A 126,813-nucleotide genomic window follows, 5' to 3' on the forward strand; every position below is an offset into this window, starting at 1 on the left:
GTCATTTATTTCTGCTTTAATCCTTGTGATTTCTTTTCTTCTACTTGGTTTAGGATTGGTTTGCTGTTCATTTTATAGCTTCTTCAGTTGATCCATTAGTTCTTTGATTTTGGCTCTTTCTTCCTTTTTAATATATGCGTTTAGTGCTATAAATTTCCCCCTTAGCACTGCTTTTGCTGCATCCCATAGGTTTTGGTATGTTGTGTTCTCATTTTCATTCGTCTCTATATATTTAGCAATTTCTCTTGCTATTTCTTCTTTAACCCACTGATTGTTTAGGAGTGTGTTGTTTAACCTCCAGGTATTTGTGAATTTTCTAAGTCTCTGATGGTTATTGACTTCTAATTGTATTCCATTGTGGTCAGAGAATGTGCTTTGAATAATTTCAATCTTTTTAAATTTATTGAGGCTTGTTTTATGTCCCAGCATATGATCTATTCTGGAGAAAGTTCCGTGAGCACTAGAAAAGTATGTGTATCCTGGTGATTTGGGATGTAATGTCCTGTAGATGTCTGTTAAATCTAATTCATTTATCAGATTGTTTAGGTTTTCAATTTCCTTATTGGTCTTCTGTCTGGTTGATCTATCTATAGGAGAGAGTGATGTGTTGAAGTCTCCCACAATTATTGTGGAAACATCAATTGCTTCCTTTAGTTTTGCCAATGTTTCTCTCATGTATTTTGTGGCACCTTGATTGGGTGCATAGACATTACGATTGTTATTTCTTCTTGCTGAATTGCCCCTTTTATTAGTATGTAGTGGCCTTCTTTGTCTCTCAAAACATCCCTGCATTTGAAGTCTATTTTATCTGAGATTAATATTGCTACACCTGCTTTCTTTTGGCTGTAGCTTGCATGAAATATTTTTTTCCATCCTTTCACTTTCAATTTCTTTGTGTCCCTGTGTCTAAGATGAGTCTCTTGTATGCAACATATTGATGGTTCATTTTTTTTGATCCATTCTGCGAATCTATATCTTTTAATTGGGGAGTTAATCCATTACATTCAACGTTAAAACCGTGAAGGCATTTCTTGAATCGGCCATCTTATCCTTTGGATTATGTTTGCCATATTTTTCCCTCTCTCTATTAATATCCTTTATTGTACCCATACCGAATCTCTTTAGTACTGAACCTTTCTCCAAGTCTGTCTGTCCTGTCTTTGTTTCTCTGTCTGTAGGGCTCCCTTTAGTATCTCCAGTAGGGCAGGTCTCTTGTTAGCAAATTCTCTCAGCATTTCTTGTCTGTGAAAAATTTAAGCTCTCCCTCAAATTTGAAGGAGAGCTTTGCTGGATAAAGTATTCTTGGCTGGAAATTCCTCTCTCTCAGAATTTTAAATATATCGTGCCACTGCCTTCTCGCCTCCATGGTGGCTGCTGAGTAGTCACTACTTAGTCTTATGCTGTTTCCTTTGTATGTGGTGAATTGCTTTTCTCTTGCTGCTTTCAGAACTTGCTCCTTCTCTTCTGTGTTTGACAGTGTGATCAGTATATGTCTCGGAGTGGGTTTTTTTGGATTTATTCTATTTGGAGTTCGCTGAGCATTTATGATTTGTGTATTTATGTTGTTTAGAAGATTTGGGAAGTTTTCCCCAACAATTTCTTTGAATACTCTTCCTAGACCTTTACCCTTTTCTTCCCCTTCTGGGACACCAATGAGTCTTATATTCGGACGTTTCATATTATCTATCATATCCCTGAGGTCCATTTCGAGTTTTTTCAATTTTTTTCCCCATTCTTTCTTTTATGCTTTCATTTTCCATTCTGTCATCTTCCAGGTCACTGATTCGTTGTTCAACTTCCTCTAGTCTTGTACTATGAGTGTCCAGAATCTTTTTAATTTGGTCAACAGTTTCTTTAATTTCCATAAGATCATCCATTTTTTTATTTAGTCTTGCAATGTCTTCTTTATGCTCTTCTAGGGTCTTCTTGATTTCCTTCATATCCCGTACTAGGGTCTCATTGTTCATCTTTAGTTCTTTGAGTAGCTGCTCTAGGTGTGTCTCTTCTGGTCTTTTGATTTGGGTGCTTGGGCTTGGGTTATCCATATCGTCTGGTTTTTTCATATGCTTTATAATTTTCTGTTGTTTTTGGCCTCGTGGCATTTGCTGACCTTGATAGGGTTCTTTTAGGGTTTGTAGACCAGTTGAAGTCCTTATCTCTAATTTATCAGATCTACAGCTTCGTGGAGTACACTTTCTCTAACTAACCAGCAGGTGGCGTCCACGAGCCACCTGTTCTCCACAAGCCAGATCTCCCCTGCTTAGCCTTTTTGGTGAGTGGGGGAGTGAGTCTTGTGGGGCCCAATTGGTGTCCCAAGCTTGCGTGTGTAGTTGGTGTTGCCTGCCCTGTATGTGGGGCGTGTTTCTGGGCAGTCGGGGAGGGGGGGTGGCCCTAACAATCAAATCTCCCTGATGATCCTAGAGTTTTAAAGCTGCTGCAATAATCTAATCCTTCAGTTCAGTCCTGCCACAGTTTGTCTCTGCCACTGACCCACAAGTCTTTGGTATTGGCGTATGGCTCCTGAGACTTGCAAGTGGGCCCCTCTTCCAGGCTGTGCACCCCGGGTCCTCTGTTGAGGGATGACTGTGCTATGTCACAGGTGAGTGCCGTCCCCCCAGGGCAGTTCTGGGCTGCTGGGCTGTGTTGGGAGGCTCCCAGTCTGCTCAAATGATGGCTGAATGGGGCTCTGTTAATTCACACTGCTCCCCCTTCCCAGCTCTGGGACATTCAGCTGAGGTTGCAGGGAAGGCTAATGTCCACGCCCAGTTTTGTGGTGTGTGCCTGTTATTTGAAGCACTTCCGTCACACTGGGTTGTCTGGGGCAGCTCTGGGCTATGGGGCTGGCGATGGGCAGGAGTGTTTCCTGTCCACCAGGATGGTGGCTGTGAGCGGACACCCCCCTTTTCTTGGGAAGTTGTGTTGTTTAGTGAATTTTCTCAGCCACTGGATTATTGCCTTTTGTCTCAGAGCTCTCTTAGTTCTGCTCTTGAGTTGACGTGCCCAAATTTCAATTCTTTGAAGCTTTCTGTATTGAGCTTCTTAGAGTAATTGTTTTAGAAAAAGCAAAAAGGATTTAAAAAAAAAAAAAAAAAAAAAAAAAACGGCCCTCCTCAGAGATCTAATGGGTTATTGAAATGCTAATAGAAAAAGCAACCAGGGCCATTAAGGAAAGGTGCCCAGGGCAGAGAGATCAGCCTTGCTTCGGGATTTGCATATGCGCCTCAAGGCCTGATCTCCGCCCTTCCCCTTTCTGTGTTCACCAGAACTCCAAAAATCCTCTGCTTTTACTTTGGAGCTTCTCGTGTTGTTTTCCTTCTATGCCCGTCTCCTCTCTGCTGGGCTGGCTGCTCTCAGAGTCTCTGGTGTCTGGCCTCAGTCTATCTATGGTTGGAGTTTGAATCAGTAGAATGAGTTTCCGATAAGAGCAGCCACTGCAATTCTCCCCTCTCCTTCCTGGAGCTGACAGCCCCTCCTCCCCCGGGACTGAGCCTGGCAGGGAGGGGCGCGGGTCCCCTGGCCGCAAAAACTTACAAATTTCGCTGATCTCAGCAGTTCCACGTTTTCATGAGTGTTGTATGAAGTATGCCCAAAGACAGATTGCTCTGTGGTGTCCAGTCCACGCAGTTCCTGGCTTTTTACCTACTTTCCTGGAGGAGTAACTAAAACATACGGATCACCAGTCTGCCATCTTCAATTTCCTTAATTTTCATTATATTGCATTTATTATAAATAGCATATATTATGTATTATATATTTTTATTATATTGAGTTTAACTCAACTATATTTTTACTTGCTTTATTTTGCTAGCTTTGTGTTTAGTTTGCTATTTTATCACACTTCCCACATGAACAGTTCATATATGAATTTTAGATATTTTTCTTTAATGTAATCATTCAAAACTATGCATATATCACTGAGAACTGCTTTCACTCCATCCCATAAGTTCTGTTATATTGTATTTTAATCTTCACTGGTATCCAAATTTTTTCTAATTTCCCTTATATATCTCTCTTCAGCTCATTGGTTAAGTCTGTGTTGTTTAATTTAAAAATACATGTTTTCTAATTTTCTTTCTGGTAAAATATATGTAAGTTTTCTAATATATAGTTTCATTTCATTGTGTTTATTATAAATGACATTCTTGCTACAGGAATTACTTTTTGAAGATTAGACTATTTTTGGCCTAATGGTGTATCATAGATAATCCACACACACATGGGTGAGAATGTGTATTCAATGACTATTGTTAGGGGAATGTTCTGTTCAGTTAATTTCTAACATTGTTCATGTCGTTTATTTCCTTTTCTGATATTTTGTACAGATGTTCTATCCAGTGTTAAAAGTGTAATATTGAATTCTCCAAATTTCATTGTAAATTTGTATAATTTTATTTGAATATGAATGAAAATCTTGTTCCATATATTTTGATCTTGGACCTTTGTTTTGGGGTGTGTATGTTTGTACTTCTTACATATTCTTGAAGGTTCTGCCATTTTATCAATACACAATCTACTTGTCTCCTGTAACAGCCAGGTTTGGATGTATGGTCTATTCTTTCTGATATTAGTGGAGCCACCCATCACAACCGGTTACTTCTAACATCCAAGAATGCATGCCATCCTTTCACTATCAAAGTGTTTGTCTTCAGATTTGAAGGAATGTCTTGTAGATAGCATATTTTTGGTTTACCTTTACTATCCATACTTCCAACCCCACCCCCTTTTAATTTGAGAGGTAATCCATCATTTCTAGTTTAGGTTATTGCTGATATGGTTTTAAGACTGCCATTTTGCTTTTTTAAATATATTGCTCATATCATATTTTCCCTCAATTCTTCCATTACACTGTTTTTAATTAAAATTTTGTGTTGTACCTTTAAAATTTTATTAGTGGTTGTCATGGGGCTTTTAACAATCTCTTAAATTAACCAATTTAGCTTCAATAGCATTGTTTACAAGATGATTCATCTCCTCAGTTCTGCCCTTGCCCTTTCTGCTGACACCGTTACAAATTATATTGTATACATGGTTTTTTTGTTAACATGGATGTATAACTGTTTTAGCATTAAGTGCAAAATAGTGGATTATATTCCTACCTATGTAGTTATTTTTACCAGTTATCTTCATTTGTCATATGACTTCAAGTTACTCTCTAGTATCTATCTACCATTTCTACCTAATTTCTTTAAAGGGGTGTCTACTAGCTGCAAAATCATTTATTATTATTCTTGGAATGCCTTCTGAGAAAAATAAAATTTTATGGGGATAGAGTTCCTGGTTGACACTTTCTCTCTCTCATCCTTTAAGTATGTCTTTCCATTGCCTTCTGGATCTATGGATTCTGATGAGAAATCATCTCCTTCTCTTAATTGAAGATTATTTTTAGGTGATGGGTCACTTCTGATGCTGCTATGAAGTTTCCCTCTTTCACTTTGAATTTGTTAGGCTGTTTATAATGTGTAACAGTGTGGGTCTCTTAGATCTTATCCTTCTTTAATTCATTGTGCTTAATTGGATATGTAGATTCACATATTTTATCAAACTGGAAGTTTTACGCCATTTTTTATGACCCTTTTTCCCTCTTCATTCTGGTTTCCCTGGAGTCTCAAGTTTTGCTAGTTTTTCTTCATTTTCCTTTCTGCTCTTCAGACAGAATGATTTCAAGTAATGAACCTTCAAGTTCATGGAGACTTCTGCTTCCTCACATTTGCTGCTGAAATCCTTCAGTTAATTTTTATTGTGGGTATTGTAATTTTCAACCCTAGAAATTATTTTTGGTTAGTTTTTCTCACTTTGTTGATAAATATTATATATCTTGTGTATAACTATGTATAGAATATGAAATTGTTTACTGACATTTTTATTTCTTGAATCATTCTACTGCTTTTTTTAGTTTTGTCCAAGGTCTTCTTAAATTTCAAAAAAGATACAGACCAGGCTGCAGCCACTGCTTGGAGCAGTGTGGCTCCGAGAGCTGCCAGGTTATTTCAGGAAGTCAGCATGAGGAGGAGGAGGAATTGTAACAGGAGTAGGAGGTGGCAGACAACCTAAAGGAAAGATGCGGAAGAGTGCGGGGAGTCCTCAGGAGGAGGTGGGACTTGCCAGGCTGCTCACCTCTTGTTGGCAGTGGGCAACTGGGCAGGTGGTGCAGCTCTCCATCTGGTCGACCCAGTGCAGTTGCCTGCAGGCCTGCTACCCTGGGCAGCGCTTGAATCCTCCCAGAGTGGGACTGCAGAGGAGACCACCACTGTGTTCCTCAAACTCCACAACCAGGCCTGAGACTGGAATTGAAACAGTACAACTACTGCTTCCATCTGAGAAAAATAGAAGGGTATTCCTTTTATGTCATTATTGGTGCAAGCTATGTTTAATGGAGATCCTGATGAAGGTGGAGCACTAGTATTTAAGAAAGATGTAAACTTTCAGGACAGTGATAAGAGAACCCATGCTGGTGTGTATCTCAGAGATGCAGAGATCATTGAACTGCTTATTTTATCTGGAGCTAGAGTTAATGCCAAAGACAGCAAATGGTTGGTTGAAAGCTTTATGCTGAGCAGTTGCATCTTGTAGTGAGGAAGCAGTTCAGGTACTTTTGAAGCATTCTGAAGATGAAATACTCAAGAAAAAAATGGAGAAACACCTTCACACATTGCTGCTAATAAAGCTGTAAAGTATGTGAAAGATAGTACCTTTGCAAAGTAATGTGAATGTGTCTGATCAAGCAGTGAGAACTGTATTACATCGTTACAGCTTTCAGTGGACTTAGTGAGATCTTCAAAGTATGCTTGTCTAGAATTGCCAAAATAACTTAGATAAGAAAAACAAGCATGCTTTCCATTGAGCAGCATATATAAAATTACTTGTGGCATATGGAGCTGAAGTGACATGCAAGGATAAGAGGTCTTATATACCTCTTCATGTGACAGCCTCTGGTGGAATGCAGAGCCTGGTCAAATACCTTCTAGATCTTGGAGTTGAAATGAATAAGCCAAATGCCTTTGGGCATACACCTCTTCATGTAGCCTGCTATAATGGACAAGATGTTGTAGTGAAAAAATTATAGATGTGATGCTAATGTCAATCAGAAGAATGCAGAAAGATTTGCTCCTTTGCACATTGCTGCTGCTTAAACACATGCAGCATTGTGTTTAGAGCTTCTTGTTAGCAGTGGGGCTGGTGTCAGTATGAAGAGCAAAGATGGGAAAATCCCACTGCACATGACTGCCCTCCACAGTAGTTTCTACAGATCACAAACCATCAGAGTAGATCTATAATCGACCGTGAGGATAAGAATGGAAGCACTCATTGGCAAATAGCATGGTATGGCCATGAGCTACTAATCAACACTCTTACTACAAGTGGTGCAGACACTGCAAAACATGGCATACATGGAATGTTCTCCATTTGTATGGTAGCCTTAAGTGGTTTTGCATATTGTTCATGAAATTTCTTTCTTCAGCTTTTGATATAGATACCCCAGATGATTTTGGCAGGACCTGTCTACATGCAGCTGGAGGGAATTTGGAGTGCCTAAATCTGCTGAATACTGGTGCAGACTTCAACTGAGAGGGCAAATTTGGGAGACCTCCACTACACTATGCTGCTGCCAACTGCAGCTACCAGTGCCTGTGTTTTGTGGGATCAGGAGCAAGTGTGAATGACCCTGATGAAAGAGGTTGCAGACCCTTGGACTATGCAGGTACATCAGACACAGATAGCAAGTGTCTGACTTACTGAGAAATGATACAAATCCAAGGATTGTGGATAAGCAAGGATACAATGCAGTTCATTATTCAGGTTCTTATGGTCATCATTTAATCTTCAGCAGATTGCAAGTGAAACTCCTTTAGAGGTTTTAATGGAAACTTCGGGGACAGAATTATTCAGTGATTAAGGCAATAAAACTATAAGCCCATTACACTTGGTTCTCATCATGGTCACTATCAAGCACTGGAGGTGTTGCTACAGTTTTTGTTATGTCTTGATGTGAGATACAGTAGTGAAAGGACACCATTACCTCTTGCTGTATTTAAAGGTCATGTTGAATGTGTGGATGTACTCATTAGTCAGGGAGCTTCACTCTTAGAAAAGGAATACATTTTGAAGAAAACAACTATACCTGCTGCAGCAACAAATGGTCATTTAGAATGTCTATGGCTATTAATAGTAAATACAGAGCCACAAAGGTAGTACATATTCAAGATAGAAATGGACAGACTCCTCTGATGCTGTCTGTTCTCAATGGGCACATGGACTGTTTTACTCACTACTGAACAAAGGAGCGAAGGTAGATGCCAAAGATAAATAGTGGCAGACAACATTGCATAGAGGGGCAGTTAGTGGCCAGGAAGAATGTGTAGATGCAGAACTTCAACATGGTGCTAAGTGCTTATTTTTGGATAGCAGGGAGCAGACACCCATATACTTGTCACCTCCCTGTGGACACATTGGTATTCTTGGAGCCCTTTTGCAGTCTGCAGCATCTGTGGATGCAAATCCAGTGGCAGGAGAAAATCAAGGATATATGGGCAGTTCACTGGGCTTGCTAAAATTGTCACAGGAAGGTTTCCAGACAATGGAAGGAAATACCTTCAGTCCATTGCATTGTGCCGTGATAAATGACAATGTAGGTACTGCTAAGATGTTAATTGATACACTAGGTGCCAGAATTATGAAAGCCACAGATTCCAAAGGAAGAACAACTCTTCATGTTGCAGCCTTCACAGACCATGTAGAGTGGTTAAAGTTGCTGCTCAGCCATAATGCTCAAGTGAATTCCATGGACTTTTCTGGAAAACACCTTTCTGATGACTGCAGAAAATGGACAATTATAGTTGAGATGCTAGTTTGCAGTGTTGGTGCAGATCCAAATTTACAAGTTAATAGTAAAAACACTGCCCTTCGTTTGGTTTGGTTTGGAGCAAGGTTCATGAAACTAGTGCCTTGTTAATACTAGAGTAGATAACAGATGGAAACCTCATCAATACAACCAGTGCAGCCTTGCAAACACCTCTGCATGTTGCTGCCCAAAATGGGCTAACATTGGTGGTTCAGGAACTTTTGGGGAAAGGAGCAAGTGTGCTCCTAGTAGATAAAAATGGATATTCCCCACCTTTGTCCTGTGCTCCCAAAAGGACATGGGTGATTGCCTGGCTCTCACTTTGGCCACCATGATGCCTGTCTCATCAAGTAGCCTTTTATCATCCCTGCTTTTAAATGCCATTAAAAATTTGACCAATGCATCAAAGATGGCTGTGAAACCTTGCCAGTCATGTGGTGTGAACCCCAGTCATATTGCAGTTTCAAACTTTGGTGGGGAACAGGAGCACTTATTCACCCATGTGTATGAGGACAAGTCATTTCTGAGACCTAAGAGGATGAGCTGAAGACCCAAAGAGGGTGTCCTAATATTAAAACTGCAATTTGTGCTTTTTCAGGAAAAAGGCACATTCTTGTTCACATGCAGATTCTAACTAAAAGGAAAGATCATAAAGTGAGTGAAGGTAAGAGATGCAATGACATTTGGGAGAATTTTAAAGACAAGTTTTGCAAAGGAACTTCTAGAATCTTGAAATAGACTTGAGCAGAGCAAAACACTTTTGATATAAAATTGTAATTTGGTTTTGCAGTGCTAGGAATAAATTGGGGTGCTGTGCATTTTAATCTGCTTACACGAGCAACACTTGTAAGAGAAGAGATAAGGACACTAGATCCAAATTTTATCTAATTAAACTACAACTGGACTTAAAGGCAATAAACATTTGGTACAGTAGGCATTATGGGCACAGCATATTGAAAAGAATGAAATAACTTAAAGGTTTTTAAAACAAAATTGCCATTTTTTGAAAACTATAGAAAGTGAAATGAGACATTATCTAAACCAAGCTTTAGTATTTCTGAAAAAATGAAGCTGGGATTTAGTTTATAATGTTGATTTTTTAAAAGAAAACAATCCAAAGCCTTCCATCACAGCATTAAACCATGAGAGACAGCCAATGTATTTTTACTTTTCTTGTTTTACATAAAAATTCTAAAATTCCAATTTTTGTAATAGAATTGAAAACCAGCTGACTTTGTGCAATCAGGGTGAAAATATTTGTGACAGACATGAAATTGGGGTGGGTCTGTTGTTGCCCAGTTTGGAATGCTTTGAATTTAAAATTGAGCTATTTTTGTTAAAAATTGTAAAGAATTTCCTAGAGGTACAAAATTTCATGCAAATCAAAAAGATTATTTTCACCCTATTGCAATGGAAGTGGTCCTGGGGAGTGGAGTTTTCAACTTCACTATGTTGCATGGTACACCTTTGTCACTTATGTTATTTTTTGCCTCCACAATGGGTCAGGGGATTTTTCATTATTGTTGATGTTGATTGAGTTATGAAAAAGGGAAGAATCAAAAGGAAAAAAAAATCTCTTGACACTTGTAAGTCTTAGAAGGCATTTCTATCTTGGGCCCCATTTAGATCCTGCTCAGATTTAAATTTTGTTCATAACTTGACTATTTGGAAAGGAAGTAATTGACTTCAGATCAGAAGACTGCCTTTCAAATAACAAAATAGTGAGGAAAGGGTGACATTTTGGCTTTTAGATAACAAATTGTATGGTTCTGCTTTCATTGTAATTGTCACTTTTCCAATTAAAGTGATATACATTTAGTGGGTCTTACAGGTCTGGGTAAAGTTCCATGACTTGTAACAAAATGATATCCAATTTCAATTTATCATTTTTGTATTGTGAAACTGGAAACTGACATTCTAAATTATCAGCTATTTTTCCTGAATCTAAAGTGTGAAAACATAGTATTTTGATCCTTTTGAAAATTGTGTGTTGTTTTCTTGAGGAATTAATGAGTATGTACATACAAATAGTGACTGCTTGAATACTGTATTTGCTTACATGATTTCAGTACAAGATTCCTATATAGTTTGGAGTATAATGAAACACAGATGTGAATTGTATTTAATGAGTAATGTATTGGGGTTGCATATTATCTAAAAACTTCAAAGTTTGCAAGGCATTGAGTACTAGATTTTAAGGATTTTTTCTAAGATATTCACAGAAATTATAGCTGTAATCCTCCATCTTTTCTTTGTAATATGAAGTCATGAACCTCCCTAATTATTAGTGGTAGAAGGTTAATATGCATTTTAAAGACAGTGAACTACATTTTCTATTGTACCTTTTCAGAAAAAAATCACCTGAAGGGGATTCTAAAAGCATATGTGTGCTTTCTCTGTCCTTTTAGGAATTATCTTTTGAATTCCCTGAGGGAATTTCCTAGAATCTCAGAATTCAAAGACACCTGAAGTTCATCTAGTCTAAGCTCCTAACAAGTTCAAGAGTCCCTTCTACAAGGGTGATCTTTCCACCGTGAACACTTCCAGTGGCTCTGCCTCCCCAGGTAGTCCATTCAGTTGCTGAGCGGCTCTAACCATTAGAAAGGTCTTCTTTATATGGAGTTGAAGCCTCCCTCCTGGTAACTTCTGTCCTTGGGGCCAGATCTGTCCTCCAAGAGAACTCTTGAGAGTGTTGGAAGGATGAATCTCACATCCTCTGCCACTTCTTCTCTATTACAGGCAGTGATACTTGCTGAAGTGATTTCTGGAAGGACTCCATAGACAAAATGTTACATTTACCACATCTAATGAAATCCAAGATGTACCTGTAAAGTAACAATTTATCCTGACACATACCAGGATTTATCCTGTTATGTAAATAATGTTACTACTGAAAACATTTGGAAGGTGGATCTTGTGATGTCTGGACCAATAGAAAAATTATTTCATTGCTTTGTAATCACATCTTGCAATAGTCTATCCCCCTGCTTGATCACACACCTCCTTTAGTCTGCAGCTGATAAGAAGGAATTTCAAATTATGCTCCCAAATAGTGTTTGAACAACATTAATATTAGGGTACATATATGAGCTTGAGTGAACACAGCATCACAGTAAGTTCCTTCATTGTTGCACCTTGTATGTAAGAGGCACCGAGGCCATTTAGGAGATCCAGGAGTAATTTAGTTCAGGAGATCTCTTAATGTGGCTGTCTATAGAAGGACATCTACATTTCTTCCACAAGGCAGGAGGGAGAGTCAAAGAAGGTAGAGAGGCAAAAGAAAAAGGAAAAAGAAAGAGAAAAAAATGACAGCTAGGAAGCATCAAAAGGAAAGATAACCTTAAATCAAAGTAAAGAATCAGACACCACCAATGTCAAGTGTCTAACATGCTTCCCCTATCCCCCCTTTTATCTACATTTACCTTGGTATATCGACTTTGTTACATTAAAGGAAGCATAATACAATGGTTCTGTTAGTTAAAGTCTCTAGTTTACATTGATTGCATCCCTCCCCCAATGCCTCCCCATTTTTAACACCTTGCAAGGTTGACATTTGCTTGTTCTCCCTCGTAAAAGAATATATTTGTACATTTTATCACAGTTGTTGAACACTCTAGATTTCACCTAGTTACACAGTCCCAGTCTTTATCTTTCCTCCTTTCTTCTGGTATCTCACATGCCCCCAACCTTCCTCTCTCAACCGTATTCGTAGTTATCTTTGTTCAGTGTACTTACATTGCTGTGCTACCATCTCCCAAAATTGTGTTCCAAACCACACACTCCTGTCTTCTCCTATCACTCTGTAGTGCTCCCTTTAGTATTTTCTGTAGGGTAGGTGTGTCTTGTTCACAAAGTCTCTCATTGTCTGTTTCTCAGAAAGTATTTTGAGCTCTCCCTCATATTTGAAGGACAGCTTTGCTGGATATAAGATTTTTGGTTGGCAGTTTTTATCTTTCAGTGTCTTAAATATATCATACCACTTCCTTCTTGCCTCCATGGTTTCTGCTGAGAGAATTGCACATAGTCTTATTAAGCTTCCTTTGTATGTGATGGATAGCTTTTCTCTTGCTGCTTTCAGGATTCTCTTTTTTCTTGACATTAGATAATCTGATTATTAAGTGTCTTAGTGTAGGCCTATTCAGATCTATTCTGTTTGTAGTATGCTGAGCTTCTTGGATCTGTAATGTTATGTCTTTCATAAGAGATGGGAAATTTTCATTGATTATTTCCTCTATTAGTGCTTCTGCCCCTTTTCCCTTCTCTTCTCCTTCTGGGACACCAATGATACATACATTGTTGTACTTTGTTTTGTCCTTAAGTTCCTGGAGACATTGCTCATATTTTTTTCATTCTTTTGTCCATCTTCTCCTTTGTGTATAGGCTTTCAGGTGTTTTGTTCTCCAGTTCCTGAGTGTTTTCTTCTGCCTCTTGAGATCTGCTGTTGTGTGTTTCCATTGTGTCTTTCATCTCTTGTGTTCTTCCTTTCATTTCCATAGATTCTACTAGTTGGTTTTTTTTTTTGACTTTTGATTTCTACCTTCTGTATGCCCAGTGTTTTTTTTTATAGCCTTTATCTCTTTTGCCAAATCTTCTCTAAACTTTTTAAATTCATTTAGCCTTAGTTGTTTAAATTCCTTTATCTCAGTTGAAGTGTATGCTTGTTCCTTTAACTGGCCCATAACTTCATTTTTCTTAGTGTAGGTTGTAGTTTCTATTGTCTGGGCATCTGACCTCCTATGCCACCCCAATCAGGTTTTCCCAGATGAGAACAGGATCAGTTCACAGAAGGAGGAAATATTCAGTATCCAGTTTCCCTGATGGTTTTTCTTAGAGAATTGGCACACCCTGTGGTTTTCTGCCTGGCAGGTGCACCTGTCAGCCTGTCACTGCATGGTGTAAGGTGGTATAGCCCATGGCTCTCCTACCCCAGGCTTTGGGGTCTGGTTCCAGTAAGGAAGGCAGTAGGTCTGGGCCCCTTCCTTTTCTCTTGGGAAGCTATGCCCTCTCCAGAGAGGTCAATTGCATATCATTAAGTTCTTTGTTTTTCTGACTCTGCTGGTCAAAATACCGTGATCTTAAAATGACTGAGGCTGGGGGAGGGGCAAGATGGCGGCATAGAGAGGAGTGGAAGCTACGTAGTCCCCCTGGAACAACTACAAAAAAACAGAAACAACTAGTAAATAATCCAGAATACCTGTGGGAGGACAAACGAGAGCATCCACTCATCATACACCAACCTGAATTGGGAGGAATGCCCGAGAACACAGCATAACATCTGTAAGTAAAACCAGTGGATCCAAGTCATGAGACCCCCTCCCCCATAGCCCAAGCTGCAAAGCCTCGTGGTGCCAGAGAGAAGCTCTCTCCCAGCAAGTGAATATAGTTCAGCTGAGTTCCAACTGGGGTTTTAAGTAGCGAGTGTGAACTGCTCACTACAGGTACGCATCCCCAAAAAACAGACAGAGGCTTTGGGTGATGACTGACCTGGGAGAGCCAGAGGGTTGCCTTGGACTGGGTCTGAAGGGGACTATCTGTTTCTTTTTTGGCTCAGTGGAGAAAGCCCCAGTCATTTTCAGTTTCCAGGGCTGTGAAGAGGAGAAGGGTGGAGACAGCACAAGCAGAGAGCAAGACCATTGAAATGCTAAAGACCTCCACCTGGGGGCTCTGTTGTCTCTAGGAGGAAAGGGGTGGGGCCCTTTCCATTCAGAACCAGACCCCAGAGCCTGGGGGAACATACGTCCTCACACCAGTCAAGAATTATAGGCTAACAGGCGTCACCTGCTGGGCAGAAAAGCACAGTGACCCAAGGCATCAAAGGGTGGAGCAATTTTCTAAGACACACCTGCAGGGAAACCAGATACTGAATATTTCTTCCCTCTGGGACCTGAGCCAGTTCTGGTCTGGGAACACCTGATTTGGATAACCAAGGAAACCATGCCTAGACAACAGAAAATTACAACCTACACTAAGAAAAACAAAGTTATGGCCCAGTCAAAGGAATAAATGTATGCTTCAACTGAGATACAGGAATTTAAACAACTGATGCTAAATCAATTCAAAAAGTTTACAGAAGATATTGCAAAAGAGATAGAGGCTGTAAAAGAAGCACTGAGCATGTATACAGCAGAAATCAAAAGTTCAAAAAAACAACTAGTAGAATCTATGGAAATGAAAGGCACAACACAAGAGATGAAAGACACAATGGAAACATACAACAGCAGATCTCAAGAGGCAGAAGAAAACACTCAGGAACTGGAGAACAAAACACCTGAAAGCCTACACACAAAGGAGCAGATGGAGAAAAGAATGAAAAAATATGAGCAACGTCTCTGGGAACTCAAGGATGAAACAAAGTACAACAATGCATGTATCATTGGTGTCCCACAAGAAGAAGAGAAGGGAAAGGGGGCAGAAGCAATAATAGAGGAAATAATTAATGAAAATTTCCCATCTCTTACAAAAGACATAAAATTACAGATCCAAGAAGCACAGTGTACTCCAAACAGGAGAGATCTGAATAGGCCTACGCCAAGGCACTTAATAATCAGATTATCAAATGTCAAAGACAAAGAGAGAATCCTGAAAGCAGCAAGAGAAAAGCAATCCATTACATACAAAGGAAGCTTAATAAGACTATGTGCGGATCTCTCAGCAGAAACCATGGAGGCAAGAAGGAAGTGGTGTGATATATTTAAGATACTGAAGGAGAAAAACTGCCAACCAAGAATCCTGTATCCAGCAAAGCTGTCCTTCAAATATGAGGGAGAGCTCAAAATATTTTCTGACAAACAGACAATGAGAGACTTTGTGAACAAGACACCTGTCCTACAGGAAATACTAAAGGGAGCACTACACGGGGATAGAAGACAGGAGTGCGTGGTTTGGAACACAATTTTGGGAGATGGTAGCACAACAATGTAAGTACACTGAACAAAGGTAACTATGAATACGGTTGAGAGAGGAAGGTGGGGATCATGTGAGACACCACAGGAAAGGAGGAAAGATAAAGACTGGGACTGTGTAACTTGGTGAAATCTAGAGTATTCAACAATTGTGATAAAATGTACAAATATGTTCTTTTACAAGGGAGAACAAGCAAATGTCAAGCTTGCAAGGTGTTAAAAATGGGGAGGCATTGGGGGAGGCCTGCAATCAGCATAAACTAGAGACTGGAACTAATAGAATCATTGTATTATGCTTCCTTTAATGTAACAGAGGTGATATACCAAGGTGAATGCAGATAAGAGGGGGGGATAGGGGAGGCATGTTAGACACTTGACATTGGTGGTATTGTCTGATTCTTTATCCTACTTTGATTTAAGGCTATTTTTCCTGTTGCTGCTTCCTAGCTATCTTTTTATTTCCTCTTTCTTTTGCCTCTCTACCTTCTTTGACTCTCCCTCCTGCCTTGTGGAAGAAATGCAGATGCCCTTGTATAGATAGTGGTGAAGGTGGTGAACACATAAATGTATGACCATGCAGAAAACCATCGATTATTTACTTGGGATGTAATGTATGGTGCGTGAACAAAACCATATTAAAAAAAAATGGGTTGATGACAAAACCTTGAGGGCAATATACTGAATGAAATAAGCCAGACACATTAGGACAATTATTGCAGGGTCTCACTGATAGGAACTAATTATAATATGTAAACTCATAGACATGAAATATAAGGTACCAAGATATAGGATGAGGCTTAAGAATGGGGAGTGGTTACTTAGTATGAGCAGAATGTTCAATTAGGATGAACTTAAATGTTTGAAAATGAACAGGGGTGTTGGTAGCAAGATGTGAGAATAGCTAACAGTGCCAAATGGTGTGTGAATGAGGTGGAAAGGGGAAGCTCAGAGTCATATATGAGACTAGAAGGAAAGTTGGAGGTCAAAAGATGGGAATGTATAAAACTGAATCCTATGGTGGGCAATGTCCATGATCAACTGTACAAATACTAGAAATCTCTTCCATGAACCAGAACAAATGTATGACAATACAATTAGAAGTTAATAATAGAGGGGCATATAGGGAAGAACTTCATACCTATTACAAACTATGTATTACAGTTAGTAGTATTTCAACATTTTTTCATAAACAGTAACAAATGTACTATATCAATACTACAAGTCAACAACTGAGGGGGGTTGGTTAGGGATAGGGGAGGATTAGAGTTTCCTTTTTTTTTTTTTTTCATCTTTCACTTTATTTCTTGTCTGGAGTAATGAAAAGTTTCTACAAATTGAACAAAAATTAAGTGTGATGGATGCACAGCTGTATGAGGGTACCCAGGGGCAAGTGATTGTACACTTTGGATCTTTGGATAATTGTATGGTATCTGAACAATCTCAATAAAAATGAAAAAAAAAAATGACTGAGGCTTTCTTTACTGCAAAGTGCTGTGGGCTGAAATTGGCTGAAGCTTTCTCCACAGAGAGAGAAAGGGACAGAAAGCTCCCAGATTCACCCATCAGCCAGAGATAACACCTGATCCTCTGGGCTCCCCATCCTGAGACAGATATGTCCCCTGACTCTCCCAAAGTCAGTTGTCACCAAAAGCCTGTCTGCTTGTTGGGGATTCACTGTCTGTATTGAGCAGTTAACATTAAAACCTCAGTTGGAGCTGGGCTGAAGTAACTAGCTTGCTCCTAGAATTCTGCTCTCTAGCACCATGAGGCTTCCATGAGGGAGGGTCTCTTGGCTCTCAGCTCTTGACTTGGTTCTGCAGTTTTTACTTACAGATTTTATGCTGCAATCTTGGGCATTCCTCTCAATTCAGGTTGGTGGATGATGAGTGGACAGTCACATTTGTCTCCCTGTAGTCATTCCAGATTATTTACTAGTTTTTTGGTCATTTATGAATTATTCCAGGGGGGACTAACAGTCTTCCACTCCTCTCTATGCCACCATCTTAGCTACTCTCCTTTATATAGCCTTGAGCACAAAATTTCACAAATTTTATTCTAAATATAAAATATTGAAAATAAATTTGGCCCAAATCCCTCTGCCTGTGTCTCCTCCATCCTGGTCTGACCCCCACGTTAAAAGAGAGAGAGAGAGATAAATAAAATAATAAAATAAATTTGTTTCTCCCATAAGCCACTAAAGAGGATATTTATTTGTTTCCTTGTAAAATTCTGATTAAAATATAAATTCCAAATTATCTATATACTTCTGAAATAGGCCCCCCACTTCCAAAATGTTGAAAGCCAGGAGCTATATGTACATTCAGCTTTTCCATCAGACACCCTGCCTTGGAGGAGTGCACTCACCTGCTGGTGAGCCTTGGGCTTCTCTAAACCAGGGTGCCCTTTGGGGCCCAGGTGTCCTATAGCACCCGTTCTGCCCATACCACCCACTGGGTGAGGACATGCAGGTTGCAGTGGAGCTGTCTCCTCCCTTCCACTGCCCCAGCAAGATGGCTGCAGAACACAGGAAAATTGGTGTCTGGGCTTTCCAGCCTCACCTACAAGCAAGTTTCTAAAAAGAAAATCCAAATACCATTTGTGATGGTTAGGTTCATGTGTCAACTTGGCCAGGTGATAGTACCCAGCTGTCTGGTCAAGCAAACACTGCCCTAATAATTGCTATGAGGATGTTTATGGCTGGTTAATAAACCAACAGGCTGGTTTATTAAATCATCAGTCAATTGACAGCAGCTGTGACTGATGACTCACCAAAGGTCGTGTCTTCCACAATAAGAGAATGCAATTGGCTAGATTTAATCAAATTAATCAGTTGAAGACTTATGAGCAAGAGAGATAGAGGACCTTCACTTCTTTGGCTGCCCAGTGAAGCATTTCCTGAGGAGTTCATCAAAGTTGCCGGTTCATTTCCTGAGGAGTTCATTGGACATCTTCCTTGGAGTTGACAGTTTGCTGAGTGCTCTACAGAATTTGGACTCATGCATACCCACAGTTGTGTGAGTCACTTTTACAAATTTGACAGAGACAACTCTCATTGATTCTGTTTCCCTAGAAAACACTAACTAATACACCATTTAAAGCTGAAATCCCAAAAATGGCTTAACTCACACCTCACTGCTTTATGAGACCAACTTCCCTGGTGGGTCACAGTTTACTACATCTCCAAGAGAAGTAGGCATCAGGGCAAGAGCAAGGCAAGCCTACCTGCCCTGGCCACAGTCCCATGCTCCCTCTCCCTCCCATCCCCTCCCTCCTCCCACAGGTGCAGGCCCACATGCTCACACACACACAGTACACTCACACATCTGCACACATACACTCATGCACCTGCACATACACACATAAATGCATGCACACTCATTAAGCAAGGCTAGCTGACTCCCTGGCTGCCCCCTTCTCCCTCTCCCTCACCCTCCTTCTCCCTTCATCCCTCACACAGGCAAACAGGCACACAGATGTGGGAGGCTGCCAAAGCCCCTTCTGTGCCACAATCTCTGGATTTGGGAGGTTCTGTGGACTCTCCCTGAACACAGCCCAGCATTGACACACATGCAGAGGTGGATGGGGCCCAGCTCAGGGTGAGGAGACACAGGCCTCCTGGGGTTGTATGTAACCAAACCCTCTGAGAGATGGACCAAGAGCTCCAGTGCCTGCCATACTGGGGGTACAGAAAATTAATCTAGAAAAGGAAAAGATTTTTGGGATTAGGATCCAAAAACTTTTTTCTTCTTTTTGTTAGGAGTAGTGCAGCTATGGATGGATGAGCAGAAAAATGGGGGAAGGAAAAAACAAACAATCAAAGGCACCCAGTTTTCTTTTTTACTTTAATTGCTCCTTCTCACTTTAATTATTATTATTGTATTTTTATGTGTGTGGTAATGAAGGTGTCAGGGATTGATTTTGGTGATGAATGCACAACTATGTAATGGTACTGTGAACAATTGAATGTACACTTTGTTTTGTGTGAAGGCATGGTATGTGAATATATCTCAATAAAATGAATTTTTTTAAAAAAGTTTATATTCTCCCTGGCAACGTGGAATACGACTCCCGGGGAAGGATGTAGACCTGGCATCGTGGGACGGAGAACATCTTCTTGACCAAAAGGGGGATGTGAAAGGAAATGAAATAAGCTTCAGTGACAGAGAGATTCCAAAAGGATCCGAGAGGTCACTCTGGTGGGCACTCTTATGCACACTTTAGACAACCCTTTTTAGGTTCTAAAGAATTGGGGTAGCTGGTGGTGGATACCTGAAACTATCAAACTACAACCCAGAACCCAAGAATCTTGAAGACAGTTGTATAAAAATGTAGCTTATGAGGGGTGACAATGGGATTGGGAAAGCCATAAGGACCACACTCCACTTTGTCTAGTTTATGGATGGATGAGTAGAAAAATAGGGGAAGGAAACAAACAGACAAAGGTACCCAGTGTTCTTTTTTACTTCAATTGCTCTTTTTCACTCTAATTATTATTGTTATTTTTGTGTGTGTGCTAATGAAGGTGCCAGGGATTGATTTGGGTGATGAATGTACCACTATGTAATGGTACTGTAAACAATCGAAAGTACGATTTGTTTTGTATGACTGCGTGGTATGTGAATATATCTCAATAAAATGAAGATTAAAAAAAAAAGTTTATAACAGTTGAAATATCTGAACACTAATTGAAATACTTGAACACTGACAACTTCCTGAATTAATTATTATTTTGGAACCCAGGATTGTATGAGTGGCCTGCAATGCCAGACAATGCTGCATGGGGCCCACAAGCAGTGAATTAGTTATTCTATGCAAATGTAAAGTAAATTTTATTTATTTTAGGCTTTAGACTTTCTTTATAACAATATAAAAAGATGAATAATTATTGTGATTGTTGTCATATTTATCATCTAGTTAAGTGTTCCTAAATTTAAATAAAAGCTTTTATTTTTCTTGAATTGCCATATCATTTCTCTTATTTTTTTTAATCTATCATTGACTTTGGATGTTAATAATGATCATAAGTCTTAATAAATTAGTTTATTTTTTCAAATAAAAAAAACAAAAAAGGGGAAAAAAAAGAGTAGTGCAGCCAGGAAAGGTTTAGACAAAATCTCTACCACTTCAAAAAGTAATAATAATACTTTAATTTTACATAATAAAGGTAATGCTATTGAAAAAACTAAGATGGTGGCTAGGTGAGACAGGGCAAAAAAACACCTCTGTGAAAAACACTAGATAAAAACCAGAATACCGGTTACAGTGATGCACCAGCTGGACAAGGTCTGCTAGTATCACAGGGGCCATATACTTGGTGAAACTGAGAGTCTGCATTCTGAAATCAGTGAGTAACCTGGCTGGAAGACCCACAGCTGTGCAGCAGTGAGGGGAAGCCAGGGCTTGGCATTTGGAGCCTGACTGGCTCTTTAAAAAAAAAAAAAAGGGAAAAACCCAGGAGCAGCTGCATTTGCAGGAGTGGGAGCCACACAGTAAAACACAGCAAGAGGGGGCTGGGCTGGCCTCTTGGTGTCTGGCCTGGAGGATAGTCCACTGCAGATTCCCTTGGGGCTGGGGGAACAGAGGGGAGAACTGGAACCTGAAAGAAACCCCGTGGCTCACAGCTGGCTCCCCGGAGGGCTGGATAAACTCCTGCCCAGGGCCATGCCCACAGCCCAGAGCCCTACCAGTTGTCCCAGAGCTGGGAAGGAGGAACTGTGTGAGGAGGGGGGGGTTGAGATGCCCCATTTGGCCATCTTTGCATCAGGTGGAGAGTGCCTCTGCATGGCCCAGTGGCTCAGGGCTTCCCTTGAGAGACAGCATGCACTGGTGACATAGCACAGCATTCCCTCAGCAGAAGTCCTGGAGGATCATGTCTGGGAGGGGGGACCTGCTCAGAGAACCCAGGGACACTATGCCAAGCCTGGTGGTTTGCAGGACAGTGAGAGAGAGGGTCTGGGCTGAACTGAAATGAAGGCTTAGACTCTTGCAGTGGCCTTGAATCTCTGGGAACCTGGGGGATTTGAATATTAAAGCTGCCCTTCCTTCCTGGCCACCCATACATATGCCCCACATTCAGGGTGGACAGCTCCAGCAACACACCCAATCTGAGTTCTTCAACTGAACCCCACAAGAATCATTTCCCCAAACACCACAGGAACAAGGTTGAGAACTGACTTGAGGGGTATAGATGACTCACAGATGCTGTCTTCTGGTTAGTTCGAGAAAGTGTATGTCACCAAACTGTGTTTCTGAAAAATTAGATTGGTATCTCCTTTTTTACAACTTGAAAGAACTGTATCAAGCAAAGTAAATGCCAAGGGGCCAAAAACAACAGAAAATTTTAATGCATATGATAAAACCAGATGATGTGGAGAATCCAACTCCAAACACACAAATCAAGATATCAGAAGAGACTCAGTACTTGGCAGAATTAATCAAAGAACTACAATCAAGGAACAAAAACATGGCAAAGGATTTAAAGGACATCAAGAAGACCATGGCCCAGGATATAAGCATCATAAAGAAGACCCAAGAAGAGCATAAAGAAGACATTGCAAGAGTAAATAAAAAAAAATAGAAGATCTTATGGAAATAAAAGAAACTGTTGGCCAAATTAAAAAGACTCTGGATATTCACAACACAAGAGTAGAGGAAGTTGAACAATATCTCAGTGTCCTAGAAGTCCACAGAACAGAAACTGAAAGAACAAAAGAAAGAATGGAGAAAAAAATCAGAAAAATCAAAATGGATCTCAGACATATGATAGATAAAATAAAATGTCCAAACTTAAGACTCACTGGTGTCCCAGAAGGGAACGAGAAGGGTAAAGGTCTAGAAAGAGTATTCAAAGAAATTGTTGGGGAAAACTTCCCCAACCTTATACACAATATAAATACACAAAGCATAAATGCCCAGTGAACTCCAAATATAATAAATCCAAATAAACCCACTCTGAGACATATTCTGATCAGACTGTCAAATACTTAAGACAAGGAGCAAGTTCTGAAAGCAGCAAGAGAAAAGAAATACACCACATACAAAGGAAACAACATAAGACTAAGTTGTGACTACTCAGAAGCCACCATGGAGGTGAGAAGGCAGTGGCATGACATATTTAAAATTCTGAGAGAGAAAAATTTCCAACCAAGAATACTTTATCCTGCAAAAGTCTCCTTCAAATTTGAGGGAGAGCTTAAATTTCTCACAGACAAACAAATGCTGAGAGACTTTGCCAATAAAAGACCTGCCCTATTTCAGATTCTAAAGGGAGCCCTACCAACAGAGAGACAAAGAAAGGAGAAAGAGATACAGAGAATTTTAACAGACATATATAGAACCTTACATCCCAAATCACCAGGACACTCATTTTTCTCTAGTGATCATGGATCTTTCTCCAGAAGAGACCATAAGCTGGGACATAAAATAAGCCTCAATAAATTAAAAAAAAAAAAATTGAACATACTCAAAGCACATTCTCCAACCACAATGGAATACAAAAAGAAGTCAATAATTTTTGAACTGTAACTCCACTATTTACTTCCTACATGATATAAAATACACAAACTCTAATGACAAATTAGTGGTTTTGAACTCAACGTAAAATATGTAATTTTAGACAACTATATAAAGGTGGGAGAATGGAGGAGTATAGGAACATAGTTTATGTGTCCTATTGAAATGAAGGTGGTATCAAAGAAAAACAAGATTGTTATGGATTTAACAGGTTAATTTTAAGCCCCACAGTAAACACAAAGAAATTATCAGAGAATATAAGCATAGAGATGAAAACTAGAGTATGGGTTAAGAGAAATGGGGGAAGGGGCAATGGGGAGTTAAGAAATGAGTGTAGGGTTGCTGTTTGGGGTGAAGGGAAATTTCTAGTAATGGATGGTGGGAAAGAATATTACAGCAATCTAAATGTGATTAATCCCACTAATGGAAGGCTAAGGAGGGGGTGGAATGGGAAGACTTAGGCTGTATATATGGTTCCACAATTGAAAAAAAAGGACAGTCTAAACAGATGACAATTGAATGCCAAGGATGAGCCTGGGTGAGATTGGGGGATGGAGGACAGGAGGCTCAAAGGGACACAGTTGAGACATAAGGAAAAGGAAATATAGAATGTAAGCTTTTTATCATTGAATCTCTTGTACTTCTTAGCTGCGCTTAATGGGATTGCATAAAAGAATGTTCTTATTCATGGGAAGTGTATATGTGAATTATAATGTTTGTTCAAGGGTGTGTGCAGCTAGCTCTCACATGTTCAGAAGACAGAGCAATAGATGATGGATGATAGGGAGGGAGGGAGGGAAGGAGGGAAAGAAATAGCGATGTGATAGCATGTTAAAGATGGTGGATTGGGCTATCAGGGGAGGGGGGTCAGTGTATGATGGAATTCTGTGTATGGAGTTAGTATTGTTTTGCAACCGTTCCTATAACTTTGAAATTATTTCAAAATAAAAATAGTAATGCTATTGTTTAAAATATTAATAATATGGTCCCTAACGTCACTAACTCTATAGAATATATATATCTATTGTCTTCTTCCATGAAAATCATTCTTCATATTCAGTTGGCACTTGCTGACAGGGGACCAAACACTAAAGATATGACAAAAGTAAGAGTTCTTAGAGCAAAACTCCATGAGAGGACCCTAAGACCATCTCTGCATGCTTTGTGAAAATCCTCAGACAGATAATGACCCCAATCTCTGACTTTGGAGAGTCTGCATTAATGAATGGAAAATGTTGCCAAGAAAGCCTGCTCCAATGATCTAAGGACTCTGGGAATAAAAACATGAAGTTTGGACAAGGTCAAAAAGTCATCACAGAAGGTTAAATTCCAAGTAAGCCTAAGTGGCATAGGAATGGACTGAACTGGAGAGCCTGGTACAGAAGGATCTCTGGGCTCAGGTAGTGTTGCAGGGGCAATGCCTCCTCCCTAAGCCAGCTGGCTCCCATGGGATGATGCTCAAACTCCCAGGTGCCAAGGACATCCAGAGGCCACAAATGCCAAGTCCAGGGTGACCCACAGGGACATCTGTTAAACCTCCCAATGCTTGGTGTGGATCCAAACAAGGGAAATACACAAATGTGCTGGCTCTAATACTGGATCTTATACTGAATCTCACCATCACCTCCCTGGATCCTCAGGCCACAGACTTTGGTTTCATTTTCTGCTCTTCCTTCTTCCTATCTCCAATATCTCATCAATCACATCTTTTTGATTCAACCTTAATATACCTTGAATTTTTCTGCACTTGCTCAGCACCTGCTCCAGTCAAGACAAACAGTAAATTGCAAATTGATAATGTCCTCTCAAGTGAATTATGGGTTTAATGCAATACCAATCATACACCAAGTGGATTTTAGGAGACCATTTTTCAAAATGATTTTAAAACTTTACTGGAAGTATACATCTATAAAAAGGGTATGATTTTAAACTTAAGATATTTAGAGAAAACTTACTGTACCAGGTTAAAAAAACTATAATGCTTTCAAAATGAAAACACTAAGGCATTAGACTAAAACTCATCATTTAAGAAGAAATAATCAGAAGAATTAAATAGAAGATAGAAATATATTTTAAATTATGATGAAGGAAGTATCACCTCCAACAATAAGAACTAAATTATTCAATAAAGAATACTGAAAAAGTTGGTAATTTAAGAAAAATAAAGCAAAAATTAGCTGAGCAGTGTTTACAACACAGAGATGCATGGAGCCTGTCTTGCCACTGAGGAGCTGGTGCAAAAGCTCAGAACCACCATGGAGACCTAACCCTTAAAAAAGCCAAAGGAAAGTCAAGATGGATTAAATTATTAAATGTAAATTTTAAAATCAAATAACTAAAAAAGTTGCTGTCAAAATATATATACCTACTTAACTAATCTCACAGTGAAAAAAAGAATATTTATTTATGTAAATGATGAAGGAATCACAAAGGAAAAGACTGTCAGATGACACTATGTAAAAGTAACATTTCAATATGTCCAAAGACTCCACTAACAAAATTGAGGGACACACACAAATACAAGCTTTTACAAAAAAATAAGCACACTAGAAAAATAGGCAAAGAAAAGGAGCAAACAATTGACAGAAGAAAGACTGAGGGCAATAAACATATGTAAGAATGTGCAAATCTCAGTGGAAATCCAATAAATGTAAATAAAATTGAGATGAAATCAATCACTCTAAAATTGGCAATGATCTAAAAAAGTGTCGATGTTAGCAAGGGCTTAAGATTAGGGGCACTTCACATCTACTACTGCAGGGCTGCGATAAACACTTTGATGTAATCAAGAGCATTAAAATGTTATTATTCATTAACAAATTTGTCTTCATCTATAGTCAAGTTTAATGATAAACTTAGACATATGGATAAAGATGTAAGTAAAAGGATAATCTCTAATTGTACAAAGATGGTTACAAAACAGATATATCCATCCAAGAGAATATATGATAAGGCCAGTAAATATAACTTTTCAAAGATTGTTTAATCACATGAAAAAAGGTAAAACCAAAATAAACCCCAAACTGTATAAAATGAGATGCCTACTTTTCTGTTTCTCTAAAATGTCCCAGTGTACTTTTCTATATCCCCTTTACTCTTTTGTTTATTCAGTTATATTGAGATGTATTCACATACCATACAATCATCTACAGTGTACAATAAATTGCTCACAGTACCATCAGATAGTTTTGCATCAACACAATTTTGAACATTTTAATTGCTCCAAAAAATAAAAATGAGAATAAAAATAAAAATAAAAAAGAACACCCAAAACATCCCATCCACCCATACCCCCCTATTATTCATTTAATTTTTGTTCCCATTTTTCTACTTGACTATCCATACACTGGATAAAGGGAGTGTAAGCCACAAGATTTTCACAATCACATAGTCATAACATGTAAGCTATATAGTTATACAATCATCTTCAAGAATCAAGGCTATTGGGTTGCAGTGCCACAGTTTCAGGTATTTACTTCTAGATATTCCAATACACTAAAAACTAAAAAGTGCTATCTATATAATGCCTGAGAGTAACCTCCAGAATGACTTCTTGACTCCATTTGAAATCTTTCAGCCACTGAAACTTTATTTCTTTCAAATATTTCTCTTCCCCCTATTGGTCAAGAAGGCTTTCTCAATCCCAAGATGCTGGGTCCACCTCATCCCCAGGAGTCATGTACCATGACACGGAGATTTATATGCCTTAGAGCCATGTCCCACATAGTGGGGAGGGCAGTGAGTTTACCTGCAGAGTTGGCTTAGAGAGAGAGAGAGAGAGAGAGGCCACATCTGAGCAACAAAAAAGGTTCTCTGGGGTGACAGGCAAAATTATAATTAGACTTAGCCTCTCCTTTGCAGTAACAAGTGTCATAAGGGCAAGCTCCAAGATCAAGGGCTTGACCTTCTAAATGGGTAGTCCCTAATGCTTGTGAGAGTATCAGTAATTCTGATTTAATATTTCTGCTTTTTTCTCAGTCCCTCAAGGAGGCTTTAAATACATTTGTACTCTCTGCCCAAATTACTTGAAACATATCAGGGCTTCACAGTAAACAAACCAGATCTCACTCTCAATTCAAAGTTCCATGTAGTTATGGTGTTTGAATAAATGGACCATACAAGTTAAATTACTTAGTGTGCCATAGAAAATATAGATATTTAATCAAAAACCCCATCTATTCCTTTGGTCTCACACAGAAGTTGAAGTTTGAAAACACTGTCAATATTGTCCTTTACCCTTTAGTCTGATTTGCCTTAGTCCTAACCAGATCAGCTTCATTCATGTCTTGAATAGAAGTCTGAACTCTTTTTCAGCTTTTTAAACAGTTGCTGGATGGGGAAATACTGACATTCATAGCTGCTGAACTCTATCTCTGAGTCCCAGGTGTCATACAGCTAGCCAAAGTTCCAGTGACCAATCAGGTTATACACAAAAATCTCAACATGTCAGAATTTAGAGATAACCATTACAACTAAGGAATAGATGTGACTGTTGTAATAGCTTACTATCCAGGGACCTTTACCATAAGCCTTTCCATGATATCCTATGCTCTCAGATTCAATTCTCAGAATTTGCACATTATAGTTAGTCCACATTATAGTTAGTGAGATGTTATAAAGTTTCATTTCTGGCTTATTTCACTCAAAATACTGTCTTCAAGGTCCATTCACTTAGTTGCATCACGCACAACTTCATTTCTTCTTGCAGTCACTCAATATCCTATTACATGCATACAACACAGTTCACCATTCCATTCACCAGTCAATGTACTCTTAGGCTACCTCCATCCTTTGCAAATTGGGAATACTTCTGCCATGAACACCAGTGTACAAATGTCCATTCATATCCCTGCTCTTGGTTCTTCCAAGTATATATCCAATAAATGGGTTGCAGGATCATATGGTAAACCCATGCTTAGTTAACTATGGAACAACCACACTGCTCTCCAGAGGGGCTGCACCATTCTACTTCCCCACCAACAATAAATAGGAGCATCATTCTATCCACAATTTCTCCAACACTTGTATCTCTCTATTATTCCCCAGCAATTTAATTGAGATATATTCACATAGCATACAATCATCCGCAGTGTAAATCAATTGTTCACAGTATCATCATATAGTTGTGCATTCATCACAATAAACCCTTGAAAACATTCATTACTCCAAAAAATAAAAACAATAAAAAATAAAGGAAACAACAAAAATAATATAAAATAAAATACAATAAAGAGGTCAGACAACACCACCACCACCAAGAATACCATACCCCTTCCTTATATCCCCCTCTTATAGAAATTTAGCTTCTGTATATTGCCTTTGTTACAATTAATGGAAGCATATTACATGTTACTGATAATCATAGACTCTAGTTTTCATTGTATTTTTTCCACAATACCATCCCATTTTCAACACCTTGCAAAGTTGACAGTTATTCTCCCTCATTTAAAAGTGTTCTTATATTTGTACATTTAATCACAATCATTGACTACTCTAGGTTTCACTAAGTTGTACAGTCCCAGTCTTTAACTTCTATATTTCTTCTGGTGACATACATGCCACTAGCCTTCCTCTTTCAACTGTACCCATGTTCATCTTTGTTTCATATACTTACAATATTGTGCTACCATCATATAGTATTGTGCTATCCATTTCTGGATCTGTACAATCAATCCTGTTGAATATTCTATACTCCTTCAGCATTAAATGCCCAATCTCTACCCTCTTTCCATCTCCTAATAACCTATGTCTCAGCTTTAACTCTCATGTTTTGCTTACTAATGTTAGTTAATATTAGTGAGACCATACAGTATTTGTCCTTTTGTTTCTGGCTTATTTCACTCAACATAATGTCCTCAAGGTTCATCCACCTTGTTATATGCTCCTTGACTTTATTCTGTCTTACAGTTGCATAATATTCCATTGTGTGTATATACCACAGTTTTATCCACTCATCTTTAGTGGTAATGACTTGGCAACAGTGAATAATGCTGCTCTAAACATTGGTTTACAATTTTCCATTTGTGCCCTAGCTTTCAGTTCTTCCAAGTATATACATAGTAATGGGATTGCTGGATAAATTGGCAATTCTATACTTAGTTTCCTGAGGAACCACCACACTGCCTTCTCACCAATGAATGTGTGCCTCTTTCTCCTCATCCTCTATAGAACTTGTAATTTTCTATTTTGTTTTTGTTTTTGTTTTTTAATGGCCACCCTAGGAGGTGTGAGATGATATTTCATTGTGGCTTTGATTTGCATTTCCCTTATAGCCAGTGAAGTTTAGCATCTTTTCATATGTTTTGGAGTCATTTGTATTTCCTCTTCAGAAAAGTGTCCATGTCTTTCAACCATTTTTCAATTGGGTTGCCTTTTTGCTGTTGAGCTGTAGGATCACTTTACATATTCTGGATTTTAAGCCCTTATATGATATGTGGTTTGCAAAGATTGTCTCCCATTGCATAGGCTGCTGTTTTACTTTTCTGACAAAGTCCTCCCATGCACAAGTGTTTAATTTTGAGGAGATCCCAATTATCTATTTCTTCTTTCATTGCTTGTGCTTTCAGTGTAAGGTCTAGGAAACCACCCACTATGACAAGATTTTTAAGATATTTCTCTTCTTTTTCTTTTAAGAGTTTTATGCCCTTAGCATTAATATTTTGGTCTTTGATCCATTTCAAGTTAATTTTTGTATAAGATATGAGATAGGAGTACTCTTTTATTCTTTTGGAAGTCAATATCAAGTTCTCCAAACACCAATTATTAAGGAGGTTGTTCTGTCCCAGTTGTGTTTTCTTGACTGCCTTATCAAAGATCAATAGGCCATAGATGAGATGGTCTATTTCTATTCTTCAATGTCTTCCTGTCTAGAATCCACTTTGTTGCCAACAGTAATTAAGAAGATTTAATGAGGCACAGTATTTAAATTTCCAGTCATTACTGCTAAGTGTTTTAATGGAAATTCCCCTTATCCATCTTGACAGTTATGAACCAAAGCAGTTTGAAAATGCAACACTATAAGGGATTGCAAATGGGATGTCACAATTTTACCCCAAGTCCTGGAAAAAATAGAAGACATCATAGTGGAATCAAGTGCCTGCACAAGGGATAATGATGAGAAGGTAGACCTGAAATTGTTTAGTCAAAAAGAGCAGAATTTCGATATACAGAGTCAGTGACCATTCTAATTACACAGGCGGAGGGTGCTAGATGACAGAAGATATTCTGACTGGTTATGTAGGAAATCAACTGAGGAGCATAGATGCCTTTCATCTCACCTCTTCCAAGGGAAGGGCAAGGTCAAGCCATCAGACATATGTGTTTGGGTAATTTACTTAAAGACTATTGATAATGTCATCAAAAACCTCTTGAGTTGCATTTAACTGTGTCCCTAAAGCTTTATTTATTAGTTATCTAGATGTTTCATTCATGATAAAATTCCTCAAACAATTTACACAGAAAATATTTATCTTGAATATGAAACAAGTGATCTCCTAAACTAGTGACAAAATTACATTGCCCACCAAATTTTGGTTCCTCATCTAGTGCCTGATGCTTTCCTGGATCAGAGAAGAAGCACTTCCTGTCCTTGAGGTTGAAGTGCAAATCAACCTCAGCCTTGCCTCTCTGCTCACAACCTGCTTTAATGATAATACACAGCTTTAGCCTGCAAAGGCCAAAGATTCCCTGGGAATCTGATGAAAGCACCATGTACTTTCCTAAGAAAGCTGCACAAATCACTTTCATCATCATCCCAGTGTCACCCTTACAGGAGCCCCAGCCTCTGGAGATGAAACCAGCCATTGTACTTGAGACCCTAAGTGCAGCTTTTCCAAATGTGATATGGTATAAGGAAAATACTTGGAAGATTTAGTCTGTGTTCCTCCAGCAGCATTTGCATGGATTTGTGGTCCTCATCCAGGGGCCATGCCTCCACCTTCTGAATGCCCTCTTCAGTGAGCACCATCCAGGAGGGCAGCAGATGCAGCTGCTTCTTCTGTTGCTCTGTGAGCATGTGGTGCAGCCTGCCTGTGGGGACACAGCAGCACTCCACTGGCTCCTGCCCTTGGCAAGGGAAATACCCATCCTGGGCACCAAGGAAGCAGGGCCAAGGAGTGCACCCAGTCCAACCACTGAAAAGGGGCACTTGCCCTTTAAATGTAGGGACCAGGGAAGACTTTCATTTTCCTCCTAAATGGACTCAATCCAAAGCAGTCAAGGAATGAGAATAAGTGGTAACCTCTGTTCCCATCAGAATCATTTTCTTCATCAGGAATTCCTGTTTATTAAATAGGTGAAACTGCACTGGAATGCAGTTTGCTCCTTTGTATAGGATACATGAAATCATAAAATGGACCATGGGATGGCTCCCAGGGGAGTGAATCTCCCTGGCAATATGAGACACTATCCCCAGGAACAAGCCTGGCTCTGGCATTCATCAAGGGACTGAAAATGCATTCTTGACCGAAATGTGGGGATGAAGGTAACAAAATAAGGTTACAGTGACTAAGAGATTTCAAATAGAGTTGAGAGGCTATCTTAGAGGTTACTCTTATGCAAGCTCCAGCTGGCTCTCCCAAATGGCCATAGTATGCTGTGCCCTAACCAACAGCAGTCCTGAAATACCTAGGTCCCTATCTGAGATTCTATCAAAGTTTCACTCACTCAGTTTATCTCTCAGAAACTTAAATCCACCAGAGTGTTCCTATGTCAGACAAGTCCTAAAAGCCAGAGGCAACAGCCTCTTAAAGAACCAGATGCAGCCTCCTTCCCCATAATGTTGACACCCCTTTTAACTATGCACAGTTTAGGGTGGTCACTGCCTAGACACCCATGAGGATCAAGAAAGTGATGAAACAAGAGGAAGGGGTGGCAACAGACCAGATAGGATTTAACAAATGATTACAAATATTGACTCTTTATATAAATATTTTTTTAGAAGCTAGGGTATTAGAATAGCTAGAAGGAAATAAATGAAATGGTGGAAACATAACCTATGATATTCTTTGAAATTTGATCTGTAACCATTTGTTAAACTCTACTTGGAAAGTTATCACCTTTCTGTATATATCTTATATTTCACAGTAAGGAAAAAAATGAAATTGTAGAACTGTAACCCATAACATTCTTTGAAATTTGCTCTCTAACTACTCATTAAAATGTACTTTGTAAGTTTTCACCATTATGTATATATTTTAAGTTTCACAATTAAAAAATGTATTTAAAAAAATAATGCACCATGAGGGAAAAGCATGCTTCAAAAAATGTAAAATGGCACTGTAGACCAATTCCACAGTCCTTTTTTACACAGACTAAGGTGAGCCAATTTTGATGCTGCAAATAGAAAACTGTTTCCATGAAATGTCTTTTCCATTTTTGCTAATTTCACATCCCAACTTTTCATTTTAGGTTTGGATGGAACCTTAAAGAGGAATCAGACAAAATTCCAGCAACATCGCCAAAAGAAAAGGGCCAAGGCAAATGGTGTGATGATCTTTGTTTCCACAGTCAGGCAGACTATCCCCATGGAACCCTGCCCCAGGCCTCCTCCCCCTCAATGGGCCTGTGGGCCCCTGCTGTCGACCTGCAGGGCCTCCCAGCATGCATTCAGTGGGGCCATTTGCTCCTGAATCTCAAACTCCCCCTCCTTGGACAGAGTCTTTTGTGTAATCAGCCATTTCCCCACCTGTAGCACACTGCCCACCTTGCTCTGGTGGGCCATCATCTTCATCATGAAATCCTAGGCAAGGCCAGCATGGTTTGCGAGCCACTGACAGACAAAAGCCACGATAAATTGCCAATGCTTCAATACCACCACTGCTGGGAAAGGTGGCCTAGTACAGTAAGCAGAAATTACACTTTGATCCAATATTTAAGCTCTGAAAATATGAAACGAACCCTTCTCATAAGCAACAAGGGGCAGGCCAAGGAGGGCAGCGCTCCACCTCACACCACCATCTGTCTCGAATGAGATGCTGATTATGCTACTGACAGGTGGTGAATGCTATATTAAAACTAAATATACTCAATACACCATCACACTCACACAAGAAGAACTACTGAAGGAGCATTACCATTTTCTATTATTTTCAAATCAAAAGCAAATAAAATCTCTCCATTAACATAGCTACAAAATAAACTGCTTAACCCTAAAGAAATTGCTGTATAGTCAAATTCACTACACTGCAACAAAATACACTCTCAGAATAGTAGGGAACTTTCATTATGCAAAATTATACAGGAACTTTGAGTGCAACATCTGTTGAATCATATAATAAATTAAAATAATCATTTCCTGGTTAAGAACCCTAAGTCTGTAATTTAGTGTTTTGATTCATCATTTTGTTTAATCACAACACTTCACTTCAGAAATGAGTACACTGTGCATTGATTTTCACTGGTGGCTCTACAAAATATACATGTGAGGATAAAATTAAGATCCTAAATCTACTTCCAATGCACATTCACCCATGCAAATTTTATAACAAAGCCCTATTTAAATACCTAAATAGGTCCAAAGACCTAAAATATGTCACAATCTTTCTGTGGAGCACAATTTGGTAAATGACAAACATCAGGGTACACAGAGCCTCCACACTGAGGCCTGGCACTGTGGCAGATAAATCCTGCTCACAGACCACAGATGGTTACTCTGTGGGTTGCAAACTGGTCTTTGCCTTCTTCTACATTGTCTGAGAAGTCATCCTGCTCCTGGAAAATGTCCTCAGCAGAGAATAGCGAGGTCAGCACCTCCTCCAGGGCCACCTGATAGCCATCCAGGTCCATGTCCACTTTGGTGACAGAACTGGGTGTCTGCGTAGGCACTCTCCCGCTCCCCCTCCAGTGTGGAGCTCAGCAAAATTGAAGTCAAGGAAAGCCCATGACCCTCATGAAGGCCAGAAGGGTGTTCAATATGCTCCTTACAGAGGATCCTAAGCAGGCACCCAGTGTGTCTCAAGCACACTCCTGGGTCTCAGGAGTCAGGCCATGAATATCAGAAAACCCTCATTACATATGCTATGAGGACAAAGTGCAAAAGTAGGAAGTCCTCATGGATTCTGTACTCAAGGAGAGTCCAATATAGTTGGGGAGAGGAGACTAACCCCCATGAATCACCTCTGAACAAAAATAAAATGGCTAGTAGCAGCTTATATTCAAGTAATAAAGTCTGTGTTTCCAACCAGAAATGACATGTGAGTTTACCAAAGGCTAAATCAGGAAAATTTCATGGAGGAGCTCAAACATGTGGGTCCTTGCAGGATGGATGGAATTTGAAGCAGAGGAGATTGAGATGAGAACTTGACATGGAGCCCTAGTTAAGCCCTGGAAAATCAAAAGACAAATGGTGCCAAAGACAGAGAAAGAAAAAGAGTTAAATTCTGAACCTACTAAAACCCTGGAGTCAAAAGAACTCTGGAGATCATTTAGTACCAAACCTCCAGATCACAGAGGAGGATGTCTGAGAACTAGGAAAGTCAGCGAGCAGCCAGAGGCCACCTAGGAACCAGCAGCTACAAGGTGGGAGGGGAAAGACATTCTCCAAATGCAAGCGTTCAGAGACTTCCAACTGAGAGGTCCTTACAGAGGAAGGCAGGTATTTTTTGCCACCCACATAATGCTCTAGAGCATTGGTCTGCAGAAAGGACAGAGCAGGAGAGGGGTAGGCATGGGTCTCTGAGCAGCAGTAGGTGGCAAACCATGTCAGAATGGATGGCTAACACTTGCCCACATTCTGTTCCCTCAGTTAACTTAATTCAACCTCTAAGGCACTAATGAAAGCACACAAAAGAAGAAATTAATGTTGAGACACTTGCTTCTAATCAAACAGCAAATAATTTGTTTCTGGAATTCTTATTCTACTTTATTCCTAAGCAGAAGCAATTGTTTTGTCTATGCCTCATGAAGAACAAATGAAGTCTTCCTTTTTAAGAAATCATGATCTTAACTATAATAAGTAAAATACCCTATTTATTCTGGAATTCTAACAAATGAAACAGAAAGCCAATACAGAAGTGATTCCAAAACCCAGAAACAAAGCGGGAAGGCTGCTGGAGCCACCAGAAATGGTGCCTCATTGAGGTGGGTGATAGCTACTCCCTGGAGTCAAGCACCACCCCCCCCCAACCTTGTCGTCTTGTCAGGCAGTAAGAGGTCAGGGCTTCCCCCAGCATCACAGGGCCTTCAGAGCCACTGCAGAGGGCCCTAGTCACAGCTGGCCCCAGCTCTCACCATCTTCTCAACATCTCTTCCTTTTCTATGCCGTGCTATTTTTGAAATGGAGAAAATAAAAGGATTACTACTTACTACACAAAGAAAATCTAAATAATAGACAAGAACTCTGAACCACAGGAAAAAAACACAGATATCATGTCAATTCAAGACCATTATGATTTCTATTGAAATTAAATGACAGTTTTAGAAAGGAGCTTGTTGAGTGAGAATGAGTGAAAACTACAACAAAATTTGAGAGAAAAAAATCATAACATATGCTACTGTTTACTGAGTGCTTATTTTTGTATCATTTTAGGCACTTTATATCCACATTTTATACACAGAACTGTGGTTCAGAGGCAAACCAACCCAAAGCAAGTGGTCATGTGGCTGAAATTTAAGTCCCAAACCCCATGCTTCCTGCTTCTCTAAAATATATTTCCTATCATTCAAAATCCATGTCCAGCTGTATTTGTAGTTGAAGGGACACTGGAAGATGATGAAAAACAGGTGGAAGAAAATAATTTGTTGCTCTTAACCAAGATTTATAGCACAATTACAAGCTTCTAGAAAGAAAAGAAGAAAGGAGGGGAGGGAAAGGAAGGGAAGGGAAGAGAAGAGGAGAATAAACGGTGGTTCTCACATTTGGGGGCACATGAGTTGGCTGGAGACTTGCTGACCTTGACACAGGCCTAGAGCTAGGTAACCCAGCCAGTGATACTTTGGGAGTGCGAAGAAGCTGAAGAACTTGCACAGCACAAGCACAGACTGGAAAGTGCACAAAATCTCAAAACCCACACCATGTACAAAGCAATTGCCACCCCTTCTTGCAAAGTAGTCAAGCACTTTACCTTCTCCCCAGCTACAGGACCCTGCCCACTGCCCAGCTAGACTCTCCCACCTTGCCCCTCCCCACTGCATGCTGGAGCTGGCTCCTATGGGTTCCACCTGATTCTCAAATATTCAGGAATTCTGAGAACCACAACCTCTGGTCTCTTGAAAGTGGCTCTGGTGAGCGTGTTTAGACCAAGAAAATTGGCAAATATGACAAATCAGGGTTTGGGGGGGTTTGTGGGGAGCTGGTATACCAGCACAGCACTGGCCCCACCCCACCAAGGAAAAGAGACGGAAAGTTGAAGTTGCCACCAGAAGAAAGGACTAGGAAACCAATTCACACCCTCACTTAAAGGAAAAACTCACCAGAAGCCTATTGCAAATTACTCCTTCTAAAGAAACAGGGACACAGAAGATTGTCATTTGAAAGCTCTTGTCAGATGTAATAAGAAAAATCAATTTTAATGGCAAAAAGTGAAGGGAGAGGGGAGGGGGGGAGAGAGAGAGAACAAACTAGTTCTTAGAAATAAATTGGGCTGACATGAGAAAGCCTGTCTCTGCAGCACACACCAACAGTGTAAAGGGGGACCGAAGCAGAATGACGGAAAAATGAGTGTTCTTAAGCACAAGAAGAACAGCAAGATCAACGCGCCAGACCCCCAACTCCAGCCTTGGCATGTGAAATCATCCGTTTTCCTTCTTAGTAGAGTCATCTGAGTTCTGGTTTTCTAATACTTGCATGTGAAGGCATGTTGAGAAGCTGGACTTCTTATACTTAAAATAAGCCGAGAAATCAAGCTGTTCTCCTACATGTTAGAACATTCTAAAAAGGTTTTTTTATCTAGCTGTTTGCTAGTACCCATGAGAAAGCAAGGGTGATGAAGCAAACATTATAACTAAGAATCCATGAAAGGGGCTGGTTCTGCATGGACACAGAGGCTGCGGCGCTGCTGCGAGGGCAGGTCCTGCGCGCCAGGGGCCGACGCGCCGCTGGAGAAGGTAACCCCCGCGCCCGGGCCGCGCTCCCTCAGCCTGCGGCGGCGGCGCTGAGGCGGCGGTTGCCGGCTTGGTGCACCCGGGACCCAGCGGAGAGGAAGCGGCCCGGGCCGAGGCAAGGCAGGGGACATCGGCCTTCCTGAGGCGAGGGGCGGACGGGTGCGTGGCTCGGTAACAGCCTTAGCCGCTCGCCTCCGCTCCCTTGGCCCCGGGCGAGGCCTCATGGCCGCCACCCCCTCCTGCTTACCCGTCGCCGCCGCCAGGGCCAATGACACAGGCGGGCCAAGCCCGAGCGAGCTAGACCCGGATACTGGAGCCATGCGGGAAGATGGAGAACCTGCTGCGCTGCAGCCCCTACTGCAGCTCCTTCTGCAGCAAGGAGCACCACCGCCAGGGGTGGAAGAAAGCACACGCTCGTCCGCCAGGGCAGGGAGGGCGCCGCGGAGCCCCGGGCACCCTCGCCATGGCACCGGTCACCACCATCACCGTCTCAGCCCCGCACAGTGGGTGGCAGCGACGCCGCCCAAGTCCGGCGTGGCTGAGGAGGCCAAGAAGGCACCGCGGCGCAGGGAGGCGACGGCCGGGGAGGCCCCAGGCAGATCGGCGGCTGGAGACGCGACGGCAGCCAAGGCAAAGGCAAAGCCTGGGCGGATCCAGCGCCTGCGACGCCCGCGCCCTTGCCTCACGTTGCCACTGGCAGCCAGGGCGGGTGGTGACCGAGGAGGGGCCCCGGAAGAAGAGCCGCTGGCCCGTTCGCAGTTGTTCCAAGAGAAGTGGAACATGTACCCGCCAAGCAACACCCCCAGCTAGGGGCTGAGCCACAGCTGTGGCCTGTGGCCAAGGAGCAGACAGAGCCGCTGCTGGAGCTGAAGCTGGCGCTGGAGTCCATTGTGCCGCGAATGAACAAGCACAGCGTCTGTGTGGTGACGACTTCCAGGCAAAGAGGCAGGGCAGCGGATCCTCGAGGAGGTGCGGGCCCTGCAAGACACCGCCAGTTTACCCACGGTCAGCCAGAAAAGCAGCTCGTCCAAGGACATCTGAGGCCATAAGATCACCTGCATTGAGGGCAGGAGCCTGGCTGTGAAACCACTGGGCTGCTCTTGAGCAGCATGGAAGACCTGACCCACCACGTAACAGGAAACTGGGCAACTACAGAATCAATGGCCGGTGGAAAGCCATGGTTGCTCGTTATCCAGGCAATGGAACGAGCTATGTGCCTCATGTTGATGATCCAAATGGATTTGGAAGATGTGTGACACGTATATATTATTTTAATAAAGACTGGGATGCCAAGGTAGGTGGAGGAATATTTCAAATTTTTCCAGAAGTACCAAAAGATGTATGTTTAAAGAAACAAAAACATCAAAAAAAGCAAAACCAGATACTTTTATTTTTATGTTATAAGGGTTTTCTTGTTTGCCTTTCAGTAAAAGAGGGAATATTACAAAATCACGCAAGACCTCCCAGATTTCTGTAAGGTAAAGAATGAACTGAGATTGGTGTCTTAGACTTCAATTTCCCAGGCTCTTTAACAAAGCCCAAAAGGTGGAGTCTTTATTTTACATGAATTATGGGTATAAAACCTTGCCAACTTAAGTTTTCTATCTGGATCCATGATCTTCTTTCCCAAAATAATGTGTGTACATAAATATTTCTGTATATTTCATCTTATGACATCTGTATAATTTGTATTCAATTAGAGAACTTTTTTATGGAAAGCTCAGTAATTTTTATTAAAAGATTGCTATTGTTCATTTGAAACATGAAAAAATTTGTTTAGTGAAACTGACAGTGTAGATTTAGTGTGGGATTAAATATTCACTATTGTGCTTTCACTTAGAAGAACTTGCAGGAAGAAATTATAGTGTATTGTTTTATATACCCATACTCAGTTTGGTTCCACCTCCTCTCCTTTGTTCAATATAATAAACTTTAACATCTTTATAATCACTGCCTCTGCCAGCTTACCCAGGAGTGCAAGTTGTCTTTGCTATCTGGTCTGCAATGCACTGCATTGTATTAGGCCGCAACTCAGAAGTACTATCATTTTCAAGTTTAGTAGAAATTGTATTATGTTGATGAAAGGTTTGTTTGATTTTCAAAATGTACTGCAACAGCCTTTTAATTGGGGAGCCCCCATGTCATTCAAATATGTACTTCATTTGTGCAAAGTAACAGATTCTACTGTCTGTGGGTTGTACTTGCCAGACAGGTCTTAAAGTGTGTATTTTTTTTTTTTGAAAGGTTTGTATAATTTTTTGGAGGTCATTGTGAAAGCCTAAAGAAATCAGAATAGCCATTTCTTTAATAACCATTTAAAAACTATTAATTTAATGTTAGTGGGACCGTTAACTTGTCACCAATTAGGACTCATATTTAAAACAAAATTTAAAACTACTTTTAACCTATGTGTGTTTAATCCTGATTAAAGATAAAGCTTCATAATGCTGTTTTTTATTCAATACATTAACCAGCTGTAAAACACAGACCTTTATCAATAGCAGGTAAAGAATTTCAAGTAAGAACCCACCCAAATCACATGTCCAAAATATGTGAATTTCAGATAACCTATAAAGCCATGTAATTGGAAAAGCAGTGTTTCATTATGAAAGAACTCTCAAGTTGCTTGTAAAACTAATCTAATTTTAAAAACGTGTAAGTGTTCTTGAAAAAATTATGGTTGTTATTTCCAGCTGTGTGTTTTATTTTTAAATCCTTTATCATGCATACTATTGTCTTTCTTAACAGGCTCTTTCTTCAGATAATGAGCTTTTCTATCACATCTCTCTCTTAGTCCAGAACATCTAGTATTACTTTTTATAAATCAAAACAAGAGAAAATAGTAAACACAGGAGTTCGACAATTTTAGAAACATACTGGAGATAATTGGACTGTCAGTGTGATCTATGAGCTCTGTGTTTGGATGCTCAACAAATAGGATTTTTAAAATTATTTTAACATTCCTTTATTGAACATATCTCCATCATCCCTCTGCCATGAAAAGGAAGGGTCATTAAGCATTTATCTCTAATTGTCAAAGCTGTTCTGTTGTATGTATGCAAGAAAGTTAATCTGTGTGGTCACAGATGAAAGTGTAAGAGCACTTATTATAACATGAGATGAATAAAAATGTTCATAAGTTTTTTTTAAAAAAAGAACATACAAAACTGGCCTGTATATTAATTTATGCTTCACACTCTTTTTTATATTTCCTTGGAAGGGTCTCTACTTCATGAATATCACCTATGGTGACTTGCTGAGGTAGCACCTCAAGCAAAGACTTTAAATACACAATTATGGATTTCTGGTCAGGGAGCTGGACAGCAACATCTAAAAGTGGACAAAGTAAGAATCCACCCAAATTACATGTCCAAAATTTGTGAATTGCTCAACATTTGATGTAAAATAACTCTACTTAGTACCCAGAAGCAATATGTAATACAAAACTTTTGTAAGCTCAGCAAATTGCCCTTTTCAAATAATAATTGAGACAAATGCAAGAGGATTATTTTTGCTCCATATCCCATTTCCTAAAAATCTTCCCTAAAAGCATCCATGAAATTTCAAAGACAAGCTAGCTCTGTTATCATGTCAGATAATGACACAGACTATGAAATGAGCGGTATTCTACCCTGCAACATTTGAAACTAAAGTTGTCATATCATATGGAAGAAGTTCACACAAAACACGTTTTAATGAACCAAATGAAATATTGAATTATCTAATAATTTTATTTTTCTAAAACTTTAATATAGATGAACTATTCTCCAATAATATAATTAAATTTCTACCTGAAGGACCCTATAGATTGCTAAGTAAAAAAGCTTACAAATATGTGTTTACAAGTATAGCTTCCAGCTGTACTTCAAAAGGAAATACTCTCCTCAATATCCTAATTCATTCTAAAAAGGAAAAGAAAACACTGTTTTTAAAATGTTCAAACTCCTAAAGAAAAATCAAGGTTGAAATTAAATATTGAACAATACCTTCAGGATCTAACAGCTTTTCAATTCCCAAATAACATTAAACCTTGCTGAGGGCATGTTCCATTCTCTCAGTTGGGGACATGTTGAGGACTCTCTCCCAGCTGAAGGGACCAGGTCTGAAATCACCAAGCAAACAAAAAGCAATGAGGATGAACTGTAAGGAGACAAGACAGGCATAGCTATTGTCTGATGCATTTCAATATTTAGATTGTCTTATTTGTGATTTAATAAATAGCCTATCTTTTAAGTTGTAACTCAATGGCTTTTTTGATATATAATATTTGAAAGCAATTTCAAAATAGGAAAGCTATAGGTAGCATATTCTAAGATTCTTGGATTGGTTAAACATGCATGTTAAAGTCTCTAGGGTAACCACTAAAAAATAAAAATGGCATATAAAATTTCCCAAAAGGTAAAAGATAAAAAAAAATATGTGTTTGGGGGGGAGAATCAATCAATGCAAAAGAAAATCAAGAAAGAAAAAAAAAAACATAGAAAAGAAAAAGAAAGGAGAAGTGGAAATAAGATGGTAAAAATGGAACCTAAATATTCAGTTACCACAATCAAAGGTGATGGACTAAACCTACCAATTAAAAGGCCAAGAGTAGCAGAGTAGAAACACCAGCTCTCATCTCTTCACTGGGTACTCCTTAAAAAAGGCCCTGGGAGGATTTTTCTCCCATCAACCTCCCATGTTACCATTGTCTATCATTTAATTTCTATCTTATTTTCTTTTAGTCCCACAAACTGGATATTATTGTTGTTTTGATTTACCCAAAAGTTGGTCCCTTTCTTTGCATACTATCTGTTCTTGCATCTTAGACCTACAGACCTTTGGGGACTTGCCTCCCCCACCAGCTCCCTCCCCAGTTCCTTCTCTGATTTCATCTCCTAAGACCCAACTCCCATTACATGTCTCCTTCTGGCATCTCTTCCCTCTTGCCTGAAGCATTTTTCTTTAAGTAGTTGCCATTTATAGATATTCTATTTTATTATTGTCTGTGTCTACTGAAATATGAGCTCCACAAGACAGGAGATGTAGGCTTTCTTCTCTGCTGTACATGCTGAGAAGGCATTCAACTAATATTTACTAAATCAAATCATTAATAGATGGAAAAATGTATTGGCTAAAATTCAGTAGTTTCCTCATAAAATCTCTTAATCAACTAGGATTGGGGGGAGACTGCACTCATAAAAGAGAAAGAGTGGGAAATTTTCTTTAATCTGATAAAAAGCATATTGAAAAAGCTACAGCAGAAATCATACTATGGTTAAACATTAAAAGCACTCCATTATCTAGAAAAAACATTTCACACCATCATTGCCACTTTAAACAGACACTGTATTGAAGAACCTGGCACAATGAAGAACAAAAAATAAAAAAGGGAAAAAAAACAAAAATAAACAAAACCAAAAAAATTCATGGATATTCTACCCAAAACAAATTGATGGGAAATTTTGGTAATGGATGGTGGTGATGGAAGCACAACATTGTGAATGTAACAAATGTCCTTAAATTTACTCTTGAAAGTGGTTAAACCAGGAAATTTAAAGTTGCTGTATATATGTTAACATGAGAAATTGTTTTTAAAAAATAGCACATATCTCTACAACACAAAGAGTGAACTCTATTATGGACCAAAGTTAATAATTTAATTATAACAATGTGTTTCATCAACTGTAACAGAGGCACCACACTAATGCATAGTATCAACAGGAAAAACTGTGTGTGGGAATGGGGCTATATGGGAACTCTGCATTTTCTGCATGATTTTTCTGTAAATTTACAACTGCTGTAATAAAAATAAAATCCCTAACTCTGTAGGCAAAGTTACTAAAATATTTAAGAATTGAACAGATTTCAATATTTAAGATGTTTAATACATTGAGAAGTCCATTGAATTTTTATATATTGACAAGTGAATCGAGATAATAAATCAATTACATTGGCAATAAAACATATACAAAATTTTGCTTTTTTACATTGGAACCCTCATTCCATCTGTAATTTATTTTGGGGTGAGGTGCAAGTGTGAGGGAAGGACCTCACTTCTTAATTTACATATGGTTAACCAGTTGTTGCAGAACTGCCTACTCCTAATCTGTAATATCAGTTTGGTTGTCTATCAGATTTCACTTTATGATACATCTATTTCTGAGCTCTTCATTCTATTAGGTTAAATTATATAAAACTGTCTTTTTTTATAGGTCAAAAACAGTCATATAATGGCAATTTCATGTAGTTCAACCTATTATTATATTGGTGCATTTATCAATAGAACTATATACATTTCACACATTACTATAACTTTCATTGTTGGTCTGATTCTCTTTGGCAGCCTCTTCATCTGATTCTTTTCCTTCAGTCATGTATTGACTACTTATTATTGATCTTTCATCTTATATATAGTTATATAATCAATTTACAAGTTTCATGAAAAATTGTTTGGCTATTTTTAATTGGAATTGCATTGAACTTATACCATTTTACTCTTCAGTATAAGAATAAATGCTAACACAACTCTGTAAATATCACCAGGTAATGCTGAATGAATGGGGCCCAACTATGCCAACTGTGCAAGGGTATGGGGGTGAGGTGAGCCAGGGACACTGCCCTTGACAGTGTGCCTCTGCCCCTGGGTAGTGTGCCTCTGAATTCCTCTCCTTAACTGTTTTGGGAGATGTGGGTAGAGGAGGTGGGGCTGGAGAAGAGGCTTAAGGGAGGAGTCATGGGGTTGGGACTGGGGTGGTGGGGAGACCAGGGAGAAACATTACATCCCCTTCCAAGCAGAGCACAGCCATTCACTTGTGGTGGAGCTGGGTATTCAAGGCCAGTCCATCTGCCCAGCTAGTGGTGAAGTTGAGCACACTGACCCGGCAGTCGGACCATGTGGCCTGGCCCACCCAGCTCAGCAGGATCTTCTCTCTTTAGGCCTGCTGCTCATCAGACATGATGTCCTTCATGGTGTCCTTGAACTGTTTGAGAGGAAACATGTCTGCCTGGTAACTTCATAAAAGTATGTGACTTGAGACCTTGAATTAGGAATATTGCATTAATGAACCACTATGAGTCAGGGAATTGGTATCCCTTTCACTCCAAATATTTCCTTTAAAATCTGGGAAGTTAAGAAATTTTTAAATGTTATTTTTTTCTGGGTACTAGGATTTAGAAGTGAATTTCACCCCATCTTCATAAATAAATACTATATTTGAAATCATACTTTTGTGGAGGCGGGGCAAGATGGTGGACTGGTGAGCTGTATGTTTTAGTTACTCCTCCAGGAAAGTAGGTAGAAAGCCAGGAACTGCGTGGACTGGACACCACAGAGCAATCTGACTTTGGGCATACTTCATACAACACTCATGAAAATGTGGAACTGCTGAGATCAGCGAAATCTGTAAGTTTTTGCGGCCAGGGGACCCGCGCCCCTCCCTGCCAGGCTCAGTCCCGTGGGAGGAGGGGCCATCAGCTCCCGGAAGGAGAAGGGAGAACTGCAGTGGCAGCCCTTATCAGAAACTCATTCTACTGATCCAAACTCCAACCATAGATAGACTGAGACCAGACACCAGAGAATCTGAGAGCAGCCAGCCCAGCAGAGAGGAGACAGACATAGAAAAAAACAGCATGAAAAACTCCAAAATAAAAGTGGAGGATTTTTGGAGTTCTGGTGAACATAGAAAGGGGAAGGGCAGAGCTCAGGCCTTCAGGCTCATATGCAAATCCCAAAGAACAGCTGATCTCTCTGCCCTGTGGACCGTTCCTTAATGGCCCTAATTGCTTTGTCTCTTAGCATTTCAATAACCCATTAGATCTGTGAGAAGGGCCCTTTTTTTTTTTTTAATCCTTTTTTCTTTTTCTAAAACAATTACTCTAAGAAGCCCAATACAGAAAGCTTCAAAGACTTGCAATTTTGGCAGGTCGAGACAAGAGCAGAACTAAGAGAGCTCTGAGACAAAAGGCAATAATCCAGTGGCTGAGGAAATTCACTAAACACCACAACTTCCCAAGAAAAGGGGGGTGTCCGCTCACAGCCATCATCCTGGTGGACAGGAAACACTCCTGCCCATCGCCAGCCCCATAGCCCAGAGCTGCTTCAGAAAACCCAGTGTGACGGAAGTGCTTCAAATAACAGGCACACACCACAAAACTGGGCGTGGACATTAGCCTTCCCTGCAACCTCAGCTGATTGTCCCAGAGTTGGGAAGGTGGAGCAGTGTGAATTAACAAAGCCCCATTCAGCCATCATTTCAGCAGACTGGGAGCCTCCCTACACAGCCCAGCAGCCCAGAACCACCCTGGGGGGTCAGCAGTCACCTGTGACATAGCACAGTCATCCCTCAACAGAGGACCCGGGGTGCACAGCCTGGAAGAGGGGCCCACTTGCAAGTCTCAGGAGCCATACGCCAATACCAAGGACTTGTGGGTCAGTGGCAGAGACAAACTGTGGCAGGACTGAACTGAAGGATTAGACTATTGCAGCAGCTTTAAAACTCTAGGATCACCAGGGAGATTTGATTGTTAGAGCCACCCCCCATCCCTGACTGCCCAGAAACATGCCCCATATACAGGGCAGGCAACACCAACTACACACGCAAGCTTGGTACACCAATTGGACCCCACAAGACTCACTCCCCCACTCACCAAAAAGGCTAAGCAGGGGAGAACTGGCTTGTGGAGAACAGGTGGCTTGTGGATGCCACCTGCTGGTTAGTTAGAGAAAGTGTACTCCATGAAGCTGTAGATCTGATAAATTAGAGATAAGGACTTCAATTGGTCTACAAATCCTAAAAGAACCCTATCAAGTTCAGCAAATGCCAAGAGGCCAAAAACAACAGAAAATTATAAAGCATATGAAAAAACCAGACAATATGGATAACCCAAGCCCAAGCACCCAAATCAAAAGATTGAGTAACAGCACCTAGAGCAGCTACTCAAAGAACTAAAGATGAACAATGAGACCATAGTACGGGACACAAAGGAAATCAAGAAGACCCTAGAAGAGCATAAAGAAGACATTGCAAGACTAAATAAAAAAATGGATGATCTTATGGAAATTAAAGAAACTGTTGACCAAATTAAAAAGATTCTGGACACTCATAGTACAAGACTAGAGGAAGTTGAACAATGAATCAGTGACCTGGAAGATGACAGAATGGAAAATGAAAGCATAAAAGAAAGAATGGGGAAAAAAATTGAAAAAATCGAAATGGATCTCAGGGATATGATAGATCATATGAAACGTCCGAATATAAGACTCATTGGTGTTCCAGTGGGGGAAGAAAAGGGTAAAGGTCTAGGAAGAGTATTCAAAGAAATTGTTGGGGAAAACTTCCCAAATCTTCTAAACAACATAAATACACAAATCATAAATGCTCAGCTAACTCCAAATAGAATAAATCCAAATAAACCCACTCCGAGACATATTCTGATCACACTGTCAAACACAGAAGAGAAGGAGCAAGTTCTGAAAGCAGCAAGAGAAAAGCAATTCACCACATACAAAGGAAACAGCATAAGACTAAGTAGTGACTACTCAGCAGCCACCATGGAGGCGAGAAGGCAGTGGCACGATATATTTAAAATTCTGAGTGAGAAAAATTTCCAGCCAAGAATACTTTATCCAGCAAAGCTCTCCTTCAAATTTGAGGGAGAGCTTAAATTTTTCACAGACAAACAAATGCTGAAAAAATTTGCTAACAAGAGACCTGCCCTACTGGAGATACTCAAGGGAGCCCTACAGACAGAGAAACAAAGAAAGGACAGAGAGACTTGGAGAAAGGTTCAGTACTAAAGAGATTTGGTATGGGTACAATAAAGGATATTAATAGAGAAAGGGGAAAAATATGACAAACATAAACCAAAGGATAAGATGGCTGAATCAAGAAATGCCTTCATGGTTATAACGTTGAATGTAAATGGATTAAACTCCCCAATTAAAAGATATAGATTCACAGAATGGATCAAAAAAAATGAACCATCAATAAGTTGCATACAAGAGACTCATCTTAAACACAGGGACACAAAGAAACTGAAAGTGAAAGGATGGAAAAAAATATTTCATGCAAGCTACAGCCAAAAGAAAGCAGGTGTAGCAATATTAATCTCAGATAAAATAGACTTCAAATGCAGGGATGTTTTGAGAGACAAAGAAGGCCACTACATACTAATAAAAGGGGCAATTCAACAAGAAGAAATAACAATCGTAAATGTCTATGCACTCAATCAAGGTGCCACAAAATACATGAGAGAAACACTGACAAAACTAAAGGAAGCAATTGATGTTTCCACAATAATTGTGGGAGACTTCAACACATCACTCTCTCCTATAGATAGATCAACCAGACAGAAGACCAATAAGGAAACTGAAAACCTAAACAATCTGATAAATGAATTGGATTTAACAGACATATACAGGACATTACATCCCAAATCACCAGGATACACATACTTTTCTAGTGCTCATGGAACTTTCTCCAGAATAGATCATATGCTGGGACATAAAACAAGCCTCAATAAATTTAAAAAGTTTGAAATTATTCAAAGCACATTCTCTGACCACAATGGAATACAATTAGAAGTCAATAACCATCAGAGACTTAGAAAATTCACAAATACCTGGAGGTTAAACAACACACTCCTAAACAATCAGTAGGTTAAAGAAGAAATAGCAAGAAAAATTGCTAAATATATAGAGACGAATGAAAATGAGAACACAACATACCAAAACCTATGGGATGCAGCAAAAGCAGTGCTAAGGGGGAAATTTATAGCACTAAATGCATATATTAAAAAGGAAGAAAGAGCCAAAATCAAAGAACTAATGGATCAACTGAAGAAGCTAGAAAATGAACAGCAAACCAATCCTAAACCAAGTAGAAGAAAAGAAATAACAAGGATTAAAGCAGAAATAAATGATGCAGAGAACAAAAAAACAATAGAGAGGATAACTATCACCAAAAGTTGGTTCTTTGAGAAGATCAACAAGATTGACAAGCTGCTAGCTAGACTGACAAAATCAAAAAGAGAGAAGAGCCATACAATCAAAATAATGAATGGAAAAGGTGACATAACTGCAGATCCTGAAGAAATTAAAAAAATTATAAGAGGATATTATGAACAACTGTATGGCAACAAACTGGATAATGTAGAAGAAATGGAAAATTTCCTGGAAACATATGAACAACCTAGACTGACCAGAGAAGAAATAGAAGACCTCAACCAACCCATCACAAGCAAAGAGATCCAATCAGTCATCAAAAATCTTCCCACAAATAAATGCCCAGGGCCAGATGGCTTCACAGGGGAATTCTACCAAACTTTCCAGAAAGAACTGACACCAATCTGACTCAAACTCTTTCAAAACTTTGAAGAAAATGGAACACTACCTAACTCATTTTATGAAGCTAACATCAATCTAATACCAAAACCAGGCAAAGATGCTACAAAAAAGGAAAACTACCGGCCAATCTCCGTAATGAATATAGATGCAAAAATCCTCAACAAAATACTTGCAAATCGAACCCAAAGACACATTAAAAAAATTATACACCATGACCAAGTGGGGTTCATTCCAGGCATGCAAGGATGGTTCAACATAAGAAAATCAATCAATGTATTACAACAGATTAACAAGTCAAAAGGGAAAAATCAAATGATCATCTCAATAGATGCTGAAAAAGCATTTGACAAAACCCAACATCCGTTTTTGATAAAAACACTTCAAAAGGTAGGAATTGAAGGAAACTTCCTCAACATGATAAAGAGCATATATGAAAAACCCACAGCCAGCATAGCTAGCATGTTGCTATATTAGGTAACTTTCTTGGGGTAAAGTAGGAACAGGTTGGAAGTAAAGCAGTTATCTTAGGTTAGTTGTCTTTTTCTTACTCCCTTGTTATGGTCTCTTTGAAATGTTCTTTTATTGTATGTTTGTTTTCTTTTTAACTTTTTTTTCATACAGTTGATTTAAAAAAGAAGGGAAAGTTAAAAAAAAAAAAAGAAAAATAAGGAAAAAAAGATGTAGTGCCCCCTTGAGGAGCCTGTGGAGAATGCAGGGGTATTGGCCTACCCCACCTCAATGGTTGCTAACATGACCACAGACATAGGGGACTGGTGGTTTGATGGGTTGAGCCCTCTACCATAGGTTTTACCCTTGGGAAGACGGTTGCTGCAAAGGAGAGGCTAGGCCTCCCTATGGTTGTGCCTAAGAGCCTCTTCCCGAATGCCTCTTTGTTGCTCAGATGTGGCCCTCTCTCTCTGGCTAAGCCAACTTGAAAGGTGAAATCACTGCCCTCCCCCCTACGTGGGATCAGACACCCAGGGGAGTGAATCTCCCTGGCAACGTGGAATATGACTCCCAGGGAGGAATGTAGACCTGGCATCGTGGGATGGAGAACATCTTCTTGACCAAAAGGGGGATGTGAAAGGAAATGAAATAAGCTTCAGTAGCAGAGAGATTCCAAAAGGAGCCGAGAGGTCACTCTGGTGGGCACTGTTATGCACACTTTAGACAAGTCTTTTTAGGTTCTAAAGAATTGGGGTAGCTGGTGGTGGATACCTGAAACTATCAAACTACAACCCAGAACCCATGAATCTCGAAGACAGTTGTATAAAAATGTAGCTTATGAGGGGTGACAATGGGATTGGGAAAGCCATAAGGACCACACTCCACTTTGTCTAGTTTATGGATGGATGAGTAGAAAAATAGGGGAAGGAAACAAACAGACAAAGGTACCCAGTGTTCTTTTTTACTTCAATTGCTCTTTTTCACTCTAATTATTATTCTTGTTATTTTTGTGTGTGTGCTAATGAAGGTGTCAGGGATTGATTTAGGTGATGAATGTACAACTATGTAATTGTACTGTGAAAAATCGAAAGTACGATTCATTTTGTATGACTGCGTGGTATGTGAATATATCTCAATAAAATGAAGATAAAAAAATAAAAATAATAAAAATAAAACATGGGAATGTATAACCCAGAGAATCTTGTGGAGGATGATGACTGTGATTAACAGTACAAATACAAAAAAAGTTCCACACCAATACTGTGGGTCAACAATGGGGTGGGGGGGATAGGAGTATGGAATGTTTTGGGTTTTCTTTTTTCTTTTTCTTTTTCTTTTTCCTTATTATTATTTTTTTTATTGTAATAATGAAAAATGTTCTACAATTGATTGTGGTGGTGAACACACAGCCATTGGATGGATGGTAGGGTGTGTGAATACATCTCAATAAAACTGCATTAAAAAAAATTAATCATACTTTTGTTATACTTGATTGCAATGTATATTCCTTTACAAGTAACAAAAAAGTAATATCTTAATACCAATACATTTAAAAAGATCTTTCAATAGGAAGAGAATCCAATTTTTAAAAATGAGGATGGAAGGAAAGACAGACATCAAAATCAAAGAATAATGTTCATTACCTGGTGGCAATAACTGTGTAAACCCAGAACTAAGATATTCTTTTATTACATTTCAAAAGCAAGGTGTATGTTTTAAGGAAGTGCTCAAAGAGTAATGGAGATATAACAGAAGGACACAGAAGCCAGCTGCAAGGGGCTCCCACTGGCCAAATCTGGGGCAATTTGAACATCAAAATAAATAATCTTGCTAAAAGATTATAATGTATGAATAATTAAAAATCCATGAGTCTACACTGATATTTGTATAAATGAATGGACAGATGGTTAGATAAGATTCACAGATAAATGGGAGACCATGGAAAGCTCTTCCTTAGAAGAAGAAAGCTGATGTAGAAGGAATGTCAAAACAGAAAATCACTATTGAAAGACAAATTAGAAACCATAAAAATAATAGCTGATTAAGGTCAGAATTATCAATGGATGCTAAAACTAATAGATGAAAGTTTCAAAATGTCTTGAGTATTTACAGTCTCAAAGTATCCCCCCCCCAAAGAGAGATTTTAGTAGCAAAGTGTAGTTGCTTTGGAGTGGAAAAACCTGGCAGATGCTGCCTTAAGCAAAGGGTCACAGTTTTTGCAGCCAGCTCAGCTAAGCAATGTCCTGTGCCTCCTGACTCCATGGCCAGAGAAGTAGCCAGCATCACTTCTGGGGCAGCCCTGCCAAAATGAATGCCCTGAATCTAATCATGAGCAAACATCAGCCAAACATACTGAGAGAGATTCTACAAAATCCATGGCCAGGGGTCTCCAGAAGTGTCAATATCATGAAATACAAAGAAAGCCTCAGAGACTGTTCCAGAATAAAGAACACTGAAGAGGCATGACAATGCACACAATGCAGGATATTGGACTTTGTTTTGATGTAAGGATAACATTGGGGCAACTGACAAAATCTCAGCAAGAACTGTAGATTATACAATTGTATTCTTTCATGCTATGCACCTGGTTTTGATAAATATATGCTATTATTATGTAATACAATGATAATCATTTTATATCATTAATATTGGCATTACATAACATTTATATTCCATATTAATAAAGTATATATTATATTAATATTATAGTGTGGTTATATAATTCCTTCTTTTGAGGAGAATTCCTTACTTCTAGAAAATACACAGTAAAGTACTTAAAAGAAGAGAGAGAGAGGGAAGAAAGAATGAAGAAAAAGAGACAACTGTTAACATTCGGGGAATCTTAGGGGAAGGAATCTGGGAATTCTCTGAACTATTCTTGCAGCCTTTCTACAAGTCTGAAATTATGTCAATTTTTTAAACTAAATATTTAAAATGGATTTTTTTTTCCTATGCCAGGAAAATAGAGCAGCTTGTCAGACATTTCTGTGGAAAAGATAAATTTTCAATTTTTATTAAAAAGTGATTAAAACTTTCCTCAGTTACCAATGCAAAATGATGTTCCAAAGTAATCCCATTGTCATGTTGAGATTTCTGTCTACAATATCTGTGCCTCTGATATTCACTAAATCCACCTATTAATGTGAAAAAGTAGCTTTTAAGACAATTTCTCTACAGAAGTCAGGGTTTTCATTTTGGCAATTTTGGCTGACATTATAAGTGAATTAAAAAACAAATTTTATTTTTAGAACTATGAAAAGCTAAATCTCAAAAACATATTGGTTATATAACAGATCAATAAAGTAATCCCAAAAAGCACATTTATTATTTCATTTGTAATACATCCCATAGAAGTTCTACAGTCCAGTCTCATAGCTTAAGATCCTGAGGCATGATGTAAAATTTGTACAGAAAGGAGGACAGGATGATAGCATATTAATCGAGCAGTAAATAATGATGTAGAAACTGCAAAGTGGACTGAGTCCAGGGACTCTCATCCATCAAAAAGAATATAGGGATCATATTTGTGACAGGCCTGAGGCCAGGGGAAAGGCCCATATGATCTCCCAAGGGCATATTCTGTGGTGGTGTAGCAAGCATACATTGTGGTCAGAGAAGTTATGCTGAAGCAAAAAAAATTTAGAGTAGGATACACCAAGCCTTAGTTCAATTCATTTTCACCTCAGTTCTTTTCAGTTACCTATGTACACTGCTCACATTTCTTATTTTTCCCTACCTGGGCCTCTAATACTTTTGTCCTTCCTCCTTCTGAACTAAACCTAGCAGTAAAGAATTCTGTTCAGAGCTTGGTAAATATTTTCACTCCTCTTTCAAATAATTTTTAAATTTTGCCCGGTGCTTTCTGTATGTAAAAACTCTATTTCTTTTGCACCAGCATATTTCAGAATTTGTTCCTTAAATGTCAACTCTTAAATACAAGTAGTATTGTTTGTAAGAAGTTACTGCACCTTGTGAATATCTTGTACTAATAAAAATACCAGTGTCAAAAAAAAAAAAATAAAACACCCAAAGCTCACATTGCAAACTTACATTGTTCTGATGTAAGAACTGCAGCATTTGGCTGACACATTATTTAAAGCATGAACCCTTGTGGAGTCATGCTGCTTTGGCTGGAAAATAAAGCACAAACAAACAAGGCAGATTATCCCTTCACATGCCTGATCAGCACAGGGTTGGATGCTTGAGCTCCAGCCACTTTCCCAGGCCACCTTGGAGGGCAGTGTTCACAGTATACAAATTCTCCAACCACATCCTCTGAGGTCATCATGGTTGCCTGATTTGCCCACACATTGGAATCTCCCAGGGAGCTTCAGGAAGTACTGATACCTATGTCCTATCCCAGCCCCAAGACAGGAACTTAATGGTCTGGAGAGTAGGCTGGGCTTTGGGGATTTTCAAAGAACTCCATGGTGACTCCAACGTGCAGACAAGTTTGGGGACCCATGCTGGAGGCATAAAGCTTCTTGGGTCTAAGTAGCTCTGGATGCAGAGAGACTGAGATGCATGGTCATCCTTCATGGACTTGGGCAGAGCAGAGTCCTGAGGGGCTATACAGGGAAGGCAGGAATTGCCACCTGGGAAATGGTGCAGAAATCAGAAGCCTAGGGAACTTGGACTTCTGATTTCTGCACCATTGGGGGTGACTCAGACCCAGGAGACAGCAGCCTTCCCAGCAGGTGCCTTCCCAGCAAGTGCCTACCCACACTTGAACACCATGCTTTTGCAAGAAAGAAATTTATCTTCAGGAGTGCATCTCTCTCTGCCTTTTATTTTCATTTTCCCTCTGATGTTCACTTGTCTACCCATAAAATGCTCCCACTGCCTTAGGACAGGCATTTATTTCTGGGTGAGCACAGGGGACCTTACACATACAGAATAAAACCTGAATAAATATAGATGCCAGAGTTTAAAACAATGATTTTTCAGTATTTGTAAAAGAACACCTAAATGTGTCTGCATGATGCTCTACTGGTAATGCCTGTTTTACACACCCATTCTTCTGTGTAATCCACAATGTGGGCTGCCTTGGAGCAATAAATATTTAAGGAAATCTTACCTTTGATTAAAATAGAGCCCTGAAAAAAAAAGCTTAAATGTTGCTCTATTAAAGAATTAACTTGTTTTTAAAAGTTCTATTATGGATCAAATTGTTTACCCCCTAAAGACATGTCCCCATGGGAGTGAAATTATTTGTAAACAGAATCTCTGAAGATGATATTAGTTAAAATGAGGCCAGAGTACAGTGGAGTGGGCCCTGATCCAGTGGGACAGGAGCCATTATAAGGAGAGGAGATTTGGGCACAGATGGAGAGTCAGACACAAGGAGAAGATAGCCATGCTGTGGAGGCAGAAAGAGAGTTTACCACAAACCAAGGGACACCACCAGAAGCCAGGACAGAGGTTGGAGGGCTTCTCCCCTTGTTTTGGACCTCAGGCCTCCTGAATGTTGAGACAATACATTTCTGTTGTTTCAAGCCTCCCAGTTCAGGGGACTTTGTTAGGGCAGCCCCAGCAAACTGAGATAAGTACCCTCAGGGTCTTCCATGTCAGTGAGGACAGAGACAACCCACTACCCTTACCAGCAAGGATTCCATGAGGCCTTCTAGGAAGATCCAGCACCTTCCTTCCATCCTTGAGGTCTGTGAATTCACTGAAGGGTGCTTTTTCCACACTAGAGAAAAAAGCAAGATATGAGTTACTCCAGCATCAGAAATCTGAAATATAACTGGCAAATAAAGTCATTTTATTATTTTTTTTCTTAATAAAGCATTCTGGATGATCTGCATGCAGCTCTTTAAGCTTTCCTAGTACAGAAAGAGCAAGCACAAATCCAGAGAAGATGGAGAGTCTGGGACACATCTTTTAAGCTGAAAGATATGTTTTGCATATTTTCCTAGAAAGGGAGCAGGGCAGAGAGAAAAGGAAGATGCAGAGATGGGTGCACCCTCAATGTCTGTGAGCAGGCAGCCCCAGATGCCAAGGCCAAGAGTGTGTGATTCTCCATCCATTGCTCCAATACCCACACATGGATGATGTCCCTGTCTTCTCTGTTATAGGACTGGAAATTTCACCACCAAGTTCAGTTTTCAAGGACAGTATTTATGGTTTCTAGCCATTAATTTCTTAATGATGAGGACCTTTTGGCTCTGAGATCCCAAGGTCAGAATTGTGACTGGCAAGGCTGACAGAAGTCCTGACTTCTCATCTGGACTGAACAATGGTGTTGGCCCCATGGATACATGCCCTCTGAATTCAGGTGCCTAAGGGCAGCTCCATCATGACAGCCAGGGTGGCTGCCTGCAGGTGACGCAATGGTGTGAACCAAAGGGACTTACACACAGAACTTTAGGACACCCAGGATTTTGTTTTTACTTTTATTTTGCTGTCATCACATATATAACATAAAATGTGTCATCTTAGCCATTTTTAAATCATAATTTTTATTGTAGAATACAACATATATACATGGAAGTGACAACTTTCCAAGTGCAATTTAACAAGTAGTTAGAGAGCAAATTTCAAATAATGTTATGGGTTACAGTTCCAGATTCAGTTATTTCCTTTTTGTGAATATAAAAGATACACACAAAAATAATATCTTTCAAAGTACAATTTAACAAGTAGTTATATAGGAAATTTCCAAAAATGTTATGAGTTACAGCACCATAGTTTCAGTTATATTCTTATTGTGAATATAACATATATGCAGAAAGGTAATCTTCCAAAGTACTATTTAACAAGTAGTTATATAGGAAATTTCCAAAAATGTTATGCATTACAGCACCATAGATTCAGTTATTTCCTTATTGTGAAATATAACATATACAAAAAGACAATAACTTTCAAATTACAATTTAACAAGCAGCTGTGGAACAAATTTCAAAGAATGCTATGGGTTAAAGCTTCACCACTTCAGTTCTTTCCTTCTAGCTATTCTAATAACCTAGCAACTAAGAAAAAGAAAATTATATATTCAATATTCATAATCCTTTGTTAAATTCCATCTTACATCTCAGCCACTTTTAAGTGAACAGTTCAGCAGTACTGAATACATTCCCAATGTTGCAAAATTGCCACCACCATCCATTTCCAAAACATTTTCATCCCCCAAACAGCAACTCTACACCAATTAAGCAAGAACTCCCCATTCTCTCCTCACCAACAGCCCTTGGAAACCTCAAATCTGCTTTTGACTCGATGACTTTGCATATTCTAGATATTTCATGTAAGTGGAATCATACAAAATTTGTCCTTTTGTGTTCAGCTTACTTCACTCAGCATCGTATTTTCAAGGCTCACCCATGTTGCAGCACAGATCAGAACTTCACTCCTTTTCATGTCTGAAGAACACTCCATTGCATGGTTGGACTCCATTTTGTTTATCCATTCATCTGCCAATGGACACCTGAGTTTTCTACATCTTTTGGCTATTGTGAATAATGCTGCCATGAACACTGGCATACACATATCTGTTTCAGGTTTGAGTTTCTGTTTTCAATTTTGAGGAGTATATGATATATGGTCATTCTCTGCTTAAGTTTTTGAGTAACTGCCAAACTGGTTTTCATGCAACTGCACCATTTTACATTCCCACCAGCAAAGCAATGCACAAAAGTTCCAATGCTTTTTTCATCTATTTTTATAATAGCCATCCTAGGGGATGTGAAGTGGTATTTCACTATGATTTGTTTTTGTTTTCACTTTTTTTTTTTTTTTTGCAGTAATGGATATAGGGCACAACACTTGGATTTGAATTTCCTTGATGACTATGGATGTTGAGCATCTTTCCATGTGCTTGGAAGCCTGGCTTTTAATTCCATTTCACACTAACTCATGCCCAGGCTCAGTCATGCACTTTGGAAATATCCTATATATCTACTAGTTAAATCATACTTTGAAAGATATTACCTTTTTGATATATGTGTTATATTTCATAATAAGGAAATAACTGAAACTGTGGAATTGTAACCTATGATATTCTTTGAAATTTGCTAACTACTTGTTAAATTGCACTTGGAAAGTTATCACTTTTATGTATATATGTTATATTCTACAATAAAAAATGAATTAAAATATTTAAAAAAATTTACATTGACTATTGAAAAATGAAGTACAATCTATCATTCCCCATTAAAGATTTGTGAAAAATTTTGAGATTTTAGGAAGTTAACTACAATACATATGTATTACATTAGAAAAATTGGTTATTGTCAATACAGTACTAGAATTTGCTACTTAAAAATATTTCTCATCTCTTGCAAATTTGTGGCATAATAAAACATATCCAAAGTTTTAATGTGTTTATGAGATCATTTTAAATTATCTTTAAAATGAACAAGACATTGTCTCCCTGATTTCTTGTAGTCATTAATTTGAAAGTTGCTGGAGTAATCTTTACTCCATTTTCCTAGAAATTGTTAATAATTTTATTGTACTACAGATTCCTTTATGGAGAAAGGGGATGGCTTTTTTAGGGTGTAGTTCTAAGTAATCTAAGGAAATTTACTAAATATAGTAGATTAGCACTGTCACACTTGCTTAAGTAGCTTAAAACACAGAAAATTAACTATCGGGCAGATGCATGAAGCAATGTAGACTTAAGATGAAAAATCTACCTCAGTTGCATGTGTTTTTTGTTTTATGGGTTAATCTGGATTTTCATAATTAGAAATTAAACTGTAAGGTTTTGAGCCAACCAATGCTTCATTGGAAATAGCACAAGTCAGTGTAATAGAATTATCCATTATGTTCTACACTCTAAGCCAAATTTGCAAAATCCTTGGTTTGATCATTGATCCGAACTCCTGGGCCATTTTTTTTTGGCATGGGGATAGTTATATTTCATCTTTTTTCTAGTAGTATGATTTTTGAATCAGTACCTAGTAAGTTGTATACAGCAGTGGCATTTATTTAATGACTGTTTTGTGATTTTATTAATAACCAGTTAAAAGATTCAGGCATATGTGTTCATTACTGCAATATGAGAAACCAAACACATCAGGTTTTCTTTGGTGGAGTATATTAAGTGAAAAAGAACTAGCATTCAGGAATCAGAACTTTAAAATAACATGTTAAAATTAGTGCTAAAAAAAGAAAAAAGTAGTGCTGAACATTTTTATATTGTATCTGAACCATTACTTATTTGTAACAGTAAAGCTTGAATTCTTTTGCCTTGGAACTGTGCTCTGGCAAATATAGGACATCCTTTGATTAGGATTGTGATATATTACAACATCTGAGAATTAGTGTGAGACTTATTATTTGTTGTTCTATTAAACTGAAAGAATAACATTAATAGCATACAACTAACATTTTGCTCATCAGGCATGTCAACAAAGGCACCTTCCTCCATGTTGCTAATTTTCTCCTTAATGTTAGAGGTTGGTTGCTTAAAGACTTGAACCATTACCCAAGAGAACTCGAGCCCATAATTTTTTTTAATTAGCTAGTATCTCATAGCATGTTAAATAAAATCTTATCCCAAGCCCCCCAAAACAATTACATGTGAGCACATGAGAGAATATGTATGGGGGAAGTTGCATTAAATTTTCAGACCTATTCATTCAGCAAGTATTTGCTAGTCAGCTGGATATATACTATGGTGGGTATTACAAAGGTTTAGAGAATGGTCAGGGACCAACTCTTCCACCCAGCAGTGCACAGTCTATACAGTGTATGCTGAAAGCACAGAGGGCAGTCTTAGCTGGTATTAGCCTATCTAAGCTGAATAATCCATTCAGAAGTGGGTTTTGTTTTGTTTTGTTTTTTGCAGGGCAGGGTTACAAAATCGGCTTAAGAGTTTTGAAAGCATCAGGCCCCTCAAGAAACCACGAGGGGGATCGGGACAGGAAGGGAGGGGCACTAAGGGCCTGGTTAGGCCCCTTCCCCAGGAGCGCAGGTGGGAACCGCTGGGGGAAACCATGGGGGAGGGGGATGGGCGCGGGGGAGGTGCAGGGAGGGGAGGCCGGGCCCTGGGGCGGTAACCGAGTCTGTCTCCTGAGAGGAAGGCCTTAGAATGACGGGCGGGGAGGAAGGTGAAAGGCACCCACCAGGGTCACCAGACAGGGATGTCCCCTCAGAGCGCCTCAGGGAGAACAGACCCCTCGCACCGCGCAGGACCGTGAGCAATATCAACACCCGCGGGGCTTCGTCCACGGAATCCCTCCCGCCTCCCCGAAGAGAACACTCGAGTGATTCTAGGGGCCGCACACGCCACGCTGCATCCTTACAGGTCCACGGCGGTCCACAGCGGTCCTGGAGCTCCTGGAAGCAAAGCAGGCCTGAACGTTCCCCCGGTGAAGCCCGCGGCAACCCCTCCTCAGGCCCCCGGCGCTGCCGACGCCTCCGCATGCGCCCGCTGTGACCTCTGATTGGCTGCCACGTTCCCGCGTGAGGATGGACGGGCCGGGTGGGACCCATGCGCGTGCTCTGGGCCCCTGGCGGCGATGCGGTGCTGTGCAGTCTGGTTGTCAGGAACCGGAGAGGGCGAAGACCCGAGTCCCTGCAAGATTCAGGGGTGCCGAGGTTCAGACCCTCAGGAAATACCTTTCCCCTCCTGGTGTCCAGCTCTCATAACCCTCAGGTGTGTCACCTTTTCCATGAAAGTGTTAGTACGAGTGCCACGGTTATGAACTTGATGATCCAACTGGGCCTTCAGGCCCCCTCCCGTGATGTTGCATCTGGGGGTGAATCCAGTCCAGCCCGCTGCCTGGTTTTGTACACCTTGAGGCTACTTAAGAAGGGCATTTACAATTTTAAGAGGTGATTGGGGGGAGGGGGGGAGTAAAAAGAGAATATTATTTTGGTGACATGAAAATTACATCAAATTCAAATTTGTGTCCATAAATAACACTTATATTGGATCAAGTACATGTCCATTCATTTTGGTATTGTCTGCAGCTGCTTTCCTGCTACAACATCAGAGTTGATTGTGACAGACACTGCGGTTACTGCTCTGGAAGCCTAAAATGTTTACTACCTGGCTCTTTATGGGAAAAGTTTGCAGGTCATTGATTTATCTGTATTTTTTCTTCTTTAATTTATTGACCAGTTCTGCCAGAAGTTTGCTCATCTTAATAATCTTGTGAAAGAACCAGCTTTTGATTTTAATCTTCTGTAAAGCTATCTCCTCTATTTCATTTATTTTTTGCCCATTCTCTATTGTTTTCTTCCTTCTTGATCCCTGTTGGTTTGCTCTGTTGCTACTCTTTACTATTTTTTTGGCATGCATGCCTAGCTCATTGTTTATAACCTTCCCCATAAATTTCCCTGTAAGTACTTATTTACCTTTGTCTCACAATTTTTGACTGTAATATATTCACTATCATTAAATTCCATGTATTCCCTCATTTCCCTAGTGATTCTCTTATTGCAATAGATGTGTAGTAATATGTTATTTATTTGCCAAATCTATGGGGTTATTTTTAAAGCTATTCCTTTATCATTTCTATTATGGTCAGATCACACAATCTAAATATCATTGATACTTTGCATTTGAAGATTTCTATTCATAGTCAAAATTAAGAAATCAGAGATCTAAAGATATTTGCAATGCCTAAAATGTATATATGTGAAATTACCTTCTTAGGTTTAACAAGAACTGCAGAGTTGGTATATTACTATTGGCTAAATGCCAGGCTTTATTTGGATTTCACTGTTTTTTTCCATTAATGTCCTTTGTCTATTCCAGAATTCCATCCAGGATACCACAAGACATTTAGTCATCATATCCCTTAGTTTAACTCTGGTCTGTGACAGCTTCTCAGACTTTCCATGTTTTTCACAACTTTAAGGAGTAACTGATGGTCAGGTATTTTCTAGAATATCACTCAATTTGGGTTTGTCTGCCCCTTTTCTTACCATCATACTGAGGTTATGGGTTTTTAGGAATATCACAGAAGTGATGAGCCCTTTACGTCACTTGACAGCAGGGATACCTGCTATCAACCTGACTTATCACTGGGGAGTTATCCTTGAACAACTGGCCAAGCATTGTTTGACAAGTTTCCCCACTGTAAAGTTATTATCCCCTTTTCATATTCTGTTCCTTAGAAGCAAGTTACTAAATCCAAACAACACTCATGTAATGGAGTGGGGTTGGAAGTGGGGGAGGAGGGGAGTTAAATTCCACCTCATTTGGGGAGTGTATCTATGTAAGTTATTTGGGATTCTTTGGTAAGGATGATCAAAGTTAAATTAAAAATTCAATGCATCAATCACACTAGCCACAGAACAAGAAATCAAGTCACATGTGTTACTGGCTATTATATTTGACAGTGAAAATACAGAACATTTCCATCATCACAGAAAGTTCTCTGGATAGAAGTAATTTGATTTTTTGTCAATTCTTCTTTTCCAAAAACTGCTTTAACTCATTCACATAACTATTTTCATTTCCAAAATATGGACCTATGAATTATTTAGAACCAGGAGGAGGACTAGAATGGGGAAAACAAAGAAACACAAGCACAAAATTAAGGAGTTACTCCCTCTCAGCTCTGTGAAAGTGTAGGGACAAATGGCACTTTCCACCTTAGGCTCCTTGCCTGCCTCATCCTATTCCAAGCTCCATTTTAAAATGCATTGCTTAATTTCCAAACTATTGTTTAGTTTTTTTTTAATTATCTATTATTGATTTCTGGTTCAATTCCACTGCAGTCATGGGTAGCTACAGCAAATATTATAATTAATGGTAAACTAGAGAACATGAGTTAAGAAACAAGATGCAGATGTCCACTATAACCACTTTAAGTCAACAAAACATCTGGAATAGCCAAGACAATTTAAGACCAAAGCTGGAGCACTTGAAGTCCCAGATACACAAACTTACGTAAAGCTACAACAATTAAGAAAGTGTGGCATTAGAACGAGAATAGAGAACTGGACAAACAGAATGTAATAAAATCCAGAAATACATATATAGTCACTTACCTGGTTCACACAAAGGTTTTCTGCAATATACTGGGGGCAAGAGTGGTCTTTTGAATAAATGGTGCTGGTAAATTTGGATATGCATATGGGGAAATATTAATCTTGATGCCTTAATTTCTCACACCTTAAAGAAAAAATGAATTTGAGATGGATCATAGGCCTAAATGTAAAAAGTTAGACAGTAAAACTTGTAGAAGAAAACGTAGCTGGAATATCTTAAATTTCATCAAAAGGACACACAAAGCACCAACCATAATGTAAATAAACATACACATGACACCACCACCAGATCAAGACACAGGACAATTCAGTGCCCCTCAGCCCCCTCCTAAGTGACAACTAAGTTTTAAAAAAAGTTGACTTAAAACAGGCACTAAATGAGATACCACTACAACTTCAAGTGAATAGCTCTAATTAAAATGTCTGACAGTACCAAGTTTTGGAAAGGATATTTATCCATGGAACTCTCAGTATGGCTGGTGGGAATATAAATTGTTTCTATTACTTTTGAAAAACTTTGATAGTATCTGCACTTTATCTTCAGTTCCAGCACTTCCTCTCATAGCTGTATATACCCAGGAAAAAATGAGTGCATGTTCCCACCAAGAGTGGCACAAGGATGTTCACAGCCACTTCACTTAAAACAGCCAAAGAATCAGGTTAAAAGTCCATCAACAGTAAAATGGATACATAAAACTTTCCCATATTTGTTTAGTGGAAATCCACCAAACCATGAAAAGGAATGCATTACTGCGACACATCCAGGATGCATCTCATAGACATTATTTAAAAGAAAGCAAAGGCAAGAAGACATTGTGTGATTACATTTATTTTAAGTTAAAAAAAGACAAAAATCAACCTATGTGGTAGAGATTAGAATAGGTGTTACTTAGGGGGAAGGTGGCTGGAAGGGAGCATGAAGGAAACTTCGGGCTAATTCTTAAAATCACACAGCTGAAGAACTGTCAATGGAAAACCCATATTTGATGACATTGCTTGTGAGCATCCACAACCAAGATGTACAGATGGCCTAGCCTAGCTTGTGTCTTTCATAATTCCTGTAAGAGAGTGCAGAATATAGTTGTCAGCCAGAACACTAGGTACAAGAGATCTGGAAAGTCTAGCGCCTATGGCCATTCTCTGTTAGGTTCTAGCAGGTGACAACCTAGGGTCAGTTATCATGACTGATGCTGACAATAATGGATGCTGTGTCTCTTGATCCTGGCTGAACTGAAATTTGAATAATAACCTCTGTTTCAGGTGGCAACCCTTCCAGTTGCTCTGGCTTTTTAAATGTTTGATGATCCTTGGTTCTGTGCTCCATTTTCTCCTTCAGAGTCAAAAACTGTAGCCAGCACTGGGTACATGGAAAGACTGTCTTATTCCAATGCTGCCAAAAATGATTCACATATGATGTTGCTGTTCTGAAAATTTTCAGACAAAATGGACACAGCAAATTCTTAGTGTTTTCATGGCAGACTCTAAAATGCATTTCCACATCAGCAAAGCATGATGACCTGTAATTGCAAACCTTGCAAACATAAGGCATTTCACCAACTTTATGATTGTCCTTCATGTGTTGTAAGAGAATCTGATCTGTTTCAAATGACAATTCACAGATTTTACAAACAGAGGAGGGTTCCTGGGGGATGTGCACACTTTCAATGTGACACTGAAGCTGGAAGGGAGTGGGAAACTGCCGGTGGCAGTGCTGGCAGGTGGTGTGGCTCTCCCAGCTGTCACCCCTCTGCTTCTCAAGTTCCAAATGGTGCTTCATGTGCTTCATAAACTTAACATTTTTTAGAACTTTCAAGCAGCTGAGGCATTTAAAGTTTGTGTGAGTCTTCTGTTCCAGCTGCCCATCTCCTTTATGCTGTCCATAGTAAAAGTCATGAAGTAGCATGATCATATTTCCTTTCCTGGAATCCACAGTCTTGTTCTGGCTGGTTAGGCTTTTCAAGCCTGTTTTTGCCAGTCCTTCAAAGCTATTTCCTATGTGCGGAATCATAAGATCCAACTGTGTCTTGTCATTTGCACATGGCCATGGAACCAACATTCCATTCTGATCATGGTTCAAGGAAGTAGGAACACCTTTTGAGGGTGTGCCAGCATTCACTGCAGGAAAGACACCTGAAAGAGTATCTGAAGAATGCTCCCATGGGATTCCATCACTGACTTTAGGCCTTTTGGGGTTTCCACTGTTCACATCAGAAGGGGAAATTTGCTTTGAATTGTGAGGACTTTCATCCTTGTCTCCTACATAAAGAGCAGTTCCAACTACATGCCAAGTCCACAGTGAGGGCAAATCTGAGGAATTATGGGGCATGACTTGTAGTAGTCTCCTCTTACAACCAGGTTGAGATGAATGCTCCATGATGACAGAAGTATCTGTTGATCTTAATTCAGGGTCAGAGACTGACAATTGGACAACTGCTTTTGATGTTGGAGTCATAGGATTTGCAGATTTTAATGCATGAGCAGTCTCTTGACTCATGTGGTTTTTCTTTCTTCTTGAACATGAGCCTGGGGTAATTCTGTTCAAAATCTTTGAATTGATGACTTTTGCATTTGAAATCACCTTGACAAACAGAATGTCAGCATCTACACTTTCATGTTCTACCCCAGCAAAGATAAGCTCAGCATCTTCATCTTCTTGGCATTTGGATTCTTTTCCATTTTTCATCTGTGCTGCTGACTCCTGTTCTTTCTCACACAAGATCTTTGCCATTTTACAATTATTTTTGTTTTGCTTGAAGCCAGTGGTCCCCTCAACTTCCAGGGCTTGCTTTTAATAAACTGCCACCTAAGAACAACCACATGACATTAGTCAGTATTCATTTGAAAAGAGAATAATCATTACCTTATTTAGTCCTCCACCATAACACTGAGATAACTATTAACATCCCTGTTTTACACATGAGCTAAAGGGCTGAAAACTTTCAAGTAACAGCTGGTTAGAGGTTGAGCCAGGATTAGAAACCCAGTTGTGTATGATTCCAGTGTCAGAGCTTTGAGTTACAGATTGTGGTCCCATTCTATAAAACACTAGATAAAACTGCTAAGCAGAATTCACAGAGGGTGGTCCACTTGTAAAGTACTAAGCCCAGTTCCTAGTACAGCATTAGCCCTCAGACACCCTTAGGTTCTCATCCAGCCCCATATCTTTACTATCTATTTGCTGGTAATTCTAAACTTAACTCTCCAGCCATTCTGGCCACCCAGTGCCCCAGAATGTCAGGCAAAATGTTCAACATCCATCCTCTCAGGACAGGTTCTAGGGTGAGAGAGTGAGGCTCCCAATCTGCAAAACTGAAGGAGGTGGTGCTAGCTCCAGGACTTAACCCTCAGGCATCTCCTGCCCCTGCCCCACCCAGCCCATGGACACCCACCTTCATCTCTACTGTGACTGCCTCCAGGCTCCCAGAAGGTGCCTCTACTGTTGCCTTGGACTCTACACTGCCCCCCACTCTGTGATTCCAGCTTTTGGTTAGCTTTTCATACTCCAGACCTTGCAGGGACCCCAGAGGTCTCCAAGTGGCCCAAATCTGACACCTCTCTTCTTGGCCAAGTGGTGTCTGGATAAAAGCAAATTATGGACCATCCCCTCAGGGCAGAGACAACAATGAGATGGGCACACAAAGAACACCCGGGATGTAAAGAACCTGGGAAAAAGGCACAATTTTAAAGAGCCTCAAGGAATCTTCTTGCAATATATAGTCAGGATTTTGAGAAGGAAAGAAGATAATACTTGTTATTGAATGATTACCTTTACCAAGAAGGCCCTCTCTCTACTTTTAGAAGACTCAACACAATTGCAATGAGAATTCCATTGGCCTACTTTGCAGAAATGGAAAAGACAATTATCAAATTTATTTGATGTGGCAAGGGAACTGGAAAAGCCAAATATATCTTGAAAAAGAAGAATGAAGTTGGAGGACTCATAAGTCCTGACTTTAACATGTATTATACAATTATAGTGGTCAAAACAGCATGGTGCTGGTATAAATTTAAATTTATTGACCAATGCAATTGAATTGAGAATTCAGATGTAGACCCCCACATCTATGGCCAAGTGATTTTTGTCAAGTCTGCCAAGTCCCTCAACTGGGAAAGAACAGTCTCTTCAACAAATGGTACTGGGAGAACTGGATATCTATATGAAAAGAATGAATGAGGACCCTTATCTTACACCTTATACAAAAATTAACTCTACATGGATTGAAGACATAAATATGAAAACCAGGACTATAAAACTCCTAGAAGAAAATGTAAGAAAGCATCTTCAAGATCCTGTGATAGGCAGTGAAAGAAATAATAGATAAATCAGAGCCCCTCAAAATTAAAACTTTTTCTGCCTTACAGGATTTTGTCAAGAAAATGCAAAGGCAACTTACTCAGAGGGAGAAGATATTTGGAAACCACATATCCAATAAGTTTACTATCCATAATAAATAAAGAAATTCTACAACTCGACAATAAAAAGAGAAACCCAATTTTAAAATGGGTAAATGACTTGAATAGACATTTTTCCAAAGGCAAAACTCAAATTGCTAAGAAGCACATGAAAAGATGCTCACCATCACTAGCTATTAGGGAAATGCAAATCAAAACTATAGTTAGATATCATGTGACACCTACTAGAATGTCCACTTTTGAAAAAACAGATATCTACAAATATTATAGAAGATGTGGAGAAAAAGGAACACTCATTGTTTGAATGTGAGAATGTAAAATGGTGCAGTTGCTGTGGAAAACAGTTTGATAGTTTCTCAGGAAGCTACATATAGATCTTCTATATAATCTGGAAATCCTGCTGCTTAGTATATACCCAGATGAACCAAAAGCAGGGACTCAAACAGACATTTGCACACTGTTGTTCATAGTACCATTATTCACTATTGTCAAATGATGGAAACAACCCAAGTGTCAACCAATTGAAGAATGGATAAACAAAATGTGGTATTTAAGTTCAACAGAATATTATTCAACTGTAAGAAGGAATGAAGTCCCAATGTATATGAGAACCTGGATGAACCATGAGAATCTTATGTTAAGTGAAATAAGCCATACACAAAAGGACAAATATAGTCTGATCTCATTGATATGAACTAATTATAATAAACAAACTCAAAGAGTCAGAATCTAGAATATAGGTTATCAGTGGATAGAATGGGGTAGAGAAAGGAAAGCTGATACTTAATTTGTGCAGAATTCTATTTAGGTTGATTGTAAAGTTTTAGAAATGGATGGTGGTGATGGTAGCACATTTTTTGTTTTGAGTGGCATTAACAGCACTGAAATATACATATGGATGTTGTTAAAAATTTTGGGTCATGTGTTGCTAGAAGGAAATTTAGAAGATAAAGCACAGGACTGCATAACAGTAAATGCTGTGGTAGACAATAGAATGTGGTTAATACTATAAAGACAAGAATGTTCTTTTATCAATTGTAACAAATGTACACTATTACAAGGTGTTAATAATAAGGGGATATATGGGTAAAATACACCTAAAATAAGTTATGGGCTAAAGCATCAGAAATGCTTTAATATTCTTTCAGCAATTGTAACAAGGGTATCATACCAATGCAAAATGTCAATAATAAGGGGGTATATTGGGACATTGTATTTTTACATGACTTTTCTGTAAATCTATGACCTTTCTAATTAAAAAAATAACAAAAAATATGCTAACTGAAAGAAACCAGATATGAAATACTATTTGTTGTATGATTACATTTATATAAATTGTAAATATAAATAAATTTATAGAGACAGAATTAGACTGGTGGTTTTGTAGGGTTGGGATTGAAAAGTGAATGCTAAGGTGTATGGGGTTTTTGTTTTTGGAGTAATGAAAATTTTCTAAAATTGATGTGGTGGTGAATGCACAACTCTGATTATACTAAAATCCATTGATTGTACACTTTGGATGGATTGTATGGCATGTGAATATATCTCAATAAAACAGCATTAAAAAATTCTTGGCTGACAAACCTTATAGACAATTAGCAAATCCTATCTGCAAACTCTTCTAAAAGTATCCAGAATCAGACCACTGTTTTCTACCTCTGCTGCCAGCTCCCTGATGGAAGGCACCTGTCCTCTCCCTGGATCATGGCAGATTTTTCCAGTCTTTTTGGTCAGAACTCCCCATGGCAGCCCCAATGCTCTTGATAAAATATATAATCAAGCTGGCATTCACTCTGTCCTTTAAACATCTCCAGTGGCTTCCCATCTCACTCATAGAGAAGCACCAATAAACTAAAAATGTCTAACAGAGCCTTAGGCCATGTTTCCATACTCACCTGGGCCCTCATCTCTTCCACCCCTCACACACTCCACCAGAGCCACCATGAGCTCTGTGAGTCTAGAACATGTCAGGCCCTTTATGTTCCAGGGATCTTGTTGTACCCCCTGCTTTGGATGCTGTTTCCCCAGACATCCACATCCTGGCCCCTGGCCTTTTTCAGGAAAGCTTCTGTGCTGGTTTGAATTTGTTGTGTACCATATGAAAGACTATGTTCTTTTAATCCACTCTTGTGGGGGCAGATCTACTGTGAGTGGGACATTTTGATTAGAATATTTCCATGGAGATGTGACCCTGCCCATTCAAGGTGGGTCTTAATCCTTTACTGGAGTCCTTTAAGAGAGCCCCTGGAGAGAGAGAGAGAGTCCACAGAAGCTGAGAGAGACATTTTGGAGAGAAGCTAAGATATGTAATCCAGAGTTTGCTCCCAGCAGAAGCAAAGAGAACCCACAGGAACAGAGAGAAGCTAAGAGAGATGCTTAGAGAGAAAGCACCCAGAGACTTTTTGGTAAAAGCCATGGAAATCAGAAGCTAAACCTGGAAGAGGACCAGCAGACTCCAGCCATGTTCCTTGCCATGGGACAGAGGAACCTCAGATGCCATCGGCCTTTCTTCAGAGAAGGTATCATCATGTTGATGCCTTAATCAGGCCATTTTCAAGGCCTTACAACTGTAAACTTTTGTATGGATAAAACCCTATTGCAAAAGCCAATCCATTTCCGGTATATTGCCTTTCTGGCAGCTTTAGCAAACTGAAGCACCTTCCCTGACCACACTATTAAAAATTGCAATCTACCCCAACTTTCATGCCCTATTTTCCCAGCTGGGTTATTTGTCAACTTAGTGTTTATCATCATACATGATAAATAAAATCTAAAAGGTCCAACTGGAGGTGCCTGTACTAAGCCCCATGTCAGCAAAACCAAAATCTGAGTAGGTTTCTATTTCTTGTACATACTGGGCTTACCTGGAAAACCAAATTTAGGTTAGCCAAACAGCTATCACTACCCCCTATTCTTAGGCCAGCTAAATTCCTCATTACTAAGCAACTGCCCATGCTAACCATATTAGGAATGTAGTCTGCACTCACAAATGAATATTTCCTCCAGATATACTCTGCTTGTCTGTCTATAAAAGGCTGTTGCACTCTTTAGTTCAGCAGAGCGCCTCTATTTCAAGGCAATTGGAACCTCCCCAATTCATGAATTGATTGACTAAATCTCTCTGGAATCAAGCCAATTCTTGCTCAAGTTTTTATTTTAACACATTATATAAAATATAGCTTATTTATTTTTTATTTCCACCCACTGGACTGCAAGCTCCATGAGGGCAGTGACTTGTGTTTTGCTTACTGCTGCATCCTCAGCTTCTAGGGCAATGCTCAATATAGTGTAAGCACTCAACATTTGTTACCTAAATAAATGGGAGCTGTTTTTAATATGATTATTTCTGGGTACAACATACTTGACTCCACTGATTGTAGGTTCTCCAGCATGTAATGAAATCCAAAATCTCAATGATTTAACACTACCAGGCAATGGAGAAATTAAGCCAGGATGTATGTGGGTGTGTGTATATATAACTGAAACAGAAGTTTTGTAAAATAATAACTTCACTATATGGATATACCCTATCTTCTATGCTGTTAGCACATTTCACCGATTCTAAGGGGCCTGCTTATATTCAGTTTCATATTTACATTTTAACATCTCTGAAATCAGATTAAATCTCTTCAATAGCATTTCACTGGTTTCTTTGGCAGGATATATTCTTTTCAATTTATAGCAGCGCCCAAAATAATACATTGTATAATTCATGGCATCTTAGAGTCAATTAAAAACTCTTTCCTTTTTGTATGTTGATTGCAGCCCATAAAATTGATTTCACAGTTCACTGGTGTGATGCTAGCTGCATTTTGGCAAAAAATTGGTTTAAGTCAAGAATTGGCAAATCAGCCTGCCCTGTTTTTGTAGACTAGGAAGCTAAGGATGAAGCTTTAATGTTACTTACTTTTTAAATGTTTTTTTTTTTTTTTTTTACATTGTGAAGGTTCTTTACATTTTTAAAAGCATTTTCTTACTTTTCAATTTTGGAAGAAAGATCAAAAGTAGAATATTTTGCGACACTTGTAAGTTATATGAAATTCAAATAGTGTTGTAAAAAGAAATAAAGCAAAATACAGCTATTATGGCTAAGAAATTTAAAAGGGAGTCAGGAGGTCATTCTGGAGATTAGTCTCAGGCAAATATCAGCCAGATTTCACAAACTGACAAAGTATGCAAAGCCTCAAGCAACAGTGTTCCTCAAAACCCTGAGGACATGCTGACTATAAAACAAACCTCAAGATAAAGAACTCAGCTAATTATCTAACCTGAAGGACAATAAGTGAATTCCAAATATCCACCAACCACAAACAATTTGACTGGAAAAGCCAAGATAGGAAATGTTTTGGGTTGCTACTTAAATCTGTGCTCCAGAATTGTAATTCTAAGATCCCCAGAAATTGCCTTTTTGCCTTGCAGATCAGTCTGTTATTTCTAGGTTGACAGCAACTATAAATAAAGTTTTTTCAGAACCCAGCCATGATCATTGATTTACTGCTGACTGTAGCTGCTTTCACACTGACTGCTATAACCCAGCAGAATAAAAATAGTTCCAAAGCTAGTAAGGCCCACATAGCCTAAAATATTAACTAAGTGGCCCTGCTGCAATCTGACCCCTGGTTTGAGAAAAGCAACATGGAAGATACCAAATTTCTCAGCTCACCAGCTCCTGAAGTTGTGGGTCCTGATGATTTGGTGTGGCTCAATATTTTCCAACTGGAGTCACAGGGAGGGTGAAATTAAAGTGCCTCCTCCTCACGGAGCACTTTCTCCACTGTAGAGCCTATCTTATTCTGTGTTTGCACAGCTCTCACCTCGCTCTCCAAAAGAGGGTCTGAGACTCGGACAGAAGATCCCAACCCTATTTAAAACCTAGGTAATCCTATCAATAACAGGCACACTGGGCTCCAATCACTTTCCTGCACCAGTGTGTCCTGACTAGATTAGGGGCGTGGTTGACAAAACCTTCCTTCCAGTGCATCAAAGGAAAGAATGTGGGCGGGGCCAGGGGCCAGGTCAGAGCGCCTTATCCGGTGGGGTCCAGTGGTGGGCGGCTACGTCCTCTCTGAATTTCCCAGAGCCCAACCACCTCAACTCGAGTTCGCCAGGGTCCTGATCTTTTTGGGGTGGGCAGTGGGGTCCACACAGCAGTTCAGACAGTGCTGGAGCAGGGGTAAAGGACCTAAAATGGGAAGAAGCCTTTCCAGATGCAGTTTGTTATTTCTAGGTTTGACAGTGTCTGTAAGTAAAGTTTTATTAGAACACAGCCATGATCATTGGCTTACTGCTGTCTGTGGCTGCTTTCATGTTGCTCTACTCCTGCAGAGTTAAAGTAGTTGCAACACTAGTATGGCTCACATAGCCTAACATATTTATTATTTGGCCCTTCCTGTATCCAACCTCTGGTTTAAGAGAAACAGCATGAAGGATAGCAAATTTATTAGCTCATCAGTTCCTGAACTCCAAAGAACTAAAACCAGCCTGTGTCCAGTCCTGGGGCAGCCCAAAGGTGAGCCCTGCCCTTTGGATGGATGGATGGTTGGTCTACACTTAATCCCCCCAGTGTTTTTTATGCATGAAGCCATTCACTTCTTAAGCCATATCCCCCAGGTCCCAAGATGATATCCTGGCTGCACTGTGGCCTCTCACTGTCTTCCCATCCACACACCCCAAACTCCCCCTCCTCCTTCCCCATCTTCTAGAATTGAATCTTGGGCTTTCCTTCCCACCTCTACTGTCCTTTGCAGAAAGATTTCTCAAGGTAGGAAGGGCTCCAATCTTTCCATGACAGGCAGGAAGCAACAGAATTAAAGTAAAAATCCACTTGCAAATTAAAATGTTCTAAAGTGCTATAAAAGTATATAATTTTTAAAATACTGTGCCAGTTTGGAAGTATTATGTCTCCTGTGATGGTTGGGTTCATGTGTCAACTTGGCTAGGTGGCCTAGCTGTCTGGTCAAGTGCGCACTGGCCTGACGATTCCTGTGAGGCTATTTGCGGCTGGTTGGTTTGTTGGATCATCAGTCAATTGACTGCAGCTGACTGATGATTCAACAAGGGGCATGCTTCCACAGTGAGAGAATGCAATTGGCTGGATTTGGTCCAGGTGATCAGTTGGAGGCTTATAAGCCGGACGGTTAGAGAACCTTCACTTCTTCTTCAGCTGCTCAGTGAAGCTTTTCCTGGGGAGCTCGTCGAAGTTGCCAGTTCGTTTCCTGAGGAGTTCGTCAAAGTTGTCGGTTCGTTTCCTGAGGAGATCTTCAAAGTTGCCAGTTCGTTTCCTGAGGAGTTCGTCGGACGTCTTCCTTGGAGTTGACAGCTTGTTGACGGCTCTGCAGAATTTGGACTCGTGCGCTCCGCAGTTGCGTGAGTCACTTTTACAATTTGATAATAAGAGACATCTCTCATTGATTCTGTTTCCAAGGAGAACCCTAACTAATACATCTCCCAAAGTGCCATGTTTGTTAATGAAATCTTGTGGCAGCAGATGTATTGGTGTTGATTAGGTTAGAATGTTTAGATTAGGTTGTTTCCATGGAGATATGGCCCACCCAACTGTGGATAATAACTTTGATTATATTATTTCCATGGAGGTGTGGTCCCACCCATTCAGCATGGGTCTTAATTAAATCACTGATGCACTATAAGAGCTCAGAAATAAGGAGCTCAGTGCTGTAGCTTAGAGAGACATTTTAATGATCACCATTGAAAGCAGAATTTTGCTAATGCTTCAGAGATGCTAGCCCAGAGTTTCTCCAGAGAAGCTAAGAGAGGACAAATTGTCACCAAGAGCAACATTTTGAAGAATGCACAGGAGCTGAGAGAGGAGCTGGAACACAACCCAGGATCACCAGATGCCAGCCACATGCCTTCCCAGAAAACAGAGGTGTTCCAGATGCCATTGGCCTTTCTTCTGAGGAGGTACTCTGTAGTTGATGCCTTAGCATGGAGACTTTTATGGCCTTCAGACTGTAAATTTGTAGCCAAATAAACCCCATTTAAAAATCCAATCCATTTTTGGTATTTTGCATAATGGCAGCATTAGCAAACTGGAACAGAGTTTGGTACCGGAGAAGTGGGGTGCTACTGCTGTTGAGTTTGCAAATGCCAAACATGTTGGAATGGCTTTTTAAATGGATAAGGGAAAGATTCTGGAAGGACTGTGAGGAGATTGATGGAATAGGCCTAGACTTCTTTGAAAAGACTGTTGGTAAAAATATGGTGTCTAAAGATATTTCTGATGAAACCTTGAGCAGAAATGATGAATGTGTTGTTGCAAACTGGAAGGAAGGTGAATCTTGTTTCACAGTGGCAAAGAATTTGGCAAAATTGTCTCCTGCTGTTGGATGGAAGGCAGAATTTGAAAAGGATGAGCTGGGATACTTAGCTGAGGAGATCTCCAGACTACACGTGGAAGTTGTAGCCTAGCTTCTCCTTGCAGCTTATAGTAAAATGTGAAAGGACAGGGATAAGCTGAGAAATGAACTGTTGGATACAAAGAAACCAGAAACTGGTAGTTTGGAAAATTCCGGGCTTCCAGAAAGTGAGATCATAGAGACTACAGTCCCATGTGAGGATTTAACCACACATGGCACCTAACAGCCATTTCAGTACAAGCCAGGATTGGGATGGAGTTATCCAGAAAGTATTTGTGGAAAGCCCTACTGTCTGATGGTTTTGATCCCTGTAAACTGAATGTTAAGCCTACAAAATTTTTGCAAGGTCTGTACAGACAGAACCACTGCCAGTCTGAACTGGAGGGAAAGGGGAATGAATGAGTTGAAGGAAAAACTTCTTCAAAGACAGAGCCATGGAGATTGAGCTCTGGAGTCAAGAGGTCTTGGACAGTGAAAACAGAGTGGTCCACGAATGTGGAAAGGGTGAGTTTGCCCCAGAGGCAGAGAATGGGCCTTCTGCCTTGGTGCTCAGGAAGAGTTCTACCACCCCAGGCCTCAGAGAGGGTGCAGAACATTCCCTGGGGATTGGGGAGATCCTGGCTGCTACCCAACTGTTCAGAGAGAGAAGAGCCTTGGCCCCAGGAAGGCAGAGTCCTGGAACCCTGATGATTGAGGAGGGTGGGGCCAAGAGAACATGGTCTCCCCAAAGCAGGGATATGTTGGAGCACTCACTCCAGTGCTTGGAGAGAAAACGGCTGCAGTGTAAGCCCTTGGAAAGGGTTGGACTGCCACACTCTCCAGCCCCAAGGATAAAGCATCATTGTATAAATGACTCAGACTTTGAAATCTAATGGAGTTTGCCCTGTGGGTTTTAGGAACTATTTTGGTCCCCTAAACCCTGTTTTCCTTTCAGTTTTTCACTATGGTAATGGGAATGTTTATCCTACAACTGTCCTTCTTTTGTATATTGGAAAGAGATAACTTGTTCTGAGTTTCACAGGTCCATAGCCAGAGGGGAATTTTGCATTAGGACAGACCATGCCTGTAACTAATTTTGATGAGATTTTGTACTTACCTCTTCTTACTGAAATGATTTAAGCTTTTGTGATATTGTGTTGGGATGAATGAATGCTGTTTATGGAAAGATCATGTCATTTTGGGGTCCAGGGAGTGGAATGTGCCAGTTTTTATGTTTATGTTCCCCAAAATGATGTGTTCTTTATATCTTGTGGGGGCAGATGTATTAGTGTTGATTAGCTTGGAAACTTTGGATTAGGTTGTTTCTGTGATCCACCCAGCTGTGGGTAATAACTTTGATTAGATTATTTCCATGGAGGTGTGGCCCTGTCCATTCTGCATGGGTCTCAATTAAATCACTGGAGCCCTAGAAAGAAGGGGCTCAGTGCTGCAGCTTAGAGAGGCATTTTGGAGACAGCCATTGAAAGCAGACTTTTGCTAATGTTTCAGAGATGCTAGCCCAGAATTTGATCTGGAGAAGCTAAGAGAGGACAAAATGCCCCAAGAGCAACATTTTGAAGAATGCACAGGAGCTGAGAGAGGAGCTGGAACACAACCCAGGATCAACAGATGCCAGCCACGTGCCATTCCAGAGAACAGAGGTGTTCCAGATGCCATTGGCCATTCTTTTGAGGAGTTACCCTGTTGATGCCTTAGCATGGAGACTTTCATGGCCTTCAGACTGTAAATTTGTAACCAAATAAACCCTCTTAATAAAAGCCAACCCATTTCTGATATTTTGCATAACAACAGCATTAGCAAACTGGAACAAATAACTTTCTATGGAAATGTGACTAGTGAAGCCAAGGTGGTATAAAGATGTATAGCAGGCCATTGTTGTGTAGCTGTGTCTGCTGTGGCCACCCAAGTTGGCCACAATGCTACTGAGCCTGAAGCCCACCTGCAGCATTGGCAAGACCACCTTGTTATCCTTGTGGAAGAAGGGCCCACAGGGAGAGATCCTCAGCTACCACTGCACTGGCTGGGGTGGAGCAGGTGGTATAGACATTGGCTTGGGGGAAGCCAGCAGGACTAGGGGCAGCAGCAGTGGCAGCTTCAGCATGGAGGCTTTTTGCCAGTACCTAGGCCCCCCCTCTGCAGAGCAATGGGGACAGGTGAGGAAGCAGAGTAAGCAGGAAATTCAGAGGGGGATTGCTCAGCTCAGAAATACTAAACAAAAATCTGCTCCAGATTCTGAAAAGAAAGTTTCCACTAAAGGAAAAGGGAGAAGACACATTTTCAAGTTAAAAAATCCCATCAAAGCACCTGAGTCAATTTGTACCATAATCACTGCAGAATTAATCTTCTCCAAGGGAGTATTTTACCGAAGTGGAGTTGTTGTTTCTGTGATTGATGAACAAGATGGGAAACCCAACTATGCTCAGATCAGGGGTTCCATCCAGGATCAGCACTGCAAGAGAAGAGTGCAGCCCTGACACTGCTCATCCCACCTTCTCTAGCCCCAGAGATAAATTTGATCCCAAATTGTATATCATAGGACCAGAGGAAGACCTTCCAAGGAAAACAGAATACTTGGGATTTGTTTGTCGTGAACCTTCTGAATATTTCAAGTCACAATAGTCACCATTTCCCACAGTTTCTGACAATAGAAAGGCTATATATGGACTTGCATTGGACCTAGGCTAATAACTACAAAGGAAACAGTTGCTGACCATTTGTAGTTTGGAAGTGAAAACTGGATTTCCAGGTTATCCCAAGCAAAGGCTGTCCTTTCCATTAGGACATTAGGTCATGTCAATTTTTCTTCATAATTTATTTCTAGAAATTGTCAAAATCAATAGTAGCTTTCCAAAAGAACAAAATACTAATTAAGGTTTGGATTTCTGAGCCAGGGCTTATAATCAAATAGAGGTAAATGTGACCTATTGTGTCAAAAATTCACATAATCCTATTTCCTCATATGGAAATGCTAAGACAATTCATAATTCATTGTGGCTTTAACCTTAAAGAAAGTGGGGGGTGATTTTACTGGCTCAGGCTTTTTAAAGCTTTTTAAAACTTTCTGAATATCATAGTAAACAGGCATTCAGAATCATTCAGCTGATTTTAGTATAGCTACTGTTCATTGCTCTCACCTAAAACCTCAGACAAAATGAGGATTCCAGTCAAACCAAAAGATTTTATAGTGCAGATGACTTCACTACAGCCACACAGGAAACATGTGCTGTTCAGGCCTCCCACTTCCTAGTTTCCACCCCAGAGTCAAACCATCTGCTATGGACTCAACAGAGCAGACCCAAAGCAATGTCTTGAAGTAGAAGACTTATTGCATGTGAAACTGTCCAGAATTCAGGTACAGATTTTACTTTGAGTGCAGATCAGTGAAGTAAGAGTGTAACAGTGTAGGAAGTGAGGGAAGTGGAGAGTTCAGTCCTGCCCCTTCTGTCCTTATTTAAACAGCATTTTATTAGCCCCAGGAAAATATGTCAGTCTAACTTAATCATAATGATTTTAAGATTTAGCAGTATTAACTATTACCCTTTATCAACACAGTTATGATTTGTATGTTGGAATGAAGCAACTATAAATAGGTCTCAAAATTGTTCCATGTACATAGCTACCTACATTAAAAAGAGTATAATAAATTGATTGTAAATACCTCTGTTGCTAACTTTCTAAATGTGAATATTCAAAATATTTGAATTAAAATATATTTTTCACAAGTAAAAATTAGATAAATATATAAATATATATTTATATGTCAAAGCATCATAAGCTTTACTGGGGCCTGGGAGAGGGCTGCCTGAGGGAGTTTCAAATAGCCAAGGGCATTTCCCACAAGAAAACAGGATTAAATCCTGTGTTGAGGTTTAGACAATAGAAAGTCCTAAACCATCTGGCCCTACTCCTCCCTGACCTCTCCCCCCTCTCCCCTCCCACTACTTTACCTTTGTTACTCAGTCACTATTCCTTCCTTTCTCTAGGATCTTTGCACCTTTGCTCACTCTTTCTAGAATATTCTTCATCCAGACATCCTCTTGGACCTTTCCCTCCCATCTTTCAAGACCTAATGGCAGGAGGTAGGGCAAGATAAAGGCATATGGAGGTGTAGAATTTAGTTAGCCTTCTAGAGCAGCTAGTAAATAACCAGGAACAACTAGTAAGTAGTCTGAAACAACTGTATGGGGGACATCTGTGCCCAGAAACACATCATACACCAGTCTGGAATGGATGAAAAGGCCAAGACCCAGTATAGAACTGTAAGTAAAATCACCCAAGTGGCAGAGGCTGACACCCCTCCCACGGGCATGGGAGGCTGAGTTGGAACACTGTGGGAGAAAGAAGCAGTCTCTACTAGGAGCAAGGGAAGGTAGCTGAATGAAGCTCCAATCACAGTTTTAATTAACAAATTTGGACTACTGAATGCAAGCTATGGGAACAGATAAATCTGGAGCAAGCAGGACAGGAACCCTGAGGTCTCTCTCATGAGATGGGTGGTAGGGCTGATGGAAAATATAAAATAAAATACAATAAATAAATGCAAAGGGAATGCTTTTGAAATCTCTGAACTCAGAATGCTAGAAAGGGGCTGTGACCCAAGAAAAGGGGCACATAGGACCAGGTACCAACCCTGGAAAAAATAGGGGGCTGGGGACTGGCTTTGCAAAGGGGATTTCTTTTTTTTTCTTTTCTCTGTTTTAAACTATTCTAAGTACTAATTAGAGAAAGCCTCAGGCATTACCAATTGTCAGTGCTCTCTGAAGCAAGGGTGGAGGTAATATAGGTCTGAGAGACAAAGTAAAGGGTCAAGTAAAGGAGATAACTCCCTAAAGGGAATGTCTTCCCCAAGGAAAGGGGGGGGGGAGTATGGCCCAGCACATGTAGGAGCCCACCTTTAGAGAATTCAGGTCCTAGGGGCTGGGAAACAAAACAAACAGGAATGAGCTTAAGCTTTGATTCTGACTCACCATTGTCTCAACCATGCCTCTGGCAGGAACAGGGTCTCCTGAGAATTAAAGGCACTACTCCTCTTTATGCATGTGGGGAGCTGTAGGATGACAAGCACTACCTGCTGGGTAGGATAGGAAAAGCACAGACTCTAGGGGCCTCACAAGAATGTCTGACAAACTGTTGGGTTTCATCCTCAGGGAAACTTGATACTGATTACACACATCTCCTGAGACTTGGACATGTCTTGTCTGGGAAAATATGTTTGACGTCAATCATACCTGGGTAGACACTCCTCAAAAAAAAAGGTTCCATATAGGCAGGGCAAGAACCAGAATAACAACAGCTATAAAATTCTGACTAGTTAAAGAGAAGTTATGCTAAATGTAGAATAAGTTGGACTGAATGTCAAAGAATTTATAAAGAACAAAGCCAGCCAATAAGGAAATTCTAGGTGAAGAATAAAAAAATGACCTCCAGAATAAATAAATCAAGGAAATCAGATGCCTAGACACCAGCAAGAAATCATGAGTCATACCAGGAAACAAAATATATGGCTCAGTCAAAGGAACAAACTATCACTCCAAACAAGATCCAAGAGGTGAAACAACTAATTAAAGATGTTCAAACAAATATGCTAAATCCATTTAAAAAATCAAATCAGTGATTGAGGGAAGATATGACAAAAGTGATGAAGGATATAAAGAAGACATTGGGTGAAAACAAGGAAGAACTCAAAATTCTAAAAAAGCAATTGGAAGAATATATGGGAAGGAAAGACACAACAGAAGAGATGAAAAACACAATGGAGACATACAACAGCAGATTTGGTGAGGCAGAAGAAATGATTACTGAACTAGAGGACAGAACTTCTGAAAGTACAGATAGGGAAAAGAATGAGAAAATATGAATAGGGTGTCAAGACATTGAATTGACAACACTGAGTGCAAGAATATACATGTGATGGGTGTCCCAGAAGGAGAAAAGAAGGGAAAAGGGGCAGAAAGAATGATGGAGAAAATAATCACTGAATAGTTCCATCTTTTATGAAAGACACAAGTTACAAATCCAAAAAGCATAGCATACCCCAAACAGAATAGATCCAAATAGACTACTCCAAGACAGTTACTAATCAGGTTGTTAAATACCAAAGACAAAGAGAGAATTCGGAAAGCAGAAATAGAAAAGTGATCCATCACATACAAGGGAAACTTGATAAGAATATGGGCAGATTTCTCAGCAGAAACCATGCAGGTGAGAAAGCAGTTGTGCAATATATTTGAGATACTGAAAGAGAAGAAATGATAACCAAGAATTCTATATCCAGCAAAACTGTCCTTCAAAAATAAAAGAGAGTTTAAAAAATTTTCAGACAAACAGACACTGAGAGTTTGTGAACAAGAGACATTCTCTCCAAGAAATACTAAAAGGAACATTGCAGGCAGTTAGGAAAAGACAGGTGAGAGAGATTTGGAGGAGAGTATAGAAATGAAGACTATCAGTAAGGATAAAAAGAGAGAGAAAAAAATAAAAATAAGATGGGATATATAAAATAAAAAAGACAAAATTGTAGGTGGTAGCACAATATTGCAAGCATACTGCACAAAGATGAGTGGAGTGAGGTTGGAAAAGGAAGGCTAGAGGTATGTATGACACCAAAAGGAAAGACAGAGGATAAGAACTGGTACTGTATAACTTAGCAAAACCTAGAGTGGATAATGATGGTGATTAAATGTATAAATATAAGAATTTTTTATATGAAATTTTTATATTCATTTTTTAATTGAATGCCAACATTGCAAGGTGTAAAAATGGGATGGTATATAGAAAGATAAAATAAATTCAATTTAGAATCCATAGAAAATAATAACATTGTAATATTATTCCATGGAATGTGTCAAAAGCAATATACAAAAGCTAAATGTCAATAAGAGGGGGATATATGGGAGGGGTATGGGAATCTTTGTGTTGTTGTTTCTCCTTTTTATTTTATTTTTAAATATTTAATTTTTATTCATTTTCTCCTCTTCTTTCTTTGTAGAGGAAATGGAAATGTCTCCATATAAATTGTGGTGGTGACTGCGTAACTATGTGATAATACCTGGAACCATTGATTGTATAGTTAGGATGGATTGTGTGGTGTGTGAATAAAACTTTTTAAAAAATAAACAGAAAGATACAAGTGCTGGAGAAAATGTGGAGAGAGGGATGTACTTATTCACTGTTGGTAGAGATGTAGAATAGTGCAGCCCATCTGGATAGCAGTGTGGTTGTTTCACAGGAGGTCAAGTATAGGGGTGCCATATGATCCTGTAGCCCCATTATTAGGTGATACTCAGACAAACTGAAAATAGGGACACAAGTGGACACGTGCACACTGGTATTCATGGCAGCAATATTCATGATTTGCAATGGATGGAGGTGGTCTAAGGGTACAACTGATGAATGGAAGGGCAAACTTTGGTGTATGCATCTAATGGAATAGTGAGCAGTTGCAAGAAGGAATGAAGAGATGCATGCAACTGGATGTACAAATCTTGAGGACAGTATGTTGAGTGAAATAAGCCAGAAACAAAAAGATTAATATTATAATGCCTCACTAATATGGACTAAATATTGCGTGCAAACTCAGAATTGAATTAGAGAGTGTAGGTTATCAGGAGAATGCATACTGTAATGGTTCCAGGATTGTAAGCTCTTACAGCAGTCACATCTATTCCTGAGTTGTTACAGTTATTTCTAAATTCTCAGATGCTGGTCTCTTTGTGTATAACCCCATCATTCCCTGAAACTTCAGGTATCTATCTGTGTGACACCTGAGATCCAGAGCTAGAGATTTTCAATTATGAAAGTGAGTATTACCCTATAGAGCAACTGTTAAAAAGTTGAAAAAGAGATTGGATTTCAATTAGAGATATGAATGAAGTGGATCTAAGACTAAGGCAAATCAGACTAAAGGGAAAAGTTGATATTGACTGTGTTTTAAAACCTCAACTTCTATGTAAGACCAAAATAAGAGATGTTTATTCAGTGCAAAATTTATATTTTCTGTAGCACACCATCTAATTTAACTTGCATGGTCAATTTATTTCAACACCATAACTACATGGAATGTTGAATTGAGAGTGAGATCTTGTTGGTTTGTACAGGTCAGTGTGATGCCCTGATAGATCCCAGAGTAATTTGGTCAGAGAATAAAAAACATATTTGCAAAGCCCCCTTGAGGTACTGGGGGAAATGTGGAAGCATTAAACTTCCCCACCTAGGGAATTCCTGATATTCTTGCAAGTATTGAGAACTACCAATATAATAGGCCAAGCCTTCAGTCTTGGCGTTTAACTCTATGAAATGTATTCCTGCAAAGGAGAGACTAAACCCATTTGTAATTATGCCTCAGAGTCACCCCCAAAGAACCTCTTTTGTTGCTCAGATTTTCCTCTTCTGTAAGCCAACTCTGCAGGTAAACTCACTGCTCAACCCCCAAGTAGGATAGGACTCCCATGGTTGTATGTGTCCCTGGCAATGTGAGACATGACTCCCAGGGATGATCCTGGCCCTGATATCACAGGATTGAGAAATCCTTCTGGACCAAAAGGGGGAAGGGAAATGAAACAAAATAAAGTTTCAGTGGCTGAGAGGTTTAAATAAGAATTGAGAGGTCATTGTGGAGGTTATTTTATGCACTATGCACTATATAGATATCCCTATGTAGTTTTTAGTGTATTGGAATAGCTAGAAGAAAATATCTGAAACTGTTGAACTGTAGTCCAGTAGCCTTCATTCTTAAAGATGATTGCATAACTATATAGCTTATACTGTGTGACTGTGTGACTGTGAAAACCTTGTGATTGAGCTCCCTTTATACAGTGTATGGACAGATGAGTAAGAAAACAGACAATGAATGAATGAATGAATGAATGAGTAAATAATAATAGGTGTCATAAGGGGTATGGGATGTTTCAGGTGTCCTTTTTTTTTTTTTCTTAAAAACAGATCTTTATATTGGAATTAATTAATTAAAGTATACACGTACACATTATATACTTTTGTACATTTTGCAAAACTTCTCTCCACAGACAGATTAACAGTACATTTCATGTTGCTTTACCTGTATATTCACCAACATTTATCATTTTAATCTTCATGAATCTATGTGAAAATAGCATCTCTTTGAATTTCATGTCTTTGGTTAATACTTCTTCCTTAAATTATTTTTGCCAACAATTGTAGGGCATGTTTTTTTTGTTTTTTTTCTTTCTTTTGGTAAAAATTTGTAAGAACACTTAACATATTCAGGTTATCAAATATCTTACTATATATGTTGCAAATTTTTCATGGTTCATGAACTTAATTTATAGTATAGATATTTTAAATTTCTGAGTAGTCATATCTATTGACCCTTTCCTTCATTCATTTTTCACTTAGAAAAGGAAATTTTATTTGTTAAAGTAACAAAAGACTCTAAGTTGGTTTCATGTATGATCAATGGCATAGGTCCCAAGTGGTCTAAGCTCTGCCACTAAAGAAGCATTGCAATTTGGAGCTTATAGCTCATCCCTTCTAGATCTCAATTTCCTAATTTATTGAATGAGAGAGTAGGATGAAATTATTTTTAAGAAACCTTCCATCCAGGTTGAAAATTCTTTGAATCTGAGTTTGCAAGATATTGGGGTATTCCATGTTATCCCTTAGGCTTTTTTTTTTTTAATCTTCATTTTATTGACATATATTCACATACCATGCAGTCATACAAAACAACTCATACATTTGATTGTTCACAGTACCATTACATAGTTGTACATTCATCACCTAAATCAATCCCTGACACCTTCATTAGAACACATACAAAAATAACAAGAATAATAATTAAAGTGAAAAAGAGCAATTAAAGTAAAAAAGAATACTGGGTACCTTTGTCTGTTTGTTTGATTCCTTCCCCTATTTTTCTACTCATCCATCCATAAACTAGACAAAGTGGAGTGTGGTCCTTATGGTTTTCCCAATCCCATTGTCACCCCTCATAAGCTACATTTTTATACAATTGTCTTCGAGATTCATGGGTTCTGGGTTGTAGTTTGATAGTTTCAGGTATCCACCACCAGCTACCCCAATTCTTTAGAACCTAAAAAGGGTTGTCTAAATTGTGCATAAGAGTGCCCTCCAGAGTGACCTCTCGGCTCCTTTTGGAATCTCTCTGCCACTCAAGCTTATTTCATTTCCTTTCACATCCCTCTTTTGGTCAAGAAGATGTTCTCCATCCCACAATGCCAGGTCTACATTCCTCCCTGGGAGTCATATTCCACGTTGCCAGGGAGATTCACTCCCCTGAGTGTCAGATCCCACATAGCGGGGAGGGCAGTGATTTCACCTTTCAAGTTGGCTTAGCTAGAGAGAGAGGGCCACATCTGAGCAACAAAGAGGCATTCAGGAGGAGGCTCTTAGGCACAAATATAAGGAGGCCTAGCCTCTCCTTTACAGCAACCATCTTCCCAAGAGTAAAACCTATGGTAGAGGGCTCAACCCATCAAACCACCAGTCCCCTATGTCTGTGGTCATGTTAGCAACCATCAAGGTGGGGTAGGCCAATACCCCTGCATTCTCCACAGGCTCCTCAAGGGGGCACTATATATTTTTTTCCCTTTTTTTTAACATTTTTTTCTTTTTTAAATCAACTGTATGAAAAAAAAAATACAATAAAAGAACGTTTCAAAGAGACCATAACAAGGGAGTAAGAAAAAGACAACTAACCTAAGATAACTGCTTTACTTCCAACCTGTTCCTACTTTACCCCAAGAAAGTTGCCTAATATAACAACATTTCTCTGAACTTGTTCCTACTATATCCATCAGAAATTAACAGACCATAGTCATTCCTGGGCATCCCCAGAACATTAAATAGCTTATCTGCTCTTCTTGGATTATTGTTCCCCCTTCCTTAATTGCTCTCTATCGTTAGTTCCCCTACATTCTACATTATAAACCATTTGTTTTACATTTTTCAAAGTTCACATTAGTGGTAGCATATAATATTTCTCTTTTAGTGCCTGGCTTGTTTTGCTCAGCATTATGTCTTCAAGGTTCATCCATGTTGTCATATGTTTCATGAGATCATTCCTTCTTACTGCCTTGTAGTATTCCATCGTGTGTATATACGGCATTTTATTTATCCACTCATCTGTTGAAGGACATTTGGGTTGTTTCCATCTCTTGGCAATTGTGAATAATGCTGCTATGAACATTGGCATGCAGATATCTGTTCGTGTCACTGCTTTCCGATCTTCCGGGTATATACCGAGAAGTGCAATCGCTGGATCGAATGGTAACTCTATATCTAGTTTTCTAAGGAACTGCCAGACTGACTTCCAGAGTGGCTGAACCATTATACAGTCCCACCAACAATGAATAAGAGTTCCAATTTCTCCACATCCCCTCCAGCATTTGTAGTTTCCTGTTTGTTTAATGGCAGCCACTCTAATCGGTGTTAGATGGTATCTCATTGTGGTCTTAATTTGCATCTCTCTAATAGCTAGTGAAGCTGAACATTTTTTCATGTGTTTCTTGGCCATTTGTATTTCCTCTTCAGAGAACTGTCTTTTCATATCTTTTGCCCATTTTATAATTGGGCTGTCTGTACTATTGTCATTGAGTTGTAGGATTTCTTTATATATGCAAGATATCAGTCTTTTGTCAGATACATGGTTTCCAAAAATTTTTTCCCATTGAGTTGGCTGCCTCTTTACCTTTTTGAGAAATTCCTTTAAGGTGCAGAAACTTCTAAGCTTGAGGAGTTCCCATTTATCTATTTTTTCTTTTGTTGCTTGTGCTTTGGGTGTAAAGTCTAGGAAGTGGCCGCCTAATACAAGGTCTTGAAGATGTTTTCCTACATTATCTTCTAGGAGTTTTATGGTACTTTCTTTTATATTGAGATCTTTCATCCATTTTGAGTTAATTTTTGTGTAGGGTGTGAGGTAGGGGTCCTCTTTCATTCTTTTGGATATGGATATCCAACTCTCCCAGCCCCATTTGTTGAAAAGACCATTATGACACAGTTCAGTGACTTTGGGGGCCTTATCAAACATCAGTCGGCCATAGATCTGAGGGTCTATCTCTGAATTCTCAATTCGATTCCATTGATCTATATGTCTATCTTTGTGCCAGTACCATGCTGTTTTGGCAACTGTGGCTTTATAATAAGCTTCAAAGTCAGGGAGTGTAAGTCCTCCCACTTCGTTTTTCTTTTTTAGAGTGTCTTTAGCAATTCGAGGCATCTTCTCTTTCCAAATAAATTTGATAACTAGCTTTTCCAAGTCTGCAAAGTAGGTTGTTGGAATTTTGATTGGGATTGCATTGAATCTGTAGATGAGTTTGGGTAGAATTGACATCTTAATGACATTTAGCCTTCCTATCCATGAACATGGAATATTTTTCCATCTTTTAAGGTCCGCTTCTATTTCTTTTAGTACAGTTATGTAGTTTTCTTTGTATAGGTCTTTTACATCTTTGGTTAAGTTTATTCCTAGGTACTTGATTTTTTTAGTTGCTATTGAAAATGGTATCTTTTTCTTGAGTGTCTCTTCAGTTTGTTCATTTCTAGCATATAGAAACATTACTGACTTATGTGCATTAATCTTGTATCCTGCTACTTTGTTAAATTTGTTTATTAGCTCAAGTAGCTGTATCGTTGATTTCTCAGGGTTTTCCAGATATAAGATCATATCACCTACAAACAATGACAGTTTTACTTCTTCTTTTCCAATTTGGATGCCTTTTATTTCTTTGTCTTGCCAGGTTGCCCTGGCTAGCACTTCCAGCACAATGTTGAATAACAGTGGTGACAGCGGGCATCCTTGTCTTGTTCCTGATCTTAGAGGGAAGGCTTTCAGTCTCTCACCACTGAGTACTATGCTGGCTGTGGGTTTTTCATACATGCTCTTTATCATATTGAGGAAGTTTCCTTCAATTCCTACCTTTTGAAGTGTTTTTATCAAAAATGGATGTTGGATTTTGTCAAATGCTTTTTCAGCATCTATTGAGATGATCATTTGATTTTTCCCTTTTGAATTATTAATGTGTTGTAATACATTGATTTATTTTCTTATGTTGAACCATCCTTGCATGCCTGGAATGAACCCCACTTGGTCATGGTGTATGATTTTTTTAATGTGTCTTTGGATTCAATTTGCAAGTATTTTGTTGAGGATTTTTGCATCTATATTCATTAGGGAGATTGGCCGGTAGTTTTCCTTTTTTGTATCATCTTTGCCTGGTTTTGGTATTAGATTGATATTAGCTTCATAAAATGAGTTAGGTAGTGTTCCATTTTCTTCAATGTTTTGAAAGATTTTGAGTAAGATTGGTGTCAGTTCTTTCTGGAAAGTTTGGTAGAATTCCCCTGTGAAGCCATCTGGCCCTGGGCATTTATTTGTGGGAAGGTTTTTGATGACTGATTGGATCTCTTTGCTTGTGATGGGTTGATTGAGGTCTTCTATTTCTTTTCTGGTCAGTCTAGGTCGTTCATATGTTTCCAGGAAATTGTCCATTTCCTCTACATTATCCAGTTTGTTGCCATACAGTTGTTCATAGTATCCTCTTATAATTTTTTTAATTTCTTCGGTATCTGCAGTTATGTCACCTTTTTCATTCATTATGTTGTTTATATGGGTCTTCTCTCGTTTTGATTTTGTCAGTCTAGCTAGGGGCTTGTCAATCTTGTTGATCTTCTCAAAGAACCAACTTTTGGTGATATTTATCCTCTCTATTGTTTTTTTGTTCTCTGTGTCATTTATTTCTGCTTTAATCCTTGTTATTTCTTTTCTTCTACTTGGTTTAGGATTAGTTTGCTGTTCATTTTCTAGTTTCTTCAGTTGATCCATTAGTTCTTTGATTTTGGCTCTTTCTTCCTTTTTAATATATGCTTTTAGTGCTATAAATTTCCCCCTTAGCACTGCTTTTGCTGCATCCCATAGGTTTTGGTATGTTGTGTTCTCATTTTCATTCGTCCCTATATATTTAGCAATTTCTCTTGCTATTTCTTCTTTAACCCACTGATTGTTTAGGAATGTGTTGTTTAACCTCCAGGTATTTGTGAATTTTCTAAGTCTCTGATGGTTATTGACTTCTAATTGTATTCCATTGTGGTCAGAGAATGTGCTTTGAATAATTTCAATCTTTTTAAATTTATTGAGGCTTGTTTTATGTCCCAGCATATGATCTATTCTGGAGAAAGTTCTGTGAGCACTAGAAAAGTATGTGTATCCTGGTGATTTGGGATGTAATGTCCTGTATATGTCTGTTAAATCTAATTCATTTATCAGATTGTTTAGGTTTTCAATTTCCTTATTGGTCTTCTGTCTGGTTGATCTACCTATAGGAGAGAGTGATGTATTGAATTCTCCCACAATTATTGTGGAAACATCAATTGCTTCCTTTACTTTTGCCAGTGTTTCTCTCATGTATTTTGTGGCACCTTGATTGGGTGCATAGACATTTATGATTGTTATTTCTTCTTGTTGAATTGCCCCTTTTATTAATATGTAGTGGCCTTCTTTGTCTCTCAAAACATCCCTGCATTTAAAGTCTATTTTATCTGAGATTAATATTGCTACACCTGCTTTCTTTTGGCTGTAGCTTGCATGAAATATTTTTTTCCATCCTTTCACTTTCAATTTCTTTGTGTCCCTGTGTCTAAGATGAGTCTCTTGTATGCAACATATTGATGGTTCATTTTTTTTTATCCATTCTGTGAATCTATACCTTTTAATTGGGGAGTTTAATCCATTTACACTCAACGTTATAACCGTGAAGGCATTTCTTGAATCAGCCATCTTATCCTTTGGTTTATGTTTGCCATATTTTTCCCCTCTCTCTATTAATATCCTTTATTGTACCCATACCGAATCTCTTTAGTACTGAACCTTTCTCCAAGTCTCTCTGTCCTATCTTTGTTTCTCTGTCTGTAGGGCTCCATTTAGTATCTCCAGTAGGGCATGTCTCTTGTTAGCAAATTCTCTCAGCATTTGTTTGTCTGTGAAAAATTTAAGCTCTCCCTCAAATTTGAAGGAGAGCTTTGCTGGATAAAGTATTCTTGGTTGGAAATTTTTCTCACTCAGAATTTTAAATATATCGTGCCACTGCCTTCTTGCCTCCATGGTGGCTGCTGAGTAGTCACTACTTAGTCTTATGCTGTTTCCTTTGTATGTGATGAATTGCTTTTCTCTTGCTGCTTTCAGAACTTGCTCCTGCTCTTCCGTGTTTGACAGTGTGATCAGAATATGCCTTGGGGTGGGTTTACTTGGATTTATTCTATTTGGAGTTCACTGAGCATTTATGATTTGTGTATTTATGTTGTTTAGAAGATTTGGGAAGTTTTCCCCAATAATTTCTTTGAATACTCTTCCTAGACCTTTACCCTTTTCTTCCCCTTCTGGAAAACCAATCAGTCTTATATTCAGACGTTTTATATTATCTATCATATCCCCGAGGTCCGTTTCGATTTTTTCTATTTTTTTCCCCATTCTTTCTTTTATGCTTTCATTTTCCTTTCTGTCATCTTCCAAGTCACTGATTCATTGTTCAACTTCCTCTAGTCTTGTACTATGAGTGTCCAGAATCTTTTTAATTTGGTCAACAGTTTCTTTAATTTCCATAAGATCATCCATTTTTTTATTTAGTCTTGCAATTTCTTCTTTATGCTCTTCTAGGGTCTTCTTGATATCCTTTGTATCCCGTACTATGGTCTCATTGTTCATCTTTAGTTCTTTGAGTAGCTGCTCTAGATGCTGTGTCTCTTCTGATCTTTTGATTTGGGTGTTTGGGCTTGGGTTATCCATATCGTCTGGTTTTTTCATATGCTTTATAATTTTCTGTTGTTTTTGGCCTCTTGGCATTTGCTGAACTTGATAGGGTTCTTTTAGGATTTGCAGACCAATTGAAGTCCTTATCTCTAATTTATCAGATCCTCAGATTCGTGGAGTACACTTTCTCTAACTAACCAGCAGGTGGCTTCCAGGAGCCACCTGTTCTCCACAGGCCAATTCTCCCCTGCTTTGCCTTTGTGGTGAGTGGGAGAGTGAGTCTTGTGGGGTCAAATTGGTGTACCAAGCTTGCGTGTGTAGTTGGTGTTGCCCGCCCTGTATATGGGGCATGTTTCTGGGTAGTCAGGGAGGGGGGTGGCTCTAACAATCAAATCTCCCTGGTGATCCTGGAGTTTTAGAGCTGCTGCAATAGTCTAATCCTTCAGTTCAGTCCTGCCACAGTTTGTCTCTGCCACTGACCCACAAGTCCTTGGTATTGGAGTATGGCTCCTGAGACTTGCAAGTGGGTCCCTCTTCCAGGCCGTGCACCCTCTGGTCCTCTGTTGAGGGATGACTGTGCTATGTCACAGGTGAGTGCCATCCCCCCAGGGCGGTTCTGGGCTGCTGGGCTGTGTAGGGAGTCTCCCTGTCTGCTGAAATGATGGCTGAATGGGGCTTTGTTAATTCACACTGCTCCACCTTCCCAACTCTGGGACAATCAGCTGAGGTTGCAGGGAAGGCTAATGTCCACGCCCAGTTTTGTGGTGTGTGCCTGTTATTTAAAGCACTTCCATCACACTGGGTTGTCTGGGGCAGCTCTGGGCTATGGGGCTGGCAATGGGCAGGAGTGTTTCCTGTCCACCAGGATGATGGCTGTGAGCGGACACCCCCCTTTTCTTGGGAAGTTGTGGTGTTTAGTGAATTTTCTCAGCCACTGGATTATTGCCTTTTGTCTCAGAGCTCTCTTAGTTCTGCTCTTGTCTTGACCTGTCCAAACTGCAAGTCTTTGAAGCTTTCTGTATTGGGCTTCTTAGAGTAATTGTTTTAGAAAAAGAAAAAAGGATTAAAAAAAAGGGGGGGCCTCCTCACTGATCTAATGGGTTATTGAAATGCTAAGAGACAAAGCAATTAGGGCCATTAAGGAAAGGTCCACAGGGCAGAGAGATAAGCTTTTCTTCGGGATTTGCATATGAACCTCGGGGCCTGAGCTCTGCCCTTCCCCTTTCTATGTTCACCAGAACTCCAAAAATCCTCCGCTTTTATTTTGGAGTTTATTGTGCTGTTTTTTTCTATGCCTGTCTCCTCTCTGCTGGGCTGGCAGCTCTCAGATTCTCTGGTGTCTGGTCTCAGTCTATCTATGGTTGGAGTTTGGATCAGTAGAATGAGTTTCCGATAAGAGCTGCCACTGCAGTTCTCCCTTCTCCTTCCTGGAGCTGACAGCCCCTCCTCCCACGGGACTGAGCCTGGCAGGGAGGGGTGCGGGTCCCCTGGCCACAAAAACTTACAGATTTCACTGATCTCAGCAGTTCCACATTTTCATGAGTGTTGTATGAAGTATGCCAAAAGTCAGATTGCTCTGTGGTGTCCAGTCCACGCAGTTCCTGGCTTTCTACCTACTTTCCTGGAGGAGTAACTAAAACATACAGCTCACCAGTCTGCCATCTTGCCCTACCTCCTCCTCAGGTGTCCTTTTTATTTTTTTTTTCTTTTTTTACTGTAATGAAAATGTTCAAATATTGATTGTGGTGTTGAATGCACAACTATATGATGATATTGCAAACCACTGATGGTACACTTTGGATGATTATCTGGTATATGAATATATCTCAATACAGTTGCATTAAAAAAAGCAGAACCAGCAAATAAACTTAGGCAATGTAATACTCTTCTGATACATGTATTTGTTCAGCTCCTTTCACCTTATGAAAGTTAATTACCACATTACTTAGCTATTAGAATGTTATCAATAATAATTTCAGTCATTATCTTCATAAGAAATTTTTAATAAAAACAGATGAGAGAAATTTGCTATCAAAGTTCCTTTTATATCATGTGGAATGCATCCTGATTTCAGAGATTTTAAAATATATATTTAAAGTGAGCAGTATAAAAGGCATAAATCATTTTTATGTGTCAGGATTCTTATTGGAAAATATGAAATAAACTGTGCTATGCTTGGTATTTCAATTTACTGAAAAAGATAAATTTATTTGTACATATTGAAGAGGGTAGTTTTCAGTGATGGGAAGAAGGTGAAGGAAGAAATAAAAAATTAAGATAAGGAAGTTTCACATTACTAGGAGTTTTCTATTTTGATAACGGATTCTCCTAACAGTAGAGTAGTATAGTAATGACATTACACCACAGGTCTCACATCAAAAATAAACAACAATATCAATAACATCATTTGGGACTATGTTAGTGACAAGTTGGAAACCATAATAAAAACAAATCCCTTGGATATGCTCTTAACATGACTAAATCATTAGATTTCTATATTTATTAAAAGTAAAAAAAATTAAAAAAAATTAAAAAAAGACCTTATGGCAAACTGCTTCCCAATGAAGTCCACCCTGACCACCCTATTTAAAATTGCCACTTCCCCCATTTTAGAATCCCCTGTCCCCCTGCCCTGCTACATTTCTTCTATGGTTTCCCCCAGCCCTCTTCCCCTTCTTAAAGTCTATGCAATTAATTGTTATTTATTAATTGATGATTTAATTCATCTTTAATTACTTACTAATGATTTATGTTTATTGTCTGCCTCCCTTGATAAAACTTAAGCCCCATGAAGAGAGCAAATTGTTTGCCTGTTTCATTCACTAATATATCCCAAGTTCCTAGAATATAGCTGGAATTCAAGAATATTTGTTGAACAAACAAAATATATCTGGATAGATTTAGAAATAGATTCAGCAGAAGGATGTAAAGCCTGACAGTGGGTCAGAGCATTCAGACTGGGAAATCAGCCAGATGCCTCAGTTATTTGTGGTTCACTGAGGCCTGTGCTGTGTGATGCCGGTGAACTTGGAGACGAGAAGGGGAGTGCCTCCCCCAGGATGTCGTCACTCCTTGGCAATTGTGGGGTCCAACTGTTGGGAGGGGAAATGTGCAGTCAGGACCTGAGACCCAAAACTCCTTACTCAACTGTGCTTCAGGCAGCAAACAGGTTTGGCCATTCTCCAAAGCTGATATTCACTCCTCCTTACTTCCAGAAGCAGCATCCTGGTGAGAAGATTCCAGGACATGTCAGCTTTGGAAGGAGGTGGAAACAATGCTTGTTGAAATTGGTCAAGATGATGTTGAGTGTCCAGAAACAGCTGGAAACTTCTCAGACTGACTCCATTTTATTACCCATTGTAGCTCAGTTTTAATTCATTTTTTAGAGCAGTTGTAGGTTTAATGAAAAATTATGCAGAGAGTGCAGAATTCCCCTATAACCCCTTACACATGCAGTTTTCCCAATTATTAATATTTAGCATTAGTGTGCTACATTTGTCATAATTGATTAACCACATATTATAATTATTAGCTAAATCCATAGTTTATATTGGAGTTCACTCTTTGTGTTGCACAGGTTGATTTTTTTTTTTTTTATTTTATTGTGATGCCATATATGCAACATAAAATTTCCCCTTTGACCACTTTGAAGTCTACAATTCAGAAGTGTTAATTATATGCACAGTGCTGTGCTCCCATCAACACCATCCGTGACCAAAACTTTCCACCACCCCAAACAGAAACTCTGTACCAAGTAAGCCTTAACTCCTGCTTTCCTATACCATGCTTGCCCCTGGTAACCTGTAATCTAATTTATGACTTGAATTTGCTGCTCAGTTTTTGTTTGTTTGTTTGTTTTTGTTTTTTAGGGATATAAGACACTCTTTAACTGTGAGTGCAGACATGAGATTACAAAACAATCAAAACTGCACAAGAGATTAGAGCCAAGATTGCCAGTGGTTTTGAAATTATTTAGTGATAGATACCAATTTCCACTGTGAAGGTAATAGTAAATTATTCAGCTTGGTTCAATGAGCCATCTCCTCCCTGCTAGGTATTTGCATGTTATCCAGAATCTACAGCATTTGCTTGGGAAAACCTTAGGAGAAGGAGATATGGTCTACTAAGGTTGATTCATATCCTAAACATATTTGATTCTAAATCACTACCTTAACTCAGGTTAAGAAAGCAATTTCATTTTATGGCCTTTATTCCCCCTTTTCTTCATTCTGACATGGTCACTCACATTTATTTAGAGATACTGTTGTGAAACAGTGATCTAGATCTACATAATACTTATTTCACCTCCTGGCAAGTTTACATGTCCACTTAGATACTCACTTCCACAAAATTTTCAACAAAACTGCATTTTCTTTTAATTCAGAGTTTAAATAACAGTTACTATGTGCAGATAGTACTTTATGATTCAGAAAGATGAAAACTGAAACAAAAAATCTTTTAAATCTGTGGGCGGCACCTGAACAAACAGTCAATGCTAACATTTCATTACCATGTCAATATTTTTCATAGGATTTCTATCTTAATCTACAGAGGAACAGGTATAGTGCTTAAGTCACTCCTGATAATGCCAAGTGTTAGTTACCCAGGACTAACCTTGATAATGGTTATTAGGTTTACTTTAACAGCTTGAAATTCTTTATACTTGTCTTGGAAGTGTTCTTAAAGAATTTATTCAGATGAGTTTTAAGTGAAAGGAGATGTTAGTCAATAACCTAATCTTGAAAGCTCCGTTTATATGTAGTTTTCATAGTCTTTAAATTTTAAATTGTCATTGTTTATTATCTTTTGGCTACATTCTGTACAATTTCAGCAACATCTTAATGAGGCAACATGTCTATGTACAATGAAAAAACAAAATGGCTTGCAACATCAGAAATAAGAGCCAAAGTAAACCATACAATATTAATGAGAATCTGTGGTAAGTATAACCTCCTTTTTCTGCAGATGGGTAACTTACATATAAGTATCAGCATTATGAATGTGACAATAAAGAACCTACAGAATGAAATACAGCATCCTAAAAAGTAATGGTTTCTACCATACAGGGCAGTAGAAAATGTTTCACATTGTAACAAATCCATACAAACTACAAGAAATTTGTTTGTGGGACCATCCTCCCACCTTGCTGATAAGAACCTTCTAGAAATATAGAATAACCACAATTTATAAATCTAGATTCTACATGCTCCAAAGCTCTAGCACCCAAGAAACTGATTTAAACAGTTGTTTTATGTCCAACATGGATCATTTTTACATGCCTTGATTGTTAATAAATACCTGCTTTTAATATCTCTCTATGATGTACATTCAACTTGCACCTTTAAGGACATCATTAGATTTTTTAACAAAGAAGTAACATCATTTAGCAGCAATTAAAGCACATCCAAGACTTAAAAAAATACAATATCCTATTAGAAAAGCCACATTTTTAAACATTTGTACTAGAATGAGCTGCTGAAACTTGATGATTGAAATATGACATCTGTACAATTTACAATAACTCTAGAGGGGAAATTTATCATTATTCTGCATAGAATTGTTCTGCATTTGAATACATATCAAGATTGTTTTTATGAACAAGACCTGGTAACAAAATAAATGTACTTGTAAAGAATTCAAACATGTTGAAAACACTGCAAATACTATAATTTAGAGAAACATTGACAAACTCCGTGTTTACAATGGTTGTGGCACAGATTTCAATTTCACTAGTGCTGTTCACATTTATAGCTTCACCTTGAGACTAGACAGCTGTTTCTTGAAAAACAATCTCTTGGTACCTTGTGCAAATAAATCAGTCTTCCATGTGCCTTAGACACGTAAAATTTCTACATTTTATGTATACAAAACCCCTACCATTTGGGCAGGACAAAATACATACTTTCATAACAAATCTATAATGTATTTCTCAAGTATGAACAATATACACATAATACATGGTATACAGTATTGGCAAAATACAAAATATAATACAAGCTGTCAGGAAGTAAATTTTTTCACTCATCTTTGCTTTTTTTGCACTTGTGTGTTGCAACAAGACAAATTTCTATTTTTGTACCAATTTTCTTTTAAAGCACCCAGAGATTTTGGAAAATCTATGTTTTACATACATACTGAAATATGAAGTCTAAGTTTGAACTTTTAGGATAGTTTTACTTATACTGCCATCATCTCCCTGTTTTGGGTGGAATTTGCATCAGTGCTTCCCATCCAGTGGCCGGGAGGCTTTGGAAGAACGCTAAAAGAAGGATCACTAAACCTTGCCCCAGCATAATTTTCCTTTTGGCTCACTTCAGCTGGAGGTGCTGATTTCTTCAAATGTGTATTTTTAATGTTCTCAGTATTTTTAAAAGACTTTTTCTCTTGCTTCTAAATTATACCAGATGAAAGAGAATCCTGCGAAAAATTATTTTCATTCCTTTTTGCAGAGGTGATCTTGGTTAGTGGTAAGTTGTATTTGCTTTTCTATCTTTGGTTGTTCACACACGTGTATACCTTGAACAAGCTGGCCCTGAGTAATGGCCGTTTTCTCTGACTTTCCCATCTTTGATTTAAAAACCTCTTTTCCGAGCGAGGGTTGGCTGAGCGCCGCGGGCGGCAGCGCCAGGTCCAGGGCTCTCTCCTGTCCGGGTTGCGGTCGCAGGACGCGGGCCGAGGGGACGGCCTGGCCGGGACCTCCTGGCGCCGCTGCGGTCGGCGCGAGCCCCCCACCCTCCCCACTCGGCAGGTGCCGCTGGCGCGGGTGCAGGCGGCTGGGAGCTTCCCCGCCGGGCGGGCCGCGCCTGCTCCTTCCGCTGCCCGAGGGTCGGCCCCGGCCGTGGCGCGGCTGCCGGTGCGCAAAGGTGCTGGAGTGCGCGGCTGGGGCGTCAGACGGGGACCGTCGCCCCTAGGAAGCGGGGGACGGAGAGGGTCGGGGGCAGTGCCCGGGGGTCCGGGATCCGCGTTAAAGGCGGCCGGGCCCTGCTAACCAGCCGGAGAGCCCCGCGGTAACCGTGAGCGGAAAAACCCGGCGGTGCCAGGAGGCTGCCAGCATGCGCTGCTCCCGCTGCGGGGCGGAGTGGACGGTCCTAAGGCTGGGAGGCAAGTGGCCCGGCAGGAAGGAGAGCCGGGAGGTGGAGCCCGGAGCACAGCGCCGCAGCCACAGCGCCGGCTGCCGAGAGAGCCTGAGAGAAGCGTGGAGCCTGGCTCTGGCGGTGGCTGCGCGGCATCTCCCATGTACTTTTAAATAATGAAAAACTACTCTTCATATTAGAACTCTCCAGAAACAACCACATGTATTTACATATTATAAATTCAATTTACAGTGTGTCCCCAAACAAAAAATTATTTTTCTTTGAACTCAACATGGTACTGTTTATGTGCTCATCCTTCACTGCTAAAGGTTATAGTCAGAAGTGTACATTTATTCATTGTACATGATCCACTGTCATACAAATGACACTATAAAGAAATTCAGTTTACAGTTTTCAACCATGTCCATATTGGCCCTGAAGTTCAGATTTCAGCTTTAACTGACTGCAGCCTCATCCACTGCAGTGAAGTATATGTGTGTGTGTGTGTGTGTGTGTGTGTGTGTGTGTGTGTGTGTGTGTGTGGCGGGGGGGTGGTTCTTATCAAGGCAGGCAGGCCTGGGGGCTGGGGGACCGAGGTCCAGAAGGGGAGTGGGAATGCAAAGAAGGGAAATCCAGGAAACCCTTACGAGGCCACAGCCAGCCACCCAGGCATTGCAGTCCGGAGCACAGGTATGGCAGGGCCACGAGTGCTTGGCAGATAAGGTTTCCTTCTGTTCTCACCTCTAGGAAGCTGGTCTACCCAGTGTACAGTTGAGAAAACTGAGTGTATGGTTGTGTGTTGCTGTGTAATAAACCACCCCAAAATGTAGCGGTTCATCCACTGGGCTGCTGGACTGCAGCTTCGCTTTCTCACCACGTGGGCCTCTCCCCAGGCTGCTCCCAGCAGGGTCAGAGTGCACAATCTGAGTGAGCCTGAGACAATGGAAGCCATGAGGCCTTTTATAACCTCATCTTAGAAGTGACACATCTCTGCATCTGCAATTCCTATGGCCATGCAGACCAAGTCTGGGGTGGTGTGTGGGGGGGTTACCTGGGGGCAAGGACTGGGGTGCAAGTGTCTGGCAGGCCATACTCTCGGGTGCTTCGCCCTGCTGTGCACAGTCCAAGGGGACTTATGAGGCCTTCTCAGGGGTCCTGTCCAGCCCTCCCTCCCAGAGGGATGCCCCGCCATCAACCCTGTCCTGCATGTGGTGAGTGAGACCCCAAGTGGCTGAGCCTTTCCCCTGCAGCACCATCACTGGTCAGGGCTGGACATTGGGAACTCTGGTCCTAGCATCTGGGTGGTGACACTCTCCCCACTGGGCTGCTTCTCCAGGTGATACTGCCCCTCCAGGGGTGTCCTTGCTGGCCCCCCTGTGCTTTTTCCTTGGATAGTTTCTGCACTGGGCTGAGCTGGACATGGGAGAGACCTGCCCAAGGGCAAAGCCCACTGTAGGTCCAGCTCTAGTCTTCAGAGGCTGCAGAGAGCTGCTGGCCCAGGACAGGGGGGCAGTGGGTGAGGGACCTTCATCTTAGGGGACATTGACAGGGAAGGCAGGGTTGGGTCGGCCTCACTAACAGGTGTCCTGAATGCTCTGAGTTGGGTCTGGGGCCTTTCTAGATCAGCGCTCACTGCACCTTTGCTTCCTCCATTCTTGGGGACTTGGCCCAGCAGGAGAGAGAGGAGGGCTCAGGAGAGTTCCTGCTCTGTACCTGGGGCTGTGCTGATGGGACATGGGGCATCTATGGGGATTGAACAGATGGTCTTGGAAGGGTTGGGCCTGACTAGCTCACTCTCTTAGCACTTTCTCTCTGTGTGTCTCAGTTTACCCAGTTCTCTCTGGGACTGGGTGGTTTTGCAGGTTCCCTTCACTTCCTGCATGTGAATGTGGTGCCCTTTCACCCCTGGGTATTCCAGCCAGGTGGATGCTGAGGGCAGGGGTGGTGGGCTGAGCAGGGGTCTGCAGAAGAGAGTGGTCCTTGGTTGAATGCCCTGCCCTCCCTGCCTTGAAACTCTCCACAGTGTTTGAACAAGGGCTCCCATATTTTCATTCTGCACCAGGCCCTGCTCATTCCTTAGCCGGTCCTGGCTGGGGTGCATGTGATCAAGCCAGAGGAGAGGGGTAGAAATGGGGCTGGATCCCACTACCCCTCAGCCCCTCCTCCCACTCCCCTGGTGACTCCAGAGGTCATGCTGTGGTGGGAACCAATGTGCATCAGTGCAGGACAGGACCCCACCTCTCCAGAGCCTGGGGGGGGGCACCTTTGGTGACTGGCCGAACACAGAGCCCACTGCTCCTCACCAGAATCCACCTCTCCCTTCTCTCACCCCAGACCAAGAAAGGCTTTCAGAAGACTGTCCTCAAGATCAACTCCCCCAAAGGAGCAAGTGCCCACCATGGACATCATGTTCAATGACTTAGATGAAGAATCATGAAATTTGGGTCTGAAGCATGGCCAGCTTGCTTCACAGGCTAGGAGCTGCTGGAGCTGGTCCGATGAGCAACTCATAACCTCAGTCCGTGCAGCGAGAAATGTGCTCATTCTGACCCTGGACAGTTAAGGCTTCTGCCTCCTCTTGCCCTACTTCAGCTGCACTTGGCACCCCACAGCCAACCCCAGACATGGGAGAAAAAAGGGAAAGAATCCTGTCTCGGGCTCAGAGCCAAATCACACAAATTAGATGCACCCAGACTTTGGGGGCCATGCCCAGGCCCCCCATGCTTCTTCCTCTGTCCCAGATCCCAGCCATCCCGCACACCACAGGGAAGGATCCCAGGACCATGCTTTCTGCCACTGCTGAGCTCAACCTGCTGCACTCGGGGATCACTCACAGGGGAGGGGGGCTGCAGTATTTGGATATAGTTTTATTTATAATTCAACTTAAGATACATATTCCCCCTGACCTTCAAAAAGTGTTCTGCAGCAGGTCTTGCAAGGTCATCCCTCCACGGCCAGAGCCTCAACACTGTCCATGTGGAGCCAAATGTCACCCACATGTGCCCTTCCAAGGGATTACAGGTGCTTATGTTTTTGTGAGTTATAAGTATTTGTATTGTAGTGTTGTAAATGTTAAGTGTCCATGACTTTCAGTCACACGTGTGAACCCAACCGCAGTCTCCTGGGGCACATTGTGGAAGGTGGGTGGGGTGTGATCTTGGCACCACAGTCTGGATCTCCTTAGAACTGGGGGAGCCCTTACCCCACCCTGCCAAAGAACATGCAAGAAGTTAGGAAACCCCACCCCCACCCGGGGCAGCCAGAATTCAGGCTGCCATTTGAAAAACAGATGTCTTTGGGGATATTGTCTGACTCTTTTTATTGTACTTTAGTTTAATTCTGTCTTTCCTTTTGTTGCTTTTTAGCTGCCATTTTTTTTCCTTTCTTTTTCTTTTTCTTTCATCTCTCTACCTTCTTTGACTCTTCCTCCTTCTTTGTGGAAGAAATGGAGATGTCCTTATATAGACAGTGGTAATGGTGGTGAATGCATAAATATGTGATTATACAGGAACCATTGATTGTTCACTTAGTATGGAATGTATGGTGGGTGAAAAAAACCATCTTAAAATGAAACAGGTTGATGAATAAACCTTGAGGGCACTATATTGAGTGAAATAAGACAGACATATAAGGACAAATATTGTATGGTTTCATTGATATAAGCTAATTATAATATGTAAACTCATAGACATGAAATATAAGTTACCAGGATATAGAATGAGGCTAAAGAATGGGGAGCAGTTGTTTATTTGAGCAGATTGTTTAACTACGTTCAACTTGTCTGGAAATGGACAGAGATGATGGTAGCACATTATTGTGACAATAACTAACAGTGCTGAACGGTGTGTGAATGTGGTGGAAAGGGGAAGCTTAGAGTCACATATGTCACCAGAAGGAAAGTTGGACATTAAAATATTGGAATGTATAAAACAGTGAGTCTTGTGGTGGACAATGTCCATAATTAACTATACAAATAGTAGAAACCTTTTGTGAACTAAAACAAATGTATGACACTATAACTAGAAGTTAATAATAGAAGGGTACATAGGGAAAAAATACCTATTCCAAACTATGTATTACAGTTAGTAGTATTTGAACATTCTTTCATCAACAGTAACAAATGTACTATACCTATACTATGAGTCAATAATGGAGGGGGGTGGTTAGGGGTATGGAAGGATTTGAGTTTTCTTTTTTGTCTTTATTTCTTTTCTGGAGTAATAAAAGTGTTCTAAAAATTGAAAAAATTAATTGTGGTGGTGGATGCACAGCTGTATGATGGTACCAGGGGTAACTGTGCACTTTGGATCTTTGGATGACTGTATAGTATGTGAACAATTTCAATAAAATTGAATTTTAAAAAAAGAAAACATGCCTGAAGATTGAGAAAGTGAGAAAATGAGAGGAAGGGTTAACAGACAAGATAGCATTTTAGAAAAATTATGAAGTCTTTATATACATTTTTCTTAGATGCTAGAGTATTAGAATAGCTAGAAGGAAATAACTGACATGGTTTAACTATAACCCATAACGTTCTTTGAAATATGCTCTTTAGCTACACATTAAATTGTACCTTGAAAGTTATCACCTTTCTGTATATATATCTTTCAGAATAAAGAAATACTTGAAATGGTGGAATTGTAACCCACAACATTCTTTGAAATTTGCTCTCTAACTACTTGTTAAATTGTACTTGAAAATTATCACTTTTCTGTATATATGTTGTATTTCACAGTAAAAAAATGACAAAAAATGCCAGCATCAGAGGGTAAACCCTATGGGAGGGAGCTTTGCCTCAGCACTATTTTTCCTGCTTGGATCTAGACTTTAGTCATTGCCACCAAAATGCATTTGAGAGACATGTCCTTCGGGAAAAGCTTGGACTTTTCGCACAGGTGTCTGCTATACTTACTAATGGGAACTTTGACTTTTCCATCTATTTTTATAAAATAGCATGATTTGAGCAAAAATGATACACAATAGTCTGATCCTTGCAGTGTTATCTTTTCTGCAATTAAAGGTTGCCTTGAGGACAAGGGAAAATGGTAGGTCTGCTGGGCTCATCCAATTTCTGTAAAAAAACTTGCAATAAGATAAGGGGCATCTTGCAAGATTTAGGCTGGAAAGACCCAGCCTGATCCCAGCTTCATGGGGGAACAATGATTGTGGGAATGGCAAAATGTTTTTCATTAAGGAATTCCTTGTTCTACAGTCACTGGTAGCAGCTATGTTCCCTTAGGTGGTGAAGGTTTGTGTGCATGAAGGCTTAGGCAAGTGTACGTTTAGCATCTGCTGTGACTGTGAGTTTGTGTGTCAGCAGGTAGGGTGATTGTGTGCATTAAATATGTTGTCTTTAGCTACAAAGCTAAGAACTTTGATTTTATTTCTTTACTGCTATTCTTTGTCATCCTAACTACAATGATGGCTCTGAAGCAGCTCACTTTTGTGCTTTTTAACCCCCATCTCCAAACACTCTAGCCTATTGCCCAAGGCCAGAATAATTCAAGAGTAAAACACCAGTGTGCTAGGAATTACTTTGTGTCATCTTAGCTCCCCAGAAGCTAATGATGGCAGAGCTTCCCAGGATCCAAGATGAAAAGGCCCTTTCTAAAGCCAAGGTGAGGTCACTATTCTTTGCATAAAGTAGAGAAGTCACTTTTATGGTTTCTTTATTCTTCAATCTATTTCAGATAAGGATGCCTAATCATGTACATTATAGATGATAAATACAATTTCCTTGGGATGTAGGAGTGGAAGACTTTTCCCAAATGATCCATGATTCAAGAGGGCATCCACAAGTGGCAGCAGCAGGTTATGAACTATACATAGGGAGCCTTTTTCTCAGCAGTAATTTTTTCTCTTTTGATTAAGAATATTGTAGTCACCAGCCAAAATGGACTTGGGATATACATCTCCAGAAAAAGCTCACGTGTCTCCAGACATGACCACTCCTCTTGCTTTGGGGGCTTTTACTTGACTACTGTTTCCCATCTGCTTTTCTAATGGTTCCAAGAAGCAAAAGTCCTGTTCAAATGGGACACAATGTGATCTGATCCTCATACTGTTTTCTCTAATTGAAGGTAGCCCCAAGAATGAGTGAAAACTGTATGTATATGGAATAACTCACTTGAGGCAAAATCTGGATGAAAACCAGGGCATTCTTACTAGGTTTGCCTCAAGAGGCATCCTGGTTCCAACTCGTGGTGAGTCAGGACTGGAAAAATGGTTAAAGAAAGTGACTTTCCATGGGAAAGACATGAGCATGCTCTACACTCCTGAAAGCAGCTTATTCTCTTTGGGTGGCATGGATTTGTGTGTACATGTGTTACAGACTCTCTACACGTGAGTCTATGTGGTGTGATTGTGATTGTCTGCGTGTGGGGGGTATATTTGATGGTGTGTCAAATATATTTGAATAAACCTGTCAAATACTTCATTACTTGGTGGAAGATGGAGTCTCCCTGTTACTTTGCTTAGGAGATAGAAAGGCAGTCATGATTCATTTACATAGGACAATGGTTTTGAGAACCAACACTTGTGTCTAGAGTGGCTCTATGTCTCAGTTTCCCATGGACACTGTTTATACTGATTTTCCTGGAATAATTATGTATGTCTTCAGGAAGCATGTGTAACAATGAATTAAATGATGATGAAATAAAACTCTTTAGTTATTAGACACTTTTATTTTTGCATTAGAGTGACTGTATAGTCACCATTAAGACAATATGTTACTACTTTGGGGTGCAACAATTTGATGCAGCTTTGAGAACCCAATTTTTGAAGAATATTTCATGAAAATGTAAAATAGTCTCATGCAGTAAATGAAGCAGTATTCAAATATGCATTAACACATCTGCATCAAACTTGGTTCCATATTCAGAGCACATACACACATGTACATCCTCATGAGAGGAAGAAATCACTCTCAAGCTCAGAAATTCTAGTGGAGAGAAAAAAATATGGAAAGTTGATCAATTCATTATCTGAGGTCAACAAAATTTCATTATTAGCAATTGCTAATACAGAAGAAAATAGAACACTATGGGAAGGGGGTTCTCAACAAAGTGTTGGATCCAGGAACTAGAAATCAAGTGTGTGTGACTGTGTGAGAGTACATATGTTGCATGTGATACACACATGTTTCAGAAAAGGGGAAACTGTAGAAACTCAAAGCACAGACTATGTATCTGTTTTGACTGAATATCTACACCCATTACTAAAGACCTTACCTCACCTCTTAGTTAATCTGAGGCCCCAAACCTCAGACTCTCATTGATTTCCCTCTTACACCTTTTGTTTTGTTTTGTTTTGTTTTACCTCTATATCAATTCAAACCCAGACTTTCCACAGGCTGGGAGGTTCTCAAAACCATTGTCCTATGTAAATGAATCATGACTGCCTTTTTATCTCCTAAGCAAAGTAACAGGGAGACTCCATCTTCCACCAAGTCTCATGGGTGACATGCCCCCCAAGGCACTGCAATGCCTATGTACCTGCTGAAGGAGATGCCTGACCTCAGGCCTGGGACTCCCTCATCAGGGAGATCCTGAGCCAGCCCTTTCACCCCAATGACCAGGGGACCCTAAGCATCCAGTGAAGGTGCTCCACTTGCACCAGTGCCTCAGTCTACCTCTCCTCAATGGAGCTGTTCCTGGAGATCATAGTCAGTCACCATCTGTATTAGTTATCCATCACTGTGTAAAAAATGACCTCAAATAGAAATGGCTTAAAACTACACACAATTATTATTGGAGCATTTCTGTGCATCAGGAATCAAGGGATATCTTAGCTGGTGTCTCTGGCTCAGGGGCTCTCATTGAGTTGCAGATGAGCTGTCAGCTGAGGCTGACAGGATGTGGATAGTCAGGGCTTAAGAACATCTTGGAAGAGAAGCCAGTAGGGGATGGGACAAGAGACTGAAGGGAGCTCAGACCAAGAAGAGTATTATTTTGGTTTTGTTAAAAGAAAGAGGATGCCTCTGGCTGCCTATGTGAGAATAGACCATAAAGGAGTAGGGGTGAAAAGATGCAGTTATTATAAACCAGGATGGAATTCAGCAGGTAGAGTAGGTTTGTGGGTGGGGAGGACAATAATTTGGTTTGGACAAGTTAAGTTTGAAATGACCCTTAGACAGAGGCTTCCTTTTAAAGCAGATGTCAAATTATCTCACTCCTCTCTATTCAAAAACCTCTAATGAATGCTCACCTACGAATTAAACTCAAATACTTCACAATGGCTTACAAAGCTCTAAATCAGTAGTCAACAAACTTTGGGGCCATCACTTCCTTTTGCAAATAAAGTATTATTGGGATACAGACATGCCCATTTGTTAAAAAAGAAAGAAAGAAAGAAAGAAAGAAAGAAAGAGGAGCCTCTCCCACATTCTGCCCTCTAGCCACTGTCCTGTCTGGTTGGCTTTCTGCATGCAGTGTGGGTTTCTTCTTTAATGCAAGTCATTCATTTCCTTAGAGATTTTACTAAGTTTCTTTTCTGCAGAGGACTCCACTTCTTGTTTTATGTTTCTTGTGGACTGTCATTACTAAAAATGTCCATAGATTTTGTTGGTGGAGGGTTATGATTAGAAATGCAGTCTCAGGCCCAACTCTAGATGCCCTGAGTTGAAATACACATTGTAACACTACTCACAGGATCTGTGTGAGCATTAGAGATGGAGAAGCCTGGTCTAACACAGCCCCGGGGTTTGGTTGTGAACTGTTAATAACACCTCAGCCCAGTCTCCTTCCAACCCACAGGCCCAGGAACTTAAGTTTCTGTCTCCTGTTCTGTGTCTTATACTTCAGGAATTGTGAACTTGTGGTTTCCCATGAAAAATGGTAGTCATTTCCCCCGACCTCACAAAATCCACAGAAATAATTAAAGGGTTTTCATAATAAAAATATGATTATTGAATCTTTGCTTCTATAGTAATTGATATCAGAGAAAAAACACAATATTGGATTAGTATCTTTAATCAAAATGATATTAAGCAGCCATTCAATTACAAGTATACTTTTAAGACACAAGAGATATATTTTTTCTCTCTCTCTGATTTATTTTTTCACCCTGAGGATAAAATAGGAAACTAAAAAACAATTATTTGGTATAATAACTAGAAAAATTAGCTATAACATTTCAAAATCAAACAAGTTTTATAATAAAACTTTAAAAATATATAGCATAGCAGACAAACATGCAAGATAAATAAGTGATAGGATTGCAATATTTCTAGTTGTGGTTACTAACAGGCACTTAATCTAATGTCATACTTCTGTGTATAAACTGACTTTTAATATATAAGCTGTCTTGCATCTCTTTAAAAGCCGTGCACACTGTTGACCTGTTGTGGGTTCTCCAGTGGATACAGGTCTGGGGGGAGGGGGTGATCATGGGCAGCACTACCTGTTTCATTTTGTAAGTTATCTCTTAAGTGGTTGCAGGAAGATAGGATGCACTGGTCTAATTCCAATTCACCAGGTGTGCCTCCCACAAATCAGGAGGAAGGAAAAGTGCTAATTTTCCTGTTCTGTAAATAGTTATTCCTATTTCTCTGAGGTGGTAGAATTAATGTTGTCTTAAAGCTAGAATATAATCTCTGGAGTCCTGAGATTCTCTACCATAGTGCCGACAATGATTTCCTCTAGAAACGATTATGTTATCTCAACCTGCAGTAAAGGATAGGCTTCCATTTTCTTTTTCCTTTTGGTAGGGCCCTAGGCACAGTATCACCTTCCTGTACCACTGGTTTCTACATTTACCTATAGTTTGGCATCAGTCCTATTTTGCTTTATTTAGGTTTTTTGTTTTTGTTTTTGTTTTTGTTTTTTGGATCTTGGGTGGAAAATCATAATCAACAATTGATTTCTATTCAAGGTCTTCTTCCAGCTTGGTCTGTTGGAATCATTTAACATTGAAAATGTTTACCTTCTAAAAAAAAACGTATTTACAAATAGTGTTTACACATCAACTGGGGGAGGGGGAAGAGTGAAATTTCCCATATTGGATGAGGAAAAGCTCAGGCCTGAAGGACCTGGAGGCACAAGCCAGCGAGACTCTGCGAAGGGCCTTCTCCAGGACCACCCCACCCGGGACCACTAGGGCTCACAATCGGCACAACTGAACCTGACACGGATACTGGTTCCTCCACTGCGCACTCGTTAGTGGACTTGGGCGCCTCGAGGCGGTGGATGAAAGTCTGCAGCTCCTTGCGGAAGGCCTTTATCTGTGCTTCAATGTGGTGGAGCAACTTTGCTCGTGGATGCTGCCGCTGTCATCCTCCTCGTCGTCCATCAGTCTGAACGGGTCCCAGGTGGCCACGTAGCTGCACGCCTCGGTGATGATGGTGTCGGCGATGAGTCGGTCGATGGTCTTGTCCAGGCGCTCAGCCTCTGAGCGGATTCCTTCATCTGGTGCCGGTCGGAGAAGCCAGGGCCGGGGGCCGAGTAGAAGGAACCAGTGGGCGTGAGGCAGAGGATGTTGCATAACTCCTGCGAGTCACTCTCGCTGCCAATGGACCCCTCGTGGTTGCGGTGCGGAGGCATCGAGTCCTCCTCTCTCTCCTTGCCCGCGTCTCTCTCGGCGTCACTGTCGCGGGGGCTGCCGCGGATGCCCAGGAGTGAGGCCAGGTCATAGCGCTGCATGTTCTGGTACTGCAGCTGCATGACCTTCCCGCTGAGCTCGTTGATCCGCAGGCGCGCCGCCTTCAGCTCCTCCTGCAGGGCCTCGGTCTTGGTGCTGTCGTGGTGCTGCGCGCTCTCGTGGGCGCCCGACTTGTTGAGCTGTGCCGTGACGCGCTGGCTCTGCTCCTCTAGGTCGGCCACATTCCTCCGCAGCAGCTCTGTCTCTTCTTCCACTAGCTGCAGATGCCGCAGCTCCGACAGGGATTCGCTCTGTTCCTCCACTAGCGGGTTGGCAGAGCCTTTGAAGTCATCGCCCCTCAGGTCGTCCAGTTCCGCCTTCAGGCCTCGGTTCTCCACTTCCAGTTCCATGATTTTCCTGCCCAGAATGTTGGCTTCTTCCTCCACCAGCCACAGTCGCAGTTTGAGCTCTGCCTCCCTGGTGCTGGGCGGCCCCCGGCTTCTCCTTTGGACAGAGAGCTGTCTGGATGCCTGAAAAAGGATATGTACTTCTGCAGCTGGTGTTCGAATCCGTCCTTTCCTTTCTCTTTTAATCTTGGCCATTTTCCTTCTCATCAAAGCAGCTTCCTCCTTAAGGAACTGCAGCTTTTCAGATCTTCATTGTCCTTCTCTGTGGCAGTCTGTTGAGTCTTTTTTTCAGATTTTGGCAAGTCTTTGCTTCCTCTTCTTTTTAAAGACAACTCTCATTTTTTTCAGTTCATTCTGTAAAACTTGCTTTGCAGTCTCAACTTCTATAAGCTGTTGCCTCAATTTCTCATGTTCGTCTTCTGTTCTTTTCTTCCACATTTTCCAACTCACGGTGAAGTCTCACAGATACATCCTTTGCCATCTTGAGGTGCTGCTCTAGGGTGCACAACAGCTCTGCATAGATTTCTCCAGTCTGTGCATAGTGGAGCACAGTTTGGGTTGGCTCTCTCCAACTCGTGGTGCATTTCCTGCAGCTGACAGGCATCCTCCTTGAAGAAAGTGTCCCTCATCTCATCCATCTCGGTCCTCAGCTCATAGATCTCATTCTTGAGTGTCTTGTCCTCCTCTCACAGCTTCTCCATTTCCTCCTGTATTGCTTCCTGCTCCTGGAGCTGCTGCGGATTCCGCAGTGATGAAGGAGGCGCCGCCGCCTGCATGACCCCGCCGCTCCCGCTGCCGTCTGTGCTCTGCTGGGACCTCCGCCGCCGCCGCCATTGAGGAGGAAAGGACTAGCGAAGGGCTAGTAAACTGCAGTAGAGGCGGCGACCAGGGAGCTGCGGCAGCTATTGCCGCCTTCGCCGTTCTTAGGGTGCATCTGAGCGGCGGCTGCCGCCAGCTCCTTCTTGAGGTGGAAGTGGATGAGCTCAGATTGCAGTCAGCCTTCCTCCCAGTAGCTCCCTCCGCCACCACTGTTCCCCACCGCAACGCAGCTTCCGGGATTTTTGTCGCCCTGGCCTGGGATTTTCCCCGCAGAATAGGAGGATGGCGACGGGGAGACCCCTCCCCGCCGCTGCCGCCCCTCTGTGTGCGCGCACGCCTTTCCCTCTCCAGCACCTGGGCGTCGGGGGAGGCTGCGCGGCGCCCCGCTCCCTGTGCGCGAAGCCGCCGCCGGCTCCTCCCCCTTCTCCGCCCCCTCCTCCTCCTTCCCGGGGCGGAGGGGGTTCCCCAATTTCGAAGGCACTGGCTGTAGCTCCCGGGGCCTCGCCTCTGGCTGGCCGGGCCTCCTGCTGCCCACAGCAGGAAGGGGAGCCGCAGGGGCTGCTTCAGCACCAGCAGCGGGTGGACAGCTCCCGGTGCCGAGCCTTTGGGCGCCGCCTTCTCGTCCTGCCTCCGCCTCCCCGGGCGCTGGCCAGAGTGGCCCCCGGGCTCCGGGTCTTGTTGCCCCCGGACTCCGGGTCTCGTTGCCCCCGGGTTCCGGGTCTTGTGGCCCCTGCTGCAGCTAAGCAGAATTGATTTTAGTGCTGGCCCCCACCAGGGACCGGCTGGCAGTGGTTGTCTGTCTGACCGAGTTGTCCCTGGGTCTGGCGGGTGACTGAGCTCTCTGCTGCTCTCTGCCACTGCCCTCCTGGAGCAGGGGCGCCTGAGTGTCGGAGGCGGCGGCAGAAACTGCGGCTGTGGCAGGGGCAGCGCCCCGGTCGGTGACTGACTCATGGCCGTCTAGGAAGAAAACCTATCGGATGCGATTTGGAATCGTCCATTACTGGGTCATCCTCTTCCCTCTTCAGCGCCACCAACCTTCCTTTCTAAACCGGGACGGAAACAAAAGAAAGGAAGCACACAGCATGTCTGCGTTCGTACAGAGAAAAGGGTGTTTTTTCTGTACAAGAGAAGCCCCTGAAAATGGTGAGATTTGGAAGGCGCTGTCTAGAAGATTTTCTTTTAATGGAGAAAAAGGACCAAGCCTTGTTTCTAGGAATAGGATGCAGAGCTGTAAAAGAGCTGCTTGGCCCAGGGGGGCGCTGTCGCCATCTCACTCAGCCTGAGTAAAATGATGAGAGATCTGAAAGCAGCTAAACCGAAAGTGTTCTTAAGGTAGACGGTAGCCGGTTTTGGAAAGGGTGAGATGAAAACGTAGAAAGGAATTTGTGGGAAATGAGAAGGAAGAGGAGGAAGAGGAGGGAGGGAAGGGGAGAGAGAGAGAGAGAGAACAAGTTTCAGAATGAGAAGGAGTTGCCCACATACTAGCGACATGAGAGATATTATTTAATATTTACATTAATATTAAATTACAATAAATGGTGCTAAAAGTAGAAATATGAGCAAAAATATGATCATAATGTGAAAAAAATGAGTACTAATATTCTGTGAGGGAAGTTACACTCAGGCACAGGATTTTCCACTCAGTAAAGCTGATGTGGCTGTACCGCTGAGTGACCAAACTGCCCTCCACAGAGCCCACCCTGATTTCCTGGCTTGGCACCACTCTTTTCCCAGAGGACAAGCCAGCACTTGGGGGCACAGCGGTTGCATTGAGCTATTTCCATCACAGAAGAGACAACACTCAGTTCCTGCTGAAAATGTGACTGGCTCTGGATGTGGCTTATCCTTCCCTCCACAAGGATAATCATGGGCATGTTACAGACTGCAACACTCACCATCGTGGTTTTGCATTCCCCGTGGCCTCCAACAGGCACATTCTTGCAGTAAATGAGGTATGGATACAGCCCTGCCTTTCTTCCCTTTTTGGGGGATGACAGCTATAAATTGACCTTGATTGCAGGTTTTGTGCTGTTCCCCTCCCCTGGACCCACTCCCTTCTGCTCCTGATGTGAGCAGTGAGCTCTGAAAGGACAGTGTCCCTGCTCCTCCTCCTTGTCCCCAGCTTAATAGAAAGTCTTGTCTGTGGTAGTGAGTGAAAAATAACCAATAGTGATTCAGTGATGATGAATAAATTAACAGATCTGATCATAAACAAAGGGAAGATATCTCTAAATTTCTTGTCCTTAAATAGTGATATGGAAACTCTATCATGTCACTGGATTCTCCCCTTGGAATTTGGGTGCACAGACAATTATGGATATTCTGTTTAGAAACAAGGGGAATAAAAGACAAAAGAATCTGAGAGAGAGCAGAATCTTATGAAGGTGTATACTTCCAAATAAATTTACTCTAAAATACTAAATGTACACTCATTACTCACCAAGAATTGGCAATTATGATGGAAGATTATATCTGATAAGTTCTGGGTTCATATTATGCCACATCCTTGTTGTGCTTTGATAAAAAGACCTTTATTCTAAAGGAAATTTCCCCATTAGGTGAGCTCTTCTCCACTCCTCTTTAGTGGGGAGCTTGTGATATACCTGGGAATTTAGGATCTTCTGAGTATAACCTGAGGAGAAAGAGAGAAGCCAGGCTCTGATAAGTTTCCAGATCTCACGGGGATGATTAGAAAGGCTCAACCAGGAACAGCATATATCTGGGTTCGAGGCAGTGGGATAACTGGGTCCCCTGTGTCACACATGCTTGACTTCTGTCCTTCTTGTCATCCTCATCCAGCTTGTGTGAGGGCTGTTTTTGCTTCTGGACACATAATGATTCTGTGATCACTGGGAAGGCAAGAAGAAAAGAGGTTATTTTCAGTGATCCCATAAAGGTAGACCAAGTTTGGAGCACCGGGTCCTCTGGGTTTAGTAGCACAGCTGACAGTAAAGACAAAACCTGAGCTGGTGTTGGTCACAGGCAGATATTGCAGGGAGTGATGGGTCAGACAGGGACATGGAGGGAAGATGTGAATCTTCCCATAGCTTGGAGCTCTTGGGGGCCTGGGGGTTGTACTCAGCTGTCCTATTGTGATAACCAGACTCATCTCAGGTGGCCCAGGGGTGATCCAGGAGCCTGGGCCCAGGGAGGCTGGTTGGCACTCCCCAAGGAGGTCACAAATGGAGGGGCTCTTCCTGGGAGCCCTGGGTACATATCATTGTGGTAACCCACAATATTTCTGCAGCTGTCCTTACAGGAGATGCTGACTGCAGGGTCTGAGGCCTTTACAGGAGCTCCCTGGGGTGGAGTTACTTCATGCCATGTCAGAGAGTTCCCACTCCCTGGTGGTCCACAGACCCACACCTGCACCCTGAGAGTCGCAGAGCCCTGAAGGGGGTGGCAGGAGAGGAGGACACACATCAGTTCCTGAGGGCTCAGCAAGAACCACCCACAGAGGTCCCCTGGGGTCCTGAGAGGCATCAGCTGTAGGAAAGTCATAGCAGTAGGACTAACTTCCCCACCTTCCCTGGGGCAGGCTCGGGGTTTCCCCAGCAATGGTGTGCCATCTGTCCCCTTTGCTGGCCTCAGGGCCCTAATTCTCACATGGCTGATCCCCTCTCCCTGTCATTACCACTGAAGAAGTGGTTCCCTTGGGTGGCCAGTTCAGCTCTGTGTCTTGACATCCTCAGACAGCACTTCAGGGACACAGGATGCTTCAGGCAGCCCTGAGTGCAGGTGACAGGAGGGAAGGGGTTGTCTGTGCTCTGACCTCGGTGTTTCAGCACCCATTTTGTTGGAAACTGTCCATCTACTGGAGCATCCCTGGGCCTCTGACCCCAGGAGAATCCTACCAAAGGCAGAGGTGCTTTCCTTCAAGAGGAAAAACCGAGCTCCACAGGCTCTGATTTTACCCCATATGGGCATCAAGGAATAGAATTTGTTATTGTCATGAGATCAGTTTTGTTTATTTGTTTGCTGTTAATGCTTTGTTTGGGGTTTCCCTGATGCTTCGGAAACATTGAGAAATTTGGAGAAGAACCATGGTGAGCCATAAGCTATCCCCAGATACAGGAAGTGGATATGAAAGTTATTTTAGTAAGAGAAGAGAGTCATGGTCAGAGACCCCAAGAAGACCAGTTTTTGTCCCACTTCCCCATCTGCCTGTGTCACTGTGAGCAGCATTGCTGTGCCAGATCTGACAGTAATAGTCAGCCTCATCCTCGGGCTGAATTCCAGAGATGTGTAAATATGCTGCATTGCTCGAAGTGTCTTTGGATCCAGAGACTCGATTGGGGACCCCAGGTCCCAGCTGCTTATCTGAGTCTGAGTAGTAGTACAGGAAATACCGGGGAGCACTCCCTGGCTTCTGCTGGTACCAGAATATGTTTTTGTCACCAATATTTACACCACTGCTCAGGGTGCAGGGGAGTTTGACTGTTGTTCCCAGAGATGCAGAGAGGGCGGTTGGCTGGGTCAGCACAGGCTGGGAGAGGAAACCTGCAAACACAGACATACAGGGTTGCTGAGGCAGGGTTCATGTCTAAACTGCCTGGAGGTCTGAGCTAGAGAGGTTGACCCAGGCTGGGAGATCTTCCCTGAGTCCCCAAGGCCTGTCCCTACCTGTGCAGTGAGAGAGGAGCACGAGGAGGAGAGGGGTCCATGCCATGGTGGACACAGCCCTGCGAGGCCCACAGTGTAGCTGGGCTGCCCCAGCCTCCTTTTCTCTCCCACACCCTGCCTGGGGAGGGGCTCTTCATGCAAACTTGTCTCATCTCTATCCCCTGACTGCCCAGCCCCTCCCTGAGCCCTGACACTGGAGCTCAGCTCACACTGTAGACTGAGGAAGAGGAGGGTTGGGTTTGCCCCTTGGGAGAGCCCTGGGAGGAAACACTGGTGAGATGATGCAATCGTCCTTGCTCAGGGGACTCTGCCAGGCAGAGAAGACACAGCTGCTGGGTCCCCATCAGCGAGCACAGGGCCCAGCCCCCCTTTGAGTGAATGGTCCTCGCTGTGCACCAGTGTAGGACCCCAGGGCAGTCCCACAGCACCCCCTGCTGCTCACAGGGCAGGAAGTCACCATTGCTGAAAGGCCTGAGAACATATATACAAATATCTATGTACTGTTTCCTAGCTATTGTGATTTGGACACACCATGTGTGATTACCAAATAGTTTCTCCCTCCCAGAAAGGCTATTGGAGTTACAAACTACAATCTAAGGGGTTAGCACCACCAGAGAAGATTCTGGAAAAACTTAATACACATTTTCCACCAGGTCAAGTATCAGACAAGGGACCACTGGGCTGGTTTGAAGGCTCTGGAGGTCTTTTCAGGGAAGCTGCAAGAAATGGATATTTGAGAATATGAAAAGTTGCTCAGTGGCTTGTTCCAATGATGGCAATTCAGCAATTATTCAAAAAGATATGCAAAGCTTTTAGAATTTAGATATGAATTTAATTCACTTTAGGAACTTGGGAAAAACCTACAGCTCTGCTAAACTTAACATTTAACAGCAAATATTGTAACAGTGTTCTCTATGAACCAGACTTTATCTCCATAAGTAAAAGTTTTGGGCATAATTACATTGTAACTTGCAAGTCAGGATTTTGTTCTGGGTGTCACAGGATTTGTTCTTATTGTAAACAGATTTTTTTCTGTCTGGACTTTCTTATGGCTTGTTTAAGGATAATAGGAATCTAAGTATATCTTTTAACATGATATGGTTTTTGTGGATGTGTTTGGTACCTGGGCAGGCAAAGGCAGACATCATCAGGCATCACCCCACCCACCATCCTCTCTAACTTGAATTCTCCAAATGGTTCCCACAGGCCCAGACTCATAAGGGCCCTTCTGTAGATACTCCATGATATGCTCTGAACTCCAGGCCTCTCTTTTTATGGTGTTTCTGGATAGTGTTCATACAGCCTGGGTCACAGAGGCCTAAATGTCAGGGCTCTTTCTATCATTAGCACCAAGTCACACAGTCACCACCATCCCCTGGTTCTACTCTGGGTGGTGCCCAATGTTCATCCCAAATGTAATGAGCTGAGGGCTGGTCCCTGCCCTGGCAGAGGGATCAGACATGAAGCAAATGTTCACTCTGAAAGGGGATGTCATCATAAGAGGAGACTGTGGTCCAGGAAGTATCTTACGTGGGTGACTCTAGAAGGGGAAAGTGAATCTCAGCCCTGTAGAGGGTCAGGAGGCTTCCCAGGGGAGAAGGGACAGGCAGGGCTGGAGCTGGGCTCAGCAGATGCTGCTCTCAGAAGAGTAAACAGAAAAATGCAAAATGCTTGGGGAGGAGTGGAGGAGTGTACAGGAAGGGAGGGAGTGTGGTGGGCAGCACCAGGGCTGGAGAGATGGGGTGGAGCAGGGCCTTGGTCCCCAGCTTCTGGGCAGATATTAATATTAATAATTTTAACAGATGGAAACCAAATTGTCAGGCTGTGATCCACACACACACTTCATGGAGGGGGGACAGAGGATGGGCCTAGGACAGGATGTTTCACAAGCAGGCACAGCAGAGGCCTGAGGGAAGGACACCTCTGAGGGACATGGAGGGTTTCACTCTCAGCTCCCAGCTCCAGGGCCAATGGGACATGCAGGGCAATTGACAGTGGGGAGTAAATTGAGACTCTGGACATTTTAGAATAGTAATTCACAGGTAGTAGTGTTTTCATCCTTTTTCTATATTCAAAACCAAAGGGAGGAATGAATTTGATGTGAATTACCAGCAGGTCATGAAGCCTAACAGGATGTTTCAAAACCATCCTCATTTAATTGAACAAAAGGTCATTATTAAGGCAATTGAGCTGCTAAACTTTTCCAAAGGGACTTCTTTAACGTGTAATTGCTTTTATCACAAAAAGAAACCTTAGTTCTCTTTTTTACAGGATATATTTTAATCTTAAATTTCAAAAAATAACATACATCCTCAAGTTTGATAAAGGGGGGCACTGTGTAGTTTGAATTTAAAGAGGTGTAAACTTTTGTACCCTATAAGCTTTACTAGTTGAAACTTCTTCATCTCAGAAGTGAGGTGTATCCTTGTTACATCCCCTGAACTCCATTAGATCCTCTCAGCTAGTGGATGACAAACTTCACCATTTCCAGCCTCCACGGGTACAGTTTTTTGTTATGTTAGCCTCCCAACCCCATCACAGCAACTGAATTTTTGTTTTATCGTAGGAGGTCTCAGCCTCCTATTTATAACCCTAAATTTCACAAGAGCAAGTCTCAAGGCAAGGCCTTGATTTATTAAGGGGTGAGTTCCTATCTTGACTTAATATATATCCTATCCCAAGATAAATGGTCAGTTTCTTATATTATCTTTACTTAGTTTTACAAGCATCATCACTCTCAACTTTAAACAATTAACATAAGATAATACATCCCATAGCTCTTATCAGCTGCTAATTATTCATCCCTAGTATTAGTGTAGAGTTGGTAATATATTCCTATTAAATATAGTCATTAGTACTTAATGGCTGGTTTTTCCATACCACTCAGTTGATAACCCTCTGCAGCAGTGTCATGCCTTATAAGTATATCATGCTAACACTTATTTAGGTTTGTGGTGCTACTCTGTGGGTTACATGCCTTTAAACAATCATTTATGAACATGTTGATCTTCACTGCATCACTGATTTTTATAATCCCCTTAATGTTCCATAGTCATTCCTGACCATTCCCATACCATTAAGATCACCCTCATTATCACATCTGTACATGTTATTGTTCCCACTTCACTAGGCTCTGACTATCTCTAGGTCCCCTATATTCTCTGTTTAAGACACTTATTTTACATATTTCACAGAGTTCACATTAGTGGTAACATACAATATCTCTCCTTTTGTGTCTGGCTTATTTCATTCAGCATTATGTCTTAAAGATCATCCATGTTGTCATATGTTTCATGACCTCTTTACTTCTTACTGCCATGTAGTATTTCATCATGTGTATATACCACATTTTGTTTATCCACTCATCTTTTGAAGGACATTTGGATTGTTCCCATCTCTTGGCAATTGTGAACAATGCTTCTATGAACACCAGTGTGCAAATATCTGTTTGTGTTACTGCTTTTAGATCATCTGGGTATATACTGAGTAGTGAAATTGGTGGATCATAGGGTAACTTGATATCTAGTTTTCTGAGGAACTGTCAGACTATCCTGCAGAGTGGCTGTACCATTATACAATCCCACCAGCAATGAATAAGAGTTCCAATTTCTCCACATCCTCTGTAGCCTTTTTAGATTCCTGTTTGTTTAATGGCAGCCATTCTATTTGGTGAGAGATGATATCTCATCGTGATCTTGTTTGCATCTCCCTAATAGCTAGTGAAGATGAACATTCTTTCATGTGTTTTTTAGCCATTCATATTTCCTCTTCAGAGAAATGTCTTTTCATATCTTTAGCCCATTTTATAATTTGGCTGTTTGTACTATTATCACTGCGTTGTAGGATTTCTTTATACTTGCAAGTTATTAGTCTCTTATCAGATACATGGCTTCCAAATTTTTTTTTTCCATTGAGTTGACTGCCTCTTTACCTTTTAGACAAATTCCTTTCAGGTACAGGAGATTTTAAGTTTGATGCACTCCAATTTATCTTTTTTTTCCTGTGACTGAATTTTAATTGTTTGTTTTACACTTCCCAGAATTCTGTGGCCCATGCCAGAGCCTGGTGCTGGGGTCACTGCTGTGGGCCTGTGGGGGTGTCATCCCTGGGGGCTTTCTTGGTCTCTCTGAGTCAGGAAAATGACCCCACCTTGCTGCATGGGCATAAATTTTCCTCATAAGCTGCTGTCTGGACTCCACAGAATGTCAGGACCACATGGAGATTAGCAGCAAAATCCTCTCAGATTCTGTATATCATGTGATTTTATTGGTTTGGGGACTCCTTTTTAAGTCTTTGTATTTATTTATTGACAACCTGGGAGATAATTTCTGAATGGGGACTCATTTGATGGCAAAAGTAACTGTAGTTTCAAATCAATATATGAGCCACAGGCCATCCCCCATGGGTCCTGGGGTTTTTGTCCCACTTCCCCACCTGCCTGCCCTCATGCAGTAATAGGAGCCTTGTCCTCAGGCTGCAGCCCAGAGATGAGCAAAAATCCTGCATTGGCAGAAGTGTCTTTGGATCCAGAGAAGTGGCTGGGGACCCTGGTGCCCTGGTGCTTGTCTGAGTCTGACTTGAATCTCAGGAGATACCAGGGAGGGCTCCCTGGCTTCTGCTGGTACCAGGATATGCCGTGTGTATCAACAGTGATGTCACTGCTGAGGGTACAGGGGAGTCTCATAGATGTTCCCAAGGATGCAGAGAGGGAGGGCAGCTGAGTCAGCACTGGCTGGGGGAAGGAACTTGCAAACACAGTGCACAGGGGTCAAGGGGCAGGGCCCAGGCTGAAGCTGTTGGGAGCCACAGGGTCTGAGGCAGATGGAGGACACTGCCCTGGGTCTGTCCCTATCTGTACAGTGAGAAAGGAGCATGAGGAGGAGAGGGGTCCAGGCCATGGTGGACACACCCCTCAGCCCCACAGTGGGGCTGGGCTGCCCCAGGCTTGTCTTATCCTTCCCTACTGCCCCCAGGGACAAGAAGGGGCTGTTCATGCAAATCCTGGGTCTTCCCCTTCCTGGCTTTCTCAGACTGGCTGATCACTGACTCAGGTGCCTGGGGGAACCCAAGCCAGCCAAGTAGCTTAGAAAGAGAAAGATCAGCATGGACCCCAGGAGGCTGATGGAGGGAGCCCCTAACGGGAACACCCAGGACCCTGCCCAGGAGCCTCTGCCCAGTCCCCAGAGCTCCCAGCTGCTGAGTCTCCTGAAGGAGTCCAGCAGACATCTCAGCCTCTGCCCCAGTCCTGAGGCCAGTGGGGGCTGACCTGGCTTTGAGAACCCCCAGCAGAGCCAAGCCACAGCTCCACAGTGGCTCCTGGTGGCCACATGACCATCATCAGTGTCCCAGCTGCCCTGAGGATTTCTTCCTCCAGATAATTGTGCCTGCTCTTCAGTGGAGAAGGGGTCTGTGCTTGAAACAAACTGCTCAGCCCCAATTTAATGAATATCTATTTGTTTTCTGTAGTTTTCAGAGGTTTGAAATATGGGAAGATAGTAATCAAGAAGCAGGTGATCCCATGAACATGGAAACATCTAGAAGACATAAAACATTACAGAATGAAACTGCCTCAATATCAGGGACACTTGGCAGCTTCTCCATAGAGATGTCTTTAATTGGTGTCTGGAAGGACAAATAATTTCTCAGGGAGAGGAAGCAAGATAGGAAAACATAGGATGTGATGAAGCTCACCCCGTGAAGTCACATGGTGATTCCACAGGCCAGCCAAGCCATGGAGGTACATAGCACTCAGGAATTTGATATAGAATTGGAACATCCTGGGACATCCAAAATTGTCTTAATAGGTTAAATAAGGTTGGAGGACTCACTTCCTGATTTAAAGTGTATTACAAAACAATAACCAAAAGAGCTTGGCATTGTCATAAGGATGGACACACAGGTTGATGGGATGGAATTGAGGGTCTGTAATTTCATCCATTGAGTCTATGATGTTGGAGAAATGGTATTTCCACTTGCAAAAGAATGAAGTGGGATCTCCAGGCCTCCAGCAGACCCATTAGGCCACAGCCTTCCATAGATACCTCACAGACTTCCCCTCTCAGTCTGACTCTGGGAGGTGAATGTTACTGGAAGCTCTGATTTTTTCACTTAAGCCATGATGCACATAGAAATGGTTACAATTGTTATCTTTCACATTTTCTTTCCATTTCTTTTTTTTACCAGTCCCTCCTCTTTCTGTGTGTGGTCTAATTCCTTGAGTTAATCCCTCACTTCCAAGTGCTTTCAGGTTTCCTGCTTACATGTTTTGTTCTCAACTGATAAAATAATTAGTGCAGCTAGGGCCACCAGAGGAACTGGATCTTAAGTCTGTGGATGGAAACTTATGAGATTTAAGGCATTAAAGATCCTCTTGCTGGTGTCACTTAAATTACCACCTGTAGAGCTTGTAATCAAGCATCCATGGGAGATGTCTAGACATGTCCAAGTGGTTGCTGCCATGGGACATTTTAATGACAAAAAGGAATAAAATAAGTAGATAGTCTAATTTTTAGCCTCCTAGAGAACACAGAATAACAAGGTCCTTATCTCAAATTTTCATTAAGAGACCAGAAATCTTCCTTGGCTACCCTAAAAGAACTCTTTATCTCCTACAGCCACAGCATTGGTATTTCTGTAAACCAAATTCAATGTCTAATATTGCATTTGGCTTAACTACAATGCAAATTCCATCCACAGCCTTGAAGCTTCACTCTTTTGCCATGAGAATACAAAGCTATCATGGAGAAAGGGTGTTCTGCTCTTCCAGAACTGTGCTGTGCCAACATGCCCCATGTCTGGTCATAATGGTCAGACTTGTCTGGGGTAGCATCCAGGAGACTATTTCAGGAAATTCCTTGCCATGCCTGAAGCTGGAGTTTGCATCTGAGATGCCCGTGCTGTGGGAACTCCCAGGTATCACATTTCTTGGGACCCTACTTGGGAGCCTTGGCTGCCAGCCCACACCATGTCTCCATGTTGCTGCTTTTCCTGCTATAGCTGATGCTCCCCTGTCACCCCAAACCACTGGAGGGTGCATAAGCCCAGACTAAACACTGAACTCAGAGAGATATTAAGGAAAGGGGAAGATGAGCATCAAGGAGCCACCTACCTTCTCCCCAGTCTCACTCTCTTGAGGAGTCAAAAGATCAGGGTGGGGACTGGCAGAAAACTTGGAAAATCATGGGTAAATTTGCAGAAAGGAGTGAGGCACTGAATGTAGGCGACCCAATTCTGCATCTACACTGAGAAGAAAGCCTAGCTTGTCCCTGGGTTATACCTGTGAGGGGAAGACTCTAGGAGGCCCAGCTGCAGACTCATGGGAAGCTAAAGGCAACAAGAAGTGATTTCCACTAAGCCAACCATAGGGAAGACAGACCTTGGGGTTTGTGAATAGTCAAGTAAAGTGCAGGAGAGAATATATTTTAATACTCTTCAGAAGACAATAATAAAATCTAGTGTGCTTAAAACCTAGCACCCACAATTACCAGTACCAATCAGAAATTATTAGAAATGCAAAGAAAAGGCCATCTGGAGGCAATTGAAACTTAAGATTCACATGTAGGATAGTAACAGAAACTTATTTCAAATTCTGGCCAGAGATGATTGCCCTCATTTAAGGATTTTTCTTTTGTCTTTATTTCATAAAATATCAAGAAAAAATTAAGTTGAATTTTTGTAATAATAAATGTGGATATATAACCAACATCAACAAATGAGAGTCACAGGGCAGATCTTGGGGGGCCTGGGTTTGTACAAAATCTCCATTTGTGGGCAGCAGTATGAGAAGCACTCTGAACCCCACCTGACAGTAATGCTCAGCCTTGTCCTCAGGATGGAGCCCAGAGAGGATTCCTTATGAGGGAGAGGCATCTTTGGATGCAGAAGCCTGGCTGGGGTCCCCAGGTCTGATCTGTTTATGTGAGTCTGTGTACTGGTACATGAACAACCCTAGAGGGCTCTGTAGCTTCTGATGACACCAGGACATGGTGGAGCCACCACCTCTGATGTCTCTGAGGAAGAGGACTGTGGGCTCCTGGGCTGGCAGAGCCTGTGAGAGGAAGCTGCACATGGGGAGTGGGGAGGGGAGGAGAGGGCCCTGGAGGGCAGGGGGGACAAGGTGGGATGGAAGGAAGAAACTGGATGGGCCACCAAGATGAGAGAAGAATCTAAAAGAAGTTTAGGAGACAACCTACAGCCTGGTGATATCAGGATCTCTCAGGAGGAAGTGAAAAGAGACAGAAGGCCAAGATGAGCAAAGAACTCAGTGAGTGGATCTCAGTGACCTGTTTGGGGAGTGAGGCAGGGATCCCATCAGGATGTGGAAACCCATTCTCACAATATTCCTTCTGCTCAGATGTCATTCTTGTGTTTGTTTTTCTAAGAAGGAAGGTGACTAAACTAGGTTGAGAACCTCACTGTCAGACATACAGCCAGACACTAAAGGCCAGAATTTGGTCCTGCCCTGGCTGAAACCCTGGCATTTGCCAGTAACCACACAGCAGGAGGCCTCCAACTCCAAGAAAAGTCAGGTTATTTATAGGTATATACCATCATCACAGAGTATTTGGTTTTCTTTCTTTCTCTTTTATAATTTCCTCTAATATATCCTCTTTGCACAAGTTTTGTATTATTTCCTATTTCTGCTGTAGGAAATTCCTACAAACTGAGAGGCTTAACACAAGTAATTAGTTTCCAGCTCTGAATACATCAGAAGTGTGAGATAGGACTCACTGAGCTGAAAACAAAGTGTTGTCTGGGCAGCACTCCTCTTTGGAGGCTCATTGAGAACACATTTTCCAGCCTATTCCACATCCTAGAGCCTGCTTACATTCCTTGGCTGGTGACTCCCAACTCAATTGTCAAAACTAGTAACAGTGAATGAAGTGCATTGTTTGTGTGATTTGAAAAATGTAGTTATTTTAATGAAAATATGTTATATTTTGAAAAATAAAATATTAAATGGAGTAAAACAATTTTTGTCGTTTCATGACCAAATACATTACTCCTTCCAACCCTCCCAAAAACCCCACAAAAAATCTTCCATGGGTGCTGAGATGACATGGGATGAGATTAATTGTGGTGCTTGTAGCACTGGACATCTTTTCCCCAGGGGCCTGCCACGTGGAAGGAGGACTTGCAGGCTGTTTTCAGCTTGACATTGGCGTCAGGACCATCTTCAAATTGGACCAGATCTGGTGAAGTAAGTAAGTGTGGAACAAGAAAAGAAAACTCCAGGCTTCAAGTTTATGTGGTAGTTTCAGTGCACTGAGGCCAGAGACAGGAAAGTGGGTCAAGGGGAACCCTCTGACTGATGACTGAATCTTCTGTCCACACCCTCTGCAGATGTCCCCAATAAATCCTTGTGTCAGAAGGAACATCCTACCTACCTCCTCAGGAGAGGAAGTAACACCACTGACTACCCAGGACTTGGAAGCAGATATAATAAAGGAAGAACACAAAGAAAGGATTCCTGGGTATTCAGTGTGTGAGTTCCAAAAAGATTAGGAAGTGTGTGTGTTGATAAGGAAAGCTTTAAACTATTCCATGAAATGTAACTGCAGTGAGATGAGTTCACATATGAGAAGGTGACTGTATTTTTAATCTGGTCCCATAATTTTAATATGGCCAATTTTGAACTTATATGTTCCAAACTGTGCAATAGAAAGTCCTGTTGTTTAAGCCAACTAGTCCAGTGATACTTTGTTATAGCAATCCAGGCAAACTAAGACACTAACTCTCCAATCAAGGTAAAACTGACAGATAATAGAGATCTTCCAGAAATAGAAGCATTGCTTTCATCAGTCTAGTATTCCCTTCCCCAAACCATTATAAACCCTGGAATAATTTTTTTTTTTTTTTCAAAAAGAGCAGAGAGAAACAGCAGTGGACTCAGTTCTTGAAATAGGGAACTCTACAATGAGGGATTTGCCATTCTGTGGCTTTTTACCTAAGCGCACTCCCCAGGCTGCACAGTGGGATCAACTAAGAGCCAGCAGTGGGCAACAGTCTTCTCCCTTGAGGAGTAAGGGGGCAAAGGTTGTAGCTGCCAAAGAGGCTAGAAAATAAAGGAAACAGCCCAAAAAGAAGGGGTTCAGAGAGGAGTGAGAATCAAAAATATGCTTAGAGGCTGAGATATAAGCCTTTGCTCTCCTTTTTAGAATAAACATAAGTCAGATTCTCAGCAATGAGCAAAGAACCACCACAATAAGACTAAAATGGCTAAGTGGTGATTTCACATGACTGCTAATTGTAGGGAATACAGAGCTTCGGGTTTGAGGATTGTCAAGATAATAGGCCAGGACAACTCTGAACACTCTCCGGATGAAGAGGACAAAATAAAATATTTCTACATATGTGTCATGATATCCAGTGTATATTCAAAATTAACTAGAAATATAAACAATAGTAAATTTGCCTACATTCAAGAATGAAAATTGTTCAATTGAAACTAATGACAAATTTTCTCAAATATTGGAATTATCTGACAGGATATTGAAGTAAACCATATACATATTCATAAACAGAATAAGAGAAATGGAACCTATGGGGGGAAAAAGAAACATCTGGAGATGCTAGAAATGAAAAGAGCAAATATATGAAATTAAAAACAAAATTTTGAGTGAGCTGAACAGTGAATTGTAGGAAAGAAAAATCAGTGAACTAAAAAAGCAATAGAAATTACCTGATCGGAAGAAAATAGATAATGATGGAAAATATCAAGCATGCTTCAGTGATCCTTGGTGGAGGAAAATGTCAAATGGTCTAACACATGTTTAATAGCTGCCTCTGAAGGAGATTCCATAGTGAATGGGGAAGAAAAATAAATGACAAGAGAATATCTGAAACCTATACTTACCTATCCAAGATACTCAAAGTCTTGTAATGATTAATCACATAATAAATCACAACCAGGCGCTTTATATTCAGACTGCTGAAAACCAAAGTTTAAGAGAAAATCTTGAGAAGGGGCTACAGAAAGAAAACAGATTATATGGAGGGCAAAAATGTTCAAAATGGTGGCTAACCATCCAGGAGAAACAATGCAGGTCAGGAATCACATTTCAATTCTAATTAATTTGCAAATTGCAGGCCCATTGAGGAAAAAAACAAAAGAATTGTATTGGTAAATTTGTGGTGTACATGTTTTTGGCATATGTATATGATGTTTATGATGCTCTATTTCTAGAATAGTGTGTACACAGGTGAGGTAATTTCTTAACAATTAGTCCATGGAAGGGCCACAGCTCTTCACAGACTATCCATTTGTGAGGCCAGTGTGCTAGAGGGCCTTTGTAACAGATGCCATTAGTTTATGTGATGAGATAACAGCATCACACCCTCAATGCTGGGAGATGGGATGACAGAGAAAACAGTCCTTCAGCTGTCAGTGCCATGGACAGTTTTGAAAAGATCAACCACCCAGGGAAGGCAAAAGGGAAGATTTTTCCTTCACCCTCATAAGCCTAGACCCTGTGTGAACCAGATGTTTCTGTCTCATGATGCAGAGGAGTCAGGGGCCCCAGAGAGAGAAACCTGCCTCCTCACAGCCTTGCCCACAGGATCAACCCCACAGAGAGCATGAATCAGGGGCCTCCTCTCCATGCTACAGCCTCAACCCCACCCCTCAGCCCTCACCTCCCCTAATCATGGACTCCATGATGTGCCTCCACCTGTCCACAGCACTGTGGGGCAGGGTCCTGGGCAACCACCTGGAGAGAAAATTCTTCCTTCATCCAGTGTAGTATAAGGACAGTGTATGGTCCTGGGACAGATGGGCTCTTAGTGAGAACTAGGGACAATCTCACTTCCCATTCTCCCTGGTGTCTCTGTCAGGATGGGGCTCAGTCCCCTGACAGTGCATTTGTCCCCTTTAATCCTACATGAGGAGGAATTCAGAATTTAGGGAAACTGCACACGGGGGAGGCTTTCACAGAGCAGCAGCCATTACTGATGAGGTGAGGCTGGCTTCCCTGTGAGAGCTTCTCTGAGGTACATGAGTAGCTGTCAGCACCCTCCCTGGTGAAGTCCAGAACTGGACAGAGAAGGATAGAGGGGAGAATGGGTCATGAAGAGGAGGGAGAAGAGGAAGAAGATGGAATCAGCAGGCTCTGAAAAGGGAGGAAGGAGAAGGAGGGAAACAGGCAGGACCCACTTGGGGTAGATTATGTATGGAATGAAAATGACCCAATGGGACAGTGATGGGCTGCTTTCCACTCTCCAACAGGCCCAGGAGTGCACTGGTGAGAGCTCCCAGTCAGAGGGGTCTGTGGCTTCATGGGATTTCAGACACCAGGAGTTGAAACACAGGGCTCTCTGCGCCATTTGCCCCCAGCTCCTAGAAATCATTGCCATTCATGCTGAGGAAAGCCCCTGAAGAGGATTCTAAGATCTTGCCCTCAGTTCACTGGTCTCTCCCAACCCTCCACCCCAGATGTCTATAAATATATTTCTTGTACCAGAATTTTCTGGGAGTGCAGGGGAAGGAAACTTTCAAATCAATGCATTTCTCCCACATCATATTTGAAGTCTGACCAAGGCCCCTTCAGTTAGGGGCACAATCTTTCAGGCTGCAGACTCTGACTGGGCCTGGTCCATAGGACTGACTGGCACAGACTAGAAACTTCCCCATCAACTGTGGGCAGGGACTTAAAAATGGCCAATCCATTGAGGTATTTTCCAATTTTTCAGGGTGATTTATTTACACTGATTTAAGATATATTTGTGGGTAGGGAAAAGGTGAAGTTTGATTTGGAGATGTTGGAAACAATTAAACCTCAAATCAAGAGCTGGTTTGGGTGTGTTTCTACTGCTGGCACAGCTACCTCTACTGCCTAGCCTGCCACCCCCCCCACCACCTCTGCCATTCCCCTTGCCTAGCTGGGGCCCACCTTCCTCTCTGGCTTCCTTCCCCACCACCATCACAGCCCCCTCTGGCCAACCCAGGCCATCCTGCCCTGAGAAGAGGCAGCCTTACCAGGTGGTCTCCTTCAGTGGCTGGTGTGCAGCTATAGCAGATGGTGGCAGTGGGGGAATAGGAGCTGTGGGTGGCAGCAGGGCAGACCAGGCCTTGGCAGGGGCCACAGCCCCATTCACCCAGCCTCACATCCCCCTGGTGACCTGCAGCTCATTGTCATCATGGAGCAGCTCAAGAGTTGGGGCCTGTTTGGTGGCTTCTGCCAGGACTGCCAGCTTACCAAAACCTGAGGCAGAGGATGGATAATTTTGTGTCAACACATCTGGAAAAGCAGGAATGGAATCCTATGTTGAACAAAAACTGATTGTGAAATAGGCTGATGCAGAGTGTGGTTCAGTCAGGGATTCTGGAAGCTGGAGTTGACAATTATTTCTCAGATGGTAGATCCAAACTAAACCATATCTTGAGGCCACAGATAAAACCAACTATTCATGAGTTCCTGGAAGCCCAGAAGAAAGCAGCTGTGCCAGCCCTGCCTCCAGAGCTGGAAAGCCAGGACCCTCCTGCTGCTTCCCAGGATGCATCCTAAGAACCTGCCTGGCAGCTGTTGAAAACTCTATTTAATTAATTGTGAAGAATGGGTTCAGTTTCCATAAGAGCACCACTGTGGAAAGAAGGGAGACCCTGGCTTCTGATTTCCAGATTTCAGCCTTGACTGTGGGGCAGTGGCTGGACTGACCAGGAAGCAGGTTGGCAGTGGGGGAGTGGACTACACGGGCCTCATGCATTGTGCTGCCATCTGGCCAGCCTGCTGCAGGAGATGATGCCCAGTGGACACTACAGGGATGTTTAAAAAAA

General features: G+C 41.0%; 1 protein-coding gene, 6 pseudogenes and 1 gene segment (V, D, J or C); 3 read left to right on the forward strand and 5 right to left on the reverse strand.

Annotated features, from left to right (window-relative positions):
• The first annotated feature begins 6,363 nt into the window (after positions 1–6,363).
• On the forward strand, positions 6,364–8,549 carry LOC119524966 (annotated as a pseudogene).
• Positions 8,550–37,327: 28,778 nt separating this feature from the next.
• Positions 37,328–42,851, forward strand: LOC119524967 (annotated as a pseudogene).
• Positions 42,852–44,081: 1,230 nt separating this feature from the next.
• On the reverse strand, positions 44,082–59,437 carry LOC119524960 (annotated as a pseudogene).
• A 119-nt stretch (positions 59,438–59,556) lies between these two features.
• On the reverse strand, positions 59,557–64,745 carry LOC119524961 (zinc finger protein 280A-like). Its single transcript, XM_037823692.1, is given in 3 exon segments — positions 59,557–59,588; positions 63,145–63,196; positions 63,198–64,745. Coding segments are annotated over 3 exon segments (1,632 nt in total).
• Positions 64,746–75,722: 10,977 nt separating this feature from the next.
• LOC119524969 lies at positions 75,723–76,526 on the forward strand (annotated as a pseudogene).
• Positions 76,527–95,693: 19,167 nt separating this feature from the next.
• On the reverse strand, positions 95,694–97,709 carry LOC119524962 (annotated as a pseudogene).
• Positions 97,710–106,630: 8,921 nt separating this feature from the next.
• Positions 106,631–110,330, reverse strand: LOC119524963 (annotated as a pseudogene).
• A 1,755-nt stretch (positions 110,331–112,085) lies between these two features.
• On the reverse strand, positions 112,086–113,104 carry LOC119524964. The segment is given in 3 exon segments: positions 112,086–112,147; positions 112,572–112,919; positions 113,043–113,104. Coding segments are annotated over 3 exon segments (456 nt in total).
• Positions 113,105–126,813: the final 13,709 nt, after the last annotated feature.

This window comes from Choloepus didactylus (assembly GCF_015220235.1).
Source record: "Choloepus didactylus isolate mChoDid1 chromosome 23 unlocalized genomic scaffold, mChoDid1.pri SUPER_23_unloc11, whole genome shotgun sequence".
Lineage (NCBI taxonomy): Eukaryota > Metazoa > Chordata > Mammalia > Pilosa > Megalonychidae > Choloepus > Choloepus didactylus.